The sequence below is a fragment of the Papio anubis genome, unplaced genomic scaffold, assembly GCF_008728515.1.
Source record: "Papio anubis isolate 15944 unplaced genomic scaffold, Panubis1.0 scaffold59, whole genome shotgun sequence".
Taxonomy (NCBI): Eukaryota; Metazoa; Chordata; class Mammalia; order Primates; family Cercopithecidae; genus Papio; species Papio anubis.
Window position 1 is genome coordinate 91,143 of NW_022166121.1, and position 124,826 is coordinate 215,968.

General features: G+C 41.2%; 3 protein-coding genes across 23 annotated transcripts; 2 read left to right on the plus strand and 1 right to left on the minus strand.

Moving 5' to 3' along the window:
• Positions 1-18,279: 18,279 nt before the first annotated feature.
• On the minus strand, positions 18,280-108,561 carry LOC101014061 (cell cycle progression protein 1). 17 transcript variants are annotated; one of them, XR_004181717.1, is made up of 13 exons: positions 108,274-108,291; positions 93,022-93,090; positions 90,588-90,719; positions 89,221-89,335; positions 81,969-82,045; positions 80,617-80,818; positions 77,843-77,938; positions 75,485-75,736; positions 68,497-68,618; positions 62,514-63,919; positions 59,281-59,378; positions 19,809-20,257; positions 18,280-18,940 (listed from the first exon to the last, which is right to left on the minus strand). XR_004181717.1 is itself a non-coding variant. In XM_021940585.2 (12 exons), exons 3-12 carry the CDS (start codon positions 90,651-90,653, stop codon positions 18,708-18,710), a joined length of 2,418 nt encoding a protein of 805 aa, XP_021796277.2. In that variant the 5' UTR covers positions 90,654-90,719; positions 93,022-93,090; positions 108,274-108,292; the 3' UTR covers positions 18,280-18,707. The 17 variants fall into 17 exon arrangements, 16 of the variants coding, with proteins under 16 accessions (XP_021796277.2, XP_021796272.2, XP_017816123.2 ...); XM_021940585.2 differs by lacking the exon at positions 19,809-20,257 and having other exon boundaries at positions 62,763-63,919; positions 108,274-108,292; XM_021940580.2 differs by lacking the exon at positions 19,809-20,257 and having other exon boundaries at positions 108,274-108,292.
• Positions 20,141-58,618, plus strand: LOC101015004 (GPI mannosyltransferase 3). Of its 5 annotated transcripts, XR_002523063.2 has the most exons (11): positions 20,141-20,321; positions 21,245-21,380; positions 22,241-22,358; positions 28,294-28,398; positions 30,496-30,626; positions 32,744-32,884; positions 41,945-41,996; positions 43,243-43,454; positions 44,687-44,751; positions 57,770-57,950; positions 58,260-58,618. XR_002523063.2 is itself a non-coding variant. In XM_021940590.2 (10 exons), exons 1-10 carry the CDS (start codon positions 20,186-20,188, stop codon positions 52,670-52,672), a joined length of 1,131 nt encoding a protein of 376 aa, XP_021796282.1. In that variant the 5' UTR covers positions 20,141-20,185; the 3' UTR covers positions 52,673-54,112. The 5 variants fall into 5 exon arrangements, 4 of the variants coding, with proteins under 4 accessions (XP_021796282.1, XP_021796281.1, XP_021796280.1 ...); XM_021940590.2 differs by lacking the exons at positions 57,770-57,950; positions 58,260-58,618 and adding an exon at positions 52,638-54,112; XM_021940589.2 differs by lacking the exons at positions 57,770-57,950; positions 58,260-58,618 and adding an exon at positions 47,114-47,895.
• Positions 108,560-113,701, plus strand: CUNH15orf65 (chromosome unknown C15orf65 homolog). Its single transcript, XM_003900974.4, has 2 exons — positions 108,560-108,844; positions 113,215-113,701. Exons 1-2 carry the CDS (start codon positions 108,827-108,829, stop codon positions 113,560-113,562), a joined length of 366 nt encoding a protein of 121 aa, XP_003901023.1. The 5' UTR covers positions 108,560-108,826; the 3' UTR covers positions 113,563-113,701.
• Positions 113,702-124,826: the final 11,125 nt, after the last annotated feature.

Consider the following 124,826-nt stretch of genomic DNA (forward strand, 5'->3'; position numbering starts at 1 on the left):
TTTATTGATACCAGCGGTTCAAAGCCAGAGTCGGTAGCAGTGAATGGCTTCACTGGTAGAGAAGCCATTATCAGGCAAGCCTTCTTTTGAGATTATCTTATCTGAATAGATGCAGTCCTAAAAAACGTCTAGTAAGAAATCATGTCAAAGAAATATGTGCATGTGTGTGAAATATGCAAGCCATGCAAAGCATAAGATGCATGAAGGACATGAGAGAATTTCTTGTGGGTTATTGCCTGGAAACAGCTTTTAGCTTTAGACATGCAAGCATGAGCTCTCTCCTTTGTGTTCTCCTATCTCCAATTTGTCTCGGTCTGAGTAGAGTGGACTTTATCCTGTATTTGCAACTTTCATAGCACCATGGGGTGATCAAGAAGGCAGTCATCCCCTCCCTAATCTGACAGTAACACAGCACATTCTGCAGGCCATTCAGCTAGGGCCTCTTACCAGTGCCATCTAACAATCGAGAACAAACCAGCGTGGAGGATACAGTTCCCTGGGCATTGTCCATTTGCATCGACTGGAACAGCAGTTTATGAGAAGAGGAAATTGGCTTCCTTGTCCACACCCAGGGCCCTGCATTTTCATTTGTGCTGAGCCCCACAAATTACGCAGCCAGCCCTGATAGTAGTAATGGATTGTAACCCACGAAATAGGAATCCATGAATCATGGTAATACATCATTTCTGTATGTTTCTATCAAACTGAATCTATCAAATAATTAAAAAACCATCAACAAACACAATTTAAGGGACATTCTACAAAACAGCAGGCCAGTATTCTTAAAAAATGTCACTTGTGACCGGGCGCGGTGGCTGACGCCTGTAATCCCAGCACTTTGAGAGGCTGAGGCGGGCAGATCATGAGGTCAGGAGATCGAGACCACCCTGGCTAACAGGGTGAAACCCCGCCTCTACTTAAAAAAATACAAAAAATTAGCCGGGCATGGTGGCGGATGCCTATAGTCTTAGCTACTTGGGAGGCTGAGGCAGGAGAACGGCGTGAACCTGGGAGGTGGAGCTTGCTGTGAGCCGAGATTGCACCACTGCACTCTAGCCTGGGCGACAGAGCGAGACTCCGTCTCAAAAAAAAAAAAAAAAATGTCAGTTGTGGACCAGCCACAGTGGCTCATGCCTGTAATCCCAACACTCTGGGAGGTCAAGGTGGGTGGATCACCTGAGGTCAGCAGTTAAGGACCAGCCTGACCAACATGGCAAAACCCCGTCTCTACTAAAAATACAAAAATTAGCCGGGCGTGGTGGCTCACACCTGTAGCCCAGCTACTTGGAAGGCTGAGGCAGGAGAATTGCTCCAACCTAGGAGGCAGAGATTGCAGTGAGCCAAGATCACATCACTGCACTCCAGCCTGAGTGACAGAGTGAGACTCTCTCTCTAAAAAAAAAAATAAAAAATAAATAAATAAATAAAAAGTCAGTCGTGAAAGGGAGTGACTGAGAAACTGGCTCCAGAATAAAGGAAACAAGAGACATGACAACTAAATTCAAATATGATTCTGGATTAGTTCTGGGACCAGAAAAAAACAAGTTTGTCTTATTCTAAAGGACATTAATGAAACTTGGGAGAATTTGGATGATATATGAAGTTAGATAATAATGTTATATCAATCCTAATTTCTTGATCATTATATTGTGATTATGAAAGAGAGCATCTTTGCATTTAGGAATTAAATATTCAGGAATAAAAGGGCATCCTGCATATGACTCACTCTCAAAGGATTCAGGAAAATTATAATATGCTTGCGTGTGTGTATCTATAATTACATATACACTGCCATGGGAAGCAAGTCGGGAGTGCAACCAGGGTGTCTGGACCCAGAGAGATCTGTGGTGATAGCTAAGAGATATGGTATTCTGAAAGGAAAGATAAAAGGGGTGTTTCTTGGCTGGGCCCGGTGTTTCACACCTGTAATTCCAGCACTTTGGGAGGCCAAGGCGGGCGGATCACCCGAGGTCAGGAGTTCGAGACCAGCCTGACCGACATAGAGAAACCCCATCTCTACTAAAAATAGAAAATTATCCAGGCATGGTGGTGCATGCCTGTAATCCCAGCTACTCAGGAGGCTGAGGCAGGAGAATCACTTGAACCCGGGAGGTGGAGGTTGCAGTGAGCCGAGAATGTGCCATTGCACTCCAGCCTGGGCAACAAGAGAGAAACTCTGTTTCAAAAAAGAAATGGGGTGGTGCTTCTTGACTTACATATATTTTTTTAAAAGGCAGGGGGCAAGGGCGAGATGCGTAGGGAATCAAGAACTACTGGATAGAAGGCTGATGTCAGTCTCTACCATGCAAATCATGGTCCCTCACCAGTTTACTGATCTAAATCATTTCATAGACTTCATAGATGTAGAGCCCAGTGATTTAAATAGCCGTATCCACCCCTGGGAAAGGACTCTTCAATGCCATAAAAATATGCAATGATCATTCTCTTGCTCCTTTTCTCAAGAGATCCAAAGCCATTAACCAGACAAATGTGCACTGGGGAAAGAAAAATACTCAGACTTTGATGGCCACTGGATACAGGCCTTAAGTGGACACTGGTATAAGCAGACTAGAAAATGCCACCATGACCTTTCAGTTAAGAGTGGGAGTTCATGGAGGTTAAAGGATGAATGCAGCTTTGGACCAAACTAATCTAATAGGACCCACTTTGCAGGATTTTTTTCTCCCGGTCTTTAAGTGGGACAGATATAAACTCAGTAGTTGGCATGTGAGAGACCTCACACCGACCTTGTTGTAAAAGCCTTTATGATAGAAAGTGCTAACTGAAAGCCCCCAAATCTGCCTTACCTGGCTAAGACAGTAAATTAGAAGCAATTCATAGGCCAGGCGTGGTGGCTCACACCTGTAATTCCAGCACTTTGGGAGACTGAGGCTGGAGGATAGCTTGAGCCCCAGAGTTTCAAAGCAGCCTGGGCAACATAGTGAGACCCCATCTCTATAAAAAAGTTTTAAAAACTAGCTGGACATGGTGGCACATGCTTATAATCCCAGTCACTTGGGAGGTTGAGACTGGTGGATCAATTGAGTCTGAGGTCAAATCTGCAATGAGCTGCGATTGTGCCACTGCACTCCAGCCTGGGGAACAGAGAAAGAAAGGAAAATAAAGAGAGAAAGAAAAAAAGAGAGGAAGAGAGAAAGAAAGAAAGAAAAGGAGAGAGAGAGAAGGGGAGGTGAGCAGAGGGGAGGGAAGGATTGTAGACATTAATGTAACCTTCAAAGATTTGAAGATCTAGAGATAGGGGACTCTATATCCCCATTCAATTCCCTCTGCTCCCTGTAAAAACCAGATAGAAAACGTCTGGAGATGGATGGTGGTGATAATTGCACAACAGTGTGAAAGTACTTAATGTTACTGAACCGTATACTTTAAAACAGTAAATTTTAAGTATATTTTACGACAATTTAAAAAATAGATGGATTGTAGAGTACCACAAGAGCAAAAAACACTGAACTGCCTTAACTGCAGTTGCTAGTTTGAATGCAGTATCTTATTTTAATGACAGCTTTGAGATATAACTCACACACAATAAAGTTCACCCCTTAAAAGTGTACAATTCAGTGGTTTGCATGCAGTATCTTCATGACAGCTTTGAGATATAATGCACATACAATAAAGTTCACCCTTTAAAAGTGTACGATTTGGTGGTTTTTAATATATTCACAAAGTTATACATTGATCACCACTATCTACTTTCAGAAAGTTTTCATCATCCTAAAAATCTTTTTTTTTTTTGAGATGGCGTCTCACTGTTTCCCAGGCTGGAGTGCAGCGGCACGATCTCGGCTCACTGCATCCTCCAGCCCCCTGGGTTCAAGCAATTCTCCTTCCTCAAACTCTTTAGTAGCTGGGACTACAGGCGTGTGCCAACACACCTGGCTAATTTTTGTATTTTTAGTAGAGACAGGGTTTCACCGTGTTGGCCAGGCTGGTCTCAAACTCCTGACCTCATGTGATCTGCCCACCTCGGCCTCCCAAAGTGCTGGGATTACAGACATGAGCCACCATGCCCAGTTCATCACCCTAAAAATAATCTCCACGGCCGGGCACAGTGGCCTAGCCAATATGGTGAACCCCCGTCTCTACCAAAAATACAAAAATTAGCTGAGTGTGGTAGTTTGTGCCTGTGATCCCAGTTATTCGGGAGGCTAAGGCAGGAGAATCGCTTGAACCTGGGAGGCAAAGTTTGCAGTGAATCGAGATCACACCACTGCACTCCAGCCTGGGTGACAGAGCCAGACTCTGTCTCAAAAAAAAAAAAAAAAAATCATCTCCACTAGTAATGATTCTCCATCCCCGCTTCAATCAACCCCTATCAGCCACTAATTTACTTTCTGTCTCTAGACATTTACCTGTTCTAGACATGTCATACAAATGAAAACATACCAATAGGTGCCATCTTGTGCATGGCTTATTTCATAATGTATTCTAATTTTTTCTATGTTATAACACATACTTTTTCTCATTTTGGCTGAATAATATTCCTTTATACAGATATACCACTTATTTATCCATTCATCAGTTAATGGACGCTTGGGTTGTTTCCATTTTTTGGCTATTATGAATAATGCAATGAACACTCATTTACTAGCTTTAGTGTGAACATATATTTTCTGTTTTGCCTGTTTTTTTGTTTGTTTGTTTTTGCAGTTGCAAGATTTAATAGAGTGAAAACAGAGCTCCCATACAAAGGGAAGGGACCCAAAGAGGATAGCCGTTGCCAGCTCGAATGCCTGGATTTATATCCTGATCATTGTCCCTCCCACTGTGCTCTCAGGCGATAGATGATTGGCTATTTGTTTTCCTCCTGTTTTTGCCTAATTAGCATTTTAGTGAGCTCTTTTTACTACCTGATTGGTCTGGTGTGAGCTAAGTTGGAAGCCCCATGCTTAAAGGTAGATGTGGTCACCTTCCCAGCTAGGCTTAGGGATTCTTAGTCGGCCTAGGAAATCCAGCTAGTCCTGTCTCAGTTCCCCTCTCAACAGGAAAACCCAAGTGCTGCTGGGGAGGTTGGCTGACGACCGCTCTAACTGCTTCCTGCCGAATTGGAGCATAGTAGGGGTTGTGCAGTTGAGATTTCCTCAGTAGGGGTGACTCTGATGTCATTAACATCGGAGCATGGGCTAGCAGGCCGGTCCAGGGGTCCGCAGTAGATCTTAGTCATGGACTGCATCTGGGTATCCATTTGAAGAACCATTTGTAGCTTTACAGCTTCGATTCTGGAAGAGAAGAACTGAACAAGAAGGTTAAAGATACAGGGTCCAAAGAGGAGAAACAATATTATAGCCGCTAGAGGTCCTAAGAAGGGGAGAATCCAGGGTATCCATTGGCTGAGGAGGCCCCAGGGTCTGGTGTTTTAAAGCTCCTCTGCTCTACGTTGTATTCAGTCTTGAATCTCTTTAACTTTCTTGGTGACAATTCTGGATTGATTAACGTAATAACAGCATTCTTCCCCTAAAAACAAACAGGTTCCCACTCTTTCGGCAGTTAGTAAAGTCTAAAGCTCTTCGATTTTGAAGGACTACTGCTGCAAGGGAATCAAGTTGATCTTGCAAGGTGACCAGGGAGTTGGCGACCCGTTCCATGTCACCATTTAGTTCTTGAGATAGTTTGTAGTAGAACTGAGCAGAGGTTGTGATACCGCCAATGCCAGTACCTAGTCCGCCTAGCACTCCTGCTCTGATAACAAAAGGAAGAATGGGTACTCTTTTGTTGCAGGGCTCAGGTATGACATAATTGTATAAATCTTGTTCAGTGTAGATAGTCATGGGGGCACTAAGAATGAGAGGAAGCACATAAATTCTGAAGAGCCATTCAAACAATGATAGGCTGAGGTACCACAGACAAAAAATATTCCTGAGGGTAGGCAGACTATTCGTGTGGGAGGAGTTACCCACCTGATGCATTGGGAGTTGGTTGTGTCTATAGTATTGCTAAATTTTACACAGGTGAGGTTTGAGGTATGGGTTATTTCCAGATTGGAAACAAGAGGTCCTACTAAAACGGAAGTGGAGTTTATTTCTGTGCTGAAGTTGTTCCATTGTTCAGGTACAGGGATTGAAATGTATGGCCTGAAGTGCAGGGGGAGGCACATCCAACAGTTAGTAGGGTTTTGGGCTGAGACCTCATGAAGCCCAGTGAGGGTGGTATTAAATAGGCTTATCAGGCGAGTATGGGTACGGAGGGTTTCATGTAGTTTTGAGAGATCTAGTCCTTTGTAGGGGCTAGGCATGCTATGTACCCAGGTCAGTTGGGAGATTACTTCCTTTACGTGTGTTCTTTCTTGCCTGATCTTGAACTCCACCCCCCTCAGACATACCGGTATGGGTGAAGTAAGCCCAACAGACAGTGGCTCCAAGTCCTCCAGGACAACTAGGATTAATCATTTTCCCTGTCCAATAATGAGTATTTGCATGCATGCAAAGAGTGGCAGAGTTACAGCAGTTGCAGGGCATATGGGTGTGGGCGGTGAAGGTGAGGTTTCCCTTAGATAAACTCCTATACGATGGAGCATCAATATTTCCGGGAAACCACATTCTCCATAGAAACTCTTGGTAAGGGGAGCTACTGGTCATACAGCGGCATGGGGGGGTGGTGCAGTGAGAGTGAAAGGGGGTAAGAGAACAGTAAAGAGAAAAATATAAGGGAGGGCCATGGGGATTTGCGATTTTAGTTACTTTCCTCATGCTTGTTGCTTGAAGAGCAGGCGCAGATCCTCTAAAGGTTCACAGGAATAGCTAGTGTTGTCTCCTGGATTTTCAGGTTCCTTTGGCAGTATCCAGGGTTTGACTCAAGTGTGACGTATCCAAGACCCCACTCCAACCAGTTTAACCGCAGTTGGGGTAGATAAAATGACTGGGTACGGTCCTTCCCAGGATGTATCTAGGGATGGGGAATTAGAGGGAGGGGACTTGACTAATACCATGTCACCAGGGTGGAATAATTCTTTTCCCTCCTCTTGGGGACAGGCTCCTTGTAATGTTTTAAGAACTTGATATTTGGCTAAGGAGGTGATGTCTGCAACTAAGTTGGCCGTCTCTCGGTCAAGCACAAAGTCATCGGTTAGGAAGGGCCGTCCACACAGCATTTCGTATGGACTAAGTCCTGCTTTTTGGGGAGAGTTTTGGATTCTTAGTAAGGCTATAAGCAACAGAGCAGGCTATGCAAGGTGGATTTCCTGGGTTAGCTTTTTAGCTTTTTTTAGATGTCGTTTGAGTGTTTCGTTCATCTTCTCAACCTTCCCTGAGGATTGTGACCTCCAGGCGCAGTGTAAGTGATATTGTATACCTAACGCCTGGGATACTCCCTGGGTTACTGTAGCCTTGAAAGCGGAACCATTGCCACTCCGTAAGCCTCGGGGAAGTCCAAATCTGGGAATTATTTCATGAACTAGTGCCTTTATTACCTCTTGGGACTTTTCTGTCCTACAGGGGAAGGCCTCTGCCCAACCAGTGAAAGTATCTACCCAGACTAGTAGATACTGAAATCCCTGAGATTTGGGCATGTGGGTAAAATCTAGTTGCCAGTCTTCTCCTGGGTAATGACCTATTCGTTGTTCTCCTGAAGGAGCTTGGCGATAAGGCAGGGGATTATTTCTTTGGCACACTTCACCGGCCCTGACTATCTGCTTAATAGTTTTGAAAAGGCCTGGTCCAGTAAATAATGATTTGGCCACCTGATGGGTGCTATTGATGCCTAAGTGAAAGGTTTGGTGAAGAGTTTTAAGTAATTTCCATTGGTTAGCTGCAGGTAAAAGTATTTTTCCTTCTTTGGTGGCTAGCCATCCTGAGGGGAGGAAACTATGTCCTCGTGAGCTTCCCCATTCTATTTCTTCTACTGAGTACTGGGGCTTGGTTTCCCAGAGAGGATTACCCCGTACTAGGGGTCCTTCTGTAAGTATTTCTAATGGTCCTTCTGTAAGCATTTCTTTTTTTTTTTTTTTTTTTTTTTTTTTTTTTGAGACGGAGTCTGGCTCTGTCACCCAGGCTGGAGTGCAGTGGCGCAATCTCGGCTCACTGCAAGCTCCGCCTCCCGGGTTCACGCCATTCTCCTGCCTCAGCCTCCCGAGTAGCTGGGACTACAGGCGCCCGCCACTGTGCCCGGCTAATTTTTTCTATTTTTAGTAGAGACGGGGTTTCACCATGGTCTCGATCTCCTGACCTTGTGATCCGCCCGCCTCGGCCTCCCAAAGTGCTGGGATTACAGGCGTGAGCCACCGCGCCCGGCGTAAGCATTTCTAATGGAGGGTCCTGCCTTGCGGCTCTTTTGGCTTCAATATCCGCTTGGCAGTTCCCTTCTATTTCCCTTTCCTTTCTTTTTTGATGACCCAGCAGTGTAAGACTGCCACCTCTTTAGGTTTCTGGACAGCCAATAATAATCCCCTAATGGCTTCCTGATATTTGACAGGTGTTCCCTCGGAAGTTAGGAATTCCCTTTCTCTCCATATTGCCTCATGGGCATGGGGGTAAGCGTACTTATGTACACTTACCTAGTCTGTATATATATTTATTAACCCTTTTTCCTTCTCCTAATTCTAGTGCCCCAGCGAGGGCTATTAGTTCTGCCAGCTGAGCACTAGTTCTTGGAGTGAGGGGATTACTTTCAAGTATTCCATTATCACTGACCACTGCATACCCCACTTTTCAAAGTCCTTTTTCTACAAAGGAACTTACATCAATATATAAGTTGAGGACGGGATCAGTCAAGGGAACCTGTAAAAGGTCCTCCTCAAGTGGCGTACGTTTGAGCAATTACTTGTTAACAATTATGTTCTATCTTTTCTTCATTGTCTGGAAGAAATGTGGCTGGGTTGTGTTGCAGCACTGGCCCTTCAAGTAATAGAGCCTGATATTTAAGTAAACGGCTGTCTGACAGCCACAAGTCTCCTTTAGCAGTGAGTATACCGGTCACATCATGAGATGTCCACATAGTAAGATCTCTTCCCTGTATCATTTTAACTGCTTCAGATACTAAGACTGCCACTGCCGCCACTACCTGTAAACAATGAGGTCAACCCTTTGCCACTACATCAGTTTCCTTATTCAGGTATGCCACGGGTTGCAAGCTCATCCCTTGGACCTGTGTAAGGACTCCTAGAGCCATTCCTGTTTTTTCTGTGACATATAAAGAAAAGTGTTGCCCCATTGGCAAGCTTAACACTGGGGCTTGGGTTAGGGCCTTCTTTAGGACCTGGAAAGCCGCTTCTGCTTCAGGTGTCCATCTTACTAGATGGGTATTGGCTTTCTGAGTTTCCTTAGTGTATATAATGGTCTGGCTATTTTGCTGTACCTGGGAATCCATATTCAGCAGAAGCCTGTTATGCCAAGGAACCCTCTTAGTTGCTTTAGGGTTTTGGGATGAAGATAAGCCAGTACAGGCTGGATACGTTCCTCACTGACGGCCCTAGTGCCTTTGGATAATTTTAGCCCTAAGTATTTAACATGCTGTGAGCAGAGCTGAGCCTTTGGTTTGGAAACCTTGTAGCCACAGGTGGCGAGGAAATTTAAGAGCCCTTGGGCGGCTTGATGGCACAAGGTTTCTGAACGGGTGGCTAAAAGTAAATCATCCATGTACCGAAGGACAAGAGTGTCCAGGTATGAGAACTGGCTCAAGTCTTGGGCTAATGTCTGGCCAAATAGATGGGGGCTAACCCTGAACCCTTGGCGTAAAACAGTCCAGGTGAGTTGAGACATTGGGTTCAAAGGATCTTCAAAGGCAAACAAGAATTGAGAGTCAGATGTAAAGGGATGCAGAAAAAGGCATCCTTAAGGTCCAGGACTGGAAACCACTCTGCTTCCTCTGGTATTTGGGAAAGCAGAGTATAAGGGTTAGGTACAGCTGGGTATAGAGGGACGATGGCCTCATTGATAATCCTGAGATCTTGCACTAACCTCCACTGTCTGTTGGGTTTCTGTACTCCTAAAATTGGAGTACTGCAGGGGTTATTGCATGGTTTTACTAGGACTTGGGCTTTTAGGTCCTTAACAATTTTTTGGAGTCCTTGTTGGGCCTTGGGTCTAAGAGGTTACTTCCTTTGGTAGGAAAAGGAGGCGGAATCCTTTAGTTTAACTTGAACAGGATGCGCATTCTTTGCTCGTCCATATTGTCCTTCTGTTGCCCAGACTTCAAGCAGGGGACAACAAACGGGTGTTCCTTCTCCTATGTTCAGGTGTATAATGGCCACTGCTTTTGCTAGAATGTCTCTCCCTAACAAGGGAGTGGGGCTTTCAGGCATAATTAGAAAAGTATGTGAAAAGAATAAAGTTCCCCAGTCACAACTTAGTGCCTGGGAGAAGTATCTAGTGACTGGCTGTCCTAGGACCCCTCGGATAGTGACAGATCTGGAGGACAGTTGTCTGGGACAGGACAGTAAGACTGAGAAGACTGCGCCAGTGTCCAGGAGACAGTTAACCTCCTGGCCCTCAATGGTCAAGCATACCTGGGGCTCTGTGAGGGTGATGGCACAGGCTGGCACTTGCTCCGGGCACCCTCAGTCCTGCTGCTGGATCATCTGGTTAATGATTTCTGACTCAGAGGACCTTCATCCCCTGGGGCAGTGAGCCTTCCAGTGATTCCCTTCACATAAGGGTATGGACGAGGGGGCAGCTTATTTCTACTTGGACAATCTTTTTTTAAGTGTCCTTGCAGACCACACTGGAAGCAAGCCCTATTAGGCATTCGATTTGCCCAGCTTTTCCCTTTTCCAGAGCCTCCAAAGTCCGCTTGCCTGAGGGCCATGACTAAAGTGGTGACCTTTTTTTTTAATCCCATTTGTCCCATTCCACCTGCTCCTCCTGTCTCTATTATAAAAAACTGAGGTTGCCAATTTCCGGGCCTAAGGCGACTTTTGAAGTTTTTTTCTAATGTCTGCAGCTGACTGAGTGATAAACCTATCCTTTAAGATTAGTTGACTTTCAATAGAGTCAGGTGACAGAGAGGTATGCTTCCTCAATGCCTCCCTTAGTCTCTCCAGAAAGGCGGTAGAAAACCTCTCCAGAAAACCTTTCCCTGTGTTATAGTGGACATCACTGAATAATTCATAGGCTTCTTCCTAGTTTTCCTGAGTCCTAGCACGCAAGCTAGCAAATGTCTGTGGCACCAATCTCCATGTTCTGAGGCCGTGTCCCAGTGAGGGTCTACACTGGGAACTGCCTGCTGGCCTGTGGGGAATCGTTCTCTTTCCTCTGTTGTCATCCTGTCATTGACCTGACTGAGATACCAGAGATCGCCAAACTCTCGGACAGCAGTTATGGCGGCACTTCTCTCATTTGGGGTTAGTGTCTGATTTAGCAGTAACATTATATCTCTCCATGTCAGATCAAAGGATTGTCCTAACCCTTGTAAAACATCAATAGAGCCATCAGGGTTATCTGCGAATTTACCTAGGTCTATTTTAATTTGCTTTCAGTCTGAGAGAGAAAAAGGTGCATGCACTCTGGATGGGCCGATTTCTCCTCCTCCCACTGCTTGGAGGGGAGCATAATCGGGGAATACTGGCACTCTTTGGTTCACTGTTTACCCCTTTGTCTATCTCCTTTTGGACAGTTTGGGTTGAAGGGGGGTCCTTATTAGTTGGGGAAGGAGTCGGGGGACCCTGGGGCAGGGAGATAGATTCTGAAGGCTTCCTGTAGGGCATAAACCACACTTTTTACATAATTGCGAGTTGTCTCTTAATGAAAATAAAGTTTGTACATGTGGCACTTCACTCCATTTGCCTTCTTTTCTACAAAAGAGGTCTAGCTGTAAGATGGTGTCGTAATGTATACTTCCCTCAGGAGGCCAGGTTTCTCCCCCTTGAAGAGGATATTGTGGCCAGGTGGTACTGCAGAAGAATGTAAGTCGTTTCTTTCTTAAGTGTCTGAGAGTCAAACTGGTCCCAATTCTCCAGAATACATCTTAGGGGCATTTTTGCTTTGGCGGGAACGTTTCCCATCACTTTGGAGGTCCCTTCGTGGTCGCCAAATGTTACCCAGGGTCCTTACTCCCAGAGCTCCCAAGATGGTGGCCGGCCGCTTCTAAGATGGTGGCAAGCCTCATGTTCTCTGACCTGGGGTTCTTGGCTTCACGGATTCCAAGGAATGGAATCTTGGGCCATGCAGTGAGTGTTATAGCTCTATTAGAAGCCATGGAGTCCGGAAGAGAACCGTGGAACCCAGTGACTGGTGTTTAGCTCAATTAGGACGAACCCAGACACTTAGCCGTGCAGGAATAATGGCAAGCCTTTAGCCTGATCGGGAGTGGCAATCGGCGCCTCACTGGATCAGGAGCACAGCGGACACCCTGCCGGATCCGAAGGGATGGAAGTCAGCGGCAGGTCTGCAACGGCAGTAAACAACAGGGGTGGACGGCGAGCCAAAGCTCAGCTCCAGCCGTAACAAACATGGACCAGAAGAATTCAGTTCCAAGATGTAACAGAGTGAAAACAGGGCTCCCATACAAAGGGAGGGGACCCAAAGTGGGTAGCCCTGAACATATATTTTCAATTATCTTGGGCATATGCCTGTAAGGGGAATTGCTAGGCCATATAGTAACTCTACATTTAACCATCTGAAGAACTGCCAAACTTTCCTAAAGTGACTGCACCTTTTAACTTTCCCACCAGTAGTGTATGAAGGTTCCAATTGTTCCACATCCTCACCAGCACTTGTCATTTTCCATCTTTTTGATTGCAGTCATCCTAGTGAACATGAAATGGTAACTCAGTGTGGTTTTGATTTCAATGAATGCAGTATCTTCACTGGAAGAAAAAAAAACTCAGCCTCTGGCACTCGGTATATAACAACTAAAATGGCATCCTTTTCAAAAGGAGGATCAAAAGCAGTTTAGTTTAACTTGATGTGTTAGGATTATTCCTTGAATGTAGTAACATTATATATTCCTGTCACGTGACATGACTTTGCATCCTATGGGAAGAGTCCACGTTCCTTGCCTTGATGACTTTAGGCTTGAGCGTGCGACATGCTGTAAGCCAAAATATTGGAAGATGTGATAATTTGCCACAATTGAGCAGAAACTTACAACTACTCTCAATCTCTCTCTCTCCTACACCCTGTCATAGCCCTGACAGAGGCTGCTCCTTGAGCCTCGGTCCCAGAATGAGAAGACACAAAGAACAGAATTCCAGTCTAGAGCCAAGCAAAGCCAAACCTGTTACCCAGCAGACACTTGGCATTTAAATTAAAATTTTTAGAACTACTTTTAAGTGCATAGGAAAAAATCTTGCCAAGCACAGTGACTGGCACCTAGAATCCTAGTGCTTTGGGAGGCCAAGGCAAGAAGATTGCTTGAGTCCAGGAGATTGAGACCGGACTAGGCAACAGAGTGAGACCCCCTTTCTACAAAGATTTGTTTTAAGTGGGCCAGACGTAGTTGTGCACAACTGTAGTCCTAGCTACTGTAGAAGATGAGACGAGAGGAATCACTTGAGCCCCGGAGTTCAAGGTTATAGCGAGCAATGATGATACTACACTCAAGCCTGGGTGACAGAGCGAGACGCTATCTCTTTAAAAACAAAAAACAAAAAGAAAACCTCAAAAGTTCACCCTAAATTGTTAAAGGTACTGAATAAATCAATTTATACATCAATCATTTTCACTTTTCACTTTGTTAATTTTGTATTATTAGAATGCTTTAAGGAACATATACTACTTTTGTAATTTCTTCACTTTCTTTTTTAAAAAATTACCTATGCTAGGCCAGGCGCAGTGGCTCATGCTTGTAATCCCAGCACTTTGGGAGGCCAAGGTGGGTGGATCATTTCGGATCAGGAGTTCAAGACCAGCCTGGCCAATAGGGTGAAACCCAATCTCTACTAAAAATACAAAAATTAGCTGGGTGTGGTGGCAGGTGCCTGTAATCCCAGCTGCTCAGGAGGCTGAGGCAGGAGAATCGCTTAAACCTGGGTGGGGCAGGTTGCAGGGAGCCAAGATCGTGCCATTGCATTCCAACCTGAGCATCACAGCGAGACTCCATCCCCAAAAAAAAAAAAATTACCTATGCTGGTCTCCACTTAACATAGCTGAGATTAACTTATAATGAATTTTAGAAATTCTTAAATCTTAGGATTAAAAGTAAATTCTTGGCCGGGTGCGGTGGCTCAAGCCTGTAATCCCAGCACTTTGGGAGGCCGAGACGGGCAGATCACGAGGTCAGGAGATCGAGACCATCCTGGCTAACACGATGAAACCCCATCTCTACTAAAAAAATACAAAAAACTAGCCGGGCAAGGTGGCGGGCGCCTGTAGTCCCAGCTACTCCGGAGGCTGAGGCAGGAGAATGGCATAAACCCGGGAGGCAGAACTTGCAGTGAGCCAAGATCTGGCCACTGCACTCCAGCATGGGCAACAGAGTGAGACTCCGTCTCAAAAAAATAAAAAAAAAAAAAAAGTAAATTCTTACACATCTTAAGAAAAAGAACATCAATAATAATAAAAACATGTTCATTTAGATAAAGAACTTTGTATATATGTGATTACATTTATAGATCTCATTGAAAATACAAGCTTAATAGAAGCATTCTCTTTGAAAACCGGCACAAGGTTGCCCTCTCTCACCACTCATATTCAACATAGTAATGGGAAGTACTCGCCAGGGCAATCAGACGAGAAGGAAATAAAGGGTATTCAAATAGGAAAAGAGGAAGTCAAATTGTCCTGTTTGCAGATGACATGATTGTGTATTTAGAAAACCCCATTGTCTCAGCCCAAAAACTCCTTAAGCTGATAAGCAACTTCAGCAAAGTCTCAGGATACAAAATTAATGTGCAAAACAAGCATTCCTATACACCAATAATAGACAAACAGAGAGCCAAATCATGAGGGAACTCCCATTCACAATTGCTACAAAGAAATTAAAATACCTAGGAATACAACTCACAAGGGACACGAAGGACCTCTTCAAGGAGAACTGCAAACCACTGCTCAAGGAAATAAGAGAGGACACAAATGGAAAAATATTCCATGCTCTTGGATAGGAAGAATCAATATCATGAAAATGGCCATACAACCCAAAGTAATTTATAGATTCATTGCTATTACCATCAAGCTACCATTGACTTTCTTCACAGAATTAGAAAAACTACTTCAAATTTCGTATGGAACCAAAAAAGAACCCACATAGCCAAGACAATCCTAAGGAAAAAGAACAAAGCTGGAGGCATCAAGCTACCTGACTTCAAACTATACAAAAATGCTACGGTAACCAAAACGCCATGGTACTGGTACCAAAACAGATATATAGACCAATGGAACAGAACAGAGACCTCAGAAATAACACCACACATCTACAACCATCTGATCTTCAACAAACCTGACAAAAACAAGCAACGGGGAAAGGATTCCCTATTTAATAAATGGTGCTGGGAAAACTGGCTAGCCATATTGAGAAAACAGAAACTGGACCCCTTCCTTACACCTTATATAAAAATTAACTCAAGATGGACTAATGACTTCAATTGAAAACCTAAAACTGAGAGAAGAGAGACAGACCCTCTCATATTGTTTTATATTGTTTCATACTCAGAAAAGGGGAAAAAAAAGGCAAAACAAAAGGCAGGTAGCCCGGGGCCTAGGAACCAGACCTGAAACCAAGCCTGGGCCTGCCTGACCTAAGCCTGGTAGTTAAAATTCCACCCCTGACCTAGCAACTGATGTTATCTATATATTCCAGACATTGGATGGAAGGACATTGTTCTGTTTCACTCTCACCACCAGTTCTTGCAGCCCCTGTCACATACCCCCTGGCTTGTTCAATCGATCACGACCCTTTCATGCGGACCCCCTTAGAGTTGTGAGCCCTTAAAAGGGACAGAAGTTGGGCACCTGACAAGCTCAGATTTTAAGACGCCAGTCTGCCAACGTTTCCAGCTGATAAAAGCCACTCCCTTCACTATCTCGGTGTGTGAGAGGTTTTGTCTGCGGCTCATCCTGCTACAAAACCATAAAATCTCTAGAAGAAAACCTAGGCAATACCATTCAGCACATAGGCACGGGCAAAGACTTCATGACTAGGTCACCAAAAAGCAATTCCAACAAAAGCCAAAATCGACAAATGGGATCTAATTAATGAGCTTCTGCACAGCAAAAGAAACGATATATCAACAGAGTGAACAGGCAACCTACAAAATGGGAGAAAATTTTTGCAATGTATCCATCTGACAAAGGGCTAATCTCTGGAATCTATAAGGAACTTAAACAAATTTACAAGAAAAAACCAAACAACCCCATCAAAAAGTGGTGAAGGATATGAATAGACACTTCTTAAAAGAAGATATTTACGCAGCCAACAAACATATGAAAAAATGCTCATCATCACTTGTCATTAGAAAAACGTAAATCAAAACTACAATGTGATACTATCTCATGCCAATTAGAATGGTGCTCATTAAAAAGTCAGGAAACAACAGATCCTGGCAACGCTGTGGAGAAACAGGAACGCTTTTATACTGTTGGTGGGAGTGTAAATTAATTCAACCATTATGGAAGACAGTGTGGCGATTCCTCAAGGATCTAGAACCAGAAATGCCATTTGACCCAGCAATCCCATTACTGGGTATATACCCAAAGGATTATAAATCATTCTACTATAGACACATCCTCGGCCGGGCACAGTGACTAACACCTGTAATCCCAGCACTTTGGGAGGCTGAGGGGGGTGGATCACGAGGTCAGGAGATCGAGACCATCCTGGCTAACATGGTGAAACCCCGTCTCTACTAAAAATACAAAAAAAAAAAAAAAGTTAGCCAAGCATGGTGGCAGGTGCCTGTAGTCCCAGCTACTCGGAAGGCTGAGGCAGGAGAATGGTGTGAACCCGGGAGGCGGGCCTTGCAGTGAGCCGAGACTGTGCCACTGCACTCTAGCCTGGGCAACAGAGCAAGACTCCATCTAAAAAAAAAAAAGACACATGCACACATATGTTTATTGCAGCACTGTTCAAAATAGCAAAGACTTGGAACCAACCCAAATGTACATCAGTGATAGACTGGATAAAGAAAATATGAGACATATATACCACGGAATACTATGCAGTCATAAAAAATTAGTTCGGCTGGGTGTAGTGGCTCATGCCTGTAATTCCAGCACTTTAGAAGGCCAAGGCGGGCAGATCACGAGGTCAAGAGATTGAAACCATCCTGGCCAAAATGGCGAAACCCTGTCTCTACTAAAAATACAAAAATTAGCTGGGCGTGGTGGTGCACTCCCATAGTCCCAGCTACTCAGGAGGCTGAGGCAGTAGAATTGCTTGAACTTCGGAGGTGGAGGTTGCAGTGAGCCAAGATCGCACCATTGCACTCCAGCCTGGGCGACAGAGCCAGACTCCATCTCCAAAAAAAAAAAAGAAAAAAAAAAATGAGTTGATGTGCTTTGTAGGGACATGGATGAAGCTGAAAGCCATCATTCTCAGCAAACTAACACAGGAACAGAAAACCAAACACCACATGTTCTCACTCATAAGTGGAAGTTGAACAACAAGAACACATGGACACAGGGAGGGGAACATCACACATCAGGGCCTGTCTGGGGGTGGGGGACAAGAGGAGGGAGAACATTAGAACAAATACCTAATGCATGTGGGGCTTAAAACCTAGATGACGGGTTGACAGGTGCAGCAAACCACCATGGCACATGTATATCTACATAACAAACCTGTACGTTCAGCACATGTATCCCAGAACTTAAATTAAAAAAAAAAAAAAAGAAAATACAAACTTAAGATTAGGTTAAAAAGTAATACCAATTCTTAGCAACTTCAAAAAACTTTTTAACTATATGAATAACAGCTTCATAACAAACTATTCCCTTAACACCATTATTAATGCAAATTTGCTTAGTGGATTAAACAAACATCTGTGTCACACCTGCCATCCTCTCAAACAGCATCTACCTTCTCTAAAACCCCAATTTGATCTAAGCCATCCCAATTCTCAACTACTCCTCCACACCGCCTGAGATGAAAAACGGCTGGGATTGAATGACTGCCGAAATATATTAAACCAATCTAATTGCAGGGTAACTGCAGGGCTTTCTGTCTGAGGTAGTTTAACTTGGTTCACATATCTACAAATACTATTGTAAACACCCTCCCCAATTATTTTATACACACTGAAGCTGGCACCCCATGATATTACATATGCTAAATTCCTAGAAAAACAAACCTCAAGTAGAAAATATTTCTAAAACATTCACTTTTGTTTAAAAGGAAATTACTTTTCTGTCCTGGTAAAAAGACATAAAATGACAAAAATACAGTAAACATTAAGTGTTAGGTTAAAAAATCATTATCCATGATTTATTTTTAAATACATCTATGTTTTTGCTAAAGTTAAAATAATTACAATGGAACTTTAAGCAATTATTACGGTTCAACTTCATGAAGTATTTGTTTTCTTTTTGTTGAGATGGAGTCTCGCTCAGTCGCCCAGGCTGGAGTGCAGCAGCGTGATCTCAACTCAGCGCCACCTCTGTCTCCCAGGTTCAAGTGATTCTCCTGCCTCAGCCTCCCGAGTAGCTGGGATTACAGGTGCAGACTACCAAGCCCGGCTGATTTTTGTATTTTTAGTAGAGACAGGGTTTCACCATGTTGGTCAGGCAGGTCTCGAACTCCTGACCTCATGATCCACCCGCCTCGGCCTCCCAAAGTGCTGGGATTACAGGAGTGAGCCACCGCGCCTGGCCTAACTCAATGTAGTATTAACTTTTCTTCTCTTCTGATTCTTGTACCAACTGCACCTTTAATTCTTTCTGATCTTTGGCATACTGTTCAAATACTGGTTGAAAAACATATACTCCTCCAGCAATTCCAAGGATAGTGGTAAAAAGCAGGTGTGAAAGTGTCAATCTCCTAAACATTGTTGCAACAAATACAGCACAAGGAAAAGGTGGTTTTGGAAGCCACACTCCAGGTCCAGGAAATCTCTTCAAATCTGTGTACAAAAATGGAAAGCAAAGCCATCACTTAGCACAATGTCCTTTTAAAAGATTTTACGTCACTACTTTGCACTGGAGTGAACAATATTTTTATGTTACTAATTGAAACAAGAATATAAATACATAAAGAGTACAGGAAATGAATTAGGGAAGGGTATAAGACAAAGCTAAAACCTCTTCTATTACATAATGTTCTCAATGGTTTTAAATGCATATATATATTTATTTATTTATTTATTTATTTATTTTTATTTTTTGAGACGGAGTCTCCCTCTGTCGCCCAGGCTGTAGTACAGTGGCGCGATCTCGGCTCACTGCAAGCTCTGCCTCCCGGGTTCACGCCATTCTTCTGCCTCAGCCTCCCGAGTACCTGGGACTACAGGCGCCCGCCACCACACCCAGCTAATTTTTTGTATTTTTAGTAGAGACAGGGTTTCATCGTGTTAGCCAGGATGGTCTCAATCTCCTGACCTCGTGATCCATTCGCCTTGGCCTCCCAAAGTGCTGGGAATACAGGCGAAAGCCACCGCGCCCGGCCTGGTTTTACTTTTAACTAGAGGACAAAAAACAAAAAGAAACTAACAACAACAAAAAAAACAAAAACACAGGAACCACTGAGCACGTTTCCACATCTATACAAGAAGCTAAATCATCCCTACCCTGTCCACCTCGTTCAACGGGCATTTTTTCTGAGAGCAACGAACTTAAAATGTTACACCAACACTGACGTTTACGATTATCATTACTTTTTTTTTCTTTTTCAGTCAGGATAGCCTCGATCTCCTGACCCCGTGATCCGCCCGCCTCGGCCTCCCAAAGTCCTGGGATTACAGGCGTGAGCCACGGCGCCCGGCCTATCATTACCATTTTTAATAACCACTCAGGCACCCCCGACTGTTCTGCGCCCGCTCCACGTCGCTAAACTCGCTACCGCCTGCTCCCCTCCAGAGATGAGACCGGGCTCCTTCTGGCAGTTTTCGGACCCCCAAGCACAGAGACCGCCAAGCCAAAGGCGAGTAGTAATACCTCGGTTCGGAAACAGCGAAAGAAAACCGCACGCGAGGCACCTCTTGGGGTGGTAGAGACAAAGTTGCCAATTCCCAGTTACTTCCGGGCTTGCGAGCGACGGCTGCTCGCAAAAGCCAAACTTAGTGGATGGACTAGCAGCACGCTCCTGCAGCTTTCTTCCGCCTCAGGAAGGTGGCGGCTGGGGATGAGGAGGCCTTCTAAGCAAGTGCGGAATGGAGCGGGGACGCGAAGATGCCAGCCTCACTTTGCGTGGTCTCCAGAACCGCTCCCACGAGAAGATAAAGCTGCGAAAGAGAAAGTCTACCCTGTACTTCAGCACCCAGGAAAAGAACGCCAGGCGCCGCGGGGGTGAGTGAGGGGGTGCTGTCTGGAGAGCTCCTGCCCCATCTGAAAGGAGCCCCCGTATATTTCACTACCAGCCGGTTGCCCGTTGAGCTCTGTGTTGCCAGATCTTAACGAGTTTTGAAATGCTGGAAACACAGATTTTAATATAAATTCTGATTTCTAAATGTTGGCAACTAAATTCAAATTTTAAAAGAATATTCTGTATTTGGCCGACAGACTGTCCATTGTGGTCAAGAGCAGGACTTTGGAGACAGCAGACAGATCCGGGTTTGAATCCTGATAAGTAATTTACAGCTTTATTTGGACGAGGCAGTTTAATTTCTGGGCCTCAATTTGCTTGTCTGTAAAATGGGGCTAATAATACCTATCCCATAGTACTGTGTGGAGGATTAAGTGAGATGCATGTAAAGAAATTAACACAGCGCCTGGCATATATAATAGTAAGCATCAATATATTTTAAAATGTACAGAGGACCATTTTATATTGCACATATACAAAGGGTTGCTTCCCAAATTAGTAATTTATTAGCTGTTTTTTATTAGATACACACGTAGTATGACCTAATTAATTAGCCTAAGGCCTTAGTTAACCCACTCTTTAATATTTTAATTAATATTTTAATATTTAATATTATATTATTTAATATTTAATATTTTAAATATTTATATTATTTTAATATTTTAATATTATCTTTATACAATAAGTTACAAGAAAAGTTGGCTAAGCTAAAAGAGGGACAGTCACCCAGTGATGAGGCTGTGGTCCTTGTATAACCTTCCCTAGGTTGGCTTTGAGAATGGTGTGGAGGGGCCAGAGGTCGCTACTGTGCCTTACAAGGGGCCAACCAGAGCAGCAGATTTTAGGTTCTGCAAGTGGAACTGCCTAACTTTTGTGCCACTACTACCTGTTTTGTTCTGTTTTTCAGATCTTCTTGGAGAGAATATTCATCTGGTCTTGTTCACCATAGCTTTACGAATATTAAACTGTTTTTTAGTGCAAACAAGCTTTGTTCCAGATGAATACTGGCAGTCTCTTGAAGTTGCACATCACATGGTTTTCAAATATCCTTTGTGGTTTCTTGTGTATTCATCTTGGAAATTGTGTTCATTTTCTTTTAGAGTAGTCCCCCCTGCTCTCTTGTCTTCAGGAGATAGTTTCCAAGATCCCTAGTGGATGCCTGAAACTGTAGACAGTACCAAACTCTGTATATATTGTTTTTATGTATGTAAAAAAAATACACACACTTATAAAGTTTATATAAATTAGGTACAGTAAGAGATTAACAGTATTAAAATATAATAAGTTTAACACAATACTATAATAAAAGTTATGTGAACATGGTCTCTCTCTCAAAATATCTTCATATTTTCTGACAGTGGTTGACTGTGGGCAACTGAAACCATGGAAAGTGAAACCACAGATAAGGGGGGACTACTATACATATTTTCAGTTTTCTGTATTTTCCCCAAATAATTTTAACTCATCAAAGTACACCATTACTTTATACTAATCTTTCTCCTGTATCTTTCCTTTATGTTAATATACTTGACACAGCCATTAGCATACATTCCCATAGTTCTTAGCACTTGGAGGATACCGAGAAAGTAAAAAACACATTACTGCCTTGAAGAAGTTAAGAGTTTAGTTGGCCAGTTGAATTTGTAATGCAAATATCCAGTATAAAATGCTGTTTTAAGACTGCCACAAAATAAAATATTGGTTTATAAATGGAAATGAAAATAGATTTGCCAAGTGAAGTTGGGTGCACCTGTAGAGGTCCTCCTGCCTCTACAGGTGCACCCAACTTGAGCCTAAGTTTGAGACCAGCCTGGGCAAGACAGTGAGACCCCATCTTAAAAAAAAAAAAAAAAAAGGAAATAGGTTTCAATATTATTTGACATTTACTCCTTAATGTTACTAATTATGGTTATTTGACTTGGGAATGGACAGAGAGATTGAGGAGTTACACTTATCCCTTAATCTTTGCAAGCATTTACAAGATTCTTCATCTTTTAGGGAAAGATAGTGTTCAGTTGCTGGTAAGTTCAAATAAAAGTAACCAAAATACTTATTAAAAGTAGATCTATTCTACCTTTTTCAAAGCTTAATGTGTATTAACTAAATGCCGTTGGGGCCATGGAATTTGTTTTTAAAAGGCTACTGTTGCTAAAGTCCAGCCATATCTGGGAAGCCCATGATACTACAGACATACTGTGATGTGTAACTCTTTAGTTTGCGCTGAAATACAAAACTGAGCATGAAAATGTCCTGATGTGAGGAATCCTGTTATGATGTGCAGATTTTCAAAATGACTATATTATGTATTATTCGGACATTAGAAGTATACTTCTTTCTTTTTCTGATGGGGGATGGAGTTTCGTTCTTGTTACCCAGGCTGGAGTGCAATGGCGTGATCTTGGCTCACCGCAACCTCCACCTCCCGGGTTCAGGTGAGTCTCCTGCCTCAGCCTCCCGAGTAGCTGGGATAATAGGTGTGTGCCACCACACCCGGCTAATTTTGTATTTTTAGTAGAGACGGGGTTTCTCTGTGTTGGTCAGGCTGGTCTCGAACTCCCGACCTGAGGTGATCTGCCCATGTGTTGGCTCATGCCTGTAATCCCAGCACTTTGGGAGGCCAACGTGGGCAGATCACCTGAGGTTGGGAGTTGGAGACCAGCCTGACCAACACCCAGAAACCCCTTCTCTACTAAAAATACACAATTAACTGGGTGTGGTGGCACGCATGCCTGTAATCCCAGCTACTCCAGAGGCTGAGGCAGGAGAATGGCTTGAACCTGGGAGGCAGAGGTTGCGGTGAGCTGAGATTGCACCATTGCACTCCAGCCTGGGCAACAAAAGCGAAACTCCATCCCCACCCCACCCGCCCAAAAAAAGTATCACTGGAGAGCAGCGTTGTATTTTGTGTTTTTTACCTTGTAAGTGGAAGACCATGTTATATGATTTTATGAAGTCTGTATACATACAAACCCACTCAGGATTTAGTGTTGAAATTAAAACTTTAAAAAATTTAATTTGAGAAAAATTTAGTGATATGCATAATCATTGTGCTATATAATAACTAGGATCAACAGTAAGTAGGATTGTAATTCCTAGGTTATTAATTGCTGGGGTCAGTTGCCAGGAGAGGGTACAAGGGCAGGACTAATGGTGCAAAAGTTTCTCTAGCCTCACTCCCGTGATCTTTTAAGCTATCATCAGATGAGACTCAGAGTTTGGGGTCTCCCCGATTTCTGTCAGTGGGGGTTAATGGCTCAGCATTCCAAAGGCAGTCCAAATCCTGAGGTGTTTTGTGTAGCTTAGAAAGACACAGGTTCTGGGGTATTTGTTTTAAGGTAGGGTTGTACTCTCCCAGTTGCAATACTTGCTTCCCCATTATTGAGAAATTAGGGAAATTAAACCACTGAAACTGATGCTTCAAATGGGAAGATGATAGGGAAGGAGAATTCAGAGTGGTAGCAGAGTTTCTTCCATTAACACAGGTAGAATTTAGGAGCTGCGGCCTGACTTTTCTCCTCTTACAGTTATCTGCTAGTTTATAGATTATGCAAGGTATCCATAAAGTCTGGAATCACAAGAAAATATACATAATCTCATCAATGACATTTTATGTCCCAGGAAGTAGGTCAGATTACGAATGAAGAAGTCTTCAAGATAGAAAAATTCCCTGCTCCTCCAAGACCTATCCACTGCACTCCATCTGTAGCTGACCCACCAGGTCATTTTGTGGTGTAAAGGAAGCCTCCCCTGTCCCGCTCCAGCCCCCCTAAAAGGAACTCATTGTCATATCTAGAACTTGACCATGCAAAGAGATTCGTTAGGATATGATCAGTCATTATTATTTTAAGCAAATTATATACATAATTTTGAAGCTGGAAGAGGTCAGAGAAGTAAAGTAAATAGACCAAGGTCACAGCGTGTTAAAAGCAGAACTAGAGCTAAATCCTAGGTCTATTACTCACAGCCCAGTACTCTTCCCAGATAGCTCCTCTACAAACTGCATAAGGCTTATGCACAGCTGGGCATGGTGGCTCACACTTGTAATCTCAGCACTTTGGGAGGCTGAGGTGGGAGGATTGCTTGAGGCCAGGCGTTTGAGACCAGCCTGGGCAACATAGCAAAACTCTGTTTCTACAAAAAAAATTTTTTAAAGGAGACATGGCTTAGAGCTGCACTGTCCACCATGGTAGCCAGTAGTTTTATGTGGCTGTTGAAGACTTCAAATGTGGCTAGTCCAATTTGAGAAGTGCTAGAAATGTAAAATATGTACTGAATGTCAAAGGCCTAGTACAAAAAATAATAATATTTTTATAATTTTTTAATTGATTAAATGTTCAAATGATAATGCCTTAGATACACTGGGTTAGACAAGATGAAATTAATTTTACCTGTTTTGGGTTTTGGGGTCATTTCTGTTTTTGCTTTTTAATTTGCCAGCTATAGAATTTAAAATTACACATGTGGCTCATGTTATATGTCTTTTGGCCTGTGATGGCTTAGAACATGTGAAAGGAAAGAGGAAGAGGAGGGGAAACCTGAATGGGGAACCACAGTAAGGTTCGTTGGTTTTTGGATTTTTTGAGATGGAGTCTCACACTGTCGCCCAGGCTGGAGTGCAGTGGCACGATCTTGGCTCACTGTAACCGCCACCTCCTGGCTTCAAGTGATTCTCCTGCCTCAGCCTCCCGAGTAGCTGGGATTACAGGTGCCTGCCACCACACCTGGTTAATTTTTGTATTTTTAGTAGAGGTGGGGTTTCACTGTGGCCAGGCTGGACTCAAATGATCCACCTGCCTCTGCCTTCCAAAGTGTTGGAATTACAGGCATGAGCCATCAAGCTTGGCCAACAGTAAGGTCTTTGAATAGTCAGAAGACAACACAAGGGTATTTGGCTCCTGTAGCTTAGGGGAGGAGTCAGGAGCTTCAAGAACAGAAGTATGGAATGAGGAGCTGCCAACATAGGCCTAGTGTTCAAGTTACGCCTGGCATGTTTCTTCTCTTTACCTCACTCCACTGCTTTATTTTACTCTTTAGCAGGTCCTTACTGTAACATGGAAAATTATGGTATCAAAATCTGGAGAGACTGCTAATGACTGGGAGTTCAGAACTCCGCTTATTTTTATGCTAAAGTCTACTTTGTTTTAAATTCAAGATTTCTACTTCTACTTAACCACCCTAGAAAAACTTCTCTTTATTCAGGGTAAAAGTCTCTAGCTCTTAACCTCATAATCATAGATAGTATCCTGTAGATACTTTGTAATTTATTAATATTCATCTTAAAATGTGGATCTCCAAACTGACACAATACTGAAGGCAGAGTAACTAGTTCAGAATATGGTGGGTTCATTAACTTACATTTCTCAGAGCGCAGGAATTCTTTTAGCTGTTTAATAGCTACCTCACACTGTTGGCTCATATTAAGTTTGTAGCCAAATTGACTTTTCATATGAACTGCTTTCAGGGGGCCTGGGAAGTAAGGATGAAGCTTATAGCTCCCTATGCAGAGTAAAAAGAAGGTATGTACATGAGTGCCTTTTCCTGTATTTTACAGGGCACAGTTTATGTGGAACTAAGTACCGTGTACCTTTAACTTTCCAATTTTAGCATTTATTTACACACTGTGGACAAAAAGAACATAAAGCTAAAGTGCTAAAAGCCACTGACAACTCAAAGTAAAGCAGCTCCTATAATGTGGAGTTAATGAAGTTTGATTCAACAAAAATATGAATTAACAGCCGGCGCAGTGGATCACACCTGTAATTCCAGCACTTTTGGAGAGTGAGGTGGGTGGATCACCTGAGGTCAGGAGTTCGAGACTAGCTGGCCAACATGGTGAAACCCCATCTCTACTAAAAATACAAAAATTATCCAGGCGTGGTGGCGGGCACGTGTAATCCCAGCTACTTGGGAGGCTGAGGCAAGAGAATCACTTGAACTCGGGAGGTAGAGGTTGCCATAAGCCAAGATTGCACCATTGCACTCCAGCCTGGGTGACAGAGTGAGACTCTGTCTCACACACACACACACACAAACACACACATACACACAAATACAAATTCACATACAAATTTTTAGAAACACATCTTTTGAACAAACCAAGATTAAATTGTGCTCTACCATCGTGTTATTTTGTTAGTGTTAACTATGACACCTTTTTTTTTTGGAACTCTGAGAGATGCTAGTGCATAGCATTAGCATTTCTAACTTTAGTTGTAATACATTTATTCTTTATTTCAATTTTACACTTAAATTTACTCTTTAATGTCATCTGAATACCATGTTCATATAATTGCAGAATATTTGTGCTTTTTTAAAAGGTAATTTGTTGGTTGGGTGCAATGGCTCATGCCTGTAATCCTAGCACTTTGGGAGGCTGAGGCGGGCAGATCACGAGGTCAGGAGACCAGCCTGTGCAACGTGGTGAAACCTTGTCTCTATTAAAATACAAAAAATTAGCTGGGTGTGTGCCTATAGTCCCAGCTACTCTGGAGGCAGAGGCAGGAGGAGGTGGGAGGTGGAGCTTGCAGTGAATGGAGATCACACCACTGCATTCCACCCTGGGCGACAGAAAAAAATGTAATTTGTTATTCTCTATATTGCAGGATAGAGAAGCCGTGTAACTTAGTAATTAAAGTCAGGCCCACCTGGGTTTATAATGCTGGATTTCATACTAACTAGCTGTGCAGCCTTGTGAAAATTACTTAACCTCTCTGTGCCTCAGTTTCCTCATCTATAAAACAATCCTTTACTCAGAAGATTGTTAGGACTAAATGAGTTGGTACATATAAAGTACTTAGCATGATACATAGTACACAGTGCTGCAAATACTTGAATTTTTAAAAACCTGTTGTTGCTAATGAATATAAATATATTTTTAAAATAGAAACTTAACACAGTGAAATGATTGGCTATTAATATTTACATTAAAATTAGGGCCAGGCACAGTGGCTCATGCTTGTAATCCCAACACTTTGGGAGGCCAAGGTGGGAGTATCACTTGAGGCAAGATTAGCTGAGTGTGGCAGTGCCTGTCTGAAGTCCTAGCTGCTCAGTAGACTGAGGCAGGAAAATTGCTTCACCCCAGGATTCAAGGCTGCAGCCTGGGTGACAGAGTGAGACCCTGTCAATCAATCAATCAATGTAATAAAAAATAATTTAAAAATATATGTATAATATATATGTGTGTATATACACACAGAATGAGACTGGTAAATATTTTATATTTTATATTTTATATTTATATATAATATATAGTTATATTTATAATATATTTTATATTTATATATAATATGTTTGTCTATATATGTCATATATACACATACAGAGAATGAGACTGGTAAATATTTTATATTTTATATTTATATATAATATATAGTAATATTTATAATATATTTTATATTTATATATAATATGTTTGTCTATATATGTGTATATATGTCATATATACACACATACAGAGAATGAGACTGGTAAATATTTTATATTTTATATTTATATACAATATAGTTATATTTATAATATATTTTATATTTATATATAATATATGTGTGTGTATATATGTCATATATACACACACATGTCATATATACACACACATACAGAGAATGAGATGTAAATATTTTATATTTATATATAATATATAGTTATATTTATAATATATTTTATATTTATATATAATATATGTGTGTCTATATATGTGTATATATGTCATATATACACACACATACAGAGAATGAGACTGGTAAAACTTAAAACTACATTGATTATTTTAATGAGAATATAATTTTTACAGAAAAAGGGATGTAGTTTTGCAAAAGAATAGAAAAATATATTGTCTATTTTTGTACTAATAATGGCTTCCCATAGATAGTTGGATCAGCTTGTTGACTTTTATCATAATTCAGTGTGAACCAACAGATGTTTTTAACATCCTGTTCTTCTTTTTAACTGATGAAGATTTGGATTCCTAGACTTGCCCAAGCACTTCTGTCTGCTGTAGCAGACGTGAGACTTTACTCATTAATGAAGCAACTAGAAAATCAGGAAGTGGCAAGATGGGTGGTAAGTCCTAAATACTTTAGAAGCTGTATGCCAGTTATTTCATTCCTATAGGTATAAAGCACATGGAAACACTGATTCCCAGAACAATTTTAGAAGGTAATTCATACAACTTTATAGAGGTACGTCCATAATTAAGAACAGTAACATGCAAGTGGGGCACCTGCCATAGCTTTCCTTCTGATTAAGCCCTGGACAGGGATGCCCTCAAACCCTTTTAGAGTCTAAACCCTGGGAGACAGCCTTTGGAAGCCCCTTCACTCCTCAAAACTATCCTTGCCTCTCTTTCCATAGAATTGAGTAAGGATAGTTCTAAATTACCAACTACTTCACAAAGCATCTTAACTATGTACAACCCTTGTTCTGTTCCTCTAGCCAGCCTCTGTCTGAGGTGCAGCCCAAGAAATCTTTTTGCACTGAAACTCTTTCACTTCCGAATGAGATGTTGGAAGTATTAGGTTGGTGCAAAAGTAATTGTGGTTTGTGCCACAACAATATTAGGTTGGTGCAATTACTGGACTCATGTAAGGAAGAGAGTATGGTATAGAAGACTATCTTTTGTCATTTAACTTATTTCAAGGTGGAGAGATAGATTCCTGACATCTCCCACTCAGATCTTGAATGGATTTTTCCCATTTAAACAATATCCTGATGAGGGATTGGATTCTGTAGTACTGTTGTTAATTCACTTGGCTCTTTGTAAAGTTAATAAGCTTATATGAACCTGTTTGAAAGTCTTACTACCTTTTTTTATATTGTTTCTATTGGAAAATACATTCTAAATTCCAAGTAACCAATTTAGCAACATATCTCTGAAATATAATTTACTAATAAATTAGAAAGGGAACATTTCTGCAGGTATTCTATTCTTTTGCATTAAAAAGAAAGATTGGTTTAGCAACTAAGTCCTTGCTAATTGATTCAGCGATATGGTTAGCCTCATTATTTTGTGCTTATATTTTATGTGCATTGCTGAAGACTCAACATAAAATGGTAGGCAAAAGTCATGATGGCTTTGAAGTCCTTCCCCCAAAGATACAGCACTAGGGCCGGGCGTGGTGGCTGACGCCTATAATCCCAGCACTTTGGGAGGCCGAGGTGGGCAGATCACAAGGTCAGGAGTTCGAGACCAGCCTGGCCAACATAGTGAAACCCCGTCTCTACTAAAAATACAAAAATTACCCAGGGGTGGTGGTGGACACCTGTAATCCCAGCTGCTCGGGAGGCTGAGGCAGAATTGCTTGAACCCGGGAGGCAGAGGTTGCAGTGAGCCGATATCATGCCACTGCACTCTAGTCTGGGTGACAGAGCAAGATTCCGTCGTGGGAAAAAAAAAAGAAAGAGAAAGATAAAGCACTAGGTTCTTCTAGTTTAGGAAAAACTTTTACTTTCATGAAAATTAGGAACATTTTTTAAAGGCTATGTTTGACCAGATGGGAAGCTAGTGCCACATGCTTAACAATTGCCTCAATAAGTTTCTTTTAACACATTTGTTTTGTAGACTTAATGGTGCTCTGTGTGCATGTTCTTCCAAAAACTGATTCATTAATTTAGTCAATTTCCAAATTAAAATTTAATAATGTCTCCTGATTTTTTTTCCCTGTTTCCTGTTTTGTCTTAATTTTTCATCAGCATTTCAAAACAGGGAAACATTCCAAACAAGTGCAACATTCCAAACAAGGTCAATTTAAAAAGTCACAATACTTGTGTCAGCACTATAAGACAGTTTGAGAAATATTGATTGGAAGAATCTAGTTATGAATTTCAATCTTCTTAAACTCTACCAGAAAAGAATCTGTTTTTTTATGTGTTTCATTAATGGAAAGTGGGATTGATTTTAAATCAAATGGGGTGCCATAAAAATGCACCTGAAAGTATAAACTTCTTAACATGAACAAATACAGATCTGCTATTATTTTAAACCTGTGTTTGATACAGGTTTCTAAAAACAATGTTTGGGCATGCCTACTTACTTTTAATATCATCTACCTTTTGATGTCCTTTTCACAATATTTAGACTTGCTTGCTATTTAGAAGATAATATGTACTAAGGTTTTCCATTTCCAACTTCATACATGTTTGCTCTATACTTTTTCTTAGTTTTTTTGCCAGTTGTGCTCCTGGTTCACATGGTATTGCTGTACCAGAACACTTACAAACACCATGGAAACTGTTCTCACTATAATTGCTCTTTTCTACTATCCTTTGGAAGGTTCAAAGTCTATGAACAGGTAAGAAAAATTATTGTTAATAATTATGTACAAAACTCTACTTTTGAAAAATCTTAAATATCAACATATTGTAATGTCTAGTAGACCCCCTAATTTTCATGAGTCATGAGAACCATAATAATATGTTCAGTTGATACATTATAGCAGAGAACAGATAATACTCAAACGGAATAATTAAGGAGAGTTTAACAATAGGAATATTTGCGAAGGTGTAGACAATATTTAGGAAAGCCAATAAGGAAACACCATCGTACCGCCAGCCTAGTTATAGCAGGAAGTCTGTAGTATCTCTAGGCCCCAAAGAGCAAGGAGAAGAAATGGTTACTGGAATTTGTAAAGAGCTATAATTATAAGAGAGGGCCCCAGCAGGGGACAGGCACAACCAGTCTTTAGCAATAATGAGGACACAGCCAGGGGAATAAATAATCCTGACCCAACTCTTCTGCCTCTCAGCCAAAAACAGTCAGAAACCAGAAAGCAAGGTAGCCACTGATGCTGTCCATTCAGGTCAGCTTTCCTGCATGCAGACTAGATAAAGGCTGGAGGAGAAGAGATTTGGAAGGGCAAATAGGAAATACTTGGACTTTATTTGGCTTCCTTTAAACTGGGGAAACAAATACCAAGCAATGGGAACATGAGTGAAGGCACATAACTGTCAGTGGGCTTCATTTACAGTTACAGTATATTCAGGGCAGATTATCCAGAGTAGTTGTAGAGTGTGGTAGGATGCATGTAAGAGGAGAAGAATAAGAGATGAGGCTGGAATGGGACTTTGAATTTGGATTTTATTCTGTAGGTAATAGAGAGCCATTTGAGGCGTTTGAGCAGCATGACATAATCAAATCTGATTTTGAAAAACTTTTGTAGTAACAGTATTTAGGATATACTGAAAGGAAAAAAGACAGAATTTGAGATCTAGTTAAAATTCTAGTATCCATTCTTCCTACACAAAAGGAATAGGAAGTTAAAGGTTAGGAGGATCAAATCAAATAAGATCATTTTGTCTTAGACTCTCTTAACTACAAGAAAAAGCATTCACTCAAGTTATGTATATGATGAGGACTTTATTATAAGACTAAAAGGGAAAATGGGCATCTCAAGCCTTGTGGCCAGGACTGGAAGAAAACTGTAGAATATCTCAGCCACACAAATGAATTGAAATGTTATGCAGAATCCAAGGCAGTTTTGGGGAATGGGCTGTTTTGTTGTGCCTTTATATACCAAATAGCCTATGAATCCTGCCTTAGTCTTCCATCATTTAGGGACTTAGCTAGTCTCTGTCCACTTCTATTCTTGCTAGCAATTACCCAAATTTCTCTGTATCTCATATTCAATTTGAGAGAATCTAATTAGGTCCATTAAATATCATTGTCTCTATCTGGAGATAACTTTATTTCACACTGGCCAGCCTTAGATTGGCTACTTGGGCCCAGGTGCCGTTCCCTAATTGTTAGGAAGTGCAAGGGTCATGTGATACAAAAGGACTGCTATATAAGCATTTTTCCTTGTATAAGTACGACAGATACTATTCTAGACCTGACAATAAAATGACATTTTGCACACTCCTTTAAGAAATGCAAGTATTGGCTGGGCACGGTGGCTCACGCCTGTAATCTCCACACTTTGGGAGGCCAAGACAGGTGGATCACTTGAGGTCAGGAGTTTGAGACCAGCCTGGCCAACATGGTAAAACCCCATCTCTACTAAAAATACAAAAAATTAGCCGGGCACGGGGATTAGCCTGTAATCCCAGCACTTTAGGATACTGAGGCGGGTGGATCACCTGAGGTCAGGAGTTGGAGGCCAGCCTGGCCAACATGGTGAAACCCCGTCTCTACTAAAAATACAAAAAATTAGCCAGGCATGGTGGCACACACCTGTAATCCCAGCTACTTGGGGTGATGAGGCAGGAGAATCGCTTGCACCCAGGAGGCAGAAGTTGCAGTGAGCCACTGCACTCCAGCCTGGGTGACAGAGTAAGACTCTGTCTCAAAAAAAAGAAAAAAAAAGTTCATATAGCTATTCATACCAAAAGGAAAATGTCAAATCACAGTGTAAATAATAGATAACTTCAAGTTAATTTCCCACTTGTCTTATCACACATTTTCCTCTTACAGTGTCAAGTACTCATCCTTGGTGGCACTTGCCTTCATAATTCGTCCCACAGCTGTTATTCCCTGGACACCTTTGCTCTTCAGACATTTCTGTCAAGAACCAAGAAAGCTTGATCTTATTCTACATCATTTTTTACCTGTAGGGTAAGTGTGGCAATAATCCATCCATTAATTTTAGTAGCCTATAAATCACAGATTATGAACAAGATTTTACATCTTTCAGTTAATTATTTTATCTTCTAATGTCAATGAGCACTCTTAGTCCAAGGAAATAGAATATTGCAAAACTTATATATTATATTCTTATATTTATGATCCTGATTATAACTATTTTAATTTGCTTAACTGAGTGCTTTTGTAATTACTTCTAACTTAGCGCTTTCTGATGCTTTATTTACTAAATATTTCTCAAATATATTTTAGAGATACTTGATTCTTTTACATTTGTATAAGGCTTTATAATTCATAATGTGTTTTCACATATTACCTCATAATTTTCATAATACTTCTATCTAGGCAATATATGTTTTTATTTGGTAGTAGAGAAAACAGGAGGCTGGGAGAAATTAAAAATGTGTTAGTCAAAGTCATTGGCCTGGTTGCTATACTGATATTGAAACCCAGGTCTTCTAACTATACTGTGAGCTCCTAGGATCAGACATATCCCAAGTATCTAGTAGACTACCCCAAATAATTATTTATTGAAGGGATGACTGCATTCTGACTCTTACAACAGTGATCTTTTTAATATACAATCATGCACTGCATAACAACATTTTGGTTAGCACTGGACTGCATTTATGACAGTGGTCCCATAAGATTAAATTACCGTATTTTACTATACTTTAGTTTCTCTGTTTGGCTATATATATTTTATATTTATTTATTTATTTGAGACCGAGTCTCGCTCTGTCACCCAGGCTGGAGTGCAATGGCGCAATCTCACTTCAACCGCCTCCCAGGTTCAAGTGATTCTCCTGCCTCAGCCTCCCAAACAGCTGGGATTACAGGCGCCTGCCACCACGCCCAGCTAATTTTTTTATTTTTAGTAGAGTTGGGGTTTCACCATGTTGGCCAGCTACTCTCAAACTCCTGACCTCAGGTGATCCTCCCACCTTGGCCTCCCAAAGTGCTGGAAATACAGGCATGGGCCACCATGCCCAACCTGTTTAGCTATAGTTAAGATACATAGATACATAGCATTATGTTACGATTGCTTACAATATTCAGTATAGTACCATGCTGTATAGGTTTGCAGCCTAGGAGCCATAGGCTATACCATATAGCCTAGATGTCTGTAAGCTGTACCATCTAGGCTTGTGTAAGTGCACTCTATGATGTTTGCACAATGATGAAATTGCCTAATGATGCAGTTCTCACAATATATCCCCATTGTTAAGTAATGCATGACTGTACTAGTGTTCACTAGTCACAAGTATTTTTCGGGTAGCAATCTGAAAGGACTAAATTGTCTTGCGTCTCAGTTGCCACTGTTGTCGTTTCTCAGGTGTATTAATAATATTGCATTAAATGTATTCATTCATTCAGGAAGTATTTAATCCTACTATGTGCCAGGCAGTGTTCCAGATGTAGGAGATGCATCAGTTTAACCAAAAAAAGTACCTGCCTTCATGAAGTTTACATTCTAGTAGGGAGAGACAGACAGCTAAAAAGATAAGAATAAATATATATTTGTCAAGTGATGGCAATACAGGGAAAAATAATTGTGGCATAAGGAGGATGGAATGCCAGTGCTTGGGGTGACAGGGGAGCTGTTATTTTTAAACAGGGTGGTTGGGAAAGACCACCATGTAAGGTGACACTGGAGCCAAAACTTAAAGGAGTTGAGAGAGTGAACCATGTAGTTACTTGATGAGAGAATATTCCAGGTAAAGGGACCAGCCAAGTACTAAGTATGCTGGGCATGTTCAGGGACCAGCAAGGAGACGGATGTGGCTAAAAGAGAGTGAGCTTGGGAGAATGGAATAATGAGGTCAGAGAGATAGCAGGGGCTCAGTTCATTCCGGATTTGACACTGAGGGAGATAGAAAGCCTTTTTAATCTCATCAGCAGCATGATAATAACTTACTCATGTAATAAGCATTTAACCTACTTTGTATCCAGCATTTGATAATTCAGAGGTGAGTAAGATACAGTGTCTGCTCTCAAAGTCAAAGTCTGTGGGGGAAAAAGATAAAACAATACAGATGCTCCTTGACTCGGGATTACATCCTGATAAACTCATTGCAGGTTGAAAATATAAGTCAGGCAAGGCACAGTGGCTCACACCTGTAATCCCAGTGCCTTGGGAGGCCAGGAGTTCAAGAGCAGCCTGAGCAACATAATGAGACCCCGTCTCAACAAAAAAAATTTAAAAATTGGCCAAGTATAGGTGGCAGTAGGCACGCCTGTGGTCCTAGCTACTTGGGAGGCTGAGGCAGGAGGATCCCTTCAACCCAGGAGTTCAAGGTTGCAGTGAGCTATGATCATTCCACTCCACTCCAGCCTGGGAAAAACAGTGATAACCTGTCTCTAAACAAAATAAATAAAAAAGAAAATATTCTACATTAAAAATGCACTTAACACATCTAACGTACTGAATATCACAGCTTAGCCTATCATAAACATGCTCAGAACATTTACCTTAGCCTACAGTTGGGCAAAATCATCTAACACAAACCCTATTTCATAATAAAATATTTGAATATCTCATGTAATTCATTGAATACTATACTGAAAGTGAAAAACAGAATGGCTGTGTGCGTACCATTTTAAAGTTGAAAAATCGTAGGTTGAATCATCATCAGTTAGGGATTATAATTCTTACCCAGTGATTTAAAGGGGTCTAGTGGTTGGATACGGTGGCTCACGCCTGTAATCCCAGCACTTTGGGAGACTGAAGCAGGCACATCACCTGAGGTCAGGAGTTCAAGACCAGCCTGGCCAATATGACGAAACCCCGTCTCTACTAAAAATGCAAAAAAATTAGCTGGGCATTGTGGGGTGTGCCTGTAATCCCAGCTACTTGGGAGGCTGAGGCAGGAGAACGCTTGAACCCCAGAGGTAGAGGTTGCAATGAGCCGAGAACGCACCACTGCACTCCAGCCTGTGCAACAGAGCGAGGCTCCATCTCAAAATAGAAATAAAAATTAAAAATGAAGTATTCTAAGTTAGACATAACAAAATTCTGCAGAAGAACAGAAAGTAATCTAATTCTGCTTGCAGAGGGAATATTAGTAGAAGCCTTATAAAGTGGGTGGTGTTTCAAGTAACATCAGGGTGAATATGAATTTGGCATGCATGGAGAATGAGCTCGCTTAAAGCTGAAAAAGCCTAAAGGAACCTTTTCACATAGATCAGATGCTTGCTTTGTTTATTTTGTAGCAAAATATAGAAGAGAACAAATGAGATAATGCACGTGAAAATATTCTGAAGTTTTGCAGTATAGAACAAATGTCAATCACAGTCCTAATTAGTCTTATATTCAAGTCCTTTGATGCATAGAGTTGGCTTCAGACTTGAATGATATAACAACCTTTTACATATTTAGCACTCTTTAAAAATAGTCAGTTGCATCTCCAAACAGTAATAGTGTCTCTATATTTAGAGAAAAATATTGAATTCGTCTTAGGAAAAATTATAATATATGTGGACCAATTTTTGTTTACTTTTTACATGGCCTTGAGAATTTGGGATATCATTTTGTCATTTTGTAAAATCCAAAATACTTCAATTGCCTTCCAGCTGCCACACTATCTCACCAATAATTGACAAGACAGGAATGACTATAGGTCTTACAGCCATTCCCAAAATGAAGAAGACAATATTATAAACAACTTTTTGCTAATAAACTTGACAAATGAACACATTTCTAGAAAAATGCAGCTTACCAAAACTGACAGGAGAAGTAGAAAATCTGAACAGTACTATATGAATTAAAGAAATTTAATTTGTAGTTAAGATCTTCAAAGAAAGATGCATCAGTTTCAAATGGCTTCATTGGCAAATTATTCCATACATTTAAGAAAGAAGAAACATCAGTTCACATGAACTATTCCACAGAACAGAAAAAGAAAAACATTTCCCAGTTCTTCTCATGACAATAGCATATTCTCGATACCAAAATCTAACGAGGACATTACAAGAAAGGTCAATTATAAACCAGTATTTCTCATGACTGTGAATGCAAAAATCCTGAAGAAATATTAGTAAACTGAATCCATACAATATTTAAAAGAATACATGACATCCAAGATTGGGTTTGTTCCAAGAATATAATATTTGATATTTGAAAATCAGTCAGTATGATTCATGACATCAAGAGAATAAAGGAGAAAAATAATACGGCTTTCTTAATAGACACACAGAAAGCATATGATGAAACTAAAGGCCTAGTCATGATTGTCAGGGAGGGGGAAGACAACCCTTAGAAAACAAACTGTGGAAAGCGACTGATTCATACGACAGTTTGTATAAAAACTTTACAGAAAAATCGTGCTTAGTGTGAACATATTAAAACCCTTTCCCTTGAGATTGGGAAAGATACAACGATAGTTATTATCACCACTCCTGTTCAACAGTATCCATCCTACCTAGTGCAATAGGACAAGAAAAGCGAGTTAATGGTAGAAGGGAGGAAATAAAACTCTGTGACTTTGTATCATGATTGTATATGTAGAAAATTCAAAAGAATCTAAAGATAAACTATTAGATAAGTAAACAAATGAAGCATGCTCACTAGATTCAGGGTCCATATACAAATATTAATTGCACTTGAATATTAAACCAGTGGGTAAAAGTTTGAAGAATAGTTACACAGTTCTAAAGTATCTTCCACAAGAGACCTATTAATTACAAATGATAATTTTATAGCAGAGAAACTTGGGAGACATACCTTAACTAGGTGACTGAAGTTAACATTGCTAGTAATAGGACAAATCAGTATTGTGAGATGCTTGATCGGAGGCACTGAGAAAACCATCCCTTCACTTTGGTGGTGTTAACTGCCAAAATGCATAACCTGAATCTAATCCTGAGAAAACATCAGATAAACCCAAATTGAGGTACATTACGACCACGCCTGGCCTGTAATAAGTCTTAATATCTAGTAGTGTAGGCCAGGGAGCCACCACACCCGCCCTGTAATAAGTCTTAACATCTAGTAGTGTAGGCCAGGCGCAGTGGCTTACGCCTGTAATCCTAGCACTTTGAGAGGCCAAGGTGGGCGGATCACCTGAGGTCAGGAGTTCGAGACCAGCCTGGCCAACATGGCAAAACCCCATCTCTACTAAAAATACAAAAACTAGCTGGGCATGGTGGCGGGTGCCTATAGTCCCAGCTACTCGGGAGGCTGAGACAGGAGAATCGCTTGAACCCAAGAGGCGGAGGCTCCAGTGAGCCAAGATCGTGCCACTGCACTCCAGCCTGGGCGACAGAGTGAGACTCTGTCTCAGAAAAAAAAAAGGACTTATTACAAAGCTATCGTAGTTAAGACAACTTAGAATTAGAATTAGTGCAAGGTAAAACAAATAGATCAGTGGTACAGAATATGGTCCAGCAGCATACAAACATATGTAGTCACTTTATGAGGAAAGTGATACTGTAGTACAGTAAGGAAGGGATAGTCTTCTTTTTTCTTTTCTGATTTGTTTTTGTTTTGTTTTGTTTTTTTGTTTTTGAGACAGAGTCTCACTCTGTCGCTCAGGCTGGAGTGCAGTGGTGCAATCTCGGCTCACTGCAACCTCCGCTACCTGGGTTCAAGCGATTCTCCTGCCTCATCCTCCTGAGTAGCTGGGATTACAGGCACCTGCCATCACACCTGGCTAATTTTTGTATTTTTTTTTTTAGTAGACACGGGGTTTCACCATGTTGGCAAGGCTGGTCTTGAACTCCAACCTTGTGATCCACTCGCCTCAGCCTCCCAAAGTGCTGGGATTACAGGCATGAGCCACTGAGCCTGGCCTGGATAGTCTTTTCAATAAATACATAGTTGGCTATCCATATGGAAAAAAAAAAATCTTGACTCCTACCATCCCAGCATAAGCAAAAATGAAAAACAAAAAAGCAAAAACTCCGAGGGAATTATAGATCTTGATGTAAAGGTAAAACAGTGGTGGTTGTGCAAGATATGACAGAATATCCTCATGATCTTGAGGCAGGCAAAACTTTCCTAAATAGACAATAAGTACTAACTATAAATAAAAAGATAGATACATTTGAATATATTAAAATTAAAGACTTTTGTTCATCAGATTCACCTTTTTTTTTTTTTTTTTTGAGACGGAGTTTCGCTCTGTCACCCAGGCTGGAGTGCAGTGGCCGGATCTCAGCTCACTACAAGCTCCGCCTCCCGGGTTCACGCCATTCTCCTGCCTCAGCCTCCCGAGTAGCTGGGACTACAGGCGCCCGCCACCTTGCCCGGCTAGTTTTTTTGTACTTTTTAGTAGAGACAGGGTTTCACCATATTAACCAGGATGGTCTCGATCTCCTGACCTCGTGATCCGCCCGTCTCGGCCTCCCAAAGTGCTGGGATTACAGGCTTGAGCCACCGCGCCCGGCCCAGATTCACCATTAAGAGTGAAAAAGCATGGCCGGCGTGGTGGCTCACACCTGTAATCCCAACACTAGGAGGCCAAGGCGGGTGGATCATGAGGTCAGGAGATCGAGACCATCCTAGCTAATATGGTGAGACCCTGTCTCTACTAAAAATACAAAAAATTAGCCGGATGTGGTGGCAGACACCTGTAATCCCAGCTACTCAGGACGCTAAGGCAGGGGAATTGCTTGAACCTGGGAGGCGGAGCCTGCAGTGAGCTGAGATCATGCCACTGTGCCACTGCACTCCAGCCTTGGCAACACAGTGAGACTCTGTCTCAAAAAAAAAAAAAAAAAAGAGTGAAAAAGCAAGCTACAGATCAGAAGAAGATGCTGTAATACATGTAACCAACTAAACCCTTACATCCAGATTATATATAAAACTTGTAAAAATCTATAAGAAAAAGATAACTCATAGAAAAATGATTGAAAAGATTTCATCAGGTACTTCAAAAAATATTAAAATGGTCAATAAGTATAAAGAGACTCATCTCATTTGTTATTAGGAAATACAAAGTAAAACCACCATGAAATACTACTATACTATACATCCACCCAAATGGCTAGTATGATGTGGAACTTATATATTCCTGTGGGAATGCAAACTAATAACTACTTTGGAAAACTTTTAAGTATTTACAAAAGCTAAATAAATACATAGTTGCACTTATAACTTAGGACAGGGGTCCTCAGTCCCAAGGCTGTGGACTGGCACCAGTCCATGACCTCTTAGGAACTGGACTGCACAGCAGGAGGTGAGCAAGCAAGCATTACTGCCTGAGCTCCACCTCCTGTCACATTCTTATAGAAGTGTAAACCCTATTGTGAACTGCACATGCAAGGGATCTAGATTGTGCTCCGTATGAGCATCTAATGTCCAGTGATCTCAGGTGGAAGAGTTTCATCCAGAAACCATGCCCCACTCCCACCCCCACAACCTGTTCATGGAAAAACTATCTTTCAAGAAACCAGACCCTGGTGCCAAAAAGGTTAGGGACCACTACCTTAGGGCCCACCAATTCCAGTCCTAGGTATATGTCTAACAGAAATGCACATATATGGATACCAAAAGATGTGTAAAAGAATGTTCATTGCAGCACTATTCACAATAGCTGAAAATGGAAGCACAGTGTCCATCAACAGCAGGAATACATACAGTGTGGTATACATAGTTACAATACACAGCATTGTAAATGAATGAACTACAGCATGCAAAAAAACTTGGTTCAATCTCTCAAGCATAATGACTAAAGGAATTTGGACATGAGTACATATGGTATGATTCTATTCTTATAAAATTCAAAAAAAGATAAAACTCATCTGTTCTGTCAGAAATTAGGATAGTGGTTATCTTTGGGAAGCGGAAGGGTTACCTTTGGGTTACTTTTGAGGAGGGGGTAGGGACTGACTGATTGGAGGGATAAGGGGGTGCTGCTAATACTCTTTATTCCGCTCTGTATGGCAGTTACACAGTTGTGTTCATATAGTGATGATTCATAGAGCTTTATCCTCATAGCGTATTTTTCTGTATATGTGTTTGTAGTAGGCAGTCACTGAGATGGCCTCCAATGATCTCATCCTTCTGCTGTTTATGTATAATCCCCTCCCCTTGAACATGGGCTAGATTTGTTGACTCAATTCTAATGCGTAGAATACAGCAGAAGGGACTGGATATCATTTACAAGACTGGGTTATGAAAAGATATGGTGGCCGGGCACAGTGGCTTACATCTGTAATCCCAGCATTTTGGGAGGCCAAGGTGGAAGTGTTGCTTGAGCCTCAGAGTTTGAGACCAGTTGGGTAATATAGTGAGACCCCATCTCTACAGCAAATCCAAAAATTATCCAGTCATGGCGGCACACACCTATAGTCCTAGTTACTTGGGAGGCTGAGGTGGGAGGATCACTTGAGCCTGGGAGGTCAAGGCTGCAGTGAGCCATAATCACACACTACTGCACTCCAGCCTGGGTGACAGAGCAAGACCCTGTCTCTAAAAAAAAGAAAATAATAAATAAATAAAAAAGACTATGGTTTCCATCTTGGGTGCCTGTCTCACTCACTCTTGGCTGACTTACCCTGGGTTAAGCCAATTATTATGTCATGAAGCAGCCTTAAGGAGATGGCCATATATTGAGGAACTTAGCCCCATCAGCAACCATGTGAGCAAGTCTGGAAGCTGATCTATCCACCCACAATTGAACCTTCACATGAAACTGTAGCCCCTGCTAAGAGCTTGACTACAATTCATGAGAGACCTCGAGCCAGAGGCACACAGCTAAGCAACACCTAGGTTCTTGATCCCCAGGAACTATGAAATGGTAAATATTCATAGTTTAAGTTAACAAGTTTTGGGGTAATTTGTTACACTGCAGTAGTCTTTCAATAATCTTTATATTAATATATTTTTACGATATTAATTAATTATATAACCTTATTTACTGATCTTTATCAACAGATACCTTTCAAAATGTGTAAATCCATATTCAGTTGGTGAAACTGTAAAGCATTTTTATGGTGGCTTTTGATGCAAGGCACATACAAAGCCATATGCTAATAGTGGATTTTCAGCAAGCTGCAAATGTGAATCACTATTCTATTTTTGTTTTTCAGCTTTGCTACTTTGAGTTTGTCTCTGATGATTGATCGTATTTTTTTTGGCCAAGTAAGTAAAAGTATATTAAGCTAACAGCTATTTTTATTTTTAATCCATTAATACTTTAGAACAGAGGCAAACAATTTTTTAAATGATATGGGATACACTACAAAAGACTTCTAGGCATATCCTAATAAGCCTTTGGTTCAATTTGTTGTGCTTTCTACATAAAAGAATTAGTATTCCTAGTTAATATTCAGGAGAGTACATTTTAAGGCAGGGAATTATTAAGTGAGCACTGAATGTTACCTGTTGTTGCTGTTTGTCATTATTGTCAGCTTTGTGCTGTAATTCAAATTGTAATGTTTTCAAAGCTTTATCTTAACAGGTAATGTGATATTGTAAAGTACCACACACAGTCCGAAAAATTTGTCTAGTATCCTCCTTATCTCTAACTAGATATAAAACTTGGATGGTACTGGAGGGCATTATTCTAAGTGAAATAACTCAGGAATGGAAAACCAAATATCATATGTTCTTACTTACAAGTGGGAGCTAAGCTATGAGGATGCAGAGACATAAGAATGATAGAATGGACTCTGGGGACGCGGGGTGGGGAAGGGTGGGAGAGGGGTGAAAAATAGAGAGTACATATTGGGTACAGTGTACATTGCTTCGGTGATGAGTGGACCAAAATCCTAGAAATCACCTCTGAAGAACTTATTCATGTAACCAGAAGCCATCTGTGCCCCAAAAACTATTGAAATAAAAAAAAAACTTAGATTGCTAAAATGTAAGTTTGAACCTCACTTTGAATCTCAAAAACCTAGTTTTACAAATTAACAAAGAACACATTAATACTTAAAGAAGAAAAAATAACAAGAAGGATTCCATATAGTCATTAGTCAAAATTATTAGGTCGGGCACGGTGGCTCACGCCTGTAATTGCAGCACTTTGGGAGGCCAAGGCGGGCAGATCGCAAGGTCAGGAGATCAAGACCATACTGGCTAACACAGTGAAACCCCTTCTCTACTAAAAATACAAAAAATTACCCAGGCGTGGTGGCGGGTGCCTGTAATCCCAGCTACTCGGGAGGCTGAGGCAGCAGAATGGTGTGAACCTGGCAGGCAGAGCTTGCAGTGAGCCGAGATCGTGCCACTGCACGAAAAAAAAAAAACAAATTATTAATTTAAACTATTTTCTGGTTTTAAGACTTGCTCTGATTTAATGTCAAAATTGTGTCAGTTCCCTAATGCCAAACATTACTACTTGGCACTAACACATTTCTATTTATTTTTCCTTCAACTGTGCCAGTGGACTCTGGTTCAATTTAATTTTTTGAAATTTAACGTGCTGCAGAACTTGGGAACATTTTATGGTTCTCATCCATGGCACTGGTACTTCAGTCAAGGATTTCCAGTTATCTTGGGTACTCACTTACCCTTCTTTATTCATGGCTGCTATCTAGCACCAAAGAGACACCGGATACTTTTGGTGACTGTGCTATGGACACTGCTTGTTTATAGGTAAGATTTTATTTGTTCAAAAGGCTAAAATGTTTTATGTTACCAATAAATCAAATCAAATTCTTCAAAAAGTAAACTTTATTTTTTGGAGGTGCCATTAACTTTTGTTAGTGGGAATTATCTTAGAAGATACAAGTAGTAGTAATTATGGAGGCACTAGAGTGAATACTTTAGATATGTAGTTTGCTTAATAAGGATTACACTCAATTTTTAAGAACTTGGACTAATTTTTTTGTTTTTTAAAAAAACGGCACAGTTGCTCATGCCTGTAATTTCAATACTTTGGAAGGCCAAGGTGGGAGGATTGCTTGAAGCAAGGAGTTCATGACCAGCCTGAGCAACATAGCAAGACCCTCTCTCTGAAAAAAATGTAAAATTACCAGGGCATGATGGCATGTGCCTGTAGTCCTAGCTATTTGGGAAGCTGAGGCAGAAGGACTGCTTGAGCCCAGGAATTTAAGGTTGCAGTGAGCTATGATTGTGCTACTGCATTTCGGTCTAGGTGACAAAACAAGATCCAGTCTCAGTGAATCAATCATCAGTCAATACCACCAAAATTTTAAATTGAAGGACCACAGAAATACATTCTAAAATAAAAATGATGTATCCTTGTTCCAAATTTGACTAATTTTACTTACTTGGATAGAAATAGAAATCCCGTTTTTAGAATGTAACTGTACTCTGTAATTTCAAATTGACATCATATTTTATGATTAGTTTTACCATCTCATAATCATCTTATAACTAAAAAATGAGACTAATTCCTGAAGCAAGAAATTCAGTCTGAGTACTTAGAAAATAAATAGATCAAGTTAAATATATATTAAATACATTACTTTCGCCGGGCGCGGTGGCTCAAGCCTGTAATCCCAGCACTTTGGGAGGCCGAGACGGGCGGATCACGAGGTCAGGAGTTCGAGACCATCCTGGCTAACACGGTGAAACCCCGTCTCTACTAAAAAAAAAAATACGAAAAACTAGCCGGGCGAGGTGGCGGGCGCCTGTAGTCCCGGCTACTCGGGAGGCTGAGGCAGGAGAATGGCGTAAAAACCTGGGAGGCGGAGCTTGCAGTGAGCTGAGATCCGGCCACTGCACTCCAGCCTGGGCGACACAGCGAGACTCCGTCTCAAAAAAAAAAAAATAAATAAATAAATAAATAAATAAATACATTACTTTCTCAATGTATCATATAACATGATAATTAATATTTTTAATATTTCTTTTTATTATAGCATGTTGAGCCACAAAGAATTCAGGTTTATTTATCCAGTTTTACCATTCTGTATGGTGTTCTGTGGTAAGTGCTTTTGTTTGTTATAGAAAATAAATTATATAGAAATAGTCCAAAGACAACACATCCTCATTAAACTATTTTTATTTTTAACTAGGTTAATAAGGAATTACTTAATTACAGATTATCTTACTGCAATATTCCCTGTTTGTAGTCCAAATACCTTTTTTCCTATATCCTCTAAAGTGAGATAAAAACATAAAGATCCTAGCCCAGTGCAGTGGTGTGCACGTATAGTCCCAGCTACTCAGAAGCCTGAGGCAGGAGGTTCGCCTGAGTCCAGGAGTTTGAGACCAGCCTGGGTAGTATGGCAAGTCCGTCTCTCAAAAAACAAACAAACAAAAAACCCACATAAATATCCAATACCCAAAGCAGTTTTTGGTGGTGGTGTTTCTATTTGGTGGTATTGTTTCTCACTAAAACGTAAAGTTAATGTCTGTTTTAGATTAGCTATTTTAAGTTTATGGTTAAACTGTAAGGGTCTTCATTTTCACAAAGGAAAAATGTATTTATTGCTGTTGAAACTAGTTTTTAATGCTTTTACACACAAAACATTTACACCTTTAAAACTCTAAGGCATATGCAATTATTATTATTATTATTTTAGACGGAGTCTCGCTCTGTCGCCCATGCTGGAGTGCAGTGGCACGATCTCAGCTGACTGCAACCTCCACTTCCTGGGTTCAAGCAATTCTCCTGCCTCAGCATCCCTAGTAGCTGGGATTACAGGCATGCAACACCATGCCCAGCTAATTTTTGTATTTTAAGTAGAGACAGGGTTTCACCATGTTAGCCAGGCTGGTCTTGAACTCCTGACCTCAGGTGATGCACCCGCCTCAGCCTCCCAAATGTGCTGGGATTATAGGCGTGAGCGACTGCGCCCAGCCTGGCATATGCAATTTTTTAAGTAATTAACTCCTGATTTTATTTCAGGCCTTTTCTCCATTTTTCCACAGTCTTAACATGTATTTTTTTTTGTCACTTACAAAAATTCTTACATGACTCAATTCAGGAAAATCTGGGTTTTTACATTGGTTGGTTTGGAAAAATTATGAATTGAAACTTTATTAACTTCAAGTTTAATTCGGAATAAATGACTGTTGGCTTCCTTCAAATATTAAGACCTTAAAAAAAAATCACTACATTGGGAGAGAAGAAATGACTAGCCAATTGAACTGGAGGCTGGAAAAAACCTAGGGAGTTACAGTTTTCAAACTTTTTACTTAAAAAAAAAAAAGAAAAACATTGAGTCAAGCAGTGTTTGACCAAGTATACATCAACTCCTACAGATCTGAGATGTATAATCTCTTCGCTTTAAGGAGATAAACATACAAATATAAATCAAACATAAAAATCTGTATTTTTGATATATCTGAAGTTCTGAAACCAAAGCCTCAGTCTGTCATTACTTTACACTCTAACCATATACAAATGCAGGCACATACAGAAATATAGACATCTAACAGCTATTTGGCAAGCCTTAAGAATAGCTGGCCCCATTTGCCAGAGGAAATCTGTTCATAAATCACTATTCAGATGTTAAAATGGTTTCTGTTTTGTTAGGTTTTTTTACAGCCACTTGAGTGTGTGTTATAATTAAGCATTGCCAGAGTACAGAGGCAAATGTTTTTGTGTGCCTGAAGGGGATGGGGAGGTTGGTTAGTAACTTGGTTTGATTTCTGTTTTCATAAACCAGATTTTTCCAGCATTCCTCCTTTGTGTCCTGTTTCTTTACCAAGTATTTACATGAAGATTGAGTTGTCTGAATCCTCATTCCCAGTCTAAAAGATTGAATCTTTAAGTGGCAAGATCCCTGTAACCAGGGCCTATTCCCAGTTTACTGAGATAAAATGATGATGAGGGATAAAGAGATCCCCTTCTAATAGGTGAGAATCACCCCTTCTTCCATCCTCTGTCTACTTAGAGGGATTCCTAAAAGACAGCGACTAGAAAACCCCTTGATCTCCTCACAGGATGCATTTTTTTCCTCCACCCCCTACCTAAGGTTCTAGAGTGGGTCAAAAAACTGATTCCTAGGAGATTTGCACTTCCCCTAACAGTCAGAGCTCTTTAATGCCAAGAGGTTCCAACAGTAGGATCAATTCTGTCTAGTGATCTCACCTAGACAGAATCTTCGGACATTTAGAACAGTTCTCTTTGGAGCTCTTGATGTTTTAGAGACCTAGTTTGAATCTTTCCTAACTACTTGAAATCTTGAGTTATACCACAAATTTCAGCCATATGCTGCTTTTGTGTGACTTGTTTTAACCTATTTTTATATAAACATGACAACTCTATCAGCCATTGCTGTGTAAAAGGCCTCCTCAAAACTGTAGTGGCTTAAAACTCCATTTATTATTATTTACAGGTCTACATTTCAACTGGGCAGTTCTCATCTCCACTGAGCTCACTTAAACAAACGTCATCAGCTGCAGTTTGGGTAGATACCTCTGTTGACCTAGGCTGGGCTCTCATGTCTGGGGTTCAACTAACTGTAGGCCAAGTCTTCTCAGCTCTTCTGAGTTTTCTCTTCCTCCAATAGGCTAGCTAGGGCTTGTTCACTTGGCGTAGGCCGGGTTCCAAGAGAGGGAGCAAATATGCAAGACCCTTTGAGACAAGCGCTTGGAATTTGCACACTGTCACTTCCACCACATTCTTTTCAGCAAAGCAAGTCACTGGGCCAGGTCAGACTCAAGAGGTGGGGAAATAAATGCCAGCCTCATAGTGGGATGGGACACAGGAAGAAAAATAATTGCAGCTGTTTTTTTCAATCTACAGTAACCTCTCTTGCCTAATTTGAATTTCTCTTAGTCCTATAAAATAGGACTCAACTCTAGAAAATGTAGTTTGTGACTGGCTCTCATCTTTAGTGAATTGTTTAACAATGTGCCTCAGTTTCCTTATTTGTAAAAGAAAGGTGATATTTTAGCAACACTAATTCGGTTCTTAGATTGAATCTCTCACTTGTGCTGATAGAGTTCAGTACCCACTACTGATTCTGAGTTGAGTGTCTGCTTATCTGTTTTTACCACAGTGGTGGCTAATATAGACTTCTCTCTTACTGGGCCACTTTGTTTTTCCATATTCTTATCTTTTTTTTATTTTTATTTTTTTTTTTTTGAGACAGAGTCTCGCTCTGTTGCCCATGCTGGAGTACAGTGGCACAATCTCGGCTCACTGCAACCTCTGCCTCCTGAGTTCAAGAGATTCTCCTGCCTCAGCCTGCAGAGTAGCTGGAATTACAGGCCCACGCCACCACAGCCAGCTAATTTTTGTATTTTTAGCAGAGATGGGGCTTGACCATGTTGACCAGGCTGGTGTCGAACTCCTGACCTCAGGTGATTCACCTGCCTTGGCCTCCCAGAGTGCTGGGATTACAGGCGTGAGCCACCACACCTGGCCCCATATTCCAGTCTTTTTATCAAAATTGCATGTGTACATTATTTCAGAAGACCTTCCACAAGAAATTTAAAAAAAAAAAAAGTGTTCCCCTGCTCTCCCTTCTATTTCCTCTCCCCAAAAACAATCACTTACACATTCTTTCAGCTGGTTATATATCTACCTCAATATCTCTATAACACTTATAATGCCACTTAAAGGTCTTTGTTTTAGGCATTAACTATTGAATTCTATCGAAGATGAAAAGATGGCTTTACTTCCTTAACAAGGTAGCAACATAAAATTCTTCCTGGCCAGCTGCCAGTGGCTGACGCCTGTAATCCTAACACTTTGGGAGGCTGAGGTGGGTGGATCACCTGAGGTCAGGAGTTTGAGACCAGCCTGGCCAACAGGGTGAAACCCTGTCTCTACTAAAAATACAAAAATTAGGCGGGTGTGGTGGCACGCACCTGTAATCCCAGCTACTCGGGAGGCTGAGACAGGAGAATCACTTGAACCCTGGAGGTGAAGGTTGCATTGAGCCAAGATCGGCACCACTGCACTCCCGCCTGGGTGACAGAGCGAGACTGTCTGAAAAAAAAAAAAAAAAAAATTCTTGATACCTTCATCTGTGCCCAGTACCCTCATTATGGTTAATAGTTCAAAGTCTCTCTTTCCCAGCCTCATTCTACTGTATGTCCCACTCCAGAATTGAACCACCTTTTGTTGTTCTCATCTAAACAGTGAAACTAAGCTTTCTCAAAGATTATTTAAAAATAGAAACAATAACTCAGATCTCTAATTGGTAAAATGTGATAGGGATTTTTTTTTCTTAACATTAGGTTTCCTGATAATTCTTGTCAAAACCAGGATGGAAACAGTAATGTACAGTCTCAGATACTCCCATCCTCTCTATTACCATGAACCTTACCTTGGTAAGAAGGAACTTAGTCATTGCTGGAAATTACGGAGTGCCACGCTAGATATCCAAAATTTTAGAAAGTGTGTATATCACGCTAAATAATATGTGATGATTAAGAGATATGGCTTTATAAAGGAACCATCTCATAAAGTATCTTCTTATATGCTCAGGTTTTTAGATTTTATCCTGAAGAGTAGTCAACTGAGACGTAATGGATTGTAAACATTTCTGTAACAGTAATCTGTTGAACATCATCTGATAGGAGCCCAGTGTTTTTTTTTTTTTTATGAAAATAAATGCTGATGGTACAAAAACAATTAGTGTGCCATCCTCAAGTCATCTAGCCCCATTCCCCAGAGGTAACTATTGTTATCACTTTCTTAAGTTCTTCCAGAAATGTTCTGTATACCTACTTTCGGTTATCTTTTTGTAGGCCCAGATAATAGGAGCAAATTAAGTATTTAGGGATGATGTTTAGCACCCAGTTAGCAATGGCTTGTTACTATGTGAAAGGAAGGGACCTGTACTTCAGTCACTGGGGTACATACGAAGTCTTAAATCTTCAGTGATTGGGATTCACATCATTTACGTGGTGGGGATGATCACTTTCTGAAGCTAGGTCATTTGAGGGTGGATTATTTCAGTGAGAACTGCATCTCCAAATTTGTGCGTGCCATTAATTAGACTTACTGGACGTCACCTACTGGAATCTTGTTCATTTATTTTAAATATTGATGAAACAGAAGTACTTGTCTATAAGAAAATGGTGGACCTTAGGCTTCTCTTGTGGTTCACTCAGTCTAGCATTGGAACTGGAAAATCTTTCCAACCCTTCCTTTAGCAACTCATTTCTGAAATCCCCTTTGGAAGCTTTCAGTGCCACAATGTTTAAAAACCCCTCAGAGGCCTTAAATTCAGGACTCTTAATATAACTCTAAAGTTAGGTTCTTTTCTAACATGTGCACAAGTCATTTGATGAGAACTGAAATTATAAAGATATTTTCTTTATATGTTAAATGCTTAGTAATGCTTATAGGATGCTAAACATGTAAATAAAGGCAGTTCTGGCGGGTGCTGTGGCTCACACCTGTAATCCCAGAACTTTGGGAGTCTGGGGCGGGCAAATCACCTGAATTTGAGACCAGCCTGGCCAACATGGTGAAACCCCATCTCTACTAAAAATACAGAAATTAGCCGGTCATGGCGGCAGACACCTGTAATCGCAGCTACCCGGGAGGCTAAGGCAGGATAATCACTTGAACCCAGGAGATGGAGGTTGCAATGAGCGAGTTTGGCACTACACTCCCGCCTGGGTGACAGAGCGAGACTCTGTCTCAAAAAATAATAATAATATAAAGATAGTTCTATTTTAAATAAGGCTTTATCCCCAAACCTCATTTTTAAGTTGGAACCTGAAATATTTTTTTCTTAGAAATAATATTGTGACATGTAGTAAGGCTCCCAGAATATTCCACAAAAGCTCCTCTGATCCATAATACTGTTGAAGACAATTTTGAATGGCAACTGTTTCAGTATCCACTGTCCCCAAGAAAACTAAGCTATCAGCTGACTCTTCCTGGCAGTGTTCAGCTGCTCCTTCTCTTCCCAGCATTTTCTTTATATTACTTCTCTAAGTAATACGGAGATTCAGTTCTCACTAAAATGATCCATCCTAAAATGAGCTAAGCTCAGAGAGTTAAAGCCACCATCATGTAAGGCAAGCATTACCTAATTTAAGAGACGCCCTGTCTCACCAGTACTGAAGATGCTAGAAACACAAGCATGTTATCTTCCAGCATTCTACCCAGAGTGCTATTTTCATAGTCTTGATCACCAAGTATTCTCATTTTGTATCACCCACCTGTATTATTGTATTCCTAGTGCCATAGTTTTTTTTTTCTTTTCTTTTTTTTTGAGATGGCATCTTGCTCTGTCACCAGGCTGGAGTGCAGTGGCGTGATCTCAGCTCACTGCAACGTACGCCTCCCGGGTTCAAGTAATTCTCCTGCTTCAGCCTGCCTCAGTTGGGACTACAGGTGCATACCTCAGCCTGCCTCCTGCCTCAGCTGGGACGACAGGCATGCGCCTCCACACCCAGCTAAATTTTGTATTTTTAGTAGAGATGGGGTTTTACCATGTTGGCCAGAATGGTCTCGATCTCTTCACCTCGTGATCTGCCCGCCTTGGCCTCCCAAAGTGCTGAGATTACAGGCATGAGCCACTGCGCCTGACCCAGTGCCACAGTTTCTAATAAAAATTTCCAACATTTAATGAATGAACAAATTATTATTATTCTGAGACAGAGTCTCGCTCTGTCGCCCAGGCTGGAGTGCAGTGGCGCGATACCAGCTCACTGCAAGCTCCGCCTCTCCTGCCCAGCCTCTCGAGTAGCTGGGACTACAGGCGCCCGCCACCACGCCCAGCTAACTTTTTTCTGCATTTTTAGTAAAAAGAGACAGAGTTTTACCCAAAGTGCCGGGATTATAGGCGTGAGCCACCACGCCCGGCCTTGAATGAACAAATTATTAAGTGAATCACTTTACACATGCTCACCTTATAAGTATCTTCAAATAACTGAGAACAAACCGTATCTTCTTGCTGTAGGATGGGCTTGCTGTAGTTTGGATGTTTGTCTCCTAAACTTTGTGTTGAAATTTGATCCCCATTGTTGGAGGTGGGGCTAACGGGAGGTGCTTCAATCATGGGGTTGGAGCCTTCGCGAATGGCTTGGCACCATCCTGGGGTAATACATGAGTTCTCCTTATATTAGGTTTCCTGATAATTCTCCTGAGTGCTGGCTGTTAAAAAAAGAGCCTGGCACCTTCCACTTTCTTGCTTCTGCTCTCTCACCATGTGATCTCTGCACACACGGACTCCCCTGCACCTTCTGCCATGAGTGGAAGCAGCCTGAAGCCCTCACCAGTAGATGCTGGTGCCATGCTTGTACAACCTGCAGGACCATGAGCCAAGTAAACATCTTTTCTTTATAAATTGGCCAGCCTCAGGTATTCCATTATAGCAGTACAGACAAAGACAAGGCTTTAATGTAGCTTTTTGTATTTGAGCCTACTAAAGCAGGTGGTGTTTTAGCCTACCACCCAAGTCAAGTGCTTCAGCTTATATTTGGGGATCTGCTGGATCTGACTGGGGTTATTACAGATGGTTGAACTTTTAGAATCCTATTTATTTATTTTGAGACAGAGTTTCGCTCTGTTGCCCAGGCTGGAGTGCAGTGGCACGATCTCAGCTCACTGCAATCTCTGACACCATGCCCGGCTAATTTTTATATGAGATGGGGTTTCACCATGTTGGCCAGGTTGGTCTTGAACTCCTGACCTCAAGTGATCTGCCTGCCTTGGCCTCCCAAAGTACTGGGATTACAGATGTGAGCTACTGCACCTGGCCCTATTTTATTCATTTTTATTTTCATAGTCAGGGTGTCACCCAAGCTGGAGTGCAGTGGCGTGGTCATAGCTCACTGTCCCCTCAAACTCATGAGCACAGATGAACCTCCTGCCTCAGCCTTCCCAGTAGCTGGAACTACAGGTGCACACTATCACGCCTGGCTAATTTTTTTTTTATTTTTGTAGAGATGGAGTCTCACTATGTTGCCTAGGCTGGTCTTGAACTCCTGGCCTCAAGCAATCCTCTCATCTCAGCTATTTTATTTCAAATAAAGCTAATCCAATTATCATTCCTTTTAGTAGGTTCCTCATTTTACCATTTCAAACATCTTATAAATGTAGATTTAAGTGATAGGCTTAGTTTTCTTACTCTTGCTACATTTTTCACCACACAACTTTTCAGATTATTACTTAATCAGAACTATTTCAAGTAGATTAAAAAGTACTAGGTGACATGGATATGTGATATTCCAACTCATGAGTTATGAACCGTGTATGTCATTAACATATTTATAGGAGGAACAAAATAAAATACACTACCTTGGCCTCATTGAGTATTGTACTAACATTTTGGGCAAACCAAGGTTTGGATGAAGAATACCCAAGTTCAAAAAGAACTATTATCTAGTTCTATAAAAAGAATATATGTAAATTATGAACAAAATGTCATGCTTACTAATAAGCTTAATCTTTTCCAGTGGAAAGGCTTGTTCTTGGTATTCTCAGTAGATCCTAATATGTCCATTAACAGTGGCTGTTGCTGAAGAAAAGGACTATCAGAGGGGAGAGAGACTTTTACTTATCCTTTTATACCCTTCTATTCATTCAACTTGGTTTTTGCTTTGGTTTTTTGTTGTTTTGCCCCACAGAATAATCACTTTCATAAATCAAAAAAGAAAAATTGTTCAGCATCTTCAAGTTGCCTGACTGTAGTGGGAAAAAAAAGTAAGACATAGCACTCAGATACTTATGGAAAATCTCCCAGGTGCCCAATGGCTTATTTTCCTAAGAGGACACATTATTGAAACTCATATTACACACTAAAATACCAATTATTAGTGCTTGGGAGATTAAAGAGGTAGGTAAATGGAATAATTAAAAGTCCTATTTATTTAGCAACTACTATGTACCAGGGCAGGCACTGGACATTTTTTTCTAACACTTGAAAAAGGTACTATTATCCAAATGATCAGCAAAGTAAAACAACTTGTGCTAGAACTGGAATTCAAATCTGGACCTCCTAGACTCCATGACCATAATCTTCCTACTATACCTCAATACCTTTTACTAGAAAAAGTCAAGACCTAGATGACAATAGTAGTGAATGGTCAGAGATGTGACTTACTGCTTATGTCTTATTTGTCGTAACAGTATTACAGTTTATGTTATTTCCATTAAAAATTACAGATGTATTTGCAGTTAACATAACGAAAGATTGTCAGTGTTAAGGTTCAATATGTCTATCTTCATATAGGATACTCACTAACCCACCTGAAAACATGGAAGAAACCAGCTCTGAGTTTCCTGTTTTTATCAAATTTGTTCCTCGCCCTTTATACTGGTTTAGTTCATCAACGAGGTACTCTTGATGTTATGAGTCATATTCAAAAAGTTTGTTACAACAATCCCAATAAATCTTCAGCTTCAATATTTATAATGATGCCTTGCCACTCTACTCCTTATTACAGGTAATAACAGATGTTCCACTGTATGCTGTTAAGAAACTGAAACTGACTACTTTAAAATTCCCTTTCAGATTCCTGGATTTGAATTAATTGGTCATTGATCAAATGATAAATTTTAAACTCCCACTCATATTTATTCACTGATGGATTTTAAAAACCACTTGAACTGTGTCAAAGAAAACCTTTTAAATAAACTTTATTATTCTTTAAAAACAATTTACTTACACTTAATTCTGATTTAAATCAGTATAAAACAATTTGTAGGTATTTGATAGTCTTCTTAGTAAAGAAACTTATGTATTACTTACCTTATTACAGATCTCTGTGATACATCTTTACACAATCTGAATTAAACTTAAAACATAAGATTTTAGTCCAGATCTACTACTGGACTATTGCCCTCATCTTAAACTAGAATTTTTTTTTTTTTTTTTTAGACAGAGTTTCACTCTTGTTGCCCAGGCTGGAGTGCAATGGCACAATCTTGGCTCATTGCAACCTCTGCCTCCTGGGTTCAAGTGATTCTCCTGCCTCAGACTCCTGAGTAGCTGGGATTACAGGCATGTGCCACCATGCCCAGCTAATTTTGTATTTTTAGTAGAGATGGGGTTTCTCCATGTTGGTCAGGCTGATCTCGAACTCCTGACCTTGGGTGATCCGCCCACCTCAGCCTCCCAAAACTGCTGGGATTACAGGCGTAAGCCACCATGCCCAGCTTTAAACTAGATTTTTAATCTCTTTGGACATCAGTTGTCTCACCTATAAAAATTAGGGAATGCAACTAGATGATATTCTAATGCTTGAATTAAGTGTTTCTGGGAAATAAACTAAAATTGCCTCAACTATATATGGCCTTTAGAAGGACATCCGTTTGGTCCTGTGCTTGTATTTCAGGAAGCTGTATTAGTTACCAATTAACCAATAATGGTACAGGGGCAAAGGAGCCAGATTTCCTATGGAAAATTATATACCAGGCTGGGCCTGGTGGCTCACGCCTGTAATCCTAGCACTTTGTGAGGCTGAGGCGGGCAGATTGCCTGAGCTCAGGAGTTTGAGACTAGCCTGGGCTACATGGTGAACCCCTGACTACTAAAATACAAAAGAAATTAGCCAGGTGTTGTCGTGCATGCCTGTAGTCCTAGCTACTCGGGAGACTGAGGCAGGAGAATCGCTTGAATCCGGGAGGCGGAGGTTGCAGTGAGCTGAGGTTGTGCCACTGCACTCCAGCCTGGGCGACAAAGCGAGACTATGCCTAATAAATAAATAAATAAATAAATAAATAAAATCTGTAACTATTTAACTCAGTCTGGCTTTAAACAATCTGGAGTTAATGTCTCATATGCACGTTCAATTAATTTAATCACTGTGGTTATCATTTTAGGAGAATTTAACACTTGGAATACTCCTACTTAACTAATCATTAATGCCAGTCATTAATATACAGTTTAGAAATTGAGATCCTAGCAAAAACCACAGGCTAAATGAAAGACATCAGGTATCCTTTCAACGTAAGGATTCCCTACTATATGTGTACGTGGCTAAAACAGGGACATTCATTCTCTGTGCTCACATTAGGGGTAATACTGCAGAGAACAGGAATCCTAAAGGTACCAAGATGTTCTTTATACATACTTGTAGTCAGCTGATGTCTTAGGCTTTGTACAGTTCACCAAGTTCTCCACACCTTTTCAAAGCACACAACAGAGGAAAAAGTCTGATGCCTATTTTGCATCAGACTTAGAAGTAGAGAGCAACATATGTCCATTGATTAACATCCAAACAAGTAATGGTTTTATTGTGGCAAAGAAAGACTACAGTAGGCCGGCAGCTTTTATATAAGGCAGGCAGCTTTTTCTGAGGAATTTCTGCTTCCCTTCGAAACAAGACCTTCATTTCCAATAAATAAATCACTATTAGGTCTTGTGTACATTTAATTTGTATGCATTTCATAAATAAAATAAACCTCCTGCATAATTATTAATTTCATTTCTAACTGGAAATTTTAAATGTTTGTTATCAGTGAGGTTTAATTTTTCCTAAGGCAGTTATAAACATGGCTTTTTTCATGACCTAAGTAACTGGCTTAAATTGTCATAACTGGGCTGGGCGCGGTGGCTCAAGCCTGTAATCCCAACACTTTGGGAGGCCGAGACGGGTGGATCACGAGGTTGGGAGATCGAGACCATCCTGGCTAACACGGTGAAACCCCGTCTCTACTAAAAAAATACAAAAAACTAGCCGGGCGAGGTGGCGGGCGCCTGTAGTCCCAGCTACTCGGGAGGCTGAGGCAGGAGAATGGCGTGAACCCGGGAGGCGGAGCTTGCAGTGAGCTGAGATCCGGCCACTGCACTCCAGCCTAGGCGACAGAGCGAGACTCCGTCTCAAAATTAAAAAAAAAAAAAAAAATTGTCATAACTGGTATTAGAAATGAATCCATGTTTTTTATACTCTAATCTTTTTTTTTTCTTTTTTGAGACAGAGTCTTGCTCTGTCGCCCACTGGAGTGCAGTGACGTGTGATCTCACTGAAACCTCCGTCTTCTGGGTTCAAGTATTGTCCTGCCTCAGCCTCCTGAGTAGCTGGAACTACAGGCACATGTCACCATGCCCAGCTAATTTTTGTACTTTGAGTAGACACAGGGTTTCACCATGTTGGCCAGGCTGGTCTTGAACTTCTGACCTCCAGTGATCCACCTACCTTGGCCTCCCAAAGTTCTGGGGTTACAGGCATGAGCCACTGAGCCCGACCTACTCTAGTCTTTGTATGCCACGATAAAACCATTACTTATTTGGATGTTAATCAATGGACGTATGTTGCTCTCTACTTCTAAATCTTATATAAATATATAAGAAAAACACACACACACACACTTCAAACTTGCCATGTGGCTGGGTGCGGTGGCTCACACCTGTAATCCCAGCACTTTGGGAGGCCGAGGCGGTGGATCACCTGAGGGTCAGGAGTTCAGGACCGGCCTGGCCAACATGGTGAAACCCCATCTCTCCTGAAAAATACAAAAAATCAGCCAGGCGTGGTGGCGGGCACTTGTAATCCCAGCTACTCAGGAGGCTGAGACAGGAGAATTGCTTGAACCTGGGAGGTGGAGGTTGCAGTGAGCCAAGATTGCGCCATTGCACTCTAGCCTGGGTGACGAGAGCGAAACTCTGTCTCCAAAAAAAACAAAACTTGCCATGTAAGCATGTGATCCATCCCCTATCAGAGCAGAAAGGGAAGAGAGAAAGAATCCAGTTTCCTACTTTATCAAATACGCCTATGGAGAATTTCTTTACTATTAACAAGTAAACCTACCTGGTCCTGAAGACCATTTATGCTTCTGGAACAGAATACCAATGCTACAGAATGTTGAGTCCCCCTACTGACCTACTTCTCTCCTTGAAATGGAGTTCTATGAGCTAGTTTGGGCTTGTAGATTATACTGCTGCTGATGCATAGGTACATGGTATGAGAATCATGTTTTTTATTTTTGAGAAAATAAGTTAAAGGCTTGCTTCTTAACTGCAACAGTTTATGGATTCAGATTTCACATTTTGCTAAGTATAAATGACTTATCTTAAGATTAATGAAAACTTTCATGTTTTACTTGTATTTATTTATGGTAACTTTTCTTTTCATAGCCATGTTCACTGCCCACTACCCATGAGATTTCTCCAGTGCCCCCCAGACCTGACTGGAAAAAGTCAGTATCTTGATGAAGCAGATGTATTTTACCTAAATCCCTTAAACTGGTTACATAGAGAGTTTCATGACGATGCATCACTGCCTACTCACTTGATCACCTTCAGCATTTTGGAAGAGGTAAGTAAACATGAAAAAGAGGAAATCTCAGTATTTTAATTGTATCCCAGGTTTAGGAAACCCTCAGGTAAACAGATAATACAACCTTTTTTTATGGTCTGTTGCAACCCACATTTCATAATTAGTCTTTTCTCTAGTCAAAATAAGCCCCAGTTCTGTAACTATCAAGGTATTTTACTTCCTATAAGTTAATTCTGTTATTAAGCAAAAAGTTGTAGAGAACAATTAGAATAGGCAATTCTAAAATTGACTGAAACAGTACTCAGCAAAACGTAGCCTTTATTTAATTAAACATTTATTTGCTTCTAGGAAATAAGTGCTTTCCTAATTTCAAGCAATTATAACAGAACTGCTGTTTTCTTCCACACTCACTTGCCGGAGGGTCGAATTGGAAGTCACGTATATGTCTATGAACGGAAGTTAAAAGGGAAATTCAACACGAAGATGAATTCTGAACTTTCTGAGATAAACTAACATTGCTGGGTGGAAATATTCAGATGCTGCTTAAATACTTCAGTCAACACTGGGTAAGATTCATGGAACTTAGAAAAAAACTATATGAACTGCTTTACCAAATATCACTACTGAGGAAATGTATAAAATACCACATAGTATAAAATCACATGTTAATACAATGCCAGATTTTCAATAAAGACCTTTAGTTTTCCTCATGGTGTAGTTTTATTGTTTCTTCGACAATATTCGGATGTGCAAAAAATTTCACAAGAAAACAAGTCAGCAAGCTCTTAAGAGGGCAGCAAATTCTTCACAAGTCAGCAGGCTCTTGAACCCACAAAAAGACAAGAAGTGAGTGTAAGATTATAAAATGTTAATGATGAAATTCCAGCACAATGTACTTTTCTCAAGCTCTGCTGCAAATTTAACACAAACATCAGTGTTAATTACACTTTGTCATGTATGATTGAGCTTGCTTTAAGCTCTCACACTGAAAGGAAGTCTCTTTTCATGCACAAAATCTGTTGCATGCCTGGCTTCCTTAATAAAACTACGGTTGAACATTTCCAGTGTCAAAAAAAATTCAGCGAAGCTAAACTACAGGAAAATGCAGGTTAGTAGGCTTTTAACTAATGCTTCTGAGTAATAATATAAAGTTATCAAGCTGATACTTAGAAACAAAAAAAGACATTGTCATCTTGATAATTTCATTAGTTTCAATACCAAACATTGTACAAAGCATATGTTTCTCTTACAGTTGTCTAATTTAACTCAATTGTGAATCAGTATTTAGGATCAAAAGGTAATTGCCCCAATTCTATTTCAAGATTTGCCATTTGTCTTCTATTAGTGCGACCGTATTTATGCCATTTACCTTCCCTTTTATAAGGCTGTGGCTGAAGGTGCTTCTGTTCTTGTTTTCGATGCCTGGAGTTTTCAATATTTACCATACGTTGCTTTTTATCAGGTCGACTGAAAGCAGTAAACACATTTTTCATCTATGTTAGAGTTCAATGTATTTAAATTTTAAACAATTTTAAATGTTTTCTCCATTAATCTATTATCTGAACACTCTGAAAAAAGATATTAAATATCTGAATTATAATCCTAGTATATCCATATAAAAATAAAGGAGTCTGTATTAGTTTTTTTGTCCTCTAGAAAGAAAAAATAGACAATAACTCTACTGGCAAAAAGGGGAAACACTCAAAAGATAACAAAGAAAAGAAATGTGACAATAAAATAATGAGATGTGTTTCCACTATTTTTCCTCCTTTCCTATAAAAATCCCTCCCTCCCCGTTGGCTTTATCACTCAGCAGAAATACATACACATCTCTCACAAACCAAGCAAAACAAAAGTCTCAACTTTTTCTCTTACAGCAAAAGCTCACAACACCTACACCGCTTTCCTCAATGTCTATGATCAGGCTTCCGTCACTACTTCACTGGAAGTCCATACTGCCATCCCCTGGCCGCCCAGTTTCCAAGCCAGGAAAACATTTTCCACACATCAACTTTTTAAAAAGCATGACACATTTATTCCTTTTACTTGAGATGGCCTTTGGATTTTCATGATACCACTCCCCACTCTTGTCCTTAGCCTTCCCTACAACCCCGTAGATGCTGGTCTTCTCCCAGGAGTCTGATACACAGCCTCGGCAAGAGATGACCATAGAACTGCCAACTAACCCTCTCCACTTGAATGTTAGTAGTTACCTCCAAACACAATTCTCATCTCCAATTACCCTTGCCCCAAACCTTGAATTCCCTATCTCAATGGTACTACTATCCAACAGATGACCCAACCCAGAAATCTAGAAGTCACAGTTACTTTCTCCTCCTTCACAAGAAATGTCAATGTTACTGTTTTCCAAATGTTTTCTCCTTTCCTCTCCTACTACTACTGTCCCAGTTTAGATGCTCATCAGCTCATGTCTGTATTGTGCTGACCACCTTCTAGCATCACACCTTTCCCATCAATCTTCTAGGCTGCTGCCTATACACTAGTCCCGCCTTATCCACGGCTTACTTTCTGTGATTGAGGTTTTGGTTACCTGTGGTCAACTGTGGTCTGAAAATGTTAAATAGAAAATTTCAGAAATAATTCGTAAGTTTTAGGCAGGGCGCAGTGGCTCACGACTGTAATCCCAGCACTTTGGGAGGCGGAGATATGCAGATCACTTGAGGTCAGGAGTTCAAGAACAGCCTGGCTAACATGGTGAAACCCCGTCTCTACTAAAAATATGAAAATTAGCCAGGTGTGGTGGCAGACGCCTGTAGTCCCAGCTACTCGGGAGGCTAAGGCAGGAGAATCACCTGAACCCAGGAGACAGAGGTTGCAGTGAGCTGAGATCGTGTCACTGCACTCCAGCCTGGCTGACAAAGCAAGACTCCATCTCAAATAATTAAAAAAAGAAATAATTCATAAGTTTTCAATTATATGCCTGTTCTGAGTAATGTGATGAAATAATGCAGTTCTGCTCCATCCCACATGGGGTGCGAATCATCCTTTTGTCATGTATCTACGCTACCCACCCATTAATCGCCTAGTAGCAGTCTGTTAATCAGATACACTGTTATCATACCACAGTGCTTGTGTTCAAGTATCCCTAAGATAAGGATTATTAAGGATGATTAAGTAACTTAATAATGACCCCAAAATACAATAGTGATGCTTGCATTTGGATATGCCAAAGAGAAGCTATAAAGCACTTCCTTTAAGTGAAAGGGTGAAGGTTCTCAATAAGAGAAACAAAAGTATGCTGAGATTGGTAAGATCTATGGTAAGAACAAACCTATGTGTGAGACTGTAAAGAAGGAAAAAGAAATTCATGCATATTATATCTAGAATTATGTTCTATCCTTGGTTTCAAGCATCCAGTGGGGGTCTTGGAACATATATCCTGAAGATAAGGGGGGACTACTGTAATCTAAAATACAATATAATCTTATCCCACCACCTTGAAAATTCTTCAGAGGTTCTTCATGTCCTACAGGACAAAACCTTTAGCATAAAATGGGTCCCTTCGTGGTCTGCATCTCTTATCCTCCAGCACTACCTTGCTTCCTTAAAGTAGTGTATCTTCACATCCAAAGAACCTTCCTTTTAAGTGAAATTCCCTTCCCTGTCTGCATAGCAAATTCTCATTTCTCCTTCAAAAGCTACCTTAACAACTAAGTTCAGTTAAAAGGCCACCTCACTCAAGAAGCCTTTCCAAACATCTCCAGACAGCCTGAGGCCACCATGCCCCCATACCTTAATTTCATTTATTTACTTAGCTTGTGAGCTCCTTTGAAGCAAAAATTTTTCACTTGTCTCCTCAAGGAAGCCTCACCTTTGTTCATTATAGGACTAGATACCTGCTTAATGACTAAAGACACCAGAATCAGTCTCATTATTTTATAGACACATTATATTTATTCAGAAAGGTAAGTATTTCATAGGTAAAAAGTGAAGCTAACATTTTAAGATTGGGTAAGTTTCATGTTACAGAATATAAAGATGAAAATGGATAAAAAATTATTATGAGGTACACACATTAGAATTTGACTTGCTCAGTTGCCTCTTTGATTGTGCCTCTACCTTTATCGAAGATAATTATGTGATTAAGTATTAAGTATCATAACTAAGCTGCTATGTGGAATGGACAAGTGAAAATAGGTGGGGCATTCAAATTATTATATATGAGCTCTTCTGACTTCAGAGTAAAATTTGTGTTGCTCACTCCTAGCTTCCGAAAGTGAATAAATACATAAAAGATTAAAGGAAAATAATTTCACTTAAGGTGATCTTTTCATTATAAACTATACTGAAAAGAAACAAAGTTGGCCAAAATAGGATTTTATATATTCTTAACTGATTTTTAGGATAAAAATTAAACCATTTGCTCAAATCAAAGTGATTACATTATAATGAAATGTTCCATTTGTAACAGCTAATAATTTTTAGACTCCACCTTTCAATTTATTCTGAATTCTCTCAGTGGCAATAAAGCACAACTCTTAGAAACAGTAACCTTCCAAGAAACTCATCAAATCATAAAAATGCTATCCAATCTACAAATGTTACAAACTACTGTAATGACATGGTTTTATGTAAACCGACCTGGGTCCATATGGAGGGGAAAAAGTGTGACCAAAGAAGTGTCTATATATATATTCATCCAACTTCTCAAATACTCCATCATTATCTACTTGATATTCCTTCATGTTTCTAAGATAATCTTTAACATCATTAACAAAGTCAGTGAAGAGCTTCTGATCATGTATAAAGACACCATTTAGGAAAAACTTATTGATGAACTGATTAAGTTCGTTCCAGTGACAGAAAGTATCCAGTTCTTTTAATATGTACCTTTGAATTATCGGTCTAAATTCATCCATCCTTATAGGATTCACCACTGTGTTAAAAAGGCTCATGGACTCTTGTTGAGCACAATCAAATACACCAGAACAAGCCTTTCTGAAAGAATGAGAATTGTCTCTACAATCATGCCCAGGACTGCATTTCTTTGAATTTGTATTTTTCCTGAATTCTTTAAAGTGAACTGGCTTTTCTTTCCTTCCATCATTTTGCATAGTAGGGCCTCTATTATGATGGTTTTCTGTAGGTGCCTTATACTGTGGATGTAAATAGTCACTAAAAACTGTTCTTGCTTTTTCAGCTGCTTCTTTTGTAGCACCAAATCTTTTATTACCCTTTTCATCAAAGATATTCTTGGTGGTATCTTTAAAATGTCTGAAAGTGGATTTAACTGAGTCTGAGAATTTTTTCAGATTTTCCTTCACAGCTTCTTTAGCCTGCTTAATTTTCTCTTTGTGATGCCTCACAAACTCCTTGGTAGAATTCTTCATGGCATCAAATGTTTCCTTAACTGAACCCAAAAATGTTTCCTTTGACTTATTTTTAGCCCTGTGGTTTCCTCTGCCCCCTTTCTTTTTTCCATCCGTTTCTTGTTTTCCACTTTGATCTTTCGCCTCAACATACAATCTTTCCCACAAATCAGAACGCTGCTGTTCGAAGGTTAGCTTCTGTTCCAGCTCAGTGAGTCTTTCCCGTAAGACTGCTATTTCCTTTTTTTCAGTGTATACATTGGGAGAATCTGACTTGCCATGTAACTGACTACCACTTAACTGCTGGAGTTCCCCCCTTAAAGCCGTAGTTACTAGTCGTTCTCTCTCCAGTTCCCCCTTTAGCATCTTTGCTTCTGCCAACAGAGTCTCTCTTTGACAAAGAAAGCTGTGTTTTTTCTGCTTTTCCTCTTCCAAATGCTGCTTAAGTTTCTGATTTTCTCTAACTAATTCAGTACTTGTCCCTTTATCTTCCAATATTCTAATCTGTTCTCTTAGTTTGTTTAACTCTTCCTGTAATGAGGATAAGGCCTTTTCTTCCTTCTCCAGAGATATTCTTAAATACTGATTTTCTGTAGCAAGGTTCGTTTTCTGAGTTTCAAAGGACATCTTCTCTGCTTCAGTAAGTGTCCAACACCTTGCAAGATTTTCTTTCAATGACTACGTTTTTTTTGAAAGAGAAGAAATAAAATGTCAAGAGCTTTAAAAGCTGAATTTAAATCTTTTAAGATATAATAACGCATAAGCTTTTGTGTCTTGTCTTCTACAGAGACCACCCCGCCCCAGGTAGTATTTTCAATAGTATAAACACTGGGAAATACAACGTTCATATGCAAGAAAGCACAGAGCAGAGAGCTACATCAAACTGAGAACTACAGCATGGTGGAAGAATTTTCTTTTTTTTGAGACGGAGTCTCGCTCTGTCGCCCAGGCTAGCGTGCAGTGGTGCAATCTCGGCTCACTGCAACCTCTGCCTCTTGAGTTCAAGCAGCGACTCTCCGGCCTCCCAAAGTGCTGGCATTATAGGCATGAGCCACCGCGCATGTCTGGAAGAACTTAAAAGACAGAAAGTTAGCTACAGCTTGCAGGACTAAAGGTTTTTCTGAATTGGGAAGAGAGATTACCTTTTACAAAAGGTAAAATTATTGGCCGGGCGCAGTGGCTCACACCTGTAATCCCAGCACTTTGGGAGGCTGAGGTGGACAGATCATTAGATCAAGAGATCGAGACCATCCTGGCCAACACGGTGAAACCCCATCTCTACTAAAAACACAAAAATTAGCTGGGCATGGTGGCATGCGCCTGTAGTCCCAGACACTCGGGAGGCTGAGGCAGGGGAATCGCCTGAACCTGGGAGGCAAATGTTGCCAGTGAGCCAAGATCGCACCACTGCACCCCAGCCTGGTGACAGAGCGAGACTCCATCTCAAAAAAATAATAAAATAAAATAAAAAATAAAAGTAAAATTACATCAAGAGCTGACTTATGGCTTCAAAAATTGTTTGTACTCAGTGTACACTTCAAAGAATGAAATTCTAATAATCTTAGTCCTATTTGAAACATTTTGGTCCTATGCAATTAACATTTCTAAGTAAGTACAGATAAGCCATAAATTCTATAAGCATGTTAGAGGACAGACTGAATCTTGAACATTTATAACTAACTTATCCAATTTTATGTAAACTTTTGAAGTGACTGTCACCCAGATTACAGCAGTTCTGTAATCTGTATAATTAATATAACTCTGAAGATTAATCTATAAATTACTATAACTGAAAGTCAGCACCTGTGGTAGAAATCATGGTCAATTCGGCTTATAGAATTTTTCTGCTTCGATAAGGGTATCCTTGACTGATTTGAATTTTCTTTCAAACATATGCATTAGTAACAAAATTTAACCAAAAACAGTCAAAATTTAAACAATGTGGTTCAACAAGTTCTTACAGCATTATCCATCCAGTTAAAAATATCTTATGTATAAATCTGCAAAATGATACTTAAATTTGGCTTAATGTATCACAAACGTTATGGTTAGACCAGTCAATTACCTGGGTTCAGAAACAAGCAAAAAAAAAACAAAAAACAAAAAAAAAACAGTCCTTTAAGAGAATGACACTATTTTATACTTGAAAAATAACTATCTGAAATGACTGCTTCACTTTCTGGCTCATTAATCTTCAGAGAACAAATAAAGATTTAAAATTTAATCACAGTAATTTCATCTGCTCTACCTGTATGAGAGAAAAGAAGTTTCTTCTACCCAAAAGCAGTGGACTGTGGAGTAGAAGAGACCGATACACTGGTGTGGCATACTCTTGAAATGCACAAGCACAGGAAGCCACAGGATGAAAGAAGAGTACAGCATTCCTCATGCAGTAAATATGATGTTGATATAAGTGATTGAAAAGCAGATCCTGACCAGGTCTTCCAAAGAGGTTCAACATCTACCTGATCCACACTTAACAGCTAGAAACAAGAGATCTGCAAAAACTGACTCACTAGGTAGGCACAGTGGCTCAATCCTTTAATCCCAGCATTTTGAGGCCAAGGCGGGAGGATCACTTGAACCCAGAAGTTCCAGAATAGCCTGGGCAACATAGTGAGACTCCATCTCTATGAAAAATTTAATAACAAAGTTGGACATGGTGGCATGTGCTTGTGGTCCCAGCTACTTGAGGCTAAGCCAGGAGGATTGCTTGAGCCCAGGAAGTTGAGGTAGCAGTAAGCCATGATCGCACCACTGCCCTCCAGCTTGGGCAACAAGAATGAGACTCTGCCTCTTAAAACAAACAAACAAAAAAAAACAGGCTAAGTGCAGTGGCTCATGCCTGTAATCCCAGCACATTGGGAGGCTGAGGCAGGCAGATTACCTGAGGTCAGGAGTTCAAAACCAGCCTGGCCAACATGATGAAACCCCATCTCTACTGAAAATGCAAAAAATGAGCCAGGCATAGTGGAGGAAGCCTGTAATCCCAGCTATTTGGGAGACTGAGGCAGGAGAATCACTTGAACCCAGGAAGCAGAAGTTCCAGTGAGCTGAGATCACCCCACTGCATTCCAGCCTGGGCCACACAGCGAGGCTCCATCTCAAAAAAACAAACAAACAAACAAATCCAAACCCAAACCAACTACAAATTCTCTCTAGAGATTTATGCGTGGTGAGTTTTCCAAAAGCCAATGTTATCCTATGGAACCAGAAAACATTGTGGTGAAGAAAATGGCATCTTCTGCCGGGCACGGTGGCTCAAGCCTGTAATCCCAGCACTTTGGGAGGCCGAGACGGGTGGATCACGAGGTCAGAAGATCGAGACCATCCTGGCGAACACGGTGAAACCCCGTCTCTACTAAAAAATACAAAAAACTAGCCGGGCGAGATGGCGGGCGCCTGTAGTCCCAGTTACTTGGGAGGCTGAGGCAGGAGAATGGCGTAAACCCGGGAGGCGGAGCTTGCAGTGAGCTGAGATCCGGCCACTGCACTCCAGCCCGGGCGACAGAGCGAGACTCTGTCTCAAAAAAAAAAAAAAAAAAAAAGAAAATGGCATCTTCTAATAAAGGTAGGAAAACTGAACTATTTATAATTAACTTCATAAGTACCTCCCTGTGTCTACAGCCATACCACCCTGAATGCGCCCAATCTCCTCTGATGGCAGAAGCTAGGCAGGGTCTGGCCTGGTTAGTACTTGGATGGGAGAAGTACCTCCCTGAAAGATACAATTTAGTTACAAAGTAGTATTTTTGTCTTTTCAAGAAATATAACCTGTAAGGGAAACATACATAAATTAAGTGTGAGAATTGGGGGTGGAAAAATGGAGGAAAAAAACAATAAATAGCTTACTTTTCTTCCTTTTCCTTTTTTTTTTTTTTTTTTTGAGACATGGTCTTCCTCTATGGCCCAGGCTAGAGTGCAAGAGCGTGATCTCAGCTCACTGTAACCTCTGCCTCCCAGGTTCAAACAATTCTTGTGCCTAACTAAGCCTCCAAAAATCTGGGATTACAGGTATGTGCCACCACAACCGGCTAATTTTTGTATTTTTAGTAGAGACAAAGTTTCACCATGTTGGCCAGGATGGTCTTGAACTCCTGGGCTCAAACAATCCACCCACCTCGGCCTCCCAAAGTCACCAACTTTGGGAATTTGGGAAGTTGTCACCACGCCCAGACACAGCTTACTTTTCTACCCTGAGTTTCTCTCTACATCCTTCCTAGGGAAAACTAGATAGGAAACCAGCCATTTTGCTGATCCTCATAAACTTCCAGGGGTGTTGGGGAATGACACAACGGACAGTACAGTCTTGTGAGACAAAATCTAGATGAGTTATAGGCAGAAAAACATAACATGCTCTCCCTTCCATCAGAATAAAAAAAAAAAAAAAACACAATGAAAAGGAATGGCTATGTCCCCTGATCAAGAGAAGATCTTAGAGAGGCTATAAAACCACAACTCTCCTCTTTCCCTTCTGCCAACTGAAAATGTCTGCTTCACTCTGAAAATAATGCTAATAAAAATATCTATATACACATATAAAATGTCACTTTTAAAAGATGTTAACTATAAAATAGCAGCTAGGGATAAGAGTTCTTAAGTCAAATCCCTGGAATCAAATTAGCTCTCCAAAACAAAACAAAACAAAAAAAGGCCGTGGCCGGGCACAATGGCTCACACCTGTAATCCCAGCACTTTAGGAGGCTGAGGTGGGTAGACTGAGGTCAGGAGTTCGAGACCAGCCTGGCTAACATAGCAAAACCCCGTCTCTACTAAAAATACAATAAAACTAGCCAGGCGTAGTGGCGCACACCTGTAATCCCAGCTACTTGGGAGGCCGAGGCACAAGAATCGCTTGAACCCCGAGGTGGAAGTTGCAGTGACCTGAGGCTGCACCACTGCACTCTAGCCTGGGCAACAGAGCAAGACTCCATCTCAAATAAATAAACAAACAAACAAACAAAAACAAATTAGCTCTGCCAGTTGCTACCTTGGGAAAGTCCCTTAACCTTTCTAAACCTCTTTCCCACCTATGAAAGTTAATAACTGCTTAATTCCCATGTTTTGAGAATAAGAGAAATACTCTATATGGTGCACTCATGACTGACTAGGACACTGTAAGTACCCGTATTCAATTCAACAATGATCTGCATTATTTCTGATTTACTAATCTGCACTACTAAGCACAATAAGCTCTAAGTAATAAGCACAATAATTACTAACAATTATTTTAAATATTTGTTAGTGGTACATACCTTATAATCAATGAAAGATTCTTGTTCCTGTTGACACTGGGAAAGATAATCCTTCATATCATTCAATTCATCTTCATGTATCTTTCTGACTAACTGTTGACGCTTCTGAATCTGAATTGTGCCTAAAATAAATATTTTTATTAAGGGTATGTAACATAATTATTATCATTCAATGTTTTATTTATTTTTAAACATTGGTAATCTGCATATAAGCTATGTAATCTTTTTTTTTTTTTTTTTGAGACAGAGTCTCGCTACGTCGCCCAGGCTGGTATGGTCTCAGCTCACTGCAACCTCTGCCTCCTGGGGTTCAAGCAATTCTCGTGCCTCAGCTTCTCGAGTAGCTGGGACTACAGGCAAGCGCCACCATGCCCAGCTAATTTTTTGTAGAGACAGGGTTTTGCCATGTTGGCCAGGCTGGTCTCAAACTCCTGGCCTCAAGTGATCCACCCACCTTGGCTTCTCAAAGTGCTGGGATTACATGTGTGAGCCACTGTGCCTGGCCATAACCTATGTGATCTTAATTTCAGAGTATCATCAGCATTTCACCATTCTTTAAAAATTCTGATTACATAAAGAATAAGTAACTAAGGCTGGGCACGGTGGCTCACGCCTGTAATCCCAGCACTTTGGGAGCCAAGGCAGGTGGATCATTTGAGGTCAGGAGTTCAAGACGAGCCTGGACAACATGGTGAAACCCCGTCTCTACTAAAAATTAAAAAAAATTTTTTTAAGATAAGTAAGTGAAAGCCCATGATCATTCATCAGATGATGGTGAACATTTACGTAATATAAGTAAGGCCACGTAGGCCAGTTTTTAAAAACATTTATTTACATATACCCAGGAACATTTAAGCAGTTCACTATCTTTTGTATTAAAACACACAGGCCCGCCCATATGGCTCTAACCAAGAGAACAATTTATGTAATGTTCTTATCTTACTATATTGAAGGCACTCAGCTTTGTTGTTTTGGGGGTTATCTTTAAGTACAAAAAGTGTTTCAGCCTCCTTTATACAGAGAAATGAACAAACCTTGGTGTTTTTTCACAGGTCATGAAGTCAATAAGGAAAAATGAAAACCTTTTTTTTTTTTTTTTTAATATTTTGCCTAAAGGATACAACAAAGCCCAAAAAGTACAGCACAGAAAATAACTGGCTAATGGTGACTGTGCACCATTCTCAAAGCCAAATTTGTTAAGAATTCTGCAATGGTTAAATCTGTACTGGAGTAGCACTGTCCTTCTACCAACAGTGATAAAAGAATCGGACAGGCGTGGTAGCTCACGCCTGTAATCCCAGCACTTTGGGAGGCCAAAGCAGATGGATCACCTGAGGTCAGGAGTTCAAGACCAGCCTGACCAACATGGAGAAACCCTGTCTCTACTAAAAATACAAAATTAGCCAGGGCATGGTGGCACATGCCTGTAATCCCAGCCACTTGGGAGGCTGAGGCAGGAGAATCGCTTGAACCCGGGAGGCAGAGGTTGCGGTGAGCTGAGATCATGCCACTGCACTCCAGCCTGGGCAACAAGAGCAAAACTCTGTCTCAAAAAAAGAATCTTAAACCAACTAGGATTCTTCATATTTTCACCCTAAAAATCAAAATGTTACTTTACTGAGACATGCTGTTCACATGCTTCATGTATGGGGGGAAAAAACCACGAAATCAAAAATAAGGCAAAATGCAGTTAGCTACCTTAACATTACATCTAAGTATAGATACTACAGAATTTTACAAAGAAAGGATGCAATGATCGCTATTTCTTCCCTTACTGATATAAAAATTATTTTAAATGTCTTCAATACATCTTGAAAAATACTAAAAACAACTTTTGCCAATTTACAGATAACGGTTACATATTCTAGCTATGGTATTCTGTGTTAGAATTCATTTCCTCTCTTTAGATTTCCCAATTTATAGAAGCATGGCAAGCTTGTTTCAAAACTACTCAGAAGAATCCCCGATTTTTTCACATGTTGAAGGAAATTTATCTATAGTTCCCAGAGTAACAGAAAACTTCTGCAATTTCTGTTTCAAACTGCTAAGAAGATTAATTCCTTTGCCCACTGGAAAATAATCTAAAACTGTGTTGGGGTCTGAATTCAAGATAGTATAATATAGCACATGCTTGATTACTGTCTTAATGTAGCCTTTTACAGTATTACTGACTAATCACTTGGGGGTTTTTCCTGCACCTTCGGCTGCCTAAAGTGTTATCCTCAAGATACAATCTTTGGCCTAGTCATGTCTACAAATGCTGCCTATTGTACCATGTTGCACCACTGTCAGATTTTGCTATCACTCCTATTAAGAATTCCAATCTACAGATCTAGTCTTAACTTCTCATCAGAGCTTCTAATCAACACATCCAGCTGCGTAGGGGGCCTCTTTGTAGGGTGGGGGGGGAAAAAAAAAAATCAAACCTCAACACCTGCCCCAAACCAAACCAAACTGTGCTTACCATCTATTTATCATCTGGCAAAACTTCCCCAGTAACCCCAACTCCAAAAGTGAAGCAGCTAGCACATTTCCTACAATTTAATAAACTGCCATTATTTTCCATTATTCCTTCAATGTCCCTTATTCCATTCTCACTGTTATTCTAATCGTCAAGGTCCTCCTCACCAAATATCCAGATTACAGAACTCCTAACAACTATTTTACATTTTCCCATACCACTTTTTCCACACCAGCAAAACGTTCCGGCACTCTTTTTCTCTAAACTGATAGCAGGTTACTCAATAAATCAAACTTTCCTATCGATTCCAAGATGTTTTACAATATACAGTTGACCCTTGAGCAACGTGAGTTTGAACTACATGGCAGGATGCAAAATCCAATGGCAGGATGCAAACCCCAGGTATATGGAGAGGTGACTTTTCGTGTATGTGAGGTCCGCCGTCAAGGGACTTTAGTTTGTATGGATTTTGGTATGGGTGCCTCCTGGAACCCATCCCTCATGGACATCAAGGGATGACTATAACAGCACCCCACCCACTCCATTATTTCTAAATACCTACTCTGCTATAGTCCAGGCAGTCTTTTCACTGCTCCCAAACCCAAGATTACTTCTTCCTCAGGTTATCAGATTGTCTATTGCTGGAATGTTCTACCTTCCTTGAGTCTATCATAAACTTACTATGATTAGACACAATTTAAATCTTACCACCTCTATTTCTTCACCAGTCCCTGATATGCAGTAGGAGCTCAACGAATATTTGCTGAATGAATTTAATGTTAAATGAAAAAAACAAAAACAAAAAACAAAAAAACAAGGTGACTCCGAGAATAGCCCCAAATGCAGAAGTCTGTCTGTTACATACACTTACACTCAAGACCTTGGCCATGCCTCTTAGACCTATAGTCTTGCCTGGGTTTCTTTTCTTTGGGTTTCTTTTCCTTGGCCATGTCTATTGTGTTGAAGGACATTCAGAGTCCATTCAAGGGCACATCACTTTTGACTACAGCACAGAAGAATCTTGGAGTACAAATCTCCTATTTAAAAAAATATTTTAAAAAATCTTCTCCTGTTCAAATCATTTCTCCTTGAGGAGCAATTGTATCACCAGCCAATAAACGTCGGTTGAAATAAATGAATTGAACTATTTAAAAAAAAAAAAATCTTACCACCTCTGGGATAATTCAGTAAGTGTATGCTTCGAGCTGTAATTCATTCTGTGCTCTATAACTTAGCATCTAGATATCTTGTTATATAATAGTCTGCCGAAGAGCCAGGTAGTCTATCAATACTTCAAGCAACTCAAGGAGAAAACTAAATCAATTGAACTCCATTGATGATTTGGAATGTTGATAGTCACAAGTAAATGTAAGAAGAAAGACTGCTTCATTCATGAAACTTTTTAATAAAACTTCTGAAAGCATTTTCAGATGGAGTACACTGGAGTATACTGCTTTACTATCCTTAGTCGTGCTAGCTTTCTCTTCCCTGCAGTGTAAATCTGCCAATTCAAATTTGTATGGCACCAAGGCTGACAAATGCAGAATGATTCAATTAGTAGTATGGTATTGTTAAATTATTATAAAGCAGGCCAGGCACAGTGGCTCATGCCTATAATCCCAGCACTTTGGGAGGCTGAGGCAGGCAGATCACTTGAGGTCAGGAGTTCAAGATCAACCTGGCCAACAGGGCAAAACCTCATCTCTACTACAAATACAAAAATTAGCCAGGTGTGCTGGTGGGCACCTATAATCACAGCTACTCGGGAGGCTGAGACAGGAGAGTCGTTTGAACCTGGGAGACGGAGGTTGCAGTGAGCCAAGATTGCACTGCTGCATTCCAGCCTGGGCAACAGAGCAAGACTCTGTCTCAAAAAAAATAAAATAAAATTATAAAGTGAATGAATGACTATGGGATGCAATGACTGACTTCACGGTGAATGGGAAATTCAAAATGGCTCTGAAATCAACTCCAAAGAATGCTGAGATCAGTGCTAAAATTTAAAAATGTGATGTCTTGCTAGGTGTGGTGGCTCATACCTGTAATCCCAGCCCTTTGGGAGGCCAAGGTGGGCAGATCACCTGAGGCCGGGAGGTCGAGACCAGCCTGACCAACATGGAGAAACCCCATCTCTACTAAAAATACAAAATTAGCTGGGCATGGTGGCAGATGTCTGTAATCCTAGATACTCAGGAGGCTGAGGCAGGAGAATCACTTGAACCTGGGAGGCGAAGGTTGCAGTGAGCCGAGATCATGCACTGCACTCCAGCCTGGGCATCAAGAGCAAAACTCCATCTCAAAAAAAAAGTGATGTCTTTTAAGTAGTGATTTGGAAAAGTCATTTAGGTTAGGTCTTGTATGTTAATTAAACTAATCTCATTACCATAAGGCCTACTTCATAATGTATTATCCAGGCTTTTCATATTCCGAAAAGGCTAATATGAAGTAAAGGACAATGTTTTATTAATTAACTATTAAGGTAAATTTTACTAATAACCAAAATCCTACATAACAGAGAAGTAACTTCTCATTTTGAAAGCACTCCTGTAAAATGATCTTTCTACAAAATATTCAAAGGTCATGTAAATAGTGAAGTTTTAATTTGGATTAACACTTTAAATCACTATCCAATTTTTTTGAAGAAAAAAAGATTAAGATAAGATCTTCTCCTTTGTTACTCTCATGTTTACCTGTGGAGGGAAAATCATACTCAAATACATATTGATTAATTTGTTTCGGCTAGTCTATAAAGGTAAATATATATTTCCAATCAAATCTTATTACAACAAATTTCAAGAAAGGATACAAATAATAGTATCTCAGTATTAAATTCAAGCAGGCATCCATCAGAAATCTAAATACATATTTTTATTAATATAAATACAAGAAACACATCTTGCAAGCTCTGACTTTAAACAGGTATTGTCATCATTAAGTCTATTCTAACATTACACTATGTTGAATAATAAACCTTTTCCACAAATCCACATAGGATACATGTAATTCTTCAATCTTTGCATAAGAAATACATTTTTCCAAGGAACTAGCAAAATGAAAGTTAGACTGTGGATTATGCAGGCAAAAAAAACCTAAAAGTAGTTAATATAAAGCAAGCTAAAATTCGGGAATTTGACAAGATCTAAGACGTTTCCTTCTAAATTGTCTCTACCCCAAATTCCAATACAACAAAGAGTCAAAGTTCAGGTTTCAAATACTCCAGTCACTGTACAAATACATACCTTAAATAAGAGATTCAGGCCAGGCATGGTGGCTCATGCCTGTAATCCCAGCACTTTGGGAGGCTGAGGCAGGTGGAGCACCTTAAGTCAAGAGTTCAAGACTGGCCGGGCACGGTGGCTCACGCCTGTAATCCCAGCACTTTCGGAGGCCAAGGCAGGTGCATCACAAGATCAGGAGATTGAGACCAGCCTGGCCAAGATGGTGAAACCCCGTCTCTACTAAAAACGCAAAACAATTAGCCAGGCATGGTGGCGGGCACCTGTAATCCCAGCTACTCAGGAGGTTGAGGCAGGAGAATTGCTTGAACCCAGAGGTGGAAGCTGCAGTGAGCCGAGGTCGCACCACTGGACTCCAGCCTGGGCGACAGAGCGAGACTCTGTCTCAAAAAAACAAACAAAAAAAAGTTTGAGACCAGCCTGGCCAACATGGCAAAACCTCATCTCTACTACAAATACAAAACAATTAGCCAGGCATGGTAGCAGGCGCCTGTTACCCCAGCTACTCGGGAGGTTGAGGTAGGAGAATTGCTAGAACCCTAGGGGTGGAGTTTGCAGTGAGCCAAGATCATGCCACTGTACTGCAGCCTGGGCGACAGAGTGGGACTCCGTCTCCCCAAAAAAAAAAAGAGAGAGGTTCAATGGGTGAGGCTCCTAAATGAGAAAGTAAAGTAACACCAATGGAATACCTTCCTCTTCTCACCCAAAAGGCATTTAAAGGCTTTGAATTGATAAGATGATCAACATATATAAATAGTATCAATCATAATAAAGAGCAAAGTATAAGAATAAAGATGAAAACCTCTCAATTCATGTGAATCACAGAAACAACAATGAAAGTTATAAAGTATGATACTTACATGAAACCTCAAAGTAGAAATAATGAACACTTACTATTTCTACATTTCAAATATAACCATTTCAACTGTGATTTAAATAATCTTCCTAAAAAACTCACACTTCAACTTAGTTTAACTATGATTCTAAATGTAAATGATTTCCCTCATGGTGAGCATTTCAGATTTTTAATCTTCCATCTTTTAACTTTAAAAGAGTCACAAATATATGTGGTTATTATCTTTACATTTATTAATAACTACTACCTTATTTAAATAAAAAGATTTGTGAGATAGGCAGCACCCACTTCCCGAATGAGAAAACTGAGGCTCAAACAGGCTTCAAGTTTTCAAGGCCATATATTTAATAATGGCACTGAAAACATATCCCGGGATTCCTCACTCCTAAGTGCCTCTACACTATCCCATCAGGTTACACATTTTTGAATACTTACCATAGAAATGTCCAAATCCCATGCTGATTGCAATCACCAAAGCAAGTATAACACACTTATTGAGACCACTACTGAACTGACGTTTACTCAACTCCTTAGAAGGTTCGGTTTCTTGTTCAGCAACTAGCCGGTCTTCAGATTCTGAAGTAGAAACAGTCTTCTTCCTAGCACGGCGTCGTCTAAAGGCAGGGCTGGGCTGGTTACTGGTTTCATCACTACTTGATTCATCGTCACTAGGCTGAGATGAAAATACTATTAAGAAAAAAGTTGACATTTAGCTATTCAAAATATTGGAAATGCTTTCCCAGTAAAAATTATTTAGAATAATCAATGCCATCCCTTACATGCCTTTTTACACGAGACAGCCAAAAACAAAAACCAAACAACATAAACAAAAACACAGGTTTTCAACTCATCTACATAAAGCCAAAACATAAAGCATTTCAAATGTGATACACAAGAATCTGTTCATCATATTCATTTGTGCATTGAGAGCCTATCTCTGGTTTTTTTTTAACCCTCCTCGCCTTATAGTTTACACTATTAGAATAATCCTTCATTCTCATAGCCTCAAGTTTCACGGTTGGCCAGGAGCGGTGGCTCACGCCTGTAATCCCAGCACTTTGGGAGGCCGAGGCGGGCAGATCACCTGAGGTCAGGAGTTCAAGATCAGTCTGGCCAACATGGCGAAACCCCTTCTCTACTAAAAATACAAAAATTAACCGGGTGTGGTAGTGCACCTATAGTCCCAGCTACTTGGGAGGCTGAGGCAGGAGAATCACTTGAACCCGGGAGGTGGAGGTTGCAGTGAGCCAAGATCCTGTCACTGTACTCCAGACTGGGAGACACAGCATAACTCTGTCTCAAAAGAAACAAAATTTCATTGCTATTACAGGTATAAACAAGTATTATTTCTGGAAAGAGAAAACAATACTCTCTGTCTCTTCATTCAGTTTCAAAGAGGTAACTGAAGTGCAACTGTTTAAGGAACACAGGAAAGTACACAAGCATTTCTTGTGACTTATAAAGTAAAGTAACTACCAAGTTTCCTTGGGTGTATCTGGTCTCTAGTTTCATTTCTAACCTGATTAGCCCACGATCAAGGTTCAAAGCACTCTATTTTAACATAGGTTTCCAGAAGTCAGATGAGTCCTTCCCTTCGACTGCCACTCTTACTAGAAGGTTATTAATTTTACCCTCTAGTAAATATGTCAGCATGAGGAAGTGACACAACAGCTATCTCCGATATTAAGGACTATTCTGATGCTGCTCCTATATGAAAATAATAGTAGAGAAAAGCAAACTGGTGGGAAAAATCTGCACAAGAAATCCTAAGTCCAGGAAACAAATTCCCTGGAAAAATCACCTTCAGTTTTTTCCGAATGCATTAATTTCTTAACACGGTTCCATATATCAACAAACTGTATGTTGACACAGAAGCTTCGATTACTCAGAAAAATTTCCACAAGCTACTTAGAGGAAAAGCACTAAAAGGAAGGATAAAATATGAACTTGAATATAAAGAGCTCTAAAACAACAAACATTCATGCTCCAGAAAAGCAAAAACAGTTTGTCAGAAGACAGGATATCCATGCCACAGGAAAGCTGGTGATTTAGGTTAGGCAATATTTTTCAGAGATGGATCACGGAGGATTCAGTTCACTTTCACACTTACAACAATAAACACAAAGACAGAAGGCACTACTGAAATGAATGAATATTCCTAATATTTAGTGATACAGATGCCACTGAGAGATCTTTTTGGTCATGACCCTTATGCCCATCATGTATATCTGGTTATTCTTGATCACTAGTTTTTCAAAGATGCCGTCGCCTCAGGTGTGAGGTTATATTTCTTGGACAAAGAGAAAGAAAGGAAGACTTAAACAAAGCATTACATAATACAAAGGCATTCATGATCATGGTTAGAGTATTTAAGTCAGGTTTTCTGACATAAAATTAAGATAGGTAAATGTAGAAACAAACCATCTGTAAAACTTCTTTAAATAAATGTTCAATTCTACATTAACATTGCCTTCATTACATATTCTAACAAAACAGCCTAACCCATATTAATATATTCATGTCCTTATCTAATGCTTCCAACTTTTTTAACCCGTACATATAATAGCTAAAATATTTTGATTTTTAACTTCTTTTAAAAAAGCTTAATTTGGCCCATAGATGCAAGCAATGCAAAGGCATGCAATAAGCTTGGCCAGTGCCTTTACAAGAGATTCTGAACACCTGTTTAGAGTATCACAGATGACAACAGGTATCTTTAAAGCACTCGGTAAATAGTAAATGTGACTAGGCACACTCAGCTCTAGAGAAGCTGGTCAGAGTTAGTCACACCACCTTGGAAAGTGAGTTGGCTAGGAACATGGTGTTTCAGCTGATCATCCCATCCCCATATGCACTCAGGAATCTTCCACAGCTTCTCCCACCACCTTTCTTTTGTGAATAAACAGGAAAAAAAGATGCATAAAGCTATATTATAAAGACTAAAAAGAAAAAAAGAATTAAAAATACTTAATTATCACTTAACATTGCTATCGTACTAAATTAAAATATAATAATCATGCCTTCTTAAAAACATACACAATACAAACTCTACACTACCAACTTTGCTTTTTGTCAGGAAAGAGAGTTCGTATAGAGGAAGCAGGTAGCGTTCTTAACCCAACAAAACCTACACTGCCACAAGAATGTAAGTCAGGAGAAGAAAAAACTGAAGTTGAAATCTTTAAGGATGAAGAAAGGGAAAGGAAAAAACAATTAAGTAATGGCTATAGCACAAAATTAACAAACCAAAAGGGAAAAACAAAAACTCTTTTTTTTTTTTTTTTTGAGACAGAGTCTCCCTCTATTGCCCAGGCTGGAGTGCAATGGTGCAATCTTGGCTCACTGCAACCTTCACCTCCTGGGTTCAAGAGATTCTCCTGCCTCAGCCTCCAGAGTAGTTGGGATTACAGGCCCGCGTTACCACAGGCAGTTAGTCCCAAGTAGCTGGAATTATAGGCACCTGGCTAATTTTTGTATTTTTAGTAGAGAAGGGTTTTCACCATGTTGGTCAGGCTGGTCTCAAACTCCTTACCTCAGGTGATCTGCCTGCCTCAGCCTCCCAAAGTGCAGGGATTACAGGCGTGAGCCAACGTGCACGGCCCCAAAACAAAAACTCCTGCCAACTGGTTTATATGTAGTGTTTTCAGTATAGTCCAAAATTTCGTCTTTAAACATTTGGTTTATTGAAACAATATCTTTAGGAGGAATAACAATGGGTAAAAAGATAATTAATCAAATATTCCTCTTAACTCAGTCTACAAAAATCTCAAGAAGTCAGAATTCAGAAAGAAGACAAAAGAAGAAGGAGCTTAGAAGTATGCAACTTCCTGAAAAAAGTTAACTATATATAATCTCTTTCTTTTTTTGAGATGGTGCTGGGATTACAGGCATGAGCCACCATGCCCGGCAACAGTATGTAATTTCTTTTATGTCTATGTCAGTTTCTTATATATCTGACCATTCTGTAATACTCCAGCTTCAATTTGACTTTTCTGGGCCATGAACATTATGGAATTAAACCAGAGGCAAGAAAGGAAGGGGGCAAAAAAAAAAAAACTACCTGAATACAACACAAATTCCAGAGTTTAAAAAAATAATAAAATTTGATGACCAACAAGGATTCTAAAATCAATTACGATATCCCTCCCTAAATAAATATACTATGAATGCTATTCTAACAAAGGCTGAATTTTCCTCTGACCACCAAGAATGTCACCTGAATATTCAAATAGCTGGATAAAGTGTTTTCAAGTTCATGTTTATAGGCAAACCACTGATATACTAGCTGAAAATAACTTCTCATTAAATGAGATAGCCAAGAATCTTTATTTTTTTTTTATTTTTGAGACAGGGTCCTGCTCTGTCACCCAGGTTGGAGCGCAGTGGCGCAATCTCAGCTCACTGCAGCCTCAACCTCCCAGGCTCAAGCAATCCTCACATCTCAGCCTCCCAAGTGGCTGGGAACACAGGCGCATGCCATCATGCCTGGCTTTTTATTATTTGTAGAGATGAGGTCTCGCAATGCTGCCCAGGCTGGTCTCAAACTCCTGGGCTCAGGTAATCCACCTGTCTCGGCCTCACAAAGTGCTGGAATTACTGGTGTGAGCCACTATGCCCAGCCAAGAATCTCTACTTGACATTTTATTAGCTAAACTGGAATGACAGAAATTATATTGTCTGATTCTGGTTGGCAAATGTAAATATTAAAGAATGGTAAAATCTAAAAAAATTACCTAAAATAGATACTACACGTTTCCTGTTTTTCTGTCAAACTAGGAAATTTTTACAATCACTAGCAGTGTTTCAAGTTGTCTCTGCCATCACTCACCCTTAGTTATAATTGTGGGTTAGTAACTGATATTTCCAGGAACTTTATATTTACATACTTATATCACATTAAAAGATGTTATACACACTGCTAAAACTGAGCTGAAGCATAGTGGAAAGAAATCAAGCAACTCACACTTTAATCTCTGAATGAGTCTGTCTGTACAACGGGTATTGATTGCACTAAAAATTTGACTTAACACTAGTGACATTTTCATCACAGAATCTAAAACAAAAGCTCTGAAGGTCAGGAGCTTTGGGAGACTAGCTGTATTGACAGCACCTTGAACACTGTCTGGCATATGGTAGGTACTCAATAAATGTTTGTTGCATGATTAATAATTGAATATATTTGAAGAAACTTTAATAAGAATTTTTCTTTCACTATTTCTATAATACAAAATGTATACTACTGCAAGCAAAAATATTAACATCCCCAATTTCCCAATCTAAAAAGCACCAAATGAATTTTGAAGCATTTGTGATTTTAACAGATCTCACTGAAGCAATTTTGCCTTCTATTTAATGGCAAAAGATGGTTACTGTTATAGCAAAAGATTGCTATGCTCCAGAACAGTCTAGGAAAACACTAGGTATTAATAGATTTCACACACAAAATAGTCTTGAGTTTTACACAAACATATTCAAAACTAGAGACTAAATTATTAGGGGTAGAAAAAAAGCCCTTATATAAAATGTGGTCGTACATGTCTTTATGTCTCTTATCAGTGTATTCTTACCAGTTTCTGGCTGACAGAAAGTATACTGGCTGCTAGAGGAAGAGCCCATGTTAAAGTCCTCTGAACTCTGTGCTTCTTCAACAATGACAACTTCTTGATTTCCAATTTCTTCTAACTTAGGTGGCTCAAGGGTGACAATATCAGAATCATCACTGGCAGTTCCAATATAGATACCGTCTTCAGGTATCTTTTCTTCCTCTGCCTGAAGAACCATAATTTTAGAGATGGTAAATCAACAATGATTTAAGGGCCTTATATTTTCGTAGAATACAACAGTGCTAAGTATTATAGTAATCTGAGTTAAAATAAAAGATACGATTCCTCCCATTAGTAAAGAATTACACAATAGTAGGCTCATCATATAGCTTGAGAACACTATCAGATCCCTTGACAACTCTCAGAATTAGATCAGACCACCGCGTTCTCCTAGTGGGCTGCAGAAGCTGAGAAGCCCACCTTTGCTCCTCAATAACCACAGAAAAAAGAGTTCATTTCTCTCACGAGTTCCATGGGTCTATTCGAGCACAACTCTGTAGCGTGGGAGCCCAAAAAAGACTCACTAAACTTTCTGGGTTATGTATGTAATAAACTTCAACAGCAGTATCTTGTACTGAATGTGTCTGAAGGTGTCCCCAAAAATTCCTAGGCTGGAATGTAATCGCCAATGTGATAGTACTAAGAAGTGGGACGTTTAGGAGGTGACTGAGTTATAAGGGATCTCCCCTGGGAATATGATCAAGGTCTTTATAAAACAGGCTTCATGCAGCATCCAGCCTTTTTTCACTCATCTCCTCTTAGAGATGTAGCAACAAGACGCCATTTGGAAACAAGACAGCATGCCATCAGCAGACACTGAGGTTGTCCACGCTTTGATCTTAAACTTCCCAGCCTCTGTAACTGTGAGAAATAAATTTCTGTTCTTTATAAATCATCCAGTCTCAGGTATTTTGTCAGATCAGTACAAACAGACTAAAACACCATGTAAAATGATCATCTAGCTATCTAGTTCTATATAGAAGTCAGGTAAAACCCCAAAGGACAAGTCTTAGGTTGTTACCAAATTTTAAAACGAACCATCGTTTTAGATGTGAAACCTAACAGCTTAATTGTTCAATATAATTCAAGAATGCAATCTACTTCCAAAGAGAATTATATTAGAGGTGAAAAGATAGATCTTTAACACAATACCAAGAAATTACTTTGCTTAGATGTCTTCTAAGACATCTAACTTAGAAGTCAAAATTGCTTATAATTCAAAATAGGAATAGAATGCATAAATAGAGTTAGAGGCTTTAATTAGTACTCTAAGGATACTATTTAACATATATCCATAGAGTAAAATACAAGTTTACCTCAATTGTTGAGCTGGTTTCCTCCAAAGCTGGATAAGCAGTTTCTTCCATAAGCACTGCGCCATTTTCGCTGCTTTCTGATACAAAGTAAAGATCAATATAATTATTTCTTAATTTAAAACTCTCTATAGACTTTCTGCAGTCAACATATAATCTGGGTAGATAAAAATATCTTCCTGCCGGGCGCAGTTGCTCATGCCTGTAATCCCAGCTCTTTGGGAGGCCAAGACGGGCAGATCACGAGGTCAGGAGATCAAGACCATCCTGGCTAACACGGTGAAACCCCATCTCTACTAAAGACACAAAAAATTAGCCAGGCGTGGTGGCGGGTGCCTGTAGTCCCAGCTACTCAGGAGGCTGAGGCAGGAGAATGGCATGAACCCGGGAGGCGGAGCTCGCAGTGAGCCGAGATCGCACCACTGCACTCCAGCCTGGGTGACAGAGCGAGACTCTGCCTTCAAAAAAAAAAAAAATTTCTTCCTAATATGTTAGAGTAGATTTAATGAAATGTCACATACAATTATAGAAGTCACTCCACTGTTGCTAATAAATTTTATTTGAAATTATCAGGTGATAATTTAGATAAGAAAATGCAATTATTTAAGCTTTTTTTTTTTTTTCTTTTTTTGAGACAGAGTCTGGGAACTCTGTTGCCCAGGCTGGAGCGCAGTAGCATTATCTTGGCTCACTGCAAACTCTGCCTCCTGGGTTCAAGTGATTCTCCTGCCTCAGCCTCCTCAGCAACTGGGATTACAGGCATATGCCATGGCTAAATTTTGTATTTTTAGTAGAGATGGGGTTTCGCCATGTTGCCCAGGCTGGTCTCGAACTCCAGACCTCAAGCTATCTGCCCACCTTGGTCTCCCAAAGTGCTGGAATTACAGGCATGAGACACCGTGCCCAGCCACAAGACTTATTAAGAACTCAAATCAAAACTACCTTGACTAAGTAAATAAAACCTCTACCTTACATTGCCAAATTACTTGATCCAGTGTGTTTCTTAATACCTAATATTAAAAAATCTATCATTAGATACCTAGTGATACATTTCCTGCATTCTTAAAAGTTTATTCAAAGTTCCTAAAGACCATTCGAATGGCTGTCAATGCCTGCTACCGTAAGAATAAAAACCATGGCTTCAAACTATTATTTATAAAAGTATATATGTATATGTACGTGTGTGTGTGTGTGTGTGTGTGTGTGTCTAAATGCTTTACAAGAAAACATAAACTATAAAAAGCAAGGACTCAGGCTGGGTGCAGTGACTCATACCTGTAACCCTAGCACTTTTGGGAGGCCAAGGCTGGAGGACTGCTTGAGCCTACAAGTTCAAGACCAGTCTGGGCAACACAGCAAGACCCTGTCTCTACAAAAATAAAAATTAAAAAATTATTTGGGCATGGGGGTATGTGCCTATAGTCCTAGCTGCTCAGAAGGCTGAGGCAGGAGGATTACTTGAGCCTAGGAGTTGAGGCTGCACTGAGCCATGATCATGCCACTGCATTCCAGCCTGGGCAACAGAGTGTGACCACGTCTCAAAAAAAAGTTGGAGAGAGGGGAGTCCAGGCACAGTGGCTCATGATGTAATCAAAGCACTTTGGTAGGCCCACATGGGAGAATTACTTAAAGCCAGGAGTTCAAAACCAGCCTGGGCAATATAGTGAGACCATTTCTACCAGCAATTTTTTTAAAAAAGAAAGAACTCAAAACACAGAAAAACGAAATGTCACTACAGAAGAAGTATTTTATAAGAATCTCCTCAAAGAAAATATGTACAAACAGAATGATGACCTCACAATATATTTTTAATGAAAAAGAGCATAAAGGTCGGGCACAGTGGCTCACACCTGTAATCCCAGCACTTTGGGAGGCCAATGCAGGTGGATCGCCTGAGGTCAGGAGTTCGAGACCAGCCTGGCTAACATGGTGAAACCCCATTTCTACTAAAAATACAAAAAATTAGCCGGCTGTGGTGGTGCACGCCTGTAATCCCAGCTACTCAAGAGGCTGAGGCAGGAGAATCACTTGAACCCGGGAGGTGGAGGTTGCAGTGAGCCGAGATCACGGCATTGCACTGCAGCTTGGGCAACAAGAGTGAAACTCTGTCTCAAAAAAAAAAAAAGAGCATAAAATATTAAGAAAAGTTAAAAATAATATATCAATTTATGAGCAAAGTATACCAAATATCAACAGTAATTACTTCAAGATAAAAGAATTATAGGCCATTTTAAATTTCTTTTGCTTACTATTATTTTTTCCCTATCGTGAACATGCATTTCTTCTGTAATTTAAGTCCTGTAAAGAACGGGAGGGGGGGGAATTATTTTTCAGCATTATATAGCCCCAAAAGAAAATGTATTAATTTGGAGGTACGATTCTGCCACAGTACTGGGCTGGGGTACTGGGGCCGGGCGCAGTGACTCATGCCTGTAATCCCAGCACTTTGGCAGGCTGAGGCGGGCAGACCACAAGGTCAGGAGTTCAAGAGCAGCCTGACCAACATAGTGAAACTCCATCTCTGTTAAAAATACAAAAAAATTAGGCCAGGCACAGTGGCTCATGCCTGTAATCCCAGCACTTTGGGAGGTTGAGGCAGACTGATCAGGAGGTCAGGAGTTCAAAACCAAACTGGCCAACATGGTGAAACCCCATCTCTACTAAAAATACAAAAAAAAAAAAAAACCCTAACTGGGCGTGATGGCAGGCACCCGTAATCCAAGCTACTCGGGACTCTGAGGCTTGAACCTGGGAGGCAGAGGTTGCAGTGAGCTGAGATCATTGCGCCACTGCACTCCAGCCTGGGTGATAGTGTGAGGCTCTGTCTCAAACAAAAAAGAAACTTTTATTTAACATATTCAAATAAATGCATTTCTTGGAAGAAACTGTCCATAGCTTTCAGATTCTCAAAAGGATCTCTGACACACAAAAGCTGAGAATCACTTTTCAAATGAGAGTAGTAATCAACATGTAGGCTTAAAAAAGTTAACAGGTATAATCTCTTCTATTTCTGGACTTGACACATCCACTTTTTTCTCCTGAGGGGAAATGTTCTGTAGGCATTTTACTGTAATACTAAAAAGTTAATGAGGTAATTTAAATATGAACATAAGTGTATGCAGCAATTGTTCAGGAGTCCTATTTCTCTATATCAATAATGTGTGCATCAAATCCCACAGGAAGTATACATAATACAGATGCAATACAGTAGTCAAATTCCATTTTATCAAATTGGAACCAGAGTACAGGCATATCTCAGATATACTGCAAGTTCAGTTTCAAACCAATGCAATAAAGCAAGTCACATGAATTTTTTGGTTTCCCTGTCCATGTAAAAGTTAGGTTTACACTATACTGTAGTCTATTAAGTGTGCAATCACATCATGTCTAAAAAACTGTACATACCTTCACTTAAAAATACATTATTGCTAAAAAGTGCTAGTGATCATTTGAGCCTTCAGTGAATCTTAATACTGTTGCTGGTGGAGGCTCTTACTTCAAAGGTGATGGCTGCTGACTGACCACTGTGGTAGCTGCTGAAGGCTAGAGTAGCTAGGGCAATTTCTTTTTTTTTTTTTTTTTTTGAGACAGAGTCTCGCTCTGTTGCCCAGGCTGGAGTGCAGTGGCGTGATCTCCGCTCACTGCAAGCTCCGCCTCCCGGGTTCACACCATTCTCCTGCCTCAACCTCCCAAGCAGCTGGGACCACAGGTGCCCGCCACCACGCCCGGCTAATTTTGTTTTTGTATTTTTAGTAGAGACGGGGTTTCACCATGTTAGCCAGGATGGTCTCGACTGCAATTTCTTAAAGTATAACAACACTGAAGTTTCCCACATGGATTGACTCTTCTCTTATGAAAGATTTCTCCGTAGCATGCAATGCTGTTTGATAGCACTCTGTCCACAGTAGAACAACTTTCAAACTTGGAGTGAATCTTCTCAAACCCTGCCACTGCTTTATTAACTAAGTTTGTGTAATATTCTAAATCCTTTGTTGTCATTTCAACAATATTCACAGCATCTTCACCAAGAGCAGATTGCATCTCAAGAAACGACTTTCTTTGCTCATCCATAAGAAGCAACTCCTCATCTGTTCAAGTTTATCATGAGATTACAGCAATTGGATCACATTTTCAGGATCCACTTTTTTTTTTTTTTTTGAGCCGAAGTCTCGCTCTGTTGCCCAGGCTACAGTGCAGTGGCGTGATCTCGGCTCCCTGCAAGCTCCGCCTCCCAGGTTCACGTCACTCTACTGCCTCAGCCTCCCGAGTAGCTGGGACTACAGGCGCCCGCCACCACGCCCGGCTAATTGTTTGTATTTTTAGTAGAGATGGGATTTCATCCAGTTAGCCAGGATGGTCTCCATCTCTTGACCTCATGATCTGCCCACCTCGGCCTCCCAAAGTGCTGGGATTACAGGCACGAGCCACCACACCCGGCCAGGATCCACTTCTAATTCCAATTCTCTTGCTACTTCTACCACATCTGCAGTTCCTTCTTCCATTAAAGTCTTGAACCACTTTTAAGTCATGACGGTTAAAATCAACTTCTTCCAAACTCCTGTGAATGTTGATCTTTTCACCTTTTCCCACAAATCACAATTGTTCTTAATGGCATCTAGAATGGTGAATCCTTTCCTGAAGATTTTCAATTTACACACATTGCCCAGATCCATCAGAGCAATCACTATCTACAGCAGCTACAGCCTTACAAAATTCATTTATTAAATAATACAAGCTAAATGTCAAAATTAGTCTTTGATCCATGGACTACAGATTGGATGTTGTGTTAGCAGGAAACAAAGCAACATGAATCTCCTTGTACATCTCCATCAGAGCCCTTGGGTGACTGACCACGTATTACTATACAACGTCTAGTATTTTGAAAGGAATATTTTTGTTCTGAGCAGCAGGTCTCAACACTCAGCTTAAAATCTTCAGTAAACCATGTTGTAAACACATGGCTGTCACCTAGGCTTTGTTGTTCCATTTACAGAGCACAGGCAGAGTAGATGCAGCATATTTTTTAAAGGCCCTAGGATTTCTCAAGGCATGGTAAGTGAACACTAGCTTCAACTTAAAGTCACCAACTACATTTGTCTCTAACAAGAAAGTGAGCTTGTTCATTAAAGCCTAGAAACAAATACCAACTTCTCTCTAGTTAGGAAAGTCCTAGATGGCATCTTCTTCCAATAGAAGGCTGTTTCATCTACACTGAAAATCTGCTGGTTGGGGTAGCCACCTTCATCCATTATGTCAGTTAGATCTCTTGGATAACTTGATGCACCTTCTACATCAGCACTTGCTACTTCACCTTGTACTTTTATGTTATGGACATAGCTTCTTTCCTTAAACCTCATGAATCAACATCAGCTAGCTTCAGCCTTTCTTTCTAAAGCTTCTTAACCATTCTCAGCCTTCACAGACTTGAGAGAGTTAGGAAGGACCTAGTTCTGGATTAAGTTGTGACTTAAGGGAATTTTGTGGCTGGTTCAATCTTCTACCAAGACCACTAAAACTTTCTCCATGTCAACAATAAGGTTATATGGTTTCCCTATCATTCATGTGTTCATTAAGGACTTTTAATTTCCTTCAAGAGCTTTTCCTTTGCAATCACAACTTGGCTAACTATCTAGTCCAAGAGACTTAGCTTTCAACTTAGCTTTCAACATGCCTTCCGCCTTCCTCAAATAAGCTTAATCATTTCTAGCTTTTGATTTGAAGTGAGAGACACTCAACTCTTCCTTTCACCTGAACACCTGGAGGCCACTGTAGGTTATTAATTGGCCTGATTTCAATATCGTTGTGTCTCCAGGAACAGGGAGGCTCAAGGAGAGGAAGAGAGATGGGGGAACAGCAAGTCAGTAGAGCAGTCAGAACACACACATTTATTAAGTTCACTGCCTTTCATAGGCACGGTTCATGGTGTCCCAAAGGAATTATAATAGTAACATCAAAGATCACTGATCACAGATCACCGTAACAGATATAATAATAATGAAAATGTTTGAAATATGACAATTACAGGCCAGGCACAGTTGCTCACGCCTGTAATCCCAGCACTTTGGGAAGTTGACACGGGTGGATCACCTGAGGTCAGGAGTTCAAGACCAGGCTAACCAACACGAAGAAACCCCGTCTCTATTAAAAACACAAAATTAGCTGTGCACAGTGGCACATGCCTGCAATTCCAGCTGAGAGGCTGAGGCAGGAGGATCACTTGAACCCAAGAGGTGGAGGTTGCAGTGAGCCGAGATCATACCATTGCACTCCAGCATGGGAAACAAGAGTGAAACTCCGTCAATTCAATTCAATTCAATTCAATTCAATAAAATAAAAATAAATGAAATATTATAATTATAAAAATGTGACAGACATGAAGTGAGCATACGCTATTGGAAAAATGGCATTAACAGACTTGCTCAACACAGGGTTGCCACAAACTTCAATCTGTAAAAAATGCAATATCTGCGAAGTACAATAAAGCAAAGCAGAATAAAATGAGAGGTATGTCTGTAACTCCATAACATGATAACTGGAAAAGAGATTAGTAAATCTCTTGTGATAAATGAATAATTTTTTTCTTAACTTTAATAATGACAAGTAAATACAAACTACCAAGCAAATGATAAGTAATAGAAACTACCAAACAAATTCACGTTAAACCATGAAACACTTTTTTTTGGTCACCGGTTACCTCCGTGGCAACAAAGTGTATCTGAAAGCCCAAAAACATACTACAGCTGCAAATAAACCCGTGGGGCAGGCTGTTGGCTCTGGGTTCTGTGGGCCTTCATTAAATCCACACTGAAGTTTTTTTTTTTTTTTTTTTTTGAGATGGAGTCTAGCTCTGTCGCCCACGCTGCAGTGCAGTGGCGCAATCTCGGCTCACTGCAACCTCCGCCTCCCAGGTTCAAGCGATTCTCCTGCCTCAGCCTTTGGAGTAGCTATGATTACAGGTGCCCGCCACCACACCCGGCTAATTTTTTGTATTTTCAGTACAGACAGGGTTTCACCATGTTGGCCAGGCTGGTCTTGAACTCCTGACCTCAAATGATCTGTCCACCTCAGCCTCCCAAGGTGCTGGGATTACAGGTGTGAGCCACCATGCCCGGCCTATACTGTAAGTTCTAATCCTCCAATGACCACTTAGATTAGCCAGAAAGGCCACCCACCTGGAAAGAAGGCGAGACTCATAATATCATTCATATACTCTACTAAAAAAAAAAAAAAAAATCAGAATTTGTGAACAACTTACCTCCCTGCTCTATCTGCAATGCTTGAAGTTCCTCTTGCTCTAAAGATGAACATTCTGGGGTGGGCTCACAGCTGTCAGCGGCTGTCACAGAATTTAACAGTTCTATATCTGACCCCTAGGGAAAAGTGATAATCTTTCAGTTATTTGCCTATTAGCTCCTCAAAGCTAGATTTGACTACATGTAAATGCTTCTTCCATTATTAAAAGTCTCAGATGCTGCCATACTCCAAGGGAACAATATCTAATCAGACAAGCTTTTGTTCAATTTAACCCACAAAGGCTCATGGCAGGAAAATGGCAGAATGGAGTCTCAGGTTTAAATTCTAAGTCAGGTCAGCCCAAAAGCGGAATGCTCTATTTTATGAGCTCAAGCAATAAATTTGAATCCCAGAGAATAAAGGTCTAAATTTAGTTATTTCTGTAGTAATTTGTTTCGGCTTAACATTTATGGAACTACTCTAGACAAGGCACTTTGTTAGGTGTTGTAGGGTATAAAAAATTCAAATTCACAGCTGGGCAAGGTGGCAGGCGCCTGTAATCCCAGCTACTCAGGAGGGTGAGGCAAGAGAATCGCTTGAACCCAGGAGGCAGAGATTGCAGTGAGCCAAGATTGTATCATTGCACTCCAGCCTGGGCAACAAGAGCAAAACTCCATCTCAAAAAAAAAAAAAAAAAAAAAAAAAAATCAAAAATTCAAACTTACAACGTATTCAGAGAAACAGCCATATGCAAATAAGTACTTATTATGGCAATATAAACTAAAACTGTTTAAAGCTTTAATGACATGGATTAAATAAACCTATAGGGCTAATGAATACTCTCCTTATACAATTTTAGACTATCTTTTTATTCTGAGGTTATCTTTCCTACTTTGATGTCAGACTGTCTCTTCATTAATAATAGCGGATCATACAATTTTTCTTTGTGTCTTAATTAGCAAAACAAAGTTAACGACCAAGGTGATTCTTTCCCTATGTCCCCACTATAGTCTGCTGACACACACAATTGAAAGGTCTGCATTCTCTTGATATACATAACTCAAGACAGCAAAAATTAAAAGAATTCATGACAAAGCAGCATTTAAGATGAGCCCTAAAGAGAATTCTGGATGCAACACTCTGAGGTTGTCTACAGTGGCAGGAGAATGGTAGAGGCTAAAGCAAAGTTAGAGTTGGATTAGTAACTGCTGGGGAAACCAATTCTGGCCCAAATCAGAACGGTGGTAATGGGAAAGGAAAAGGAACACATGTAAGAGACATTAGCAAGAAAGAGTAGATCCTGGAAAGCAGATATAGAAGAGAGATAAAAGTACAAATGTGATTTACTCTGGGACATAATGTCCAGTACAGAACACCCCAATGACATACTTGACTAAGTGCCAGAGAGGTCTGCTGTGATACTCCACCCTGCAGACTCACAGGTAAGACTCCCATAGCTGCCTTGCTCCTGTATTGTTAATTATCCTTGAAGGAGAAGTTGCTGTGGGAGTTGATCTAATCCTTTGAAGAAAACAAGTTAAAAATAGAAAAGTCACTGAAGATTTTAAAAAGAAAAATGATCTCAATCTCAAATGATACAGATGTTTTTAAATTTTGAAACTTTAACGCAGAAAAGGCAAACTTGTTTCTTCTGTTAATGTTTTCTAAACATAACTACCTGAACCTTAACTGAGAGTAAAAAAAACAATTTTTTTAAAATTAATTTTTAATTAAATTTTTAATTTAATTTTTAATAAAAAATTTTAATTCCGTCTCAAATTTTAAAAAAAAATGTTTTTTTTTTTTGAGCCAGAGTTTTGCTCTTGTTGCCCAGGCTGCAGTGCAATGGCACGATCTCTGTTCACCACAACCTCTGCCTCCCGGGTTCAAGCAATTCTCCTGCCTCAGCCTCCTGAGTAGCTGGGATTACAGGCATGTGCCACCAAGCCCGGCTAATTTGATATTTTTAGTAGAGACGGGAGTCTCTCTATGTTGGTCAGGCTGGTCTCGAACTCCCGACCTGAGGTGATTCGCCTTCTCCTTGGCCTCCCAAAGTGCTGGGATTACAAGCGTGAGCCACCACACTCGGCCTAAAACTTTTATTAAGAAAACAAGTGAGGCTTACAATACCCTAAAAACAAATGGGAAAATTATAGATAAGTCCATTAAAACCTAGAGTAAGTATATTTCTGTTTATCAGTATACTGTCATTTTTCTTTTCCTTTTTTTTTGAGACAGAGTCTGGCTCTGTCGCCCAGGCTGGAGGGCAGTGGCGCAATCTCGGCTCACTGCAAGCTCCGCCTCCTGGGTTCACGCCATTCTTCAGCCTCCCGAGTAGCTGGGACTACAGGTGCCCGCCACTACGCCCACCACCACACCCGGCTAATATTTTGGGTTTTTTTTGTTTTTCTTTTTTTCTGAGACGGAGTCTCACTCTGTCATCCAGGCTGGAGTGCACTGCCGCAGTCTTGGCTCACCGCAACTTCCGCCTCCCAGGTTCAAGCGATTCTCCTGCCTCAGCCTCCGGAGTAGCTGGGACTACAGGCGCCCGCCACCAGGCCCGGCTTATTTTTTGTATTGTTAGTAGAGACGGGGTTTCACGGTGTTAGCCAGGATGGTCTCAATTTCCTGACCTCGTGATCCACCTGCCTCGGCCTCCCAAAAGTGCTGGGATTACAGGCGTGAGCCACCGCACCTGGCCAATTTTTTGTATTTTTAGTAGAGACGGGGCTTCATAGTGTTAGCCAGGATGGTCTCGATCTCCTGACCTCGTAATCCGCCCACCTCGGCCTCCCAAAGTGCTGGGATTACAGGCGTGAGTCACCGCGCCTGGCCAGTATACTGTCATTTTTCTTTTTTTTGAGATGGAGTCTCGCTCTGTCGCCCGGGCTGGAGTGCAGTGGCCAGATCTCAGCTCGCTGTAAGCTCCGCCTCCCGGGTTCATGCCATTCTCCTGCCTCAGCCTGCCGAGTAGCTGGGATTACAGGCACCCGCCACCTCGCCTGGCTAATTTTTTGTATTTTTAGTAGAGACAGGGTTTCACTGTGTTAGCCAGGATGGTCTCGATCTCCTCACCTCATGATCCGCCTGTCTCGGCCTCCCAAAGTGCTGGGATTACAGGCTTGAGCCACCGCGCCCGGCCTTACTGTCATTTTTCTATAGTGAACATACATTACTGGCATGAGAACATAAAATGTACAAGTTATGTATACTTGTTGTACATAGATCAATCTTCTATTATAAAATTCATTTTGTGGCGGGCGCGGTGGCTCACACCTGTAATCCCATCACTTTGGGAGGCCGAGGCGGGTGGATCACGAGGTCAGGAGATCCAGACCATCCTGGCTAACATGGTGAAACCCCATCTCTACTAAAAATACAAAAAAATTAGCGGGGCGCGGTGGCTCACACCTGTAGTCCCCGCTACTCAGGAGGCTGAGGCAGGAGAATGGCTCCAACCCAGGAGGCGGAGATTGCAGTAAGCCGAGATGGCGCCACTGCACTCCAGCCTGAGCAATGGAGTGAGACTCCATCTAAAAAAAAAAAAGAAAAAATTATATGAAAAGGAAAGTAAAGCACAAGGCCTGACCAATAATAAACCCTCAGTAAGTATTTGCCTAATGTCTCAAAGCTATGTACAATAATGTAGAAGATGCTGGCTCATAAAGAGTTCTCAGCAGTGAAGTTTAATACGAGAGGGAAAATGTCCATTGGAACTTTTTGCTTAAATGTAGAAAAAGACTGATCTTCAAAGAACACCATTTATATCACTGGTAACATTAATATTACAAATTACCTTATAAGAAAGTATTAAATATCATACCTCATGACTGATGACAGTCCAACCACAAGATGAATCACTGTCACTGGAATTTTCAGACATCTTTCAGGTCTACAAATACAAAAACATATTGACTTATGGGACACATTTTTTTAAATTCTATAGGAAGCACTATATGTGACACTAAGTTTGAAAAGTGGTTTACTGTCTTCCAGGTGAAACAGAGACAAGCCACCCATAAATTTACCATACAGAACATGACAGGACTACATACCTATATGAACAGATATAAGGAAACTTCTAAGACAAGGAGACCCTCCTAGACTAGAACCGTCTAGACAGTCATATTGTTGAAATGAAGAAGAAAGTTATGACTAAAAGAAAATGTAGCATTTGGCCAGACAGAGGTAAAAGAAAAGGAGAATTGTGAATGGGGAGCAGGCAGCAACAGTAAAGGATTCTATTTTCAATGATCAGTAAGGTGTGAAAAACATGACTGCAGAAACTGAGAAGCAGAGGGAAACTGAAAAGCTCCTATGCCAAGAAAAAGGAAGTCTGTATGTTGGCAACATGAAGCAATTTACATTTTTCAAACAGAGAAGAAACATGATCAAACTGTTTTGAGACCGAGTCTCGCACTGTTGCCTGGGCTGGAGTGCAGTGGCGCGATCTTGGCTCGCTGCAACCTCTGCCTCCTGGATTCAAGCAATTCTCCTGCCTCAGCCTCCCGAGTAGCTGGGACTACAGCGCGCGCCACCATGCCCAGATAATTTTTGTATTTTTAGCAGAAATGGGGTTTCACTATGTTGGCCAGGCTGGTCTTGAACTCCTGACCTCATGATCCGCCCTCCTCGGCCTCCCGAAGTGCTGGGATTACAGGCATGAGCCACCCTGCCTGGCAATCAAACTGTTTTTATGAAAATAACTGTGTCAGCAATACTTCAGTTGGATTAAAGTTGGGGCGGTGGTGGGGAAGACACCAGAGGTTGGTTAGAAACATCTGGTCTCTGGCAACAACCTGGACTCAAGCCCTTAAACATAGGGAAGCAACTAAACAACCCTAGACCTGTGGGATGCAAGGAAGCAACATAATATTCCATGAAAAAGCTGAGCATCTAAACTTAATCAGTGTTGATGAGGGAAAGGGTTTAGAAGATAGTGGGAAAGGTTTAGAAGAGCTCTGAGAAGACATGAAAGATTATTATTTTTATCATGATTTGGATGCAAGGTCTCACTCTGTCACTCAGGCTGGCGTACAGTAGTATGAACACAGCTCAAAGCTGCTGAGACAGGAAAATAGGGTCTGGAGGCAGGGTACATCAGGCCAATTCACACTTCAGCTATGACAGGAAATATCCTCTCCATAGGGCATACACCAAGGAAATGACTTTGTAACTTTACTTCACCTCTCCATTTACATAGGGTGTACACCAAGTAACCAGTGGAAACCTCTAGAGGGTATTTAAGCCCCCACAAATTCTATAACAGCGCCCTTGAGCCCCTACGCTAGGGCCCGCCACCACACTGTCGAGCGTACTTTCATCTGACTTCATTCTTTCCTTGCTTTGTCTGTATGTTTTGTCCAGTTCTTTGTTCAGGATGCCAAGAACCTGGACACCCTCCACCAGTAACACAGCCTTGAATTCCCAGGCTCAAGTAGATGCTCCCACCTCAGTCTCCCAAGTAGCTAGGACTATGCAGATATGTGCCACCCTGCCCAGCTAATTTCCTTAAGAGTCGGGGACTTGCTAGGTTGGTAGGCTGGTCTCGAACTCCTGGGCTCAAGTGATCCACCCATCTCAGCTTCACAAAGTGCTGGGATTACAGGCGTGAGCCACTGCACCCAGCCTAAAGATTATTTTATTAAAGGACTGAATAACCAACTGTAGAAGGGCGAAAGTGTAGGATAGCTCCCAGGTTTCCGGTTTAAGTGACTGGGTAACTGGAAAAATTCTATATGAAATCAGAAGTAGGTGAGGGCTTTGTGATAAGAAAACTGGCTGAAGCCACTGGGAGCGCTGGCTCATGCCTCTAATCCCAGCACTTTGGGAGGCCGAGGCGGGCGGATCACGAGGTCAGGAGATGGAGACCATCCTGGCTAACACAGTGAAACCCCGTCTCTACTAAAAATACAAAAAATTAGCCGGGCGTGGTGGTAGGTGCCTGTAGTCCCAGCTACTGGGGAGGCTGAGGGAGGAGAATGGCGTGAACCTGGGAGGCAGAGCTTGCAGTGAGCCGAGATCGTGCCACTGCACTCCAGCCTGGGCAACAGAGCGAGACACCGTCTCAAAAAAAAAAAAAAAAAACAGAAAGAAAGAAAACTGCCTGAAGCCTAAAAAGCATTCTTTCTCAACCGTGTGAAAGCTTCCCTCCTTCCCTTTGCCTGATCCCATCTTCTAACAAACAGATTTCAAAAAAAAGTAAAATATATTACTGACTTGGGAGAACTTACCATACTTGAATTTCTCAAATCAAAAAGCCCACTTCAATCAGGCCCCCGTTTAATGCTTTGTTTACTTCCTTGAGGGAAAGATAACATTGAAACCAGCCAGTTATCCCACAGAACTTTTATGGTTTCTTTGAACAAATACAGAAATTGATCCTCTCAGTCTTAAAACTTGAGAAAGCTCTATTTGTGTTATCTAAGCTCCTTTCTTAGGAAACAAACCATAAGGCCTCCTAGATAGGATGAAGAAGCTGAAGCTTACTTAACAGATGACAATGAGAAGCCAGACCCTGCATGATTGCTTAACTGACCACCTGCTGCCTGTTGACAAACTTCTTTCTCACCCCTCTCTAATTCCTGTTTGCCCACACATGGTTACATTTCTTCTCTGCTATATAAACCTCTAATTTCAGTCAGTCAGAGATGGATTTGAGACTGATCTCCCATCTCCTTGGCTGCAGCACCCAATTAAAGCCTTCTTCTCTGGCAATACTCATCTCTGTGATTGGCTTCCTGAGCGGCAAGCAGCAGGACCTAGACCAAACCCCTGATATTTTGGTAACACCAACCAGCCCAAATGAGAAAAAAAGATTTCCCGCTGGCCCTAACACCACCATGACAATTTAGATAAGCAAAATTAACAGGCTTCCTAAAGAACCCTATTAATTCAGCTGTTCTCAAAATGTTGGGCGCATACTACAATCAAAGCAAGAAAAAAAATAATAACTTTTTAAGCCCTGTCCTAGACACAATGAATATGAAAGCCCCCTGGCAGTTTGAACCTCCCCATTATAGCTAGAGATCTTAAAATGTTAATCTCATTATGTCATTCCTTTAAAATGTTAAGATTTTCTTCAAGATAATGCCCCAAGCCTTGAATATCAAGTCTTTTATCTCTAGCTTTCATCTCTTTTAATTCATTCCCTCTTTGCCCAACCTTCTCAGTTCCCCTCAAAATGCTTGGCTTTGTCTTTACTCCAGGGCTTTATATATTCTGATCAGTTGCCCGTCCCTTTACCAGCATCCAAACTCCTGTGCTTATCTCAGCTAATGGTTCACTTCCTTTGAGAGCCATCCCTTGACCCCATCCCTAAGACTCTATTATTTTCTGCATCTAGCACTTAATACAGAACATTGTGCTGTAATTGCTTGTTTACCAGCCTATAATGTATTCCCAACACATACTGAGTGAATGCTAAATACATATTAAGCAATCAATAAACAAGAAAGGTAACCACGTCTGGGGGATAGTGCAGTTAATTGTTCTTTACAGAACTCAAAATTAGGCTGGGTGCAGCGGCTCACACCTGTAATCCCAGCACTTTGGGAGACAGAGGCGGGCAGATCACGAGGTCAGGAGTTTGAGACTAACCTGGCCATATAGTGAAACACCATATCTACTAAAAACACAAAAATTAGTCGGGCATGCTGATGCGCACCTGTAGTTTCAGCTACTAGGGAGCCTGAATCAGAAGAATCGCTTGAAACCAGGAGGAGGAGGCTGCAGTGAGCCAAGATCATGCCACTGCACTCCAGCCTGGGCAACAGAGTGAGACTACACCTCCAAAAAAAAAAGAACTCAAAATTCTGGAGAAGTCCATGAGCCTCTCCCATTATTCTGACCATTGGTAAATGTATAAACCCTCCCCTCATTTTAAGAGCTTTACTAATAATTTAGACATAAGAAGAATATAGGACAGCTACAAAGGCTAAGAAATCATACAGTTATAAAACAAAGAATATTTTGTGAAGACAATAAACTTGAAGTTCTGTTTAGGCTCAGGCTTCCTTTTATTCCTCAGAGTAGTTTATTTTAACTCGATCTCCAGTCATATATTTCCAATTGCTTTTGATGTCCACTTGCAGGTCTCTCAAAGTGTTTAACACACAACAGCTACAATACTGAAATCATCTTCTTGCTGCTCCTCCTATTTCTGCTAACTCACAGAATTGCAGTAGCCAAAAACAATATGGCCATTATAAGCAAGAGTCACCACACATTCAGGTCAAAAACCTTAGACTTATGTCGACAAAAAGAGTCAAACCCTGTAAAATATTTGAAGAGATTTATTCTAGGATAGATTTATGCTGGAATAGAGAAGTTTAATTCTAAAAAGGGTGGTCAGCGGAAGCTTCATTGCTAAAGTATATGTGAGCAAAGATTTGAATGAGTGAGGCGCCATTATATACAGTTAACTGGAGGAAGAGCATTTAAGACCAAATGAATAGTAGGTATAAAGTTGGGATCAAAGCTCTACCTTTGAGAAACAGCAAGGAGGCCTGTGTGGATCACCTAGCAGGTGAGAGGAAGACAAGATTAAACACAAGATAATAGGGTGGGCAAGGGGACAGATTGAGTAGGGCTTACAGATCCTAAGATTCCTTTTAAAAAGCATTTTAGCTTTTTACTCTGAGCGAAAACTAAAAGTTACAGACGGGTTTTGAGAAAAGGAATAAAAGATCACTCTGGCTACCTATTGGGACAGAATTGTCGGGGAGCAAAGGCAGAAGCAAGAAGTTCATTTGCGTAGCTACTGTGATAATCCAATTCCAGCACTTTAGGAGGCCGAGGTGGGCGGATCACTTGAGGTTAGGAGTTCACGACCAGCCTGGCCAACATGGTGAAACCCTGTCTCTACTAAAAATACAAAAATTGGCCAGGTGGTATGGTGGATGCCTGTAGTCCCAGCTACTCGGGAGGCTGAGGCAGGAGAATTGCCCGAACCCAGGAGGCGGAGGTTGCAGTGAGCCGCGACCACGCCACTGCACTCTAGCCTAGGAGACAGAACAAGACTCTCATCTTGGAAAAAAAGAAAAAGGAAGAAAAGAAAATCAGTAAATTGATTTAGAGCATTTTAAATCTGAGACTGTTATTATCACATCCAAGAGGAAACATCAAGTAGGTGTCCGGAGACTGAATTCAGGGAAGAGTTATAGACTAAGTAAGTCATTTTAAAACACTTTGGTGGAGGCTGTCAAAATCTATAAGAATAACCAAACAACAATATCAATTTTACCTCATAAAATATAACTGGAGTGAGTATTACCTGATATGACAGTGCCCCTCATCATTCCTGAGTAGCTACATTTTACTATGAAAAAGGTAAGGTTTCCATCACCATATCTTCTAGAACTAGACAAGATAGAGAAGAATGGGAGCATTATTCTCCCACACGTCTACAATTCCGAAGTGAGGCAACCAACAGGATATAGGCAAAGGCCCCAAAGTGCAGCTGTACTGTCACGTGACCAAAGATAAGAGTCATTTTGGAGTGCTTTTAAGAACGTATTTCTAAAATGCTTTTCAAAAGGTCTGGGTCTTTTACCTCCGCCAAAGGATATGAAAATGTCTGCTTTAAAATACATCACTTGAGAAAGGGAAGAGGATACAAGATCCCAACTAATGAAAACTTTTTTTTTTTGAGACAGAGTCTCACTCTGTCTTCAGGCTACAGTGCAGTGGCGTGATCTCGGCTCACTGCAACCTCTACTTCCCAGGTTCAAGAGATTATCCTGCCTCAGCCTCCCAAGTAGGTGGGATTACAGGCACGCACCACCATGCCCAGTTAATTTTTGTACTTTTAGTAGAGATGGATTTCACCATGTTGGCCAGGATGGTCTCGATCTCTTGACCTCGTGATCTGCCTGCCTCAGCCTCCTAAAGTGCTGGGATTACAGGTGTGAACCACTGTGCCAGGCATGAAAACTTTCTGAAAGTCTACTTTTTGTCTAATAAACCTATGGAAATATTTCAAATGAGCCTATCCTCATGTGGAACATGAAACTGCATTTATTCATTCAACATATGATTATTGAGTACCTACTATGTGCCATGAACTCTTCTAAGTCCTGAAGACACAGGACTGAAAGAAAGAAAACAAAAACAAAAGAAAAACCTCCCGTGAAGAAAAGTACTTTTTAAAGACAGAGTGAGCCAGCTGGTGCCCAGTGCCATGGAGAAAAAAGTGAGGGCACAGTAGGGGTGGGGATGGTGCAAGAACTGGAATGTTAAATAGGATGGTTAGGGAAGGCCTCCTTGAGGTGCTGAAAACAGTTGTGAAGAATGAATGAGTAGTTTTCCATCTTTTTTGTGCCTGAACACAACTGAGATTTAGTTATATGGAATGAAACACCTAGAGATAAGCTAAATATTAAAAAGACCAACTGTTAGGCCGGGCATAGTAGCTCATGCCTCTAATCCCAGCACTTTGGGAGGCCGAGGCAGGTGGATCACCTGAGGTCAGGAGTTCGAGACCAGCTTGACCAACATCGTGAAACCCTGTCTCTACTAAATACAAAAAATCACTCGGGAGTGGTGGCACGCACGTGTAATCCCAGCTACTTGGGTGGCTGAGGCAGGAGAATCACCTGAACCCGGGAGGTGGAGGTTTCAGTGAACCAAGATTGAGCCATTGTACTCCAGCCTATGCAACAAGAGCAAGAAACTCTGTCCCAAAAAAAAAAAAAAAAAAAAGAAAAGAAAAGAAAAAAAAAAAAGGCTGAGCATAGTGGCACATGCCTGTAATCCCAGCATTTTGGGAGGCCGAGGCAGGTGGATCACCTGAGGTCGGGAGCTCGAGACCAGCCTAGACAACATGGTGAAACCCCGTCTCTACTACAAATACAAAAAAAAAAAAAAAAAAAATTAGCCGGGCCTGGTGGTGGGCACCTATAGTCTCAACTACTCAGGAGGCTGAGGCAGAAGAAGCGCTTGAACCCAGTGAGCCAAGATTGTGCCACTGCACTCCAGCCTGGGTGACACAGCAAGACTTCCGTCAATCAAACTGAATTAATATCTAAAAAATCAAAATGAAACTGATAAAACAGATCCTTAAGAAGCAGATGTCTGTAACTCATGAGAAATAGGTGGAGCCTTCAGAGAGTAATTCAAATTATCTAGGTAAAAGGGACTGGAAAGTGAAGACATTCCAAAAGGTAGAGAAAGTAGAAAGCCCAACAGCACAGACAACTGACGTTCTAAGAACTCCATGAAAAGCCACAGGTCGGGCCCAGTGGCTTATGCCTGTAATTCCAATACTTTGGGAGGCAGAGCTGGGCAAATTGCTTGAACTCACAAGTTTGAGACCAGCCTGGGAAACATGGTGAAGCCCCATCTCTATTAAAAATACAACAAATGAGCCAGGCATGGTAGCTCACACCTGTAATCCCAGCACTTTGGGAGGATCACTTGAGACCAGCCTGGCGTCTCTACTAAAAATACAAAAAAATTAGCTAGGCATGGTGGCAGGAGCCTGTAATCCCAGCTACTTGGGAGGCTGAGGCACGAGAACTGCTTGAACCCAGAAAGCGGAGGTTGCAGTGAGCCGAGGTAACACCACCGCACTCCAGCCTGGACAACAAAGCGAGACTCTGTCTCAAAACAAACAAACAAAAAGGCTGGACGTTGAGTCACACCTATAATCCCAGCTGAAGTGGGTGGATCATGAGGTCAGGAGTTCAAGATCAGCCTGACCAACATGGTGAAACCCCATCTCTACTAAAATACAAAAGTTAGCCAGGCGTGGTAGTACGTGCCTGTAATCCCAGCTACTTGGGAGGCTGAGGCAGGAGAATCACTTGAGGCTGGGAGGCAGGGGTTGCAGTGAGCCGAGATCACACCACTGCACTAAGTTCTGGGTTACAGAGCCAGATTCCATCTCAAAAATAAATAAATAAGGCCAGGAGCACTCCAGTGAAACTCCATCTCAAAAAACAACTAAAACAACTATAGATATTGCTAAATTGCTCTCCCAAAGGTAGTACAAAGTTGCTGCCAACAACATATGAAAGTACCTATTTCTCCACAATCCCACCAACAGAGTAACAACCATCTTTAATTTCTGCTCATCTCATGAGCAAAATAATGAATTCCTTAATCTGCACTTCCCAGAAGACTTCAGTGGGGCTGTGCATCTTGTGTTGACTGGCTATCCTCATCTCCTTTTCTGTGAAGCATCTATATTCATGTGTTCACTTTCCTATCAGATTATCATTACTGATTTGTAGTTCTTTTCAAGTTGGGTCACGAATTAATGTTCTAGCATGCTTCAAACATTTTTAAAGTATCTTCTACTATGTTTCAAATTTTATACAGTCAATGTAGAGGCTGGAAAACAGGGTGTCCTTTATAGTATCTAGATTTCATATCTTGTTTTAGAAAGCTTTTCCTGCTCCCGAGATTATAAAATTATTCTCCTATATTTTCTACTAATACTTCCAGAGTTTTTGGCTTTTACATTTAGCTGTTTAATTCATGCATTTAGATTTTTTTTTCTTTTGGTGTGAAGTGAAAATTAAACCAAATATTGAATATTCCATACTTTTTCTATAATTTGAAATGCCACCTTTTGTCATATAAAGTCCCACACATTTATTAATCCATTTCTGTGTTCTCCATTCTGTTCCACTGATCTATTTTCTATTCCTGAACCACTACAACGCTGTTTTAATTACTGTGGTATGCAACAGCTTTCTATAGTGCCATTTTTCAAACTTCCCTGTCCCTCCCTAAAAACACACTACTGCCAGGTGCAGTGGCTTATGCCTGTAATCCCAGCACTTTGGGAGACCGAGGCAGGCGAATCACCTGAGGTCAGGAGTTCAAGACTAGCCTGGCCAACATGGCAAAACTCTGTCTCTACTAAAAATACAAAAATTAGCCAGGTGTGGTGGTGCATGCCTGTAATCCCAGCTACTCGGGAGGCTGAGGCAGGAGAATGGCGTGAACCCGGGAGGCGGAGCTTACAGTGAGCCTAGATCACGCCCCTGCACTCCAGCCTGGGCGACAGAGCAAGACTCCGTCTAAAAAAGAAAAAAAAAGAAAAAAAAAAAGATCCATTTGAGTATTAAAAACAATAGCTACTTCCTATTGTCAAACTAGACTGATGACCTTTCTTACACTTATAGAAGTGAGATTAAAACAAATCAAAACCAAAATTAAAAGCTCAATCACAGAAGTACACTCCAGTTTCGGGACATTCAATGCAACAGAGTGCAAAGTCACAGTCAGGAGAGGAGCCGCGTTTCCTTCAGTCTGGAAAAAGCCACCAAGTTCTACCAAGAAACCAAATGAATACCCCACTTGACTTTTTTTCTTCATCAAACTTCCCAGTCAAAAAGTATTTATCCCATCATCACACTTCAAATATATAAGTGCTTCATGTAAATGCACTTATGCAGTACAATAACACTTCACCTGAGTAGGTAACTCCGCGACTTACAAAGCAATTTCATTTTCGTATCTGATTTCATCATCACAAATACCCCCATAAAGGCAGCTTGCTATTATTTACAAATTCCAAATGAAAATGAACAGAAAATTATAAATAATCACTTGCTCAACATCATTAAAAAGTCTCTGATTTCCAACCCAATGCTCTTTTTACATTTCAACACGCTGGCAATATGAACCAGAAGTAAGATTTTGTAAGATTTTAAAAGAATAGTGATTTAGATAAGTACTGAAAAAAAAAAAAAAAAAAAAAAAAAAAAATTTCAGGCTTCCTGTGATGACAGAAAAAAAAAAACTTAACTCACACTTCTTATTTTCTAATACTTCCTCAGGTAATTCAAGAGCTTTCCACACATTAAATGCCCTTTGGGGAAAAAAATCCCTTTATTCATCACTTAATTGTAATCCTTCCCATATTATAGGGCTGAATTTAATCTTAGAACTCAAATTGAGAGAAAATACGGCCAAGTTTATCTGGTACAATACATTGCAAACGACCTTTGAAACCAAGTGTTTTAGCCTAGTTAAAATTATGGAACTGTCAGGAAGGAAATGTGTGAAAATGTAATCCTTTATCACTGACAATACTGCAACTTCCTCATCTTCACCACAAAGAAACAAACATAATTCAGCCTCCAACAGTTCTGCATTGTTAGATGAGTCTGCATTTTTTGTTTAAAGTACCTTGGGCTTAACAGGCCTTGCTGCTGTGTTCATGTTCTTAACATGTTCAAAAACGACTACTTCCATGATTTTAGCAGTTCATATACACCTAATTTTTTAAAGTCTTTCTTTATCTTGAATAAGAATATAATTATACAACCCATACAACAACACACTGTGGAAGGAGTTAGTAAATCAGACACGTTAATCAATTTGGAATTTTTCTTATGCCCTGTGAATAGACCCAAAGCCTAATAACATATTGAGCCAACTCAGTACACAGAATATACAAAATTATAAGATAAAAAAATATTGAAAAGAAACTGACATTTGCAGTAGGCAAGCTCCAAAGAAGGCAACGTAAGAAAATAAAGTATGAACACCGTAACCTGAAAAACAACAGTGTTAAAAGTGTTTTTTCTAAAACACTTGAATAGATTTTTTTTTAATCAAGTGTCAACTGACACTTGGCGTTAAGGTAAACCCCCTTAATTTTTAAGAGGCAGATAGTAGCAAAAAAAATGTACTGTATATTAATATGGAAAAACAATGTAGCCCTTTACAACAGAAAACAAAATGTGGACTAACGATTGATTACACTATTTACCAGTCCATATCCAATATAACCATAACAAAAAATAAAACAAAAACAGACATAAGCCAAAATATCAAACATATAAAACATGGTACTCAAAGTGATTCAATGTTAACAAGTTTAAGATTGTCCAGCCTTAAGTGAAGAAAAGCTAAGCACTTTTGCCTCTGATTTCACTGTACAGGGTGAAAAGAAACCAGATCAAAAGATGGGATGCATAGGCCAGACATGGAGTTCTCATGCCTGTATCCAACCCTGGGAGACTAAGGCAGGAAAATCGCTTGAACCCAGGAGTTCAGAGACCAGCCTGGGCAACATAGCAAGACCCTGCTTCTATATAACATTTTAAAATTAGGGCCGGGCGCGGTGGCTCACACCTGTAATCCCAGCACTTTGGGAGGCCCAGGCAAGTGGATCACAAGTTCAGGAGATCGAGACCATCCTGGCCATCATGGTGAAATCCAACCTCTACTAAAAATACAAAACTTAGCCAGGCATGGTGGTGTGTGCCTGTAATCTCAGCTACTCGGGACGCTGACGCCAAGAGAATTGCTTGAACCTGGGAGGTGGAGGTTACAGTGAGCTGAGATCACGCCTGGGTGACAGAGTGAGACTCCATCTCAAAGAAAAAAAAAGAAAAAACTTAAAAAATTAGGCTGGGTACAGTGGCTCACACCTGTAATCCCAGCACTTTGGGAGGCCAAGGTGGACAGATCACTTGAGGCCAGGACTTCACAACCAGCCTGGCCAACATGGCAAAATCCAGTCTCTACTAAAAATACAAAAATTAGGTCGGAGCAGTGGTTCACACCTGTAATCCCAGCACTTTGGGAGGCCGAGGCGGGTGGACCACCAGAGGTCGGGAGTTCGAGACCAGCCTGACCAACATGGAAAAACTCTGTCTCTACTAAAAATACAAAATTAGCCGGGCGTGGTGGCGCATGCCTGTAATCCCAGCTACTCAGGAAACTGAGACGGGAGAATCACTTGAACCCAGGGGGCGGAGGTTGCGGTGAGCTAAGATCTTGCCACAGCACTCCAGCCTAGGCAACAAGAGCGAAACTCCATCACAAAAAAAAAAAAAAATTAGAGGGGCATGGTGTCACATGTCTGTAATCCCAGCTACTCGGAGGCTACGGCACAAGAATCATGCTTGAACCCAGCTTGAATCACACTGTAATCCCAGCTACTAGGAGGCAGAGGTTGCAGTGAGCCAAGGCTGAGCTACCATATAATAGAGCAGGATTCTGTCTCAAAAAAAATACATTAAACAGACCTAGGCCTGGTGACATGTGCCTGTGGCCCCAGCTATTTGGGAGGCTGGGTTGGGAGGATCACTTGAGCCCAGAAGACTGCAGTAACTCGTGTCCAGGCCACTGCACTCCAGACTAGGTGACAGAGCAAGACATCTTCTCCAAAAAATAAAATGAGATCTACAAATGCTACTAATTGTCAGATCTGTTATTTTCTTCCAGTCCAACTAATTCATTTATTGTCCCTACTCTCCAAATAATTTACGCTTAAATTAATATAGTCTGCAGATGTAACAACAGGGACTTTGCCTGTGTTTTTTACTGTTACTGCTTATTTGGATTTTTTGAGATAGTCTCATTCTGTCACCCAGGCTAGAGTGCAGTGGCATGATCTTGGCTCACTGCAACTTCTGCCTCCCAGGTTCAAGCGATTCTACTGCCTCAGCCTCCCAAATAGCTGGGATTACAGGCACCTGCCACCACGCCCGGCTAATTTTTGTATTTTTAGTCAAGATGGGGTTTTAGCCGGGCGCGGTGGCTCACGCCTGTAATCCCAGCACTTTGGGAGGGTGAGGCGGGCGGATCACGAGGTCAGGAGATCGAGATCATAGTGAAACCCTGTCTCTACTAAAAATACAAAAAATTGGCTGGGCGCGGTGGCTCAAGCCTGCAATCCCAGCACTTTGGGAGGCCGAGATGGGCGGATCACGAGGTCAGGAGATCGAGACCATCCTGGCTAACACGGTGAAACCCCGTCTCTACTAAAAACATAAAAAATGAGCCGGGCGTGGTGGCGGCGCCTCTGGTCCCAGCTACTCGGGAGGCTGAGGCAGGAGAATGGCGGGAACCCGGGAGGCGGAGCTTGCAGTGAGCTGAGATCCGGCCACTGCACTCCAGCCTGGGCGACAGAGCGAGACCCCGTCTAAAAAAAAAAAAAAAAAAAGACGGGTTTTTGCCATGTTGGCCAGGCTGGTCTTGAAGTCCTGACCTCAAGTGATCTGCCTGCCTTGGCTTCCCAAAGTCCTGGGATTACAGGCATAAACCACCGCAGTAGGCCCTTATTTTCTTTTTAAAGTAATGTTCACAGAGTCCATAACTGGAATTGCTGCCTTTTTTTTTTTTTTTTTGCATAAGGGGGGTGCTTTCCACTAGAAAGTGAAAAAAATGATATACAAACTCTCAAAGTGCTGTTAATACTTGCATCCTTTTTTAAAAGTTTTTTCTACAGAAAACTTGAAAAGTACAGGAAAGTACAAGAAAAATCATTTCTAGTTTCACTATCTACACTTTCATAAGTGTGAATAGCCTTTATTTCTTTTCTGGTTTTTTTTTTTTTGGTTTTTGGTTTTTTGTTTTTTTTTTGAGATAGTCTCACTGTGTCACCCAGATTGGAGTGCAGTGGCCAGATCTTGGCTCACTGCAACCTCCACCTCCGGGTTCAAGTAATTCTCCTGCCTCAGCCTCCCAAGTAGCTGGGATTACAGGCGCACGCCACCACGCCCAGCTAATTCTTGTATTTTTAGTAGAGACAGGTTTTCACCTTGTTGTCCAGGCTGGTCTCGAACTCCTGACCTCAGGTGATCCACCTGTATGGGCCTCCCAAAGTGCTGGGATTACAGGCATGAGCCACCGTTCTGGGCCCTTTAAGTCATTTCTAAAAGAATTATGTTCACTTTTTGTTCCATGGTTTACAAAATTGCAATTACACTATTTTCTAAATGGTTTTCATATAAGAACAAGTATTTCCCACACCTTTAAATTGTATTTGGGCTGATTTTTAATACTTTTTTGATTGAAATTCCGTCCTTAGCGTAAAAGGTTAAAAATTATGAATTAAGGCTGGGCGCGGGGGTTCACGCCTGTAATCCCAGCACTTTGGGAGGCCGAAGCCGGCGGATCACGAGGTCAGGAGTTCGAGACCAGCCTGGCCAACATGGTGAGACCCCCGTCTCTACTAAAAATACAAAAATTAGCCAGGCGTGGTGGCGGGCACCTGTAATCCCAGATACTCGGGAGGCTGAGGCAGGAGAATCGCTTGAAACCGGAAGGCAGAGGTTGCAGTGAGCCGAGATCGCGCCACTGCACTCCAGCCTGGGCAACAAGAGCGAAAGCCCGTCTCAAAAAAAAAAAAAAAATTATGCATAAAAATAATACCCTCACCATCTCCATCTTCCGCTATATGACCTGAGCTCAGAAAACAACAGTAAACCATTCACATTGGGTGTGTGTGATAAATACCCAGAGACGTGTGGGGCCCAATAAGATTCTAATCTTAAAAGATACGATGCGTTAATTGCGACATTTCAAGCACTAACCTGTAGACTGGAGGAGACAAATCTAAAATTCATAGTACTATAGTTAGCTATTCTAGCTACAAGAATTCCCCACTGTGTTTTTCAATAAAAGTAGAGCAGAACAGTACACATCTCATCACTCAACAAAATACCTTACTTGGAGCTCCCAATAGTGCTAAACATAACGCGTACAAGGCACTGCATAAGGCAGCTGCTAATGAGGACAAATCGGTTAGGAAGACCAAAGCTAAAGGAGGCCAGTGAGTTGGAGAAGGGTATGGAGAGGTATTTGATCATCATCAGGCTGGCGTGCCAGCGGAAGTAGCCGGGCATTACTTAATATTTAATCTTTCTATTCCTGACATCACGGGGGCTCAAACGTCATCAAAAGACAGGCTGGCATTAAACCCGGCAGGGTGACGCACATAACATCTTACCATATGGATTTTCATCAGTCCAGACCGACCAGCACCTCAGAGCCTGCCCAGTGAAGGAAGGAGGGTGCCCCAGGCCGTCCGCTCTCCCACTGTTGGCGCGCAGCTCAGTATAGCACACGGGGTTTGGAGGCTGCAAGACCACCGGACCGGATGCCCCAGGGGCCAGCTCGGGCCTCCGGGACTGTGGACTCGCGCACGGCCCGAGGAGGTCGCCCGTGCGGCCGCTGACGCCAGGCGTCAAGTCCCCGCCCGAGCAGCCCCAGCCTAGGAGGCGGACCACGCCACTGCTCCTCTACGGAGCCGAAGGTGTCGGCCAGGGACTCAGACAGTCGGCACAAACCCCCTCCCGGGGTCTAAGCCCTCCTAGTACAGTACCTGAAGGGGCAACGCCACCTCCGCCCAATTGTGCTGGCTGCCCCAGTGGCGGCGGTCACAGCTCGGGCGCCAATGACGCCTCTTATAAAAACAACAACCTGCTCGCAGGCGTCTGCAGCCCACAGGCGGTGACCGGCTGGGGGCCGCAGTGCATGCCGTGACGCGTAGTCCCGTTTGCGCCTCCTGCCAGGCACCGGTGAAGAGAAGAACTACCACTCCCGAAGAGGAGCGCAGGGCGCCGCCGGGCGGCTGCAGGAAGCTGGGCCGGGCGGCCGCAGATCCCCACAACATCCGGGAGCCGGCGACCACTTCCAGTTGCTATGGATACGAGTTGCAACCTCCAGAAAGGATTCGTGGTTTCACCGGGAAAACAACTCCCCGGATTAAACGGATAGGTTTACACATACTGATCCACCCAGCTATTCATCTTCTATTTGCTGCTTTAATTGGGTTGCGGTTAAAACGCCACGTCCCTAGGCGTTCACCGGCTTTCTTGCCATCTACTGCATGCAAACTGACTTTGCCGAAAAAATTAACAAAGAAAATAGCGAAAATGACAGACCGCGACTGGGTGAGTTTAGGCAGAGGGATAGATGTTTGGGAATGTTGGTATTCGTTGGTATAATTTGAGGCACCACCTACTCCTACCAATCCCAACCCCACAACCCCGAAAAACACTTTACAAGGCAGCTACTGAGCTTTTACATTTACACATGTAAATGTACGTTTCCTTAAATCCGAATAGCCTCTAAAGGTGTAAAGACCATCGGGATTGTATGCACTCATACCCTACTGCAAACTGTTAGTGATGGTTTTGAACAAGAAAAACGTACTTTGTTAATTGTATACTTAAATTGTACTTTGTCAAAGAAGGGAGTTGTTTTAAAAAAGGATATGGTGACCGGGCGCGGGGCTCACGCCTGCAATCCCAGTAATTTGGGAGGCCGAGGCGGGTGGATCACCTGAGGTCAGGAGTTCGAGACCAGCCGGACCTACATGATGAAACTCCGTCTCTACTAAATACAAAAAATTAGCCGGGAGAGATGGCGCGCGCCTGTAATCCTAGCTACTTGGGAGGCTGAGGCAGGAGAATCGCTTGAACCTGGGAGGCAGAGGTTGCAGTGAGATGAGACTGCGCCACTGAACTGCAGCCAGGGCAACAAGAGCGAAAGATATCTTACATTTATATTCACTCTTTACAGAAGCAATGAAAAGTTTAGGTTTCATTCTCTGTCCCCTAATTGTGGTAAAAGTAAATCAATAAATGAAAAAATAAATAATAAACGTAAACATTAGCAAGGAAGATGGTGGGCCTGAGCAGAGACAAAAGAGTGCCTCAAAATTAGACCTTTTTTATTTTTGCTTTTCTATTAACTATATTTAACATCAACAGTGACATCAAAAAAATCTTAATTTTATAGTTACAGCTTCTGCGATGGGCATTATTAACTAATGACTTGTTTTCATTTATCTTTTTAAGTATATATTTATCTATACCGAAGGACTTCAAAAAGTCAAGGTGGTCTGGCTTTCTCTAACTTTAACTGAAAATTAAATTACTAAGAAAGCTAATACCAGCTACTGGTAGATTTTTATACCTTTCAAGCCACTTTCACAGGCCAATTTTAAGATGTAATTTCTTCTGTAAAATTATTTACAATTTTAACCTTTTTATCATTTAATAAAAGTTGTTGACATATGTGGCAGATAATTTAAACTCATCCTTTTATCATTCTTTGTATTGGCTGTTTGTTTCGTTCTTAATTGTAGTCAGTTTGAACTCCACATTTTAAGAATATCAGGTTTGAAGAAGGTGAAACCCAAATAAGAAAACTGCAGTGGTTGTCTATGATGTAAAGTATAAAGCAATGGGCCTTTTGTTTCAGAATCTATAAACATTTGTGAATTATCCTGGAAATCTAAAAAAATTTTAATTTAGGATTTAACTTTTCCAGATTTTGCGGTACTAATTATGCCAACAAAGTTTATCAGCTAATTTGTCTTCTGTTTTGACTAGATTTCATTTTCTGCATTATGTTTTGAGCCAAAGCTGATTGGAATTCTAGAACCAGTAGTTAAGGAAGGTCATTTGATGACAAAAAGAGTTCTCAGCTGGGCGCTGTGGCTCACGCCTATAATCCCAGCATTTAGGACCCAGTATTTTGGGAGGCCGATGCAGGCGAATCACCTGAGGACAGGAGTTCGAGACCAGCCTGACCAACATGCAGAAACCCCATCTCTACTAAACATACAAAATTAGCTGGGTGTGGTGACGCATGCCTATAATCCCAGCTACCTGGGAGGCTGAGGCAAGAGAATCACTTGAACCGGGGAGGTGGAGGTTGCAGTGAGCCAAGATCATGCCATTGCACTCCAGCCTAGGCAACAAGAGTGAAACTCCATCTCAAAAAAAAAAAAAGAGTTCTCAGTGACTGAAGGAGATAGTATTAATAACAACAACAAATCTACAAGTTGCCCTGGGCAACCTGCTTAGGTGCCCATAAAAGTAAATTACAGTGGTACTTTTCCCCACAAGTCACAGGGCCACCACCTTCTACCTATAAAGCTTTCCCCTGTGCTGAGGAAACCTAGAAAATTGGAGAAAAGCTGATCAGTTGAGATACCATCAAAATTTTATGATTCTTATGATTTACTATTATCCAGTATCTGTGTTGTTAATATTTAAAACAAATTAATAAGCAGTATCAAAAAGAATAAACAGCAAGATCTGATGAGAATAACATTGATGACGCTTAGTGAACCTGAGTTCTATTTCCAGCTTTGCCAACTACAAACGTATGAGTATTAAGTGAATATTAGCAAACCATATTTGCTAATATAAGGTGTTATTAACCTGTAAATTTCAGAACTGATTCTGGAAGATCATACATTGAGGTAAACCTGCAAAAAAGAAAATAATAAAATCTGGTGAGGCCTGGTGGCTCATGACTGTAGTCCCAGCACTTTGGAAAGCCGAGGCAGGCAGATCATCTGAGGTCAGGAGTTCAAGAACAGCCTGACCAACATGGTGAAACCCCATTTCTACTAAAAACACAAAAATTAGCCAGGTGTGTTGGCAGGCACCTGTAGTCCCAGCTACTCTGGAGGCTGAGGCAGGGGAATCACTTGAACCTGGGACACAGAGGTTACAATGAGCTGAGACTACACCACTGCACTCCAGCCTAGACGACAGAGCAAAACTCCATCTCAAAAAATAAAATAAAATAGTGATAAAAATTGATTTCATTTGGCCAGGCGCGGTGGCTCACACCTGTAATCCCAACATTTTGGGAAGCCGAGGCAGGTGGATCACTTGGTCAGGAGTCCAAGACCAGCCTGGCCATCATGGTGAACCCCCATCTCTACTAAAAATACAAAAATTAGGCTGGGAGGTAGTTCACACTTGTAATTCCAGCACTTTGGGAGGCTGAGGCGGGCGGATCACCTGAGGTTGGGAGTTCAAGACCAGGCTGACTAACATGGAGAAACCCCATCTCTACTAAAAATACAAAATTAGCTGGGCATGGTGGTACATGCCTGTAATCCCAGCTACTTGGGAGGCTGAGGCAGGAGAATTGCTTGAACCCGGGAGGCGGAGGTTGCAGTGAGCCAAGATTGCACCATTGCAGTCCAGCCTGGATGACAGAGCGAGACTCTGTCTCAAAAAAGAAACACACAAAACAAAACAAACAAATCTGCTCCATCTCCATGCTACCACCTACTATATATTGTCATCATTACTCACATGGACTATTGCAGCTCCTCACCACATTCACACAGGCCCTAACAACAGCCAAAGTAATTTTACTAGAATTATATTACATCATGTCACACCTCTCCTTAAAACCCTTCAATAGCTTTCCATTGCTTTTACAATAAAGGTTCAGATTTTAAACACAGTCAACAAAACCCTGAGAGATCTGACCCCTGGCTCTCTATTCTGATCTCATGACATTTTCACCCTAATTTATTTGACTTGCCATACTTTGTCCCCACCTCTATCTTTTACTTCCTTGCTTTATAGTCAATCTTAGATTGAATGGTACTTCATTGGCATGGCTTTCCCTAACCCCCAGCACTAGATTAGAACCCCCATTGTGTCTCCATTAATATGTTGTATTTTTTTTCTTCATAGCAGTTATCACAATTGTAATTATTCAGTTAGCTGTGTAATTAGTTGCTTAATGGCTGCCCACATACCCAGGCTAACCCTGGATGTTTATCTTTTTCCTTTTTCACTCTAAAATAAAGCTGTACTTCCTCTTCTAACTATGACTTTTCAGATTTTCCCTATGATTTACAGACTTTTCAATAAATTCTCATAGTTGTAGTACAGAATGTTTAAAAAGCTACCTTATGCATATTTTTGACAAGTTCACTCTGTGTACAGGTGTATGTGATTTTAAGGGTAGTCTTCAATGTCAAGAGAAGAGACCACCAAACAGGCTTTGTGTGAGCAATAAAGCTTTTTAATCACCTGGGTGCAGGCGGGCTGAGTCCGCGATCGGAGATAGGGGTGGGGCCGTTTTATAGGATTTGGGTTGGTAATGGAAAATTACAGACAAAGGGGGTTATTCTCTGGCGGGCAGGGGTGGGGGTCACAAGGTGCTCAGTGGGGGAGGTTCTGAGCCAGGAGAGTGAATGTCACAAGGTAATGTCATCAGTTAAGGCAGGAACCGGCCATTTTCACTTCTTTTGTGATTCTTCACTTGCTTCGGGCCATTTTCACTTCTTTTGTGGTTCTTCACTTGCTTCAGGCCATGTGGATGTATACGTGCAGGTCACAGGGGATATGATGGCTTAGCTTGGACTCAGAGGCCTGACATTCAATCCCCTCAAGAGAACAGAATTTCTAAAAAAGGGAAGTGGGTGGGACTGAATTTTATTTTATTTTTTTCAGAACTTTAAAATGGAGAATGATTTTATATGTTTGTTTTTTAGGACAAGAAAAGTACTTCACTTTCAAATTTAGACACAGAAATGAAATCTGAACAACTGCCTCCTTGTGTGAACCCTGGCAATCCTGTGTTTTCATGTATGTTGGATCCGAAGACACTCCAGACAGCCACCTCACTATCAAAACCTCAGATGATTATGTATAAAACCAATTCAAGTCATTATGGTGAATTTCTACCTATGCCACAGTTTTTCCCCTGCAAATATACTCCAAAGGAGCAAGTATTTTCAAGCCATATCAGAGCAACTGGATTTTATCAAAATAACACTCTAAATACTGCACCTGACAGAACCAGAACTCTTGATTTTCCTAATATTCAACACACTCTATGAAAATACATTTCTTTGTATATTGAAAAGAAAATATACTCGGGAAAAATGAGTGTTAAATCTAAGGGTAGAATACCTAATTGAGATAAAAAGTTTATAATCAATTTTTAAAATAAGTTAAATAAAGTATTTCAACTGATAACTGAATGACAATGACTTTTTAAATGAAAATATGTTCAAAATAGCAAAATAAAAGGTAGCAAGTGTTAGTCCATGTAATCCAAAAGCTTCAAAAGCCTTTCATATTTTATTTACTTATCTATTGAGTCTACTTATCAAGACAGAGGAACACGGGAGCTGTAAGAAAAAAAATGATTTAAGGAAGATTCTGACCAACAATTTCACACTTTGGTTTTTTTTTTGTTTTTTTTTGGTTTTTTTGAGATGGAGTCTCACTCTATTGCCCAGGGTGAAGGGCAATGGCGCGATCTTGGCTCACTGCAACCTCCGCCTCCCAGGTTCAAGCGATTCTTCTGCCTCAGCCTCCCGAGTAGCTGGGATTACAGGCACTCGCCACCATGCCCAGCTAATTTTTTGTATTTTTAGTAGAGATGGGGTTTCACCCTGTTAGCTAGGATGGTCTCAATCTCCTGACCTGGTGATCTGCCCACCTCGGCCTCCCAAAGTGCTGAGATTACAGGCGTGAGCCACTGTGCCTGGCCAACACACTTTTATTTTTTATTTTTGGAGACAGGGTTTCACCTTGTCACCCAAGCTGGTATGCAGTGTCATGATCATGGTTCATTGCAACCTTGGACTCCTGGGCTCAAACCATCCCCCACCTCAGCCTCTACTAGCTGGGACTACAGGCAGGAACAACATGCCCCCGGCTAATTTATAGGGGGGGTGGTGTGTGTGTGTAGATGGAGTTTCGCTGTGTTGCCCAGGCTGACCTCAAACTCCTGTCCTTAAGCTGTCATCCTGCCTTGGCCTCCTGAAGTGTTGGGATTACAGGAGTGAGCCATGCTGCCCAGCCAATTTCCCACTTTTAACATAATGTTAGTTCCCACTGCTAGGCTGGTGGAAGAGATAACTTGTAATTTATTGATTCATTCAGCAAATATTTTTTGAACCCTGACTGATGACAGACTGTACTATGCAAATAGAGGTACAGAAATAAAAGACAGTGATTTTTATTGTTTTAATTAACAATATTGGCCATGTGGTGGCTCACACCTGTAATCCCAGCACATTGAGAGGCCGGGGCAGGTGGATCACCTGAGGTCAGGAGTTCAAGACCAGCCTGGCGAACATGGTGAAACCCCATCTCAACTAAGATACAAAAAAATCAGCTGAGCATGGTGGCGGGTGCCTGTAATCCCAGCTACTTTGGGAGGCTGAGGCAGGAGAATCGCTTGAACCCGGGAGGTAGAGGTTGCAGTAAGCCGAGATCACGCCATTGGACTCCAGCCTGTGCAACAAGAGCAAAACTCTGTCTCAAAAAAAAAAAAAATATTTTGGGAGAATGAGATTAGCAAATTAATATGTGATAATTTTTGTAATGTAAAGTAGGCAGTATGTACAGGCCTTTCAGACATAGACAGAATTGCTCAAATTGAGACCAGAGAGATCAGGAGAAGTGACCTAGAGAAGATAAAGCTAAATCAAAGGAAGGTTATTCTAGGGAGAAGAAACTATGGATAAAAGTACAAAGATATGAGACAATGTGGTATATTTTTATAAATGCAATTAATTTTATATATCTTTAACATAGTGTGAGCAGTGGTAGGTGACAGGCTATACAATTCTTTAAAATCTCTGATTCTACTGCACACACAGATTTATTTCAGCTGCCATCTGTTTAAACCATATGTTGATAATTGGGTCTGAATATCTTTCTGGAAAAAAAAATCATTGTTATTTTCCCCTGTTGGTTTTATTTCAGGATATTACCATCAATTAGAAAGAATAAATTTGTGAGTCATTAGGGGATTATAAAAGTTGAATCTTCTAATCATAGAAGTTGCTTGATGTAAGGAAACAGCTCAAACTCTGCAGACTCATCAATTTCTTCCAATTACCCCCAAAACTGATAATTTGGTAATGGCACAATCAAGAAAAATTAATTTTTTTCACTTCCTCAAAACATCAAATAGTGAGGCACTGCACAAGATGTCCAAGTGAATTACGCAATAACGTTTTAGTTTATTAGCCTGTTTTTGCAGTATAAACCATACAAACAATTTTCCCCCTTCACTGTAGGTGCCCAATTCATGGCAAGTGAATTTACCTTTTTATATGTAGAATCTAACCTAAAATTCCTACCTATGGCAGTGGTGCACCGTTGGGTCACTTTTGTTGTTGCTAAAATTCTCAGGATTGGCTGGGCGCTGTGGCTTACGTCTGTAATCCCAGCATTTTGGGCGGGTGGATCACTTGAGGTCAGGAGGTCGAGACCAGCCTAGCCAACATGACGAAACCCAGTCTCTACTAAAAATACAAAAAATTAGCCAGGTATGGTGGCGTGTACCTATAGTCCCAGCTACTTGGGAGGCTGCGGCAGGAGAATCGCTTTAACCCAGGAGGCAGAGGTTGCAGTGAGCCAAGATCATACCACTGCACTGCAGCCTGGGCAACAGAGTGAGATTCTGTCTCAAAAAAAAAAAAAAAAAAAAAAATTCTTAGGATACTCCAGGCACAGTGGCTCACACTTAAAATCCCAGCACTTTTGGGAGGCCAAGGTGGGTGGATTACAGGAAGCCAGGAGTTCGAGACAAACCTGGGCAACATGGTGAGACCACATCTCTATTAAAAATACAAAAACTTAGCCAGGCATGGTGGTGCATGCCTGTAATCCCAGCTACACCAGAGCCCGAGGCAGGAGAATCTCTTCAACCTGGGAAGTGGAGGTTGCAGTGAGCTGAGATCACGCCACTGCACTCCAACCTGGGTGACAGAGGGAGACTTCATCTAAAATAATAATAAAATTGTCAGGATAAATAGCTGAAAATCAAGCATGTCATCTGGAATTTCATTATATACATAGTCATTCAGTGCCTATTAAAGTCCCAGGACTGGCTGGGCATGGTGGCTCATGCCTGTAATCCCAATACTTTGGGAGGCTGAGGCAGGCGGATCACCTGAGGTCAGGAGTTCCAGACCAGCCTGGACCAACATGGAGAAACCCCGTCTCTACTAAAAATACCAAAAAAAATTAGGTGGGCGTGGTGATGCATGCCTGTAATCCAAGCTATTCGGGAGGCTGAGGCAGGAGAATCTCTTGAACCCGGGAGGTGGAGGTTGCAGTGAGCCGATATCATGCCATTGCACTACAGCCTGGGCAACAAGAGGCAAATTCCGTCTCAAAAAAATAATAATAATAATAATAAGGTCCCAGGACTATACTAGGCACTAGAAGCTAGTCCTAATGGAGCTTAGATTCTAATGAATCCCAGCAGGAGGAAACAGACCAAAAAGCATGTATAAATATATATTTTTATATATTTATAAATAAAAATACACATTAATATATACATAAATAACATATATGAATATATATTTACATAGTTACCTATGTTCTATACCTAGTGGTAAGTATTATGGGAAAAAACATAAAATAGAGTTAGGAGGAAAGCGAGTACTTCAGCAAGGAATTACTTTAGGTAGGTTGGAAAGGGAAGGCTTCTGATAAGGTGATGTCTGACCACACCCTCTGAAGGAGGTGAAGAGAATATCTGAGGACAGTCAAGTTGATGTAGGGCAATTGAATATACAAGTTGAATTCAAGAGAGAAGTCCAAGTTGAAGATAATCAATTTGAACCACACGTTATTTAAAACGATTAAATCAGACAAGACTACAAAGTGTAGGTAAACAGACCTGAGGACTATGCTTTAGGGAAAACCACCATTTAGAGGTCAAGGCAAAGAACAAGAAGAAACAAATGAGATCAAGAAGGAGTGACTAGTGAAGAAAGGAAATTAGAAGACTGTGAGGCCTGGAAGCCAAGCTGGTTTCAAGGAGAGGAACTGGCCCAGCAGTGTGAAATTATCTTGGGAAATAGCATATGAATTGAGAACTGACCTTTGATGAGGCAAAGCAGAGGTCATGGATGACTTCAAACAAAAGTATTTCAACAAGGCCAGGCGGGAAGGCTCACACCTGTAATCCCGGCACTTTGGAAGGCTGAGGTGGGCAGGTGGCCTGAGGTCAGGCGTTTGAGACCAACCTGGCCAACATGGTGAAAACCTGTCTCTACTAAAAATACAAAAATTAGCTGGGCGTGATGGCGGACACCTGTAATTCCAGCTGGGCGTGATGGCGGACACCTGTAATTCCAGCTACTTGGGAGGCTGAGGCAGGAGAATCGCTTGAACCTAGGAGGCAGAGTTTGCAGTGAGCCAAATCACGACATTGCACTCCAGCCAGGGTGACGAGCGAAACTCTGCCTCAAAAATAAATAAATAAATAAGTATTCCTCTCTACAACAAGAAGCGGTAGAGAGGAAAACTTTATTGGAATAAGAAAGAGCCGAAGAACTCAAAACTAATTTTAAGTAATTTTGCTGCACACTGAACAGATAAATGGGGCAATAGCTAGATGTTGAGCCAAAGGTTTCTTGTCGTTTTTTTAAAGATAGGATATAATATAGCATATTTTCTACTCTTTTTGAGTCAGCGTCTCCCTCTGTCACCCAGGCTGGAGTACAATGACACAATCACAGCTCACTGTAACCTCAACCTCAACCTTGACTTCCCCAGCTCAAGCGATTTTCCAACCTCAGCCTCCCAAGTAGCTAGGACTACAGTCATGCACCACCATGCCTGGCTAACTTTTTTTCTATTTTTTGTAGAGATGGGGGTCTCACTATGTTGCTTAGGTTAGTCTTGGACTCCTGGGCTCAAATTATCCTCCCACCTCCTCCCAAGTGCTGGGATTATAGGCGTGACCCACCACCTCCCGAAGTGTTGGGATTATGGGTGTAAACCACCGTGCTGACCAGAGTATTTGTATTCTGATGAGAACACATTTTGAGAACTGCTGACCTACAGCAATCAGATGTAGATAGCTGAAGATAGATGTAGATAGCTGAAGATAGATGTAGATAGCTGAAGATACTAGAGAGTAATGTTAGTCCTTAATATGCACTAAAAAGCTAAAGCAAAGCCAGGGCGGTGGCTCATACCTGCAATGTCAGCACTTTGGGAGGCCAAGGCAGGTGGATCACTTAAGATCAGGAGTGTGAAACCAGCCTGGCCAATTGGTAAAACATTGTCTCTATTAAAAAATACAAAAATAGGCCAGGCACGGTGTCTCACGCCTGTAATCCCAGCACTTTGGGAGGCCAAGGCAGGCAAATCACCTGAGGTCAGGAGTTTTGAGACCAGCCTGGCCAACATGGTGAAAAGCTGTCTCTACTAAAAATACCAAAATTAGCCAGGCTTGGTGGCACATGCCTGTAATCTCAGCTACTCGGGAGGCTGAGGCAGGAGAATCACTTGAACCCAGAAGGCGGAGGTTGCAGTAAGCCTAGATCATGCCACTGCACTCTAGTCTGAGTGACAAAGCAAGACTCCATCACACACACACAAAACAGACTATTAGTTCATGGGGACACCACCCTCTTGAAAAGACTAAAGCTGTTAATACAGAAGTGAGTTAGTTATTGCAGGACTGGGTTAGTTATAAAAGACAGGAGTTCAGCCCCCTTTTCCTTTCCTCTCTTTCTTGCATGCTGTCTTACTATGTGATACCTTCTGCCACGTTATCATATAGCAAGAAGGGCTTCACCAGATGCATGTAGTCCCTCGATCTTGACCTCCCAGCCTCTAGAACCATGAACCAAATAAATCTCTGTCCGTTATAAATTACCTAGTCTGTGGTATTCTGATACAGCAGTGGAAAATGAAGTAAGGCACCTACTTTTTCCCTAGATGGTATGTGCAAAATCCTTTGCCCTTATTTCCCACATGGATGAAATTTGTTGGAAAGCACCTGGCTTGCTAGTGATTAAGAGGTCTCTCCTTGACCAAACTCTAGATAGGCTCCTGTAAACCACTTTTTTGACTAGGCCCCATCCTGGCACCTTGCTCTTCGTCCAGGCTGGAGTACAGTGGCATGATCTCAGCTCACTGCAACCTCTGTCTCCAAGGTTCAAGGGTTCTCCTGCCTCACCCTCCTGAGTAGCTGGGATTATAGGCACGCGACACCACGCCAGGCTAAGTTTTATATTTTCAGTAGAGACAGGGTTTCACCATGTTGGTCAAGCTGGTCTCCATCTCCTGACTTCATGATCCACCTGCCTTAGCCTCCCAAACTGCTGGGATTACAGGCGTGAGACACTGTGCCCGGCTGTACCTTGCTTTTTTTTTTTTTTTTTGAGATGGAGTTTTGTTCTTGTTGCCCAGGCTGGAGTGCAATGGCGCATTCTCGGCTCACCACAACCTTCACCTCCCGGGTTCAAGCAATTCTCCAGGCTCAGCCTCCTGAGTAGCTGGGATTACAGGCATGTGCCACCACAACTGGCTAATTTTGTATTGTTAGTAGAGATGGGGTTTCTCCATGTTGGTCAGGCTGATCTTGAACTCCCGACCTCAGGTGATCCACCCACCTCGGCCTCCCAAAGTGCTGGGATTACAGGCGTGAGCCATCATGCCCAGCCATGTACCTTGCTCCTAAGAGCCCAGTCATGGCAAGAGTCCTGCCAAGTTCCTTTAGCCAGAATCCCCACCATCAATATCTGATCACCCTTGATATTTGACCAGATTCCTCATTCCCTACAACCGCCCCCACCCGCCGCCGGTAATACCTGATCAACCTGGCCTGTCTTCAGCAAGAATCCTATTAGGTCAATCTAACCAAAATTCCTCTATCCCTAATGTTTTCTCTTAGTAATTTTTCATCCACTGACCACCTTCATTACCCAACCTACTCCTTGGCTATAAATCCCTACTTGTCCATGTCATATTTGGAACTGAGCCTAGTTCTTTTTCATTTTTTATTCTCAGACCTCACAGAAATGAAAAGAACTCAGCCTCGTTCCATGCTGAGGTCTCTTTTTCCTTATTATAACAGTTACTGAGTAAAAGCATTGTTTTTTCAGTTTAACTACTGTTCAACTCTGATTTTCATCTGCACTAGGGAACCAAGACAGAATAGGTTTATATAACACTAAACTATTAGACAATATCTCTATATTAGGACTAATATTTTGACCTCTGTCAGCAAAGAGCTAACATGTGGAAAAGAAAGATCATCCCAAACCTGGTCTAGGACAGAACCTTTTGCTTGATATAATTCATAACCTCTTTCTGGGATGTGTTAAATAAAATATATGGAAGGCCACTGATTTGGACTGAACCTCTTGCACTAGTGTAACTCCCCAATGGATTCACCTTGCCTGCTGCCTAGACAGGGCCAATTTATCAAGACAGGGGAACTGCAATAGAGACAGAGTAATTCACACAGAGCCAGCTGTGCAGGAGACCAGCATTTTATTATTAATCAAATCAGACTGCCCAAGCATTTGGGAATCAAGAGTTTTTAAGGACAACTTGGTGGGGGAGGGGAAACCAGTGAGCCAGGAGTGCTGATTGGTTAAGCAGGAGATGAAATCAAAAGAAACTGAAGCTGTCCTCTTACACTGAGTCAGTTCCTGGGTGGGGGTCACAAGATCAGATGAGCCAGTTGATTGATCTGGGTGGTGCCAGCTGATCCAGCAAGTGCAGGGTCTGCAAAATATCTCAAGCACTGATCTTAGGAGCAGTTTAGTGAGGGTCAGAATCTTGTAACTTCCAACGGCATGACTCCTAAACCATAATTTCTAATCTTGTGGCTAATTTCTTAGTCCTACAAAGGCAGTCTAATCCCCAGGCAGGAAGGAAAAGGTTTTGGGAAAAGGTTGTTACCATCTTTGTTTTAAACTATAATCTATAAATGAAGTTCCTCCCAAAGTTAGTTCAGCCTATGCACAGGAAGGAACAAGGACAGCTTAAAGGTTAGAACCAAGATGGAGTCTGTTAGGTTAGCTCTCTTTCACTGTCTCAGTCATTGTCCTGCCTCAGCCTCCCGAGTAGCTGGGATTACAGGTGATTGCCACCATGTCCAGCTAATTTTTCTATTTTTAGAAGATATAGGATTGGCCAGGCTGCTCTTGAACTCCTGACCTCAGGTGATCCGCCCGTCTCAGCCTCCCAAAGTGCTAGGATTATAGGTGTGAGCCACCGAGCCTGGCCCAAAATTTGGTTACTTATCTGATCTCCTGATAAATCATGAGAGAGATGATAGCCAAATCCCCAAACAGGCCCCTTTTAGCTGGCAGGATAGGCAAGTCCCCACTGTTTTAACTCTTGCAAGGAAAGTGATCTGAAGTTACCAGACATCAACCAACCCACTTTTCGTATTATGCTGTTTCTTGTTCCTGCTTGAGCTACCATGTAAATACCAATTGTTTTTGTTACCCCTAAAGGGGTGCTGCCTAGACAGAGCCAATTTATTAAGACACGAAAATGCAATAAAGAGTAATTCATACAGAACCAGCTGTGCGGGAGACCAGAGTTTTGTTTTTGTTTTTTTGTTTTTTTGAGACAGTCTCGCTCCGTCGCCCAGGCTGGAGTGTAGTGGCCCGATCTCGGCTCACTGCAACCTCTGCCTCCTGGGTTCAAGCAATTCTCTGCCTCAGCCTCCTGCCACCACACCCAACTAATTTTTTTTGTTTTTTCAGTAGATATGGGGTTTCACCGTCTTGGCCAGGCTGGACTTGAACTCCTGACCTCGTGATCCACTTGCCTCAGCCTCCCAAAGTGCTGGGATTAGAGGCGTTAGCCACCGCGCCTAACCAGGGAGCGGTTTTGAAAGACAACTTGGTGGGTGAGGGGAAGCCAGTGAGCCAGAAGTGCTCATTGGTTAGAGATGAAATTATAGAGAGTTGGAGCTGTTTTCTTGTGCTGAGTTAAGTTAGTTCCTTGGTGGGCGCCACAAGATTAGATGAGTCAGCTTATTGATTTGGGTGGTGCCAGCTGATTCATTAAGTGCGGGGTCTGCAAAATATCTCAAGCACTGATCTTAGGAGCAGTTTAGGAAGGGTCAGAATTTTGTAGCCTCCAGCAGTATGACTTTTTTTTTTTTTTTTTTGAGATGGAGTTTCGCTCTTGTTGTCCAGGCTGGAGTGTAATGGTGCGATCTCAGCTCACCACAACCTCTGCCTCCCAGGTTCAAGCGATTCTCCTGCCTCAGCCTCCCGAGTAGGGGATTACAGGCAAGCACCACCACGCCCAGCTAATTTTGTATTTTTAGTAGAGACGGGGTTTCTCCATGTTGGGGTCAGGCTGGTCTCGAACTCCCGACCTCAGGTGATCCACCCGACTCGGCCTCCCAGTGCTGGGATTACAGGCGTGAGCCACCGTGCCCAGCCTCCAGCAGTATGACTTCTAAACCATAATTTTTTTGGAGATGGAGTTTCACTCTTGTTGCCCAGGCCGGACAGCAATTGCCCAATCTCCGCTTACTGCAGCCTTCACCTCCCAGGTTTAAGTGATTCTCCTGCCTCAGCCTCCCAAGTAGCTGTGAATTACAAGCACCTGCCACCATGCCCGGCTAATTTTTGTATTTTTAGTAGAGACGGGGTTTCACCATGTTGGCCAGACTGCTCTCTAACTCCTGACCTTAGGTGACCCACCTGCCTCAGCGTCCCAAAGTGCTAATTTTTAACCTTGTGGCTAATGTTAGTCCTACAAAGGCAATTTAGTCCCCAGGCAAGAAGGAGGTCGGCTTTGGGAAAGGGCTATCACTGACTTTGTTTAAACTATAAACTAAGTTTTTTAAAGTTAGTCCTACACCCAGGAATGAACAAGGACAGTTTGGAGGTTAAAAGCAAGATAAATTCAGTTAAGTTAAATCTCTTTCACTGTCTTAATCATAATTTTGCAAAGGTCATTTTATTCTGCTACTTCTAGTAATGTCTCTTCTAAATCTTTACATAAGATGCTGCTTGATTCATGAGTCACTGATAAAGGCCAATTAGATCTTTAAACTAAATTTGTTAGGCCAGCACGGGGGCTCATGCCTGTAATTCCAGCACTTTGGGAGGCCGAGGCGGGCAGATCACTTGAGGTCAGGAGTTTGAAACCAGCCTGGCCAACATGGTAAAACCCAGTCTCTACTAAAAATACAAAATTAGCTGGATGTGGTAGCACGCACCTGTAATCCCAGCTACTTGGAAGGTTGAGGCAGGAGAATTGCTTGAACCCAGGAGACAGAGGTTGCAGTGAGCCAAGATTGCACTGCACTAAAACCTGGGTTACAGAGCCAGACTCCATCTCAAAAATAAATAAATAAGGCCGGGTGCAGTGGCTCACGCCTGTAATCACTGCACTTTGGGAGGCTGAGGCGGGTGGATCACCTGAGGTCAGGAGTTGGAGATCAACCTGGCCAACATGATGAAACTCTGTCTCTACTAAAAATACAAAAAATTAATCAGGCATGGTGGCGCCTGTAATCCGTTACTTGGGAGGCCTGAGGCAGGAGAATCACTTGAACCCGGGAGGCAGAGGTTGCAGTGAGCTGAGACTGGGCCACTGCACTCCAGCCTGGGCAACAAGAGTGAAACATCATCTCATTAAAAAAAAAAAAAAAAGGCCGGGTGCGGAGGTAGCTTACACACCTGTAATCCCAGCACTTTGGGAGGCCAAGGCAGGCGGATCACAAAGTCATAAGATTAAGACCATACTGGGTAACATGGTGAAACCCCGTCTCTACTGAAAATACAAAAAAATTAGCCAGGCATGGTGGCGGGCACCTGTAGTCCCAGCTACACGGGAGGCTGAGGCAGGAGAATCGCCTGAACCCGGGAGGTGGAGCTTGCAGTGAACCGAGATCATACCACTGCACTCCAGCCTGGGCTACAGAGCGATACTCTGCCTCAAAAAAAAAAAGAAAAAAAAAAAGTTGGATGTGGTTGCGGGCACCTGTAATCTCAGCTACTAGGGAGGCTGAGGAAGGAGAATCACTTGAATTTGGGAGGAGGAGGTTGCAGTGAGCCGAGATTGTGCCACTGCACTCCAGCCTGGGCAACAGAGGGAGGCTCCATCTCAAAAACAAAACAAAACAAAACAAAACAAAAAAAACCTTTAAAATTTAATTAGAGAATTACAATAACTACATACAAAAGGGAAGCTGTGCTATTGTGCTTAACACCTGCATAATCCCAGTGATACAACACAAATGGTGGTGCAATCCAATATCAATACCATAATATTCCAGATTAATATCTTACACTTCGCTGTCTTTTTTTCCCCCTTGTCTACTTGGAAGTACTAGAGAATGATTTCG

Excerpts from the sequence above, each read along its gene's own strand:
- LOC101015004 (XM_021940588.2), top strand. The coding sequence starts at position 20,186 with ATGGAGCGGGGACGCGAAGATGCCAGCCTCACTTTGCGTGGTCTCCAG. Across the intron at positions 21,381-22,240 it reads GCACATCACATGGTTTTCAA|TTATGGTTATTTGACTTGGG; the intron begins ATATCCTTTGTG and ends TAATGTTACTAA. Across the intron at positions 43,455-44,686 it reads TGGACACTGCTTGTTTATAG|CATGTTGAGCCACAAAGAAT; the intron begins GTAAGATTTTAT and ends TTTTTATTATAG.
- LOC101014061 (XM_021940580.2), bottom strand. The coding sequence starts at position 90,653 with ATGGGAGTCTTACCTGTGAGTCTGCAGGGTGGAGTATCACAGCAGACC. Across the intron at positions 80,819-81,968 it reads AAACCAGCTCAACAATTGAG|GCAGAGGAAGAAAAGATACC; the intron begins GTAAACTTGTAT and ends ATGGTTCTTCAG. Across the intron at positions 68,619-75,484 it reads GGGATTTGGACATTTCTATG|GCACAATTCAGATTCAGAAG; the intron begins GTAAGTATTCAA and ends TATTTATTTTAG.